The 141,347-nt window shown below is 36.0% G+C and overlaps 17 protein-coding genes, 1 long non-coding RNA gene and 1 pseudogene across 31 annotated transcripts in view; 12 read left to right on the forward strand and 7 right to left on the reverse strand.

Moving 5' to 3' along the window:
• The first annotated feature begins 6,262 nt into the window (after nt 1–6,262).
• LOC140834176 (small ribosomal subunit protein mS33-like) lies at nt 6,263–9,960 on the forward strand. Of its 3 annotated transcripts, none has more exons than XM_073198859.1 (4): nt 6,263–6,419; nt 6,589–6,714; nt 9,369–9,619; nt 9,690–9,960. In XM_073198859.1, exons 3-4 carry the CDS (start codon nt 9,390–9,392, stop codon nt 9,778–9,780), a joined length of 321 nt encoding a protein of 106 aa, XP_073054960.1. In that variant the 5' UTR covers nt 6,263–6,419; nt 6,589–6,714; nt 9,369–9,389; the 3' UTR covers nt 9,781–9,960. The 3 variants fall into 3 exon arrangements, with proteins under 3 accessions (XP_073054960.1, XP_073054961.1, XP_073054962.1); XM_073198860.1 differs by having other exon boundaries at nt 9,372–9,619; XM_073198861.1 differs by having other exon boundaries at nt 9,388–9,619.
• Nucleotides 9,961–10,442: 482 nt separating this feature from the next.
• LOC140834178 (uncharacterized) lies at nt 10,443–12,145 on the reverse strand. Its single transcript, XR_012118661.1, has 3 exons — nt 11,992–12,145; nt 11,265–11,548; nt 10,443–10,611 (listed from the first exon to the last, which is right to left on the reverse strand). It is a non-coding gene; the product is annotated as an uncharacterized lncRNA (long non-coding RNA).
• Nucleotides 12,146–12,233: 88 nt separating this feature from the next.
• Nucleotides 12,234–21,657, forward strand: LOC140834177 (alcohol dehydrogenase class-3-like). Of its 4 annotated transcripts, none has more exons than XM_073198862.1 (3): nt 12,234–12,394; nt 13,312–13,448; nt 21,491–21,657. In XM_073198862.1, the coding sequence occupies exons 1-3, from the start codon at nt 12,361–12,363 to the stop codon at nt 21,563–21,565; spliced, it is 246 nt and encodes an 81-aa protein (XP_073054963.1). In that variant the 5' UTR covers nt 12,234–12,360; the 3' UTR covers nt 21,566–21,657. The 4 variants fall into 4 exon arrangements, 2 of the variants coding, with proteins under 2 accessions (XP_073054963.1, XP_073054964.1); XM_073198863.1 differs by lacking the exon at nt 21,491–21,657 and adding an exon at nt 13,584–13,998; XR_012118660.1 differs by lacking the exon at nt 21,491–21,657 and adding an exon at nt 14,023–14,043 and having other exon boundaries at nt 12,248–12,394.
• A 2,652-nt stretch (nt 21,658–24,309) lies between these two features.
• LOC140834179 (uncharacterized) lies at nt 24,310–28,203 on the forward strand. Its single transcript, XM_073198864.1, has 2 exons — nt 24,310–27,555; nt 27,647–28,203. Exons 1-2 carry the CDS (start codon nt 24,894–24,896, stop codon nt 28,054–28,056), a joined length of 3,072 nt encoding a protein of 1,023 aa, XP_073054965.1. The 5' UTR covers nt 24,310–24,893; the 3' UTR covers nt 28,057–28,203.
• Nucleotides 28,204–28,341: 138 nt separating this feature from the next.
• Nucleotides 28,342–31,372, reverse strand: LOC140834186 (auxin-responsive protein IAA12-like). 3 transcript variants are annotated; one of them, XM_073198874.1, is made up of 5 exons: nt 30,789–31,372; nt 29,742–30,073; nt 29,225–29,336; nt 28,690–28,751; nt 28,342–28,598 (listed from the first exon to the last, which is right to left on the reverse strand). In XM_073198874.1, exons 1-5 carry the CDS (start codon nt 31,064–31,066, stop codon nt 28,549–28,551), a joined length of 834 nt encoding a protein of 277 aa, XP_073054975.1. In that variant the 5' UTR covers nt 31,067–31,372; the 3' UTR covers nt 28,342–28,548. The 3 variants fall into 3 exon arrangements, with proteins under 3 accessions (XP_073054975.1, XP_073054973.1, XP_073054974.1); XM_073198872.1 differs by having other exon boundaries at nt 29,225–29,345; nt 30,789–31,354; XM_073198873.1 differs by having other exon boundaries at nt 29,225–29,345; nt 29,742–30,070; nt 30,789–31,346.
• A 13,594-nt stretch (nt 31,373–44,966) lies between these two features.
• LOC140835463 (protein FAR1-RELATED SEQUENCE 5-like) lies at nt 44,967–45,695 on the forward strand. The gene is made up of 2 exons (XM_073200956.1): nt 44,967–44,985; nt 45,094–45,695. The coding sequence occupies exons 1-2, from the start codon at nt 44,967–44,969 to the stop codon at nt 45,693–45,695; spliced, it is 621 nt and encodes a 206-aa protein (XP_073057057.1).
• A 119-nt stretch (nt 45,696–45,814) lies between these two features.
• Nucleotides 45,815–46,771, forward strand: LOC140835464 (protein FAR1-RELATED SEQUENCE 5-like). The gene has a single exon (XM_073200957.1). It carries the CDS (start codon nt 45,815–45,817, stop codon nt 46,769–46,771), a length of 957 nt encoding a protein of 318 aa, XP_073057058.1.
• A 2,994-nt stretch (nt 46,772–49,765) lies between these two features.
• Nucleotides 49,766–55,403, reverse strand: LOC140834184 (nuclear transport factor 2). 2 transcript variants are annotated; one of them, XM_073198870.1, is made up of 9 exons: nt 54,979–55,403; nt 54,736–54,870; nt 53,281–53,590; nt 52,427–52,701; nt 51,737–51,911; nt 51,158–51,279; nt 51,005–51,070; nt 50,407–50,485; nt 49,766–50,164 (listed from the first exon to the last, which is right to left on the reverse strand). In XM_073198870.1, exons 1-9 carry the CDS (start codon nt 55,015–55,017, stop codon nt 50,049–50,051), a joined length of 1,317 nt encoding a protein of 438 aa, XP_073054971.1. In that variant the 5' UTR covers nt 55,018–55,403; the 3' UTR covers nt 49,766–50,048. The 2 variants fall into 2 exon arrangements, with proteins under 2 accessions (XP_073054971.1, XP_073054970.1); XM_073198869.1 differs by having other exon boundaries at nt 52,427–52,707; nt 54,979–55,400.
• A 533-nt stretch (nt 55,404–55,936) lies between these two features.
• Nucleotides 55,937–57,827, forward strand: LOC140834189 (large ribosomal subunit protein uL14). Its single transcript, XM_073198876.1, has 4 exons — nt 55,937–56,030; nt 56,129–56,413; nt 57,278–57,319; nt 57,565–57,827. Exons 1-4 carry the CDS (start codon nt 56,018–56,020, stop codon nt 57,645–57,647), a joined length of 423 nt encoding a protein of 140 aa, XP_073054977.1. The 5' UTR covers nt 55,937–56,017; the 3' UTR covers nt 57,648–57,827.
• Nucleotides 57,828–58,661: 834 nt separating this feature from the next.
• On the reverse strand, nt 58,662–60,614 carry LOC140834185 (uncharacterized). The gene is made up of 3 exons (XM_073198871.1): nt 60,319–60,614; nt 59,821–59,915; nt 58,662–59,725 (listed from the first exon to the last, which is right to left on the reverse strand). The coding sequence occupies exons 1-3, from the start codon at nt 60,403–60,405 to the stop codon at nt 58,963–58,965; spliced, it is 945 nt and encodes a 314-aa protein (XP_073054972.1). The 5' UTR covers nt 60,406–60,614; the 3' UTR covers nt 58,662–58,962.
• A 5,671-nt stretch (nt 60,615–66,285) lies between these two features.
• Nucleotides 66,286–67,903, forward strand: LOC140834187 (uncharacterized). Its single transcript, XM_073198875.1, has 3 exons — nt 66,286–66,521; nt 66,807–66,871; nt 67,066–67,903. The coding sequence occupies exons 1-3, from the start codon at nt 66,354–66,356 to the stop codon at nt 67,637–67,639; spliced, it is 807 nt and encodes a 268-aa protein (XP_073054976.1). The 5' UTR covers nt 66,286–66,353; the 3' UTR covers nt 67,640–67,903.
• A 7,812-nt stretch (nt 67,904–75,715) lies between these two features.
• LOC140834181 (uncharacterized) lies at nt 75,716–77,350 on the forward strand (annotated as a pseudogene).
• A 1,223-nt stretch (nt 77,351–78,573) lies between these two features.
• LOC140834182 (rab GTPase-activating protein 22-like) lies at nt 78,574–85,373 on the reverse strand. 3 transcript variants are annotated; one of them, XM_073198866.1, is made up of 12 exons: nt 84,939–85,079; nt 84,739–84,835; nt 83,762–83,857; nt 83,426–83,529; nt 83,041–83,252; nt 82,178–82,300; nt 82,009–82,097; nt 80,806–80,911; nt 79,727–79,824; nt 79,255–79,518; nt 79,078–79,161; nt 78,574–78,965 (listed from the first exon to the last, which is right to left on the reverse strand). In XM_073198866.1, the coding sequence occupies exons 1-12, from the start codon at nt 84,974–84,976 to the stop codon at nt 78,948–78,950; spliced, it is 1,329 nt and encodes a 442-aa protein (XP_073054967.1). In that variant the 5' UTR covers nt 84,977–85,079; the 3' UTR covers nt 78,574–78,947. The 3 variants fall into 3 exon arrangements, with proteins under 3 accessions (XP_073054967.1, XP_073054969.1, XP_073054966.1); XM_073198868.1 differs by lacking the exons at nt 78,574–78,965; nt 84,939–85,079 and adding an exon at nt 85,218–85,373 and having other exon boundaries at nt 79,057–79,161; XM_073198865.1 differs by lacking the exon at nt 78,574–78,965 and having other exon boundaries at nt 79,057–79,161; nt 84,939–85,080.
• A 2,563-nt stretch (nt 85,374–87,936) lies between these two features.
• LOC140835465 (large ribosomal subunit protein eL14z-like) lies at nt 87,937–90,511 on the forward strand. The gene is made up of 5 exons (XM_073200959.1): nt 87,937–87,949; nt 88,707–88,807; nt 89,312–89,442; nt 89,827–89,959; nt 90,258–90,511. The coding sequence occupies exons 1-5, from the start codon at nt 87,937–87,939 to the stop codon at nt 90,312–90,314; spliced, it is 435 nt and encodes a 144-aa protein (XP_073057060.1). The 3' UTR covers nt 90,315–90,511.
• Nucleotides 90,512–94,289: 3,778 nt separating this feature from the next.
• LOC140834190 (protein argonaute 7-like) lies at nt 94,290–97,986 on the forward strand. The gene is made up of 3 exons (XM_073198877.1): nt 94,290–94,849; nt 95,134–96,361; nt 96,441–97,986. The coding sequence occupies exons 1-3, from the start codon at nt 94,492–94,494 to the stop codon at nt 97,897–97,899; spliced, it is 3,045 nt and encodes a 1,014-aa protein (XP_073054978.1). The 5' UTR covers nt 94,290–94,491; the 3' UTR covers nt 97,900–97,986.
• Nucleotides 97,987–118,725: 20,739 nt separating this feature from the next.
• On the reverse strand, nt 118,726–121,485 carry LOC140835466 (uncharacterized). The gene has a single exon (XM_073200960.1). It carries the CDS (start codon nt 121,483–121,485, stop codon nt 118,726–118,728), a length of 2,760 nt encoding a protein of 919 aa, XP_073057061.1.
• Nucleotides 121,486–125,718: 4,233 nt separating this feature from the next.
• Nucleotides 125,719–126,712, forward strand: LOC140834191 (thioredoxin-like 3-3). The gene is made up of 3 exons (XM_073198878.1): nt 125,719–126,047; nt 126,126–126,151; nt 126,303–126,712. Exons 1-3 carry the CDS (start codon nt 125,811–125,813, stop codon nt 126,520–126,522), a joined length of 483 nt encoding a protein of 160 aa, XP_073054979.1. The 5' UTR covers nt 125,719–125,810; the 3' UTR covers nt 126,523–126,712.
• A 7,417-nt stretch (nt 126,713–134,129) lies between these two features.
• Nucleotides 134,130–138,077, forward strand: LOC140834192 (uncharacterized). Of its 4 annotated transcripts, none has more exons than XM_073198881.1 (10): nt 134,130–134,543; nt 134,797–135,168; nt 135,467–135,550; nt 135,635–136,078; nt 136,160–136,301; nt 136,389–136,551; nt 136,639–136,764; nt 136,955–137,149; nt 137,317–137,439; nt 137,735–138,077. In XM_073198881.1, the coding sequence occupies exons 2-10, from the start codon at nt 134,892–134,894 to the stop codon at nt 137,849–137,851; spliced, it is 1,671 nt and encodes a 556-aa protein (XP_073054982.1). In that variant the 5' UTR covers nt 134,130–134,543; nt 134,797–134,891; the 3' UTR covers nt 137,852–138,077. The 4 variants fall into 4 exon arrangements, with proteins under 4 accessions (XP_073054982.1, XP_073054981.1, XP_073054984.1 ...); XM_073198880.1 differs by having other exon boundaries at nt 134,131–134,543; nt 135,464–135,550; XM_073198883.1 differs by having other exon boundaries at nt 134,131–134,543; nt 135,464–135,550; nt 135,635–136,057; nt 136,166–136,301.
• A 570-nt stretch (nt 138,078–138,647) lies between these two features.
• LOC140834193 (probable WRKY transcription factor 3) overlaps nt 138,648–141,347 on the reverse strand; it is a 3,446-nt gene continuing 746 nt past the window's right edge. The window contains exons 2-4 of the mRNA XM_073198884.1: nt 139,870–140,486; nt 139,625–139,783; nt 138,648–139,257 (exon numbers count right to left, since the gene is read on the reverse strand). Coding sequence (XP_073054985.1) covers nt 138,978–139,257; nt 139,625–139,783; nt 139,870–140,486 — 1,056 coding nt within the window. The 3' untranslated portion in view covers nt 138,648–138,977. The remainder of the gene's footprint in view (nt 139,258–139,624; nt 139,784–139,869; nt 140,487–141,347) is intronic.

Genomic DNA, 141,347 nt, shown 5'->3' on the forward strand with positions numbered 1-141,347 from the left:
TGATTAAAAAATCTTCATATTTATCAATCCAAGAACTTTTGGCTTCATCATTAACATCTTTGTGCACTATCAATAGTTTTGTGACTATTTATATAATTTGAATGCTGAATCCAATTGATATTCTAAACTCTGAAAATTTTTGTATCAATGATACTTTTGAAGAATATTAGCTCTTTAAAACTATTGATTAGCAATATGTTATTTACACCAAATCAATATTGGCATTGGATTCTAAAATCCATATACGTTAATATTCATCACTATTTTATTGTATCAAGCATATCTTTTCGTTTCATCGTCAATCAAATGATCTTCTAGATCATTAATACATTTGTATCAACATACAATGAAAATATAATTTGGGTAGACATCATCGACCTCCACAAATTTTATATCGGGCTTGATGAATATCTCAACGTTTTATGCCAATTTTATAATTCATATCTTATTTGAGATAATATATTCTTCTTTGTTATCAATTGTGTTCATTGACACTATTACATTCATCTTATAGAATGGATCACATTAGTTAAACAACTTTGAATAAACAAAATACTATGACTATGGTATTAGAATTGAGAAATTTAACTTTAGAAATTGAATGTACATTTTCAAATTCTTACATGTACAAAATATATCTTTCATCTTAAATAACGACATTCAGATCTCTCATGAATGTCTTTCCATATATTAGATTTTTTTGTTCATACATTTGCAAAACATATAAGGCTGTGTTTGGTTGGCTGGATTAGGTAGGATAGATTATTTTATCACTCTTTATCCTGTGTTTGGTATGATTTTTATTTAACCAGCTCAATCCCTCCTATAAATGATTAGGTTGTATTACGTGTGATTAAATAATACCTCCTTCTTCCGTAGGATTATTAATTACTCCTCTATCCCTACTCCCTTTTCAATTTTACCCTTCTTCCTTCACCGCTATTGAACCACCTCGGCTGCCGGACCGCCGCCGCCACCCTCATCGGACCGCCGCAGCACCGCCGGACCGTCGCCCTACCGTCGCCGCCTCCCTCTTCGAACCGCCAGACCTTCGCCGGACCGTCGTCGCTGGACATTCGCCGGACCGCCACCGCACAGACGTCGTCGGACCACCGCCGGACCGGAAGAACAAAATAAAAAGAGGAAGGACAATTTTTTCCTTTCATCAAAAATTTCAAAATTATCCTACACTTAAAAATCTTACCAAACATACTACCATATATTACATTTCTACGACAATCATTTTCTTTATCATTTACATACTAATCATTAGTTTATTTTATCCTGCAACCAAACACAGCCTAAAACAACAATATGTAATACAATATTTTATTATTTATCAGCACTTTAAAATAAAGATAATTTTAATGAAATAATTTTGACTTTTGAGACTAGTAAAAAGTGTATTCACACTCAAAATTTAATCAAAATTTAGGAAATAAAGATTTAACAACCCAACATGTTCTTAAATAAAAAAAAAATCCCAAATCAAAAAATTATCACAAAATTGCATAATAAATTAAAGTAATATCCCATGAAATATATTGATAGAATACATTATCAAAATTTATAAATTATTTATATCACGGAATAATTTATGTGAATCAAAATAAATACATGTTAGAATTTCTTAAAATTTAATTGAATCTATTAATTCACCATAAAAATTCAAGGCATGTTAGGGAATAACATAAGAATGGTGAATAATATGCAATGAAACATAGACTTGAAAATCAGTGACAGTGGATGAGAAATACATGAATGTTCAAAACTCAATTTACTGTCATGATAGTGCATAGACTACCATAAGCGTCAATATTTAATATAGACGATGATTATATATTCATTGGGTTTACAATTTTATTTTTATTAATGACGTTGTGATCTCACTGTCATATATTCTCTTTCAAAGATCGTGGTCTCACTGCAACATACTCATATATATTTTGTCAAATAACATATGTTGTTCATCATTGAACATGGCGTCACTACAAATAATAAAATAGTGACTAATGATATATCATGCATTTTCTTTTGATAGATGTTAGATCATTAGTCACATTATTTAGGAATATAAATAATTTCATGTTGGGTGCAATAATTGTCCTTGCTTGGTAGAGCGATCGAACCGTGGTGCTTGAGCTGCTGTGCGGTTTAAAAGATTTGAGTTGCACCATTACTACTAGCTATAGCTTTTGGTAAAGCGGTAAGCACTCGGTCCTACAATTGGTATCAGAACCAAGGTCACGGGTTCGATTCCCTTTGATTGCAAGGAATGCAATTATTGGGAGAGAGATTGTTGGGTGCAATAATTGTCCTTGCTTGGTAGAGCGATCGAACCGTGGTGCTTGAGCTGCTGTGCGGTTTAAAAGATTTGAGTTGCACCATTACTACTAGATATAGCTTTTGGTAAAGCGGTAAGCACTCGGTCCTACATTTCATGTAATGCCCGAGAAATTATCACTGTTGATCAAGGCTTATTGAGTTATAAGTTAACGTGATTACGAAAGGGCCAACGGAGACACGATTTAAGATAATGTGTGGCCATTTATTTTGAATTTCAGAGTGTGTTGCCGACGCAACACCACACCTGCGGCCTTGCATGTACCGCACCCGCGGTGCATGGACAGAAACTTGGTCAGTTTTAGCGAAGCAGGACCGCACCCGCGGTGCGAACAAGACCGCACCCGCGGTGTAAGACCGCACCCGCGGTCTTGACATGTACCGCACCCGCGGTCATGTAATTTCGGAACAGATAAGATTGCCGAAGCTTGAGCGCACCCGCGGTCTTACACCTACCGCACCCGCGGTGCAACGTGTTTTGCAAAGAATGCGCCACCTCTTGACATGCATGCACTGATATATATAGATTGTAATCCATTCGAAATTCATTGAGAAAAGGGAAGAAAAGGGTCTGAAGAAGAAAGGAGAAAATCCTTACGCCTTTTTCTAGAAATCCGTCCGTCTGATTTCGAATCCGACTTCGGTATTGAGTTCCTATCGACGTAGGCTACAACTGGACGTAAGTTTTACTACGTTTTTACATGTTTTAGAATTATGATATTGTCAGAATTGAATGGAACGTATATATGTTGTTCTTGACATAGTAAACAGCATAGAATCGAAGTCAGATTAAGAAACGGACTGATTATGGAATTGTTATGATTTTCGGAGTAGTTTTGGAGTCGACTTGATATCAGAATGTAATTATCATCGATTATGAGATATTAGAATTGATATCTGAATGATATGATAGGGCTGAATATATTGAGACTATGATGTTATGTTGTTGAAACAGAATTTGATTGAATTCTGTTTGTATCCAGTATTAATTGAGTGGTGTATTGATACCATACCCTCGATATTGTTATTGTCAGACTAAGTATTGACAGGCTTGGGGTTCGAGACTTCGACAGAGCCAGGGTATCAGAAAGAAAGGTATAAATTAATGTTGTGTTGGGATTGCACAACTCGAGGAAGGTTTGACTCGAGTTTCTCCTAAATCACATACTTAGTTTATTACATTGATTCTTGTAATTGATGAGATTGATGATTGTACTCTATTGATTTATAGCCACTGTATGTAATGACTGCTGATTCGCTAGTCATTGATTGAGTTGCTTAGATACTGACTGTATGTATTGATTACTGAGTCGTTGAGTCATAGGCTGATTCGCCTAGTCATCGGCTGATTTGTCAGGTTATTGACTGATTCGTCTTATTATAGGCTGATTCGCCTAGTCACCGGCTGATTCGTCTGGTGATTGACTGATTCGTCTAAACTTAAGCTGATTCGCTTAATTACAGGCTGATTCGTCTGGTATTGGCTGATTCGCCTAATTCTTGACTGATTCGTCAATTCTGCGGCTGATTCGCCCAGACACTGGAGATATTAATTATATCGATGCCGTTTAGGGATTGATTCATTCCTATCGACTGAGATTTGTTATAATCACCTATATCCAGACATCGGGATCCCTAGGATAGAGTTGAGTCGAGTCTGAGACGACGCGTCGGTTGAGTTGAGTCTGATATGACATGTTGATTTACATTGTTTATGCCATTCATGATTATTGAATGTTTGATATGAATTTATGTTTCTGATTTGAGACATGTTATGAATACTTCGTATATGCTTTTATATGACTGCATGTTTATATTGTTTATACTGGGATATTTATATCTCACCGGAGTTATCCGTTGTCTTGTTTTGTATGTGTGCATGACAACAGGTGGGGCTGGATCAGGGTCAAGAAAAGGATGAGAGAAGATTAGATAGCGTGGAGATCCGGGCTTCGAAGCAACATAGGATTCAGCACTGATATGTAGTTGAACCTAGTTGAAGTCTTGTAGATAATGCAAGATTTGTATGTTAATGTTTAATATGTAATTTGAGTAAATTACATTACGTTTCCGCTTTGTTTAAAAAAAAAATTTAGACCCTGTTTTATAATTGATTAATTAGTCCCAAACATGATTAAGAACTTGATTAGCGTCCGAGTCCCCACATTTCAGATCTTATGTTGATATTTTTTAAGAAATTGTAATAAATATCTCGATTCATAGTATCCTTAAAAAAATATTCAACCAAAAGATCATTAAATTAATACTCCTCAAGAATCTTGTCAAGTCTTGGAGATTATATAAATATTCTTCATAAATATCAACAAATCTTTGATATTTTGATCAATATTTCTTTATAAATATTGATATATTTTGATATAAATCTATCTTTCAATCATATTCATAGATCTTAGATTTATTATCATATTTCAATCATGAATCTCTTTAGATTCTCAATATTTAACCTTATATCGTATCTTAATAATGAATTTCTCTCAATATAAAATTATGTTACATTACTTTAGAGCCATCAACATAATGATATTTCATGGGAACCAATATATCAATAATTATAATTGTGCTACTTCCAGAACACTAACAAATATATCATAAAATTGAATATTGATGATATGTTGTGATATTCCAATAGCATTAAGAGAATGAGAAATATGTTCATCATCAGTTGTTTATAACATCATGCTGATAACGTGTTATAAACCATAAAAGAAAGAGAGATGAGTAGAGATAATTCATAAAAGAAAAGAGATAATGAGTCAATACTTATGTACAATTTTCATTGAACACAATCACTTTATTTATAGGGAAAACTACCCATCCCTGGACCGTCGATTATCCCAAACTATATAGCAATCAAATATAATCACATAAGAAAATTTTCGAAAAATGTATAAAATATATCTGAAAGTTTCATTACTCAAATCATTCAAACATAAATTCCATATCATTTCCTCGCAAAAATATTCATTTAAACTTATGAAATATGATTCAAAAATTTTTTGCAGTCATAAATCGTTTGGCCAAACAAATGATATTATGGATCCAGGTTTGGCAGATAACATCAACCCGAAGGCCGACATCCAAAGCCCGCAATCAATCAAAATGATAGAGGCTCCCCCGACTTGAAAACCAAAACAAAAAATCTATAATTAATCAAAGTGGTAGAGGTGCCTCGACTATGAAGCCGAAACCCAAAATTCCTAAATCGTCACAACTTGCCAAATGACAATTCTCGAAAGGGCTGATATACGACTAATATCTTCTTGCCATAAGCAATTAAAATGCAATATCAATTTGGGTAGATATCATAATTCTACTAATCTTTTTGTAGTTCCTCAGGCTTTTTAACAAAGCCGAACTCTTTGAAAATATTGTCAAATCTGAGGTTCTAACTCATGGTTATCTGTTTGACTCTATAGATGGATCTATGAAGTTACTTTAGTTCACTCATATTGATATGAATACTTCAGATTGAGACATGTAAATTTCTTCTTTAATGTCACTATTAGGGAACAATGTCTTCACCTATAGATGGATCTATGAAGTTACTTTAGTTCACTCATATTGATATGAATACTTCAGATTGAGACATGTAAATTTCTTCTTTAATGTCACTCATTAGGGAACAATGTCTTCACAATCATCTACCGTATTTTATAGTCACATCATGCTGCTATGACCAGCATTGTCCTAATGGACTTGAACATTATAATTTAAGAAAACATTTTCCTCATAGCCAATACACTGCTTCTGATTATAATCTCTTGCTATTGATCTTGTTTTGAAGGTTATTACCGTCTTACCAAACCCCAGTTTTTTTGTAGAGAACAATTCCCTCGAGTGGATCTATAGTGATCATATTTAGTTCGAATACATAAAGTTCATCTCGAATTACATGACTTCAGGCCATTTAGATAAATCGTCATTTGATAATGCTCATTTGAAGTTTGTGTCTTGCCTGCAACTCCGATATTTTCTTTTTCCGGAAAAAATCGTTCAAATCTGAATTTCAAAAATCATAAAACGATAAAATCCCAAGATTCTTCTCCATCAGAGAGGTAAACATCTTCCACTCTAAAACGCTTCTGCGATTTTTGTTCAACGATTTCTACCACACAAGAATTGAGCATAAAAGCTAACGATAACATATATGTTCTAATTTTTCAAAATTTTCCCCCAGTTTTTTATGAATGACTTCAATTTTCCCAATTAATTGTCCATCTCCAGGAGCAGGAAATTGACCGACTTTCCGCATTAGTGGTACATAGTGTTGGCCAACTCTACTGTTGCTAAAGTTGAAGCTAAATCCCAAACTCAAACAAAGTATAAGTATTGTTGCCACTGTGCACGGAGGTGAGTATTTTGCACTTTTTTTTCTATCATTTTGTTTTAACCTCAATTCACCGAGTGACGTATGCAATCATTATTGTCAAGTGCAGTTGAAGTGTTCGCAAAAATGTCCGAATATATGGGAAACCATCACATGCTGAACTAAAAAATAACAAATACAACTTGGGAAAAAGGGTTCCGTAATATGATGCTAACATTTACATTTATCCCAAGGTGCTGAGAAAAAAAACTATCTTTATATTCTTGGATGCAAATAGGAAGAATGAATTTGATCTAATTTAAAAACAGTTGAGTTTTGATTTAATTTTTAGTGCCCGCTTGACTTGTATGTTCTTGAGGGTTGCAACTTGAGTGGCCAGAATATCAATAGAACAACTAAAGGCCTGTTATTGATACTGAATTCAGGAAGTTGTTCCACTCGTTCTGGTTTCTCTCGTCAGAATAACTTGAGATGAGACACATTAAATGTGGGGTGAATGTGGCTAGGGGGTCGGGGGGGTAGCTGTAAGGTGTAAGCTATGTGCCCAACCTTGGATATCACCGAGAAAGGCCCAAATAACCTTTGATATAGCTTAGGATGAACCTTTGGGCTAGAGTAGTTTGCCGATACGGTGCCATTTTTACAAGAACCAGGTCTCTTACTTCAAATTGTTTCTCCTTGCGATGGGCGGCGTAGGCAAGTGGGTTTTGCTCCACAACAGTCAGTAATTTACTTCCTCTCGCATACGGTGGAAAAGTGGGAGAAAATCTTCCATATAATGCCTGAAAAGGGATCATCCCAATATGAGTGATGAATTGTGTTATAGTGGTATTCCACTCAACATAGAAGCTAGACCAAGAGGTTGGTTTCTCTAATACAAATTTTTGTGGCTACTAGTGTCGATCAAAATTTCAACTCGGATCTGCTGGTGACTTGCTGTAATAAGGAAAATGCGGGGGTTAGATGCAGATGTGATAGCATGCAAACTTACCTCTTGTTATTCAAGTTCCCAGTTTGTTCGAAAGTACCCTCGAGATCATTAATTCCCAGGAACATCAATATCATCCAGAAGGACCATGAATCTATTCTCGCAACGGTGATTGGCATTATATTTTTCGTTCGCGAGCAAAACATAGCCCTTTTATCCTTGGAAATACTCCCCAGTGGTTCACCATAGATCGATGATCTGAAACGTTCTTTTAGGGCTACCAGAAAGGATTCCCAATCCGTCAGCGGCATGTTGTGGTTCGTCCATTGATACCATGAAGCAGCTTCACCCACAAATGGAAGCCCACCGTACACGAGTTGCTGGGGGAATAACATGCAAGGTGAAGTACTTCTCAGCTTTGTAGACCCAATTATGCATGTATTTTCCAGTGAATAATTGGAGATGGAACTTGACCCCTTTCATGTAAAGTAGCAGATCGTACCCTTCGTCCTCCTGTTTGTGATGAAACTCTTCTCCTTCCTTAAGATTGAACGGCGATTCCGATGTTTCTTCTGAAGTCTCTTGCATCTTTTGGGACATCTGCCCTTCCTCAAATCCATGTGCATCAAATATTGCTCGAGCAATTTGGTGTAACTGGCCAGTTGAGCCTTTGAATGTAGCTTGAAGTTGGTTTTGAGTTGTCGCATAGCTTTGATGACGTATTCATTCCTCAGCGTCACCTCTTGAGATGGACAACGAGAGCACCAATGATAGATTATGTTGCAAACTTTTGAGTCTGTGCTAACTCCCAAAACAATACTCAATATTGGTATTTCTGAATGATCGAAGAACAACCCTATTACATCATTATATATTTCCTTAATCCCTAATTATTTGCAGCAAAGAAACAAAATAAAACTCAACCGTAAATGTAATAGACTAGTTTGTTATCTCCGCATCCTCACTGAAAACCCGACTCCCTTCCTAAGGGACGTAATCCTTCATCCAGGTGGGTATTTTGCTTCTTCTGGAATGCTTTGTATCCTTTTCCACATTTTGTCCATCTCTCATCATGTGACTCCCTTTTGATGCCCCCCCTTTTGCATATTTTAGATTAGATGTCATGAGTTGTATTGCTTTGCTTCCTGTCTTGCTCACTGGGAGTAGTAACTAGTAAATTTTAATGATGGTCATTTCGATTTTTCACAAGTTTGTTAAAATGACTTAAATCTTTTTTAAATATTTTATTCCAATACGATTTGTTTGGTGTTTTTCTAATTTAATTTAATTTATCTTACACTTTTTTCAAAGGAATAATTATGCGATATTTGAGATCAATTTTCAATTAAAGCTCAACTCTAAGAAAAGGGTAAAATGATCGATTTTCTTGCTATTTGATTTTATTGCTTTTGTTCTGCCTAATAATACGAACTGAAGCATCCCGAAGCAATTACCAGTACAAATCGACAGCTCTGTCATAACAGGTACCCGATTTGTTCGTGTTTGGTTTCGGGTTTTAACTCTGTTTTTTTTACTGATTTATGCATTAGTTTCTCAAATTTTGCACCTCTGCTGTTTGATTATATGCCATTGGTGCTTTAGTTTCTCGAACGTTGCACCACTACTGTTTGATTATATGCCAGTCGAGAGATTTAAGCGGTTTCGTTGGTAATATGTTGTGATTTGCTAAGTTTATTTTATTAATCATTATGAAGGCTATCTGGGTTTTGAAATTTGTTGTGAATGAAGTAGGAAATTAATATCCAAGGTATGAGTTTCGGCAGAAGTTTGGGGAGCTTGAAGAATGTGCTGGCTGATGCAGCATTGAAAGGAGTTACAGAGGCGAGGGCTAGGATTTTTGGTCACGTTCTCAATCCAACGGGGCAAAGGTCTCCCCATAAGATACTGCGCAAGAAGCTGATCGGTGAGAAAGTCGCTGCCTGGTACCCTTATGATATCAAGAAGGATGATCCCCTCATCACAGCTCGTCAAGAACAAGAGTAATAGTTCTTTAAACAGTGATTTTGCTATGAAATGATTTTGTATTCCAAATTTTATCGACTTTTGCAGGCGTTTAAACAAACTCGAAATGTTGAAGCGTCGTGGAAAGGGACCGCCAAAGAAAGGCCATGGAAAGCGTGCTAAAAAGAGCAGCAAATAGCCATGACTCTGTGAAGTGCAAACTACCGATGTTTTTTTGGAGGATATTTTACCATTTTACATTACATTGCACCTCTCTATTTTCTATGGCTCAGAGAAAATGATGTTGAATCGGATCAACCTCTGAGCCTTTCTTCATACTTTCCGCATCATTGGAATGCACATTTCATGCTTGTTTTAGCATATTGAGCATTGAGCAATCGAATAATAAGAACTAATTATTTTGGGCTTTACTTCGGCTCGATTAAGTGCTCGAATTGTAGCTCGGTTCGTGTTTAGTTATGAAGATCAAGTGGAAAGGTTGGAAATTGGGCTCATGTTTGCAAACTCGTACTATTTTAAAATTCACAGAACTTTTATTAAAACACTCTAATTTACAAGTCATTCAATGATCTCAGACATCCATTCGATTCTTTTTGTACCTTTTTCTACCAAGAATTTATGTCATAGGGGTGCTACAATTTCCCATGTGAGCTCCGTCTCACTTGCTCTTTTCAATAATTCCAAATTTTCTCGATCTCTTTGTATCCTTCTTGAAGTAAAACTTCCAAGTGATTATTAGGATTTTCAGTCTCTCTCTCTCTCTCTCTCTCTCTCTCTCTCTCTCTCTCTCTCTCTATATATATATATATATATATATATAGACACACACACATATATATCTATGTAACAAATTTAAATTGATTCTTACATCAATCTCGCGAGATAATATAAAATTATTAATAAATTTGACACGGGTACAACACCAAATCATTCAAGTAAGACTAAAAAAGAGGACACAAAATATAAACCAGCCGTCATTTGTCAAACTCCCAGATGACCCCTCCATCCTCTGCAAAACAAGTAAAAAAAACTTTCAACCTCAATTTAACCTCAAAACGTGATTAAATGAACAATGAGAAGAAGAACTTGTAGAGAAATCATGATGCTGGGACCTTTTCTTTTAAGAACTAGCGTCTTGCCGTTAAACCATTAGCTACTTTCACGATTTTATGATTCAATAAGAGAGATTTCAATCAATTCAACAACAACCCACCCTTGAAACCAGTTAGTATAGTAAGTGGGTACGATACCCCATTATATGAGTTGTTCCATGGATGATGTATCCGTCCCAAATAGTGGGATGTTAGAAGACAAGTCTTTTAGCTCGAAGGTTTCTCAAAACTAGAAGATGCCATGGGACATGCTCCCAACATTCAGAGAATGTAACAAATGATCAACAATCTACCGGAAAATTTTAATATTTAAGCACTTTGCAAAACTTGGGTCCATACGTCGAAAAACATGTGATACAGAAGAGAGATAGGCAGATGAGAAGGAAGTTTATTAAAAGGTCTTTGGGACAGGGGTAAGTCTGCCGGAACAAAAGCAAAAATTCAATCATTATCACAGTGTGTGTAGCACCAAGTGCTCTGAAGACATGTAACACATTGAATCCAGTTCAAATATCCGATGAAGAAAAATAATGGAAAGCACAAGCCATACCTTTGACCTTTTTGTTTATCCAGGTTTCTATCACCATGCCAGCACCAATTCCACCAGCTATCCATGCCCCATAAAAAGCCAGGTTATACGGTATAGATCTTCGAGGAAGGAAATAAAACTCTGGGATTTGCCTAATTCTTCTAGGGAGTCGTTTCTTTATAACTGGATCAGAACTGGGATTGGGATCACTGCTTACCGACTCTTCAATAACTTTCCAATCCATTGATTTAGTAGGATCTTTCTCTTCCATGTTCATCATAATCTAATGGTCTTTAATCCAGATTCTGGAGAAAAAAACTGAACATAAATTCAAGAATATGGTAGTGTCCAGATGAACTAAAGAAAAGGATTCAGACCATAAGCAAATTAGCTGGAGTTAAGGTCCCAGGAAGGAGTTAGCGAGCAAACTTAATTTTTACAAAAGCTGTGAATGAATTTCGAAATTCATTTCATTCCACGGATATATGCACCGATGTCTCGATTTAAGGTTGTCTTTTCTAGTGAGATAGCAAGGATGGCAGGACAATTCGTTGACAGTTTCCAGAATCAATTTAGAAATACAAACAAATCACTTCACCCTAACTAATATTAATAAGCAACTGAAATATCTTTCATTGTATGCAAATCTCTACTACGCAATCAGGATTGGAAAGCTATTCAGGGAATAAATAAATGAATCAACAAAAAAAAACGAATTAAAAAATGAGATGAAACTTTCGCAAGATACCAGCTGGGTATGGAAATGTAGGTGACAGGAGGCGGCGTTAGAAGTGGCTTCTATTGACAGTAGGGTCAGCAGATTTTGAGGTGCGTGAGTGGTGAGGAATCGGCGGCGATGATGTGGCCGTTGGGGTTTAGTAGTAACGGCAGCGGCGGCGGAACTTCTGAGTTTTGCCTTCTGAGTTTTGATTTAAAATGGTGGCCAGTATTGGGCCAATTATATTGGACCGAGGCCCAGTATTATATTCAGGCTCATTAATAATTGGGCTGACCCGAATTCGAGTTGGAATTAGCCGACGGATAGTTTTGTCGGTCGGTCTCATCTTCCCTACCAGTCACACTCTGTGAGTGAATTTTTCTTTGCATTCTTCAAGCAATGGCCACTCAAGGTCAAGTGATTACTTGCAAAGGTATAGTTCTCATCTCGTTTTCCGTGATTTGCAATCGTGATTTGCAGCTAAGTGTCTCCTATGAGGCGAGAGAGGTCATCGCCTCAGGGCCCGATCCTCACAGGGGCCCAAAATAAAAAAAAAAAACTCAAGTCTCTTGTTGTTGAGACATGCACTTAAATAGTATGTGAAATGAACATTTAAAAAAAATGGACATTGATCCATTGAAAACATGATTAAATATAATGATTATGTTCGTTGTGAATTTAATCAAATTATGTAGAGCCCAAACAATAAAGCTATACGGCTCATTAATTAAATTTTTTAAAATCTTGTATGAATAAAATGGTAATGTTTAACCAATATATTTATTATTTTATCTTGTGTCAACTCATGTGTTAAAATTTTATACTCTAATTGTCGAATATTTGATCTCTTTTCTTGAATTTATGTAGTTGGACCCATTTCAAAAAATAAAACACAAAAAATTTTGATACTTACTTATTTTACATATATTTATTTTCTATTTTCTTGAATAAAATATTATATTTATTATTTAAAACAAATTATATATTTTTACAATATTAGTTCATTATATTTATCATTTTTTTTATTTTGATAGTTTATATTGATAAATTTCAATTTTGGCAACATATCTTACAATTTTTGTCAATTTCAATATTTTTTCAATATAATTGTTCATATAATACTGTATTACGTTAGAGTCATGTTGATGTTGTAGCGCATGAAGAAAAAAATTGCAAATAGATAAATATCTAACTCGTAAATTATATTTTCATTATATCTATTGTTTGGTTATTTTTAATTTGCAAAATGAGCTTTACAGTTATTTATCACAATAATTTTTTTTAACATATTGTCTCAGGCCCCGATAATCACATGTACGACTCTGTGTGTGTGTGTGTTTTTTTTTCCAGCTGCGGTGGCCTGGGAACCCAACAAGCCTCCAGTGATAGAGGAGGTACAGGTGGCGCCGCCGCAGGCCGGCGAGGTGAGAGTGAAGATACTCTTCACTGCTCTCTGCCACACCGATGCCTACACCTTGGGCGGCAAGGTATGTTTTGTTTTCCAGATTCGGATATCCTTATGCGATTACTGTGTCTAAGGAAATGGTGAGTTAAATAAAGCTTCAATTGAGGTTTTGGGATAGTGGTTATTTGAATTGTAGAAACTGTGATTTGAAGTGTAGAAACTTTGCGCTAGAGATTCAGGCCAAAAAGGGCAGATTGTTCAAGCTGTTATATCCAACTGATGTAGGACATATTGATACAATCCTCTCACGCCCAAGAATCAACAATACGACTTGGATCTAACTCAACCTTAAAAGTTAAGATTGAGTCTTGGTCCTAACTCAAATCCAAAAGTTAGCTCAAGAGGAAAGTATTGTTCAAATACATATATGCAACTCCCAGGAACTTTATCCATCTGAAGATGGACATATTAGCACTTTTTACATTTGGTTTTTGTGAAAAGATGGGTAGCTTAATAAATTATTAACGTCATTGACCAAGTTTTGTATATTAGTTCATTTGGATTGAGTGGAATATGGATATACTCTTTTGCTTATGTTTGAGAAGCTTTACCACCACCTTCCACTATGTTTAAAAGTGCAACTTGTATTTTTGTAGAATGGGGTGTAGCATTTTCCGTTGAGATAGTCACATTCAAAGAGTTGAATTTTGGTGACGGTAGTTTGATTGATATCAAACAGATAGCTTATAAAAGAGTTTATAAGTTGATTTCATGTAATAAAAGTTGTAGAAGTTAGCTTAACTGCAAATTATGTGAAGAGACTGGAACTGAATTTTTTAATGAAGAAGTTCACAAAACTAGCAGCAGTAAAAACATGAATTGATGGAAAAAAAAATTAGTTTGAAAGTTTTAGTTTTCATTATATGAACGAGATTTGTACAATTGATACATTAGCTCTGTTTGATCGTCGATCAGGATTATAATGAGTTCACAATTATTTATTTAGTAAATTTAGAAGCTAATAACTAAATAATATTATTAATAGTGGTGGCTACTATTACAATATTCTCGTGGAATATTTTTTAGAAGTATATAATTGATTAATTAATAATAATTAATTAAGAATTTAAATAATGACTATTTAATTTTATATATGTCTATGTATATATATGTGTGTATAATACATTATCAAGATTTGACTTTGCATGGTATTTTTAAGAAAAAAGAAAATACTACATGAGAATTTTAAATAATGAAAATAAAATGTTCTAAAAAAATTGAAGATTTTTAATATATATATATATATATGTGTGTGTGTGTGTGTATGTATTCAATATTTTAATAAGACACTAGGTACTTTGCATACGCGGTGCGTGTGTACAGAGTTTTTTAAATTATTTATGGACTAAAATAAAATTTAAAAAATTATCGAGGGACTAAAATGTTATTTGAATAATTGTAATTTAAAAAAATTAAAAAATGTTTTTTGAAATTAAAAAATAAATAAAAACAAAAGTGTAATTTGGATACCAAATGAGAGCAATTAAAAAATGTTTAAAAAATGTTTTTTGAAATTAAAAAATAAATAAAAACAAAAATGTAATTTGGATACCAAATGAGGGCAAAATTGGAAAAATTAAAAACAGACCAAGGGCAAAGTTGGAAGATAAAAAAACAGACCATGCTATTTTGTCTCTATTAGACAGATTCTTAATAATAGTAATAGATATATAACGTTTATACCAAAATTTTGTCCACTAAATTTTTCTCCATTCTCTCATTCTCACAAAATTTCGGTCACCCCATATTTTAGAGGGTGCAGTCGTCCGGACGCTGCGGGCATCGTCACTGTAATTTTGAGAATTTCGCTGATCAACTCCCGATACAAATTTCGTTTAGATCTCTAGCGTGATCTATACAAGAAACAAAATTTCTGATCGTGCACCTGATTAAGATACTGAAGAAAGTTTGTACGAATTTACAAGAAGTATTATGTAGTGACCCGTTCCCCGACTTCATCCCAGAATAATGGAGTACGACAACGTCGCCCGTACAACGCCTCAAATGGTGCCATACCAATACTACGATGATAGCTGTTGTTGTACGCGAACTCAATCAAAGGCAAATGATCCTGCCAAGCGGGTCCGAAATCCATAACACAGGCTCGCAACATATCCTCAAGCGTACGGATAGTCCTCTCTGATTGACCGTCAGTCTCCGGATGATAAGCAGTACTCAGACTCAGTGTAGTACCCAAAGCTGACTGGAAACTACCCCAAAACCGTGAGGTAAAACGAGGATCTCTGTCACTAACAATACTGACAGGCACTCCATGCAAACGTACAATCTCCTGAATGTACAATCGAGCCATACGATCGAAAGTGAAATCACGATTATACGGCAGAAAATGAGCAGACTTGGTGAGTCGATCCACCACTACCCAGATAGCATCGCTGTTCCTCGAAGATAATGGCAAGTGAGTAATGAAATCCATCGTAATATGCTCCCACTTCCATTCTGGAATAGGTAAGTTCAACAACAATCCTCCCGGTCGACGGTGCTCTGCCTTAACCTGCTGGCAAACTAGACACTTGGAGACAAACTGATACACGCTGCGCTTCATCCCTTTCCACCAAAACCGCAGCCTCAAGTCTCTATACATCTTGTTGCTTCCTGGATGAACACTTAACTTGCTTCGATGCGCCTGAGACAATATCTCGTCCCTCAAAGTGTCATCCTCTGGTACTACAACCCGATTAGATAAGCACAGAAGACCATTGGACTGATAATGGAAATTACTATCACCACCAACTAACCGAGCTAATCTCTGAGTCTTGAGATCAGACATCTGAGCTTCTCGAATCCGAGTGAACAAATTGGGCTCAGATAAAATGGTAGCAACACGAATGCTCTCCATACCTTTCCGATGCTTGAAGTTAAACCCCAACGAGCAACTATCCTGGATGGCACTAGTCATAGCACAAGTCTGAAGTGCAGAGGCTCTCACCTTGCGACTAAGCGCATCAGCTGTGAGATTCGCAGAACCTGGATGGTACTTGATCTCGCAATCATAATCCTTCAGCAAATCCATCCAACGACGTTGCCTCATGTTCAACTCAGCCTGAGTGAACAGATATTTCAGACTCTTATGATCAGTAAAGATTTCAAACTGAACACCGCACAAATAATGACGCCAAATCTTCAGCGCAAACACAATAGCTGCCAATTCCAGATCATGAGTGGGATACTTCTCCTCGTGAGATTTCAGCTGTCTGGAAGCATAAGCAATCACATGACCGTTTTGCGTCAACACACACCCTAAGCCTTGAGTGGAGGCATCGGTGTAAACACTGAAACCATCAGATCCTGACGGTAACGCCAAAACAGGTGCGGAAGTCAGAAGTCGACGAAGCTCTCTGAAACTATCTTCGCACTCGGATGACCACTCAAATGGAACATCCTTCCGAGTAAGTTGCGTCAATGGTCTGGCTATCTGAGAGAAATTCACGATGAAGCGACGATAATACCCTGCCAGACCTAGAAAACTACGGATCTCAGCCACCGTCGTCGGACGTGACCAATTCAGCACTGCTTCAATCTTGCTGGGATCCATAGAAACTCCTTCCTTGGAAATCACGTGACCAAGGAATACCACACGATCAATCCAGAACTCGCACTTACTCAGCTTAGCATACAATTGCTTCTCGCGAAGAATCTTCAACACAATCCTCAAGTGTTGGGCATGCTCTTCCACACTGTGGGAATAGATCAAGATATCGTCAATGAAAACCACCACAAACTGATCCAGAAAATCTCGGAAGACTCGGTTCATCAGATCCATGAACACCGCTGGCGCATTCGTCAATCCGAATGGCATAACTAGAAACTCGTAATGCCCATAACGAGTACGAAATGCAGTCTTGGAAATATCATCATCTCTGACTCTCATCTGATGATAACCCGATCGCAAGTCGATCTTGGAGTAAACAGAAGTACCCTGAAGCTGATCGAACAAGTCATCAATACGGGGTAAAGGGTACTTGTTTTTGATCGTCACCCGATTCAGCTGGCGATAATCAATGCACAACCGCATCGATCCATCCTTCTTCTTGACAAACAAGACTGGAGCTCCCCAAGGCGAAACACTCGGGCGAATATAACCCTTATCAAGAAGATCCTGCAATTGCTGCTTCAGCTCTCTCATCTCTGACGGAGCAAGACGATAGGGGGCACGAGAAATCGGTGCAGTCCCTGGCATTAAATCTATGCCAAATTCCACCTCTCTAACCGGAGGAAAACCAGGAATCTCATCTGGGAAAACATCAGGAAATTCACAAACCACTGGAATATCCTCTAGACCAACACTACCTGTGGATGAATCAATCGCATAGATGAGGTAGCCTTCCCCGCCCGACTCTAAAGCACGACAGGCTTTCAGAGCAGATACCACTGGCATCGGAGGTCGCGCTCCCTCACCATAGAAAAACCAACTAGAGCTTTCAGTCGTACGAAACTGAACAAGCTTCTGGTAACAATCCACAGTAGCTCGGTAGGTAGTCAATAAGTCTATACCCAAGATACAATCAAAATCTTCCATCTCTAGGATCATAAGATTCGCAGTCAACTCGTTACCCTCAAAATCTAAGGGACAACCCATCACTAGACGCTTCGCTAACACCGAATGACCCATCGGAGTAGAAACAGAAAGAATGACGTCTAGAGAAACATAGGGTAACCTATGACGCTTAACAAATCGTGCAGAAATGAAGGAATGAGAGGCTCCTGTATCAATAAGAACAAAAGCAGGAATACCGCATAAATGAAAAGTACCTGCTATGACTCTCTCCGTCTCATCTGCAGCCTGATCCTGGTTCAGCGCAAAAACCTGACCTTGGGCACGAGGTCGAAGATTCGAACTACCCACTGCCTGACCCTGCCTCCTCTGCTGAACAGTCGTCTGAGATCCAGAACCGGATCCTGCTCCACCTCGCAACTGAGGACAATTCTTCTTAATATGCCCCATCTCTCCGCACTGATAACAAGCTCCTGCGGCTACTCGGCATTGCTCCGATGGATGGTTCTTCCCACAATGCGCACAAGACTCCTTCTTCTTACCAAAGCGGAAAACACCACTAGATCGAGATCCAGATCCAGAAGAAGATGAACCAGATTTCTTGAATGACTGAGATCGAGGCCTCAAAGTACTCGGAGGTCTAGAAGAAGAAAGAATAGCCCTACCACGCTGGAGACTGATCTCTGCCTGGCGACACCGGTTCACTAACCCATCATAAGAAGTAGGATTATCACAGACAGTGACTCGATCAAAGATCTCCTGATTAAGGCCCTGGAGGAAATGATCATACTTGGCCTCAGAACTGCCACTGATATGAGGAGCGAAGGGTAACAACTCAAAGAATTTCTGCTGATACTCATCAACAGACATACTCCTCTGCTTAAGGTTCAGGAGCTCAATCGTCTTGGCTTGGCGAAGGGCTGGAGGAAAGTACAGCTGCATGAAAGCTGCACGGAAATCGACCCAAGTCACCCTACCTTGGGACTGGACTATCGGCGCAGAAGTTGATCGCCACCACTTGCGCGCACGGCCCTCGAGAAGAAAGCTAAGGGTCTCTATCTTCTGCTCCTCGGTGCACTGAAATGCACGGAAACAACTCTCCATGCGCTCTAACCAGTCCTCAGCATCATCGGGAGTCTCACCACCAACTAAAGGCTTAGGCCCCATCTGAATAAAACGATGCAAATCGAAACGCCTAGGACCATCCCGACGATGACGATGCTCACGATGACGTCTATGATCGTCCTGGTCACCCCATCGACCTACACTCCCCTGACTACTCCCGTCATCAAAATGGTCAGCCATCGCTACAAGATAGAATAGGGAAAATGGTAAAATGGTCAACGGAAATCACAAAACAGAATCTATATCCCAAAATCATACGCATGCTCTGATACCATAAATGTAGTGACCCGTTCCAGAATCACCTACTAATCAAAAACTAAGCATGCAATTAACCTAATTAATTATAATCAGAGATAACAGCGGAAATATGGCCAACAACAAAAGTTATACAACCCAAACGAAATCGAAGTCTAGACTAACTCAAAATGAAATATACAGTACAACCATATCGAATCAAATGGAAAACACTGAAAACTAAACCAACCAGCTACTCAACGTCCTCCTCCTGCTCCTCCTGAGCCATCCAACCTGAGGCCTGCCCCGTGGGAATGGGGTGTCCAAGAATAAATAAAACCGAGGACGTGAGCGATAAGAACGCCCAGTACAAAAATATGAGTATACAAACCTATATGAAATGCACATGCTATGATATGATACCAGGGTAGTCAAGAAACAGGAATCACAAAGGATCTCAAAATGCTCAGTCTAGAGGCGCCAAGTGGATAGTGCCGCGCGGTCCAACCTCTGGGTCACTGCATCCACTACAAGACAGACGTGGACCTAAAATGTCCCGGACCACCGAAGCCCTCCCGACCCGTCGGCCACTGTGTACTCTCGGTGTCCATGCGTCCACAAGACAGGGCTGAGCGGCCCCAAGATATAGCTTATCTCGAAAGAGATACAGCTCAACAGTAAAGGCTATCTCGAAGGAGATACGGCTCAACATGATATGCAATATGCATCATAACTCGTGACATAATAGCATGCATCATATGACATATAACAATGCAGCAAATACTCATGCAACACATATATGAATGTATACTCAACCAGGATATCTCGGATAGTACTTTCGTACCTCTATCACAGCAAGCCTAGCCTTACGCAACACCGCTAATCAGGTTTAGCACAAGCCTACGCATCAAAAGCATACTCAATCAATACTACCATGCTCGACTAGCAAAACCAGTACTCCCTAGTACTACCAAAGGTTTAGGGTTTACCTTCGTCCGTCGACAGCCCTTTGATGTCGATTGCCTTGAAACTCAGGCGCCGCTACGCTACTACTCCTGGCAGCTCTTGGCTATCGCTCGACCAACAACTAACCCTAGAAACCTTCCAAACTCTCCAAAATGAGAGAAAACTCAAGAAATTGGCAAGTCAAAATGAGGAAATCCGAGCACTATTTATAGGCCATGTTCGGATCCTCCGAACAACACTTCGGAACGTCCGAACGCTACGTGTCCATTGGCTCTTGACAGCTCATGATCGGATCCTACGATCATACACTTCGGACCGTCCGAACATGCATGGAAAATGACGTGTCGATCAACACTTGACACCTATGATCGGATTCACCGAACTACACTTCGGATCGTCCGAACTCTTCGGTGCTTCCGAACCCTCTTCGGTCCGTCCGATCATGACCATAGCCAAAATTACATCTTAAACCTTCTTAATCACCATTACTCCGTTAATTACCCAATTTGGAATTCGGGCTACTACATATTATCTCCTATACACCGAAATAATTGAAGTCGGCGTTAAATACGCAAAGATATATAAAATCTAAACACCTATGAATGATTTAAATCAGACGATGCCCAAAGAACGTTTTGAACATCAAAGCTAAAAATCTAAAACTTCTATGGAACCTTGGTGCGATAAAACGATCATCGACATGTATTCATGTACGCAAATTTCGTAACCAAGGTTCGACTGCCTAGGGTAGGGTCAAGGGAGAGCCAGATTTTTCTTCAAGGTGGTACAGTTTTTTATCGTGCTAGTGGTATCACTCTATAGTAGGTATCATCCTAACATCATTCGTTTGACGTATCGATGAAAATGTATTAAATATTTATCAGTTCATGTTTTAGTTTAAAGATTGATGTGATTTACGAGTTTTCAATTTAAGTCGATTTTGTTTGTTGACATATCGATGAATTCATATTATATATTTGATTGGTTCATGCTTATATTGAAAACTCGATGATATTTACAATTTCCAGTGAGTTACTTCAACAGTTAAATTCCAGCCATGTTCTTCATGAATATGTGTGTCTGTACGTATCTCTTGAGCACCTCACGTATATCACTACATATACAAGTCATTTCACATTTCTTCTTCACTTGCTAACTTAAACATCGAAATTGATACGCTGGTAAATCTTCTGGCGCACATTCACGAGTTCATTTAATTGTTGCAGATTACGGTAGAAGCCCAAGATCACCGAGATACACCTTCCTCACAAGATATATCCTTTCCTTACTCATTTCCTTAAACATTATATCATCATCCGGTGATTTGCCCCGACTTTTGCTCACCCGATTTACCCGGATGACATCAGATAAGCTCTGACCTTGTTAAATCACCAAAACGTATTTGTTCTAACAATCTATTTTAAGTTTAATAGCATAAAATTGCAAAATCCTATTTATGGATTTCTCATATTATCATTTTTGTTTTTGTATTTAGATCAATAAATCAAGATGTTTCATGCTTTGGTTAGAGAAATTGTTTCCATGTCTAGTCTGTAACGAAGAGTCACATCTCCTCCTACTTTAAATTTTTATTATTCAGAATTTAATTTTATATTATACGTCTTGGTTATTTATTTTTTTTTTTAAAAAAAAAAAAAACCTCAAACGTGTTGTCGAATCATTGAATGATAAGAGTAGTTGTGTTGTGACTTCAAGGGCCCAATTTTAAGCCCATAAAATTAATATGTTGATTCTCTTGGCCCATAAATCAGCGAGCCCACGTTTGTTGCACGTGCCACGTGTTCAATTGCCATCACATTTGATCGTATTATGAATCTTTTTCTCTCATAATTGCACAATTCCACGTGAAGCCATCTCGACAACTAAAATTAATTAAATAAATTATAAATAAATAAATAAGATCACTTAAAATTTGGTTTTTGATCTCAATGGTACATTCAACTTGAATTTGTAGACAAATAATACAATTATAACAACATAAAATTTCGAAAAAATTCAATAAAACAAAAAATCGAAGGAAAAGAAAAAAAAACAAAATGAAAGAAGATAATATAAGTTCAATCAAAAATATTCATGTGAAACATAATTCACGGGTCAATTTTATGAGACAGATTTTCAATCTGATCTGAACCATGAAAAAATATTATTTTTTATTTTAATTATAAATGACGATGATAAATCATTGAAATTGTATTACAAGATAGTTAAACTCAATCATGTGTGTGTGTGTATATATATATATATATATATATAAGTCTCTCTCTAATAATGGTGATGTATGGGAAACTATTATTTTCACATGGCATTGTGATACACACAACTCACACATTTGTTTATGTGTTATTATTTCCACATGCATGCATGTGAAATATCACCCAAATAATTATTTTATTTTGCATGTGAAATTATTGAAATAAATAATTTTTTTGTTTTGAGAAATATTACCTAACGAAGTTCCGATGTACAGGATATCATGTCCTGCTGCTGTTTCGGTAAATACGGGGAAGTGTTATTTATTATCTATTTTCGACTAAATATTTTTTATGTTCAATAGTTTGTAGTTTGAATTGATAAAATCAAAAGTATTATTTATTCAACTGATTGATTAATCTATTGTGATAAATCATAGTATCTCAAAAAAAAAAAATGGTACAATGTTGAAAATATTTTTATTTTAAAACAATACATTATTACTCGTTTTTTTCCTCTTCACACAAAAATATATATAAACTAATGTTTTCAATACCGGACCGACCGGTTCGACAAGAAATCAGTTATGGATCTGATCCGGTCAACTTTCAAAAACTATTTTATCGATCAAAATCGATTAAGGATTGGTCGAACCGGTATTGAACCGATTAAAAATCGGTTGGACCGGTTCATATTTTTTTAAACTTGTTACATTTTTTAATTTATATGTATGATTATATATATTTCAAATTTCATTACAGATATTATTTTACTAGAATGATAGCTTATTTGATTTTTTAAAACATTAATGAATATATATTTTTATTAGTTATACACAGATTCAAAATCTTTAAAATATTTTATAAGATATAATGGATAAAATACTATTTAAAGTAAACTGAACCGATTCGATCATCGGAATTATTATGAAAACATTGATATAAATCAAATTTATGGTCCGGATGAACCACTATTTTATTATAAACCGACTCGATCGTAAGATCTATAATGAAAACATTGATATAAATCAAATTTAATATTTTAATTATATATAGATATTGTTTTTTCTGAAAGTCGATCTACATATATATTAGATACAGGACACCTAAATAATTTGTTTTATTTTTTTTTTTCAATTTTGTTCCTAAAATTAAATTATTTAATAGTCCATTGGATGGGGCTGACAATTAAGAAGCCTCCATACGATCATTGTCATTCTTGGAAGTTGAATTCAAAGACAACTAACTCAGTATGGTACAATTTACCACATAAAGAATCTTTTGACAAACAGCGCCACAAATTATTATTTTTTCCTGAAAATAGGAACACAAACTAATTTTTTGCTAAAAATAATAACTAAATCATTACTTTTTTTTTTTTTTTTTTGTTACAACTCAGTTCAGAAATGAATATGTAAACTTAAAATAGGAACAATACCAAAATAAAAAAATATCGTAAAATTTTGTGAAACGAGCTTACAATTTATTTTTATAAAATTAATTTTAGGTTATTCATGAAAAAAATATTTTTTTATGTCAAAAATATTACTTATTATCGTAAATATGAGCAAGTTGACCTCTCGTCTCACGGATATTTGTTCGTGAGATGTGTTAACCATGTCCATATTTACAATAAAAATTAATTCTGTTGACATAAAAAGTTAAATTTTTTCATGAATGACTCGAATAAAATACCATTATCACAAAATTGACACATGAGATCGTCTCACAAGAGTTTTTGTGTCTAGTTAATATTTTATGTCCTTGAAAAACAAAAAAAAATATTAATTATTAGCCACATTACATGTTGATTTGCATTTCACGGTATTTTTTTATACAGTGGGAGTAAAGGATAATCTATCTAAAGTCTAAAGTATCTAAATTATCCTCTCGAATGGCATTTGAACTCGAGAGCAAACAGGTCATAGAAGCAAAAGATCTTTGCGGTGTCCACAATTTGAATTCCATTCTTTCTAGTTAAAAGTTTTGAATATTTCTGAATAAAAAAATCTTGTTTTTTAATCAACTTTGTATACCAACTAATTTTGACTCCTGATCACAAATTATCGCCATGTTTCCTGTCGGATTACGTTTCAAGAAAAGCCAAAGTTTCTGAGTCAATTTTATTTGTATCCATAGCTTTTACAGAACCCGAGATCTCACGAATTATTGTTTTTGTTATGTATTATTTGTAAAAAAATTAATCTTCACATGGTTAATTCATTTTAAAATCATTAATCTTTCAATCATCGGGAATTATTCAATGTTCTTCCCCATCTGTTTTCCATATATCATTAGTCAGTTTCGATTTCTGACACCACCCCACTAGCCCCCATCATCAATCTTGATGATTCTTGACATTGGAAAGATGGTGGAAAATTAAGGAAAGAATCCAATTCCCGGAAAAATTTAAAGCAAAATGAAGTTGAAAAACAGGTTTTTCTTCTTTTTGCTGCCTTTTTGCACCTGTTTTTACGTTCTTTGTCACACTAAGGTGGTGGAGGCGATTGAATCCAATGATGAATCCTCAATACTGCTGCTGCTTAAAGCAAGTCTTGTTGATCCTTTGGATGAGCTTAAAAACTGGAAATTGCAAGAAAATGCATCGTCCGGTAGTTCAGTTCACTGCAGCTGGACTGGAGTGAAATGCAACTCCGATGGTTTTGTTGAAAATCTTGATCTTTCTCGTATGAATCTTAGCGGGAAGATTCATGATGAAATCCAGGGATTGAAGAGATTGAATTCTCTTAACTTATGCTGCAATGGGTTCCGGTCGCCATTGCCGAGATCTTTGTCTGATCTCACTGAACTTCAGTGGATCGATCTGAGTCAGAATCTTTTTGTTAACCAGTTCCCCGTTGGTCTTGGAATGGCTCCTAGATTGGTGGCCCTCAATGCTTCTGGAAATAACTTTTCCGGTTATTTGCCTGAAGATCTTGGAAATGCAACTTTTCTTGAGAGTCTCGACTTGAGAGGGAATTTCTTTGAAGGCTCGATTCCAAAAAATTACAAGAATTTGAGGAGATTAAAGTTTCTGGGGCTTTCGGGGAATAATTTGACAGGGAGGATACCGGCGGAGATTGGCGAATTGGCGGCTTTGGAGACCGTTGTTCTTGGATATAATGAGTTTGAAGGTGGGATTCCTGTGGAATTTGGGAATCTTAGTAATCTGGTGTATCTTGATCTGGCAATAGGCAATCTTGGAGGGTCAATACCTGCAGAACTGGGAAAATTGAAGCGGTTGAATACTGTTTTTCTGTACAAAAACGATTTTGAAGGCGAGATTCCACCAGAGATTGGGAACATGACTTCATTGCAGGTTTTGGATCTTTCAGACAACATGCTATCTGGTGAAATTCCAGCCCAAATAGCTGATCTTGGGAACTTGCAGCTTTTGAGTTTGATGTTGAATCGGTTGTCAGGTTCGGTTCCTGCTGCCATTGCAGGATTGACTCAACTGGAGGTTCTTGAGCTCTGGAACAACTCTCTATCAGGCCCCTTGCCAAGTGGTCTAGGCCAACATTCCGCACTTCAGTGGCTGGACGTTTCATCAAATGCCTTTTCGGGTCCTATTCCTTCGAATTTGTGCAGTAAAGGCAATCTAACTAAGCTGATTTTATTTAACAACGCCTTTTCTTATTTAATTCCCTCTGGTTTATCAATGTGTGAATCTTTAGTTCGTGTCAGGATGCAAAACAATCATCTTTCGGGCACAATACCCTTTGGTTTTGGCAAGCTTGGCAAACTTCAAAGGCTTGAGCTTGCAAATAACAATCTCACAGGCCAAATCCCACATGACCTCTCAACGTCAACTTCACTTTTGTTCATTGATTTGTCAAGAAACTACCTTCAATCTTCTTTAACTTCTTTGATTCTCTCCCTTCCTAATCTCCAAACATTCATGGCCTCGGGAAATGATTTGGTAGGAGAAATCCCAGATCAGTTCCAAGACTGTTCGCTTTCTGTGCTCGATCTCTCCTCAAACCACTTCACTGGAAGCATTCCAGCTGGCATTGCTTCATGCGAAAAACTGGTATCTCTGAACCTTCGAAACAATCAGTTAACTGGACCTATTCCAAAGCCAATTGCAAGCATGCCTTCATTGGCTGTCCTGGATCTGTCAAACAACTCTCTGACTGGAGGGATACCTGAAAATTTCGGGAATTCTCCAGCCTTGGAAATGCTTAATGTTTCTTACAACAAACTGGAGGGGCCAGTTCCTGCAAATGGGATGTTAAGAACAATCAATCCTGATGACCTTGAAGGAAATTCAGGTCTTTGTGGTGGCGTGCTTCCACCTTGCCCACAAAATGCAGCAGATTCATCGGAAAAACGAACCCTGCATAACAAACACGTTCTTGGAGGATGGCTAATAGGAATTTCACTTATTTTAGGTGTTTTCCTGGCAGGTTTTGGATCTCTGTATGTGTACCGAAAATGTCAGGATGGGAACTGCTTTGAAGAAAGATTCGAAACCAGCAATGGGAAATGGCCTTGGAGACTAATGGCATTTCAAAAAATTGGTTTCAACAGCAATGACATTCTAGCTTGCATCAAGGAATCAAATGTGATCGGATTGGGAGCAACGGGTACAGTTTATAAAGCTGAGATACAGAGATTAAACACCTCTTTTGCTGTCAAGAAGCTGTGGAGGGGGGTTACAGATATTGAATTAGAAGGTGGTGGTGATATTCTAGGAGAGGTAAATCTTTTAGGAAGATTAAGGCATAGAAATATTGTAAGGCTGTTGGGATTTCTACACAATGATTCTGATGCAATGATCATTTTCGAGTTTATGCAAAACGGTAGCCTTGGAGATGCTTTACATGGAAAACAATCAGAAAGAATACTGGTGGATTGGGTTTCAAGATATAATATAGCCCTTGGAGTAGCACAAGGGATCACTTATCTCCACCATGATTGTCATCCACCTGTAATACACCGAGACGTGAAGTCGAACAACATATTGCTTGATGTCCATCTTGAGGCAAGAATTGCTGATTTTGGGTTGGCTAAAATGATGGTTAAAAAGAATGAGACAGTTTCAATGGTTGCAGGATCTTATGGGTATATAGCACCTGGTGAGTTACAAAATGTCTTTCCTTGTGTTATGCTAAATAACATCAATTTTCAGTCAAATTTCAAGATTTTTTTCACATGTTTTCTTGACAGAGTACGGATACACGTTGAAAGTTGACGAGAAGAGCGATGTTTACAGCTACGGTGTAGTACTGATGGAGCTTCTCACTGGAAGGAGACCGTTGGAGCCTGAATTTGGAGAATCTGTAGATATTGTCGAATGGATACGTAAAAAGATTCGTGAAAACAAGCCACTAGAAGAAGCTTTAGACTCCAGTGTAGGAAATACCAAACACGTTCAAGAAGAGATGCTTTTAGTTCTAAGAATTGCTATACTTTGTACAGCGAAACTACCGAAGGATAGACCCTCGATGAGAGACGTTTTAACTATTCTTGAAGAAGCGAGGCCTCGGAGAAAAGGTAGCAGCTGCACAGGAGGAAATGCTGCTGATGACAAGGACAAACCAATATTCAGTGTCTCACCTGTAAATGGCGTTCTTTGAGAAATAATTAAAAGTTGCTTTTCGGCCGTGGTTGTTCGATTCTAGCTTTTACTAAGATCAGAGGTTCTGATATTTTGTTTCTGGACTTAAGAGGGATATAGGGAGGATTCATTCATCTTGCAAATAATACTGTAGTTTATCTTGTTATACCGTTGATTAAAGATTCAACCATCAGGTAAATATTGCCGAAAAGATTAAATAAAAAGAAAAACACAGCCAGTATAAAAATTTATTTCACTTTTTTTTTCATTCACAGAGATGGAAATTAGTAGCTTGTGAGTTTATAAGATCTAAACTCAATCAAAATATGCTTTCGTACTAACAATGTAATAAAAGACAACCCCAAGTATATATATATATATATACCTACACAAAAAGATCAAATCACTTCTGTTTTGTTGCAAATAAGTATTAGTAAGGCCTGAAAGTTATCAAAACCAAGAAAGAAAAGCGCACCAAGATCTTCTTTGAGAATAGAGTTTCTCCATCATCTTATACTCGTGTTGATAACCGTCTCCTGTTCTTTTCATTGGACGTTGGAGCTGTCACCAGAAAAAAGAATGAAAGGACATGCAAACATAAGGAAACATCAAGCGAGCTTGGAAAAATCCACAGAGAAAGCCTATTCTGTACCAAGTCCATTAGCATCGGCTGTCCTCGTAATTCTAAGTCTTTTCACAGAGCTTAGAAACATCCTGATACAAAAGATAAAAACCATAAGACCATCAGACGTAAACATGATTTTGATTACATAGCACCTGTGGTTTTGTACAAAAAGTTATATTTAGTGATAATGATATCACTTAAATACGTTTAAGCTAGACAACGACTCGTTTCAAAAATATTTTACTACTATACATTTAGCCACGAAGAATCGGAGGAGCAAATGTTTTTCCCACTTTTTAATAACTGCACCAACTTACACACATTGTATGACAGAGCATTAGTTGTATTCAAAAGTTAAAGCTCGTGTTAACTCACAACAGCCCATATATCATGTTACATATGCCGACACACACGATCATTGGGGCAATTGTTGCAGTGACAGGTCTACTTTATTGCTCCATTATCTATACTATAACAGTGGGTGAAGATCGTTGTTCAAATTGTTATACAACAAGAGTTCTAAACTACTAACTAGAGAACATGTGGTATTAAGAGGCCTTACTCCCAAGGGACATCACCAACAAGCATCCAATCGCCTTCTTTATCTTCATATGTGAGCACAAAGTCGGACAAACCACCCAACAATCTTGCAGGTCCTCTTGCTTGCTCCTCCACTTTTGATCCTAATAACGGTAAAACCATCAGTTGATAATTCAACAAAAAAGAGAGATACCATACCATATGAGTGTTGAAACTCCATAAAGGAAATACATGAAACTAAAATTTCCAACAAAGCTGGAATTTTTTGACTGTCATACTGAAAATTGCTTTCAGAATACAGATTTATTAAGAATCTATTCAATTTCCAGCTTCAGTAAGCTACGTCGTTACCCCTCAAATCATTAGCCATATCAGAACTGGAATATGCATTTCTTTCTTGTTTCAGTTTACCAATTTTCTGAGCTGTGTTACTCCTCGTTTGGAATTTATTTATTACACAAGTACAGTTTCGGGTAGAAATGATAATTGGAACCTAGGAGACAACATTGAATCAAATAAAAGGATAGTAAATTAATTACGTATTGCGTCAACTCCTTCGTTGAAACTAAACATATTGTCGATTGTCTGAGCTAAAGTCTCGTAGCAGTCATGGGCACTCGTGTCTACTTTTCTTCCAATAGGGAACCCATCCATGTACACCTTAACCAAAAATGATGCTTTTAAGGGTCGGATTTGCTTCACTAAATAGGAGCTCCTGGTGCTTCCAAAGTCAGCTTTATCAACAACATTTTTCTTGATTTTACGTTTATCAACAGCCAGATTAAATTCTTCGGTTGCTGGCGATTTTGTATGATTTACCAAACTGTTCACTCTGTGAGTTCTTATCGGAGGCCATCCCACAACATGACTGCTGCAAGTAAAACTCACATTAAAAGAATAATCTCATCAAAGAAAACATTTGAGACATCTTTGAATCAGTTGCACTCATACAATATAGGTGTTTCCTATTAAATCGAAAACTATCGATATTATACTAATTTACCAACTATCTAAGAATAAATTCCTTTTGACAAAAATAAAATAACAAGACGTGTAACAGCATCACCAACAAACAAGGTATTTGGGCAAGGTAACGCCAAGAAACATAATGGCCAGTTCTGGTGCCAATCCACTTCACAATCCATTATGCCGAACATGACATGTTGAGAGAAGTATATTGCTTTCTATCATGGCCGGATCCAGGAAGTTCCAAAAGGGAATGATCCAGTCAAGGAGGCAATCTAATATATTTGGGTTGGCAAACTTGAATTTTCAGAAAAATTACATATAGAATTTTGAATATTTTTCATTGCACTCTCCAAAGATAGAATCATGAATATGATCTTATGTACTGGATTATGCAAGAATCAGGTCATGAATAATTCTTAGAGAAACATCATAAAAATCAAAATCACAACATATATAAAACAATCGACACCATCTCTTATGCAAAGTACACCATTCAGACAAAAAATCTGATCATGCAGAGCCCAAATATTAACATCGAAATATCTAAGATTTCGCATAAAATAAACTTTGATTGACAGAACGGGAAAAAAATTGCTTCAATTCAAGAAAGATGATACCTGACTCCAGAGCGGCCAGGAGGTGACGAAGGTTCAGCTGTTCTTTTGGTGACAGAAGAACAGGAAGATGATGATGAAGCTACAGATGAGAAATCTTTAGCAGTCAAGATTCTTGCACACTGAAGATCCCATTGACCTCCCGCCACCACGGCCGGCGGCGCTGCTGAAGACTTGGTCGTGAAATTTCCACCGCTGCAGCCGGAGCCTGCAAGACTGAGACCTAGGCCCAACTCCAGCTCAGATTCATCCATGTACGAAGAGGATGCCTCCGATGACATCACGATGTTCCACTGGACAAAGCCGAAACCTTAAACTGAGCCACCTGAAACTACTCTGTCGCCGCCGTTTTCTCCTCCGTGGGAATCTTATTCTTCACAGAAAGATTCGATTGTTACGCAACAAAAAAAAAAACCAAGAATCCTTCGAAGTGAAACGAAATGTTTTGAGGGTGGGGTTGTGATTGTCCTCGCTTTCTTTGGATTTAGGGTAAAGGAAAAGAAAACCGGTGGGCGAAGGCAGACAAGATGGGGTGGCCCCGATTGTCGGCTTAATGCGCCTCAGCAGACAATTAATTTAACCTTTTGAGTAGGCCCCCCATGATACACACTCGAGCTGCTGGTATTGTCCCAACAAAGAACAATCAGCCTCGGTTCTTGCCTTGTACTTCCGGTCTCAACTTACACCATATTTCATCTCTCTTTTTATTATTATACAAAATATGATTTTATTCACGTCACATGTTATATAATATCACATATTTATATTTATAAAATAAATTGATTGAATTCGTATTTACAATAAAAAAATTATTTTTGACATTAAAAGTAAAACTTTTAATACGTTAATTCGAGTTGGACATTTATCTCACACAATTGAATCGTAAAATGCCCTATATGTGTTCGTGTACACACGACTTTAAAGTTGGCATACAAAAACTTCACATTTCAATGGTTAAACTGTATGAATCATTAGTATTCATGAACTTTAAGTTGGCAAACATAAAGATCATATTTTGATCGTTATAACAGTGTAAATCATCAATACTTTCTAGTGTCTAACATGAACTTTTGATGTTTGTAACGTCGAACAGAAAATCACTGGTGATGACCGGGAAAGATTCTGATCATTCTTGGACTTGGATAGGAAGGGAGGACAAGACCAAAGCAGAACAAGTCCAAAGATAGTCCTTGGAAGCCAAGAGGAGACCGAATGGAAGTCAGCCCAGATAAAAAAGGAGTAATATGTTTAAACAACCACGAGCATGCAGCAACTCGAGAAGCGTATCAAAACCCATACATGTCGGGGCTCATATTATTGGTCGAGCAAGATAGGGTTGAATGATACTGCCCATGTGGAAAAAGTGTCTGGCCAAGTAGTTAAGCTCTTGACATCCCAGAACTTGCAGCACTTTCGGGCCTTCCCTAGCCAAGCAAGGTAATGTACCCAAGAATATTAAGTTAATTTGTCACGCCCCGGAACGGGGGTTGGTTGACACCGGCGTTGCTCTCAAATATTCATTCGAAAACAACAAGCCTCAGAAGTACAGAATTTCAGAAACCCGTCTTTTATTCATAATAATCATTGTCTGTTACAACTCAATGACAAATGTTTTACAGCGGAAATGTAAAACCATAAAATTACAATGTCTGAACAGATGCAGCGGAAAATAAAACATAAATCAGAACTAATAACAAGGATCTTCATCACCAGCCCCAAAACTGACGTTGCTCCTCTTCTTCTATCAACTCTTCCTCGTTCTTATCTGAGATGGGTTTGGTGGGTGAGTGATATGATTGTCACTCAGTAAGCAGGGGCGGGAATAACTCCCAGTTTTCGAAATCGTTTTCAACAGAAACAGTAATATAATAATATACAGAAAACTCGTATATTCATAACATGAATCAGAATTCAGAATTTACAGGCTTCAGAACAGAAATCAGAATTAGTAAGCACTGAACACGTTAGTGAATTTCATGGCTAAACTGATATCAGTCCCCTATATGTTCTCTCCTCTAAGGGTTGAGGCCAGAATCAGAATCAGAATTCAGAAATATTCAGAATATATATTCCTACCATAAGTTCACTAGAGAGTTTCTGTAGTAGCCCGAATTCCAAATTGGGTAATTAACGGAGTAATGGTGATTAAGAAGGTTTAATGTGTAATTTTGACCGAGTCATGATCGGACGGACCGAAGATGGTTCGGAAGCACCGAAGAGTTCGTAAGGTCCGAAGTGAGTTCGGTGGATCCGATCATTAGGTGTCAAGAGTTGATCGACACGTGGGAGTTCGGAAGGTCCGAAGTTGGTTCGGTGGATCCGATCATGAGGTGTCAAGAGCAGCTGGACACGTGCATGTTCGGACGGTCCGAAGTGTATGATCGGAGGATCCGATCATGAGCTGTCAAGAGCCAGTGGACACGTAGCGTTCGGACGTTCCGAAGTGGTGTTCGGAGGATCCGAACATGGCCTATAAATAGTGGTCGGATTTCCTCATTTTGACTCGCCAATTCAGAGAATTCCATAGCATTTCAGTCGTTTCTGACAGGTTCTAGTCTTGTTCCGAGATTTGGGCACTAGCGGGGAGCTGCTGGTCTTGTAGCAGAGCTGTGCTCTAGTTGGGAGCTAGCGGCATCAGCGGGCTAGCGACGGACGAAGGTTTGGAATTTTATCAGTATTTATCTCAGGATTATCTAGTTAAGTCTGGTAGATAAGTTTAGTGATGGTTTTCACTTGATGAATAGGCTTGGATTAGACCTGTTGTCTGGTGGTTCCAGTGGATTAGGATTACTGTGATAGAGGTACGAAAGTACTATCCGAGATATCCTGGTTGAGTATACATTCATATATGTGTTGCATGATTATGTGGTGCATTGATATATGTCATATGATGCATGCTATTATGTCACGTTTATTACTGCACGTTGCATTTCATATTGAGCCGTATCTCCTTCAAGATAGCCTTTACTGTTGAGCTGTATCTCTTTCGAGATAAGCTATATCTTGGGGCCGCTCAGCCCTGTCTTGTGGACGCATGGACACCGAGAGTACACAGTGGCCGACGGGTCGGGAGGGCTTCGGTGGTCCGGGACATTTTAGGTCCACGTCTGTCTTGTAGTGGATGCAGTGACCCAGAGGTGTACCGCGCGGCACTATCCACTTGGCGCCTCTAGACTGAGCATTGTTGAGATCCTTTTGTGATTCCTGTTTCTTGACTACCCTGGTATCATATCATAGCATGTGCATTTCATATAGGCTTGTATACTCATACTTTTGTACTGGGCGTTCTTATCGCTCACGTCCTCGGTTTTGTTTATTCTTGGACACCCCATTCCCACGGGGCAGGCCTCAGGTTGGACAGCTCAGGAGGAGCAGGAGGAGGACGTTGAGTAGCTGGTTGGTTTAGTTTATCGGTATTGTTTTGATTCGATATGGTTGTATTGGATATTTCATTTTGAGTTAGTCTAGACTTCGATTTCGATTGGGTTGTATAACTATTTTTGTTGACTATTTCCGCTGTTATCTCTGATTATTGTTAATTAGGTTAATTGCATGCTTAGTTCTTGATTAGTAGGTGATTCTGGAACGGGTCACTACATTTATGGTATCAGAGCATGCATACGATTTTGGGATATAGATTTCTGTTTTGGGAATTCCGTTGACCAATTTACTAGTTTCCCTATTCTATGTTGTAGCAATGGCTGACCATTTTGATGACGGGAGTAGTCAGGGGAGTGTAGGTCGATGGGGTGACCAGGACGATCGTAGGCGTCATCGTGACCGTGAACATCGTCATCGTCGGGATGGTCCTAGGCGTTTTGATATGCATCGTTTCATTCAGATGGGGCCTAAGCCTCTAGTTGGTGGAGAGACTCCTGATGATGCTGAGGATTGGATAGAGCGCATGGAGAGTTGTTTCCGTGCATTCCAGTGCACCGAGGAGCAGAAGATAGAGACTCTTAGTTTTCTCCTCGAGGGCCGTGCTCGCAAGTGGTGGCGATCAACTTCTGCGCCGATAGTTCAGTCGCAGGGTAGAGCGACTTGGGCCGATTTCCGTGCAGCGTTCATGCAGCTGTACTTTCCTCCAGCCCTTCGCCAGGCCAAGACGATTGAGCTCCTGAACCTTAAGCAGGGGAGTATGTCTGTTGATGAGTATCAGCAGAAATTCTTTGAGTTGTTACCCTTCGCTCCTCATATCAGTGGCAGTTCTGAAGCCAAGTACGATCATTTCCTTCAGGGCCTTAACCAGGAGATCTTTGATCGAGTCACTGTCTGTGATAATCCTACTTCGTACGATGGGTTGGTGAACCGGTGTCGTCAAGCAGAGATCAGTCTCCAGCGTGGTAGGGCTATTCTTTCTTCTAGACCTCCGAGTGTTTTGAGCCCTCGACCTCAGTCTTTCAAGAAATCTGGTTCTTCTTCTTCTGGATCTGGATCAAGGTCTAGCGGTGATGTTCGCTTTGGTGAGAAGAAGGATGCTTGTGTGCATTGTGGGAAGAACCATCCATCGGAGCAATGCCGATTAGCAGCAGGAGCTTGTTTTCAGTGCGGAGAGATGGGTCATCTCAAGAAGAATTGTCCTCAGCTGCGAGGTGGAGCAGGATCTGGTTCTGGATCCCAGACGACTGTTCAGCAGAGGAGACAGGGTCAGACAGTGGGTAGTTCGAATCTTCGACCTCGTGCCCAAGGTCAGGTTTTTGCGCTGAACCAGGATCAGCCTGGGATGTAATTGTTATACAGTTGTAATGAAGAATATTTGCAGTGTATTACAATGGTGTTTTATTCTCTTGCCTAGATTTCGAGGACGAAATCGTTTTTAAGGGGGGGAGAATGTAGTAGCCCGAATTCCAAATTGGGTAATTAACGGAGTAATGGTGATTAAGAAGGTTTAATGTGTAATTTTGACCGAGTCATGATCGGACGGACCGAAGATGGTTCGGAAGCACCGAAGAGTTCGTAAGGTCCGAAGTGAGTTCGGTGGATCCGATCATTAGGTGTCAAGAGTTGATCGACACGTGGGAGTTCGGAAGGTCCGAAGTGGGTTCGGTGGATCCGATCATGAGGTGTCAAGAGCAGCTGGACACGTGCATGTTCGGACGGTCCGAAGTGTATGATCGGAGGATCCGATCATGAGCTGTCAAGAGCCAGTGGACACGTAGCGTTCGGACGTTCCGAAGTGGTGTTCGGAGGATCCGAACATGGCCTATAAATAGTGGTCGGATTTCCTCATTTTGACTCGCCAATTCAGAGAATTCCATAGCATTTCAGTCGTTTCTGACAGGTTCTAGTCTTGTTCCGAGATTTGGGCACTAGCGGGGAGCTGCTGGTCTTGTAGCAGAGCTGTGCTCTAGTTGGGAGCTAGCGGCATCAGCGGGCTAGCGACGGACGAAGGTTTGGAATTTTATCAGTATTTATCTCAGGATTATCTAGTTAAGTCTGGTAGATAAGTTTAGTGATGGTTTTCACTTGATGAATAGGCTTGGATTAGACCTGTTGTCTGGTGGTTCCAGTGGATTAGGATTACTGTGATAGAGGTACGAAAGTACTATCCGAGATATCCTGGTTGAGTATACATTCATATATGTGTTGCATGATTATGTGGTGCATTGATATATGTCATATGATGCATGCTATTATGTCACGTTTATTACTGCACGTTGCATTTCATATTGAGCCGTATCTCCTTCAAGATAGCCTTTACTGTTGAGCTGTATCTCTTTCGAGATAAGCTATATCTTGGGGCCGCTCAGCCCTGTCTTGTGGACGCATGGACACCGAGAGTACACAGTGGCCGACGGGTCGGGAGGGCTTCGGTGGTCCGGGACATTTTAGGTCCACGTCTGTCTTGTAGTGGATGCAGTGACCCAGAGGTGTACCGCGCGGCACTATCCACTTGGCGCCTCTAGACTGAGCATTGTTGAGATCCTTTTGTGATTCCTGTTGCTGAACCATGGTATCATAGAATAGCTATGTGCATTTCATCTAGGCTTGTATACTCATATTTTTGTATGGGCGTTCTTATCGCTCACGTCCCGGTTTTGTTATTCTTGGAACCCCCATTACCGGGCAGGCCTCAGTTGGACAGCTAGGAGGATCAGGAGGAGGACACGTTGAGTAGCTGGTTGGTTTAGTTTATCGAGTATGTTGATTCGATATGGTTGTATTGGATATTTCCTTTTGAGTTTAGTCTAGACTTCGATTCGATGGGTTGTATAACTATTTTTGTTGACTATTTCCGCTGGTATCTCTGATTATTGTTAATTAGGTAATGCATGCTTAGTTCTTGAGTAGTAGGTGATTTCTGGACGTGGGTCACTACAGTTTCAGTGCTTCAAAATCAGAAATCAACATACAGAACTTTTACACAGAATTATCAAACAAATTTCAAGATATTTATATGTAAGCCCACTTACCGTAACTTGCTCAAAGTGTTTCGGTAGAAGTCTGAAATCTGCTTGTTCTTGCTACTGGTTCTACTGCTCGAAAATCAGCACTCTCTTGGCTCGAAAATTCCAGTGATACTCATATTCAGAAGCTGGTATTTTTCCAGCAGACATGCATTTTCCAGCAGCAGCAGTAGAAGAACGAGAAATCAGCAGCAGCAGAAGAGCGAGAAAGAAGCAGCAGACAGTTACTGATTCAGCTTAGACTTGTAACTGAAGCATTAAAATGGAATCAAAGCTGTAAAATGTAGATTATGATCATTAATAGGGGGCCTAACATTCAGATTTCGGCCTATAAATAACACTCTCAAACCTCTGAATTGGGTTACACAAATCTGGAGAGTATCACTTGAATTTTCGAGCCAAGAGAGTGCTGATTTTCGAGCAGTAGAACCAGTAGCAAGAACAAGCAGATTTCAGACTTCTACCGAAACACTTTGAGCAAGTTACGGTAAGTGGGCTTACATATAAATATCTTGAAATTGTTCTTGCTACTGGTTCTACTGCTCGAAAATCAGCACTCTCTTGGCTCGAAAATTCAAGTGATACTCTCCAGATTTGTGTAACCCAATTCAGATGTTTGAGAGTGTTATTTATAGGCCGAAATCTGACTGTTAGGCCCCCTATTAATGGTCATAATCTGTATTTAACAGCTTTGATTCCATTTTAATGCTTCAGTTACAATTCTAAGCTGAATCAGTAACTGTCTGCTGCTTCTTTCTCGCTCTTCTGCTGCTGCTGATTTCTCGTTCTTCTACTGCTGCTGCTGGAAAATGCATGTCTGCTGGAAAAATACCAGCTTCTGAATATTATCTTCTGCTGGAAATTTTGCATTGCTTACTGAAATGCTTTTGCTGGAAATTCGGGTTCTCACATAATTGATCGTGAGCCTTAACACTGGTAATTGAGAGGTCTGTTCCCTTCCACGTTTCCAGACTATCCACTCGGGCTCACCTTCCGTGCAGGTCAGTTCCTTCCTACTCAGACCGACTATGAGGAAATGGGAGCGAGGTCCATGAGTATGGGTCATCATGCCTACTGTAAGAAGGTATGACATAGTTTGATGTCAAATCAAGAACAATATCCAAGCGCTGTAATTGAGGTCATCTCCTTCCCTATAAATACCTAGGTTTTCTTATTCATTTGGGACATGATATATTGCATTATAGTGCATTCAATAAATCATTCTCTACTTAGTGAGCTCTGAACTAACTTGAGCGTTCGACTGCCCACTCAAACCCTTTAGCGCCCCTCTGACATTTTTATGTTTGAATGTATTCAAATCATCTGACCCGAGCTCATCATATCCGGTCAAGAGTACTCATAGATAATGCAGGGCATACCACCCGAGCTCATCATACCCGGTCAAGAGTACTCACAGTATAGGCCAAGCTCATTCCATCAGGTCAAAAATCTTCACAAGGAGTATACATCTTTGCCTGGTAGATTTCCCACCCAACTCACCCAATCGACCCGAGCATTCTTATTGGCATTGTCTGTGGGTAATCATAAATATAAACGTAGATATAATTTTCACTTGAAGGGATTCCTCCAGAAGAGAGACTACCTACCCTGAGGACCTTTGGGGTAATCCAATCCCCGATGACCCTCAATTGACCATATCACTATTGCTCCGGAAGAACTCGCCCAGTGGCTAGCGACAGCTAGTTAAGATGCAACGGTAGACATGTTACCTTCTCAAAAATCACCCACGAGAGGAGGAATAGGTGGAGATATTTCCCAGGCATCTCAGGAAAACAACCAAAATATCTCGAGAGGCACGACGCCCTAGTATGATAAGGGGAGCTCGTTTATCTATGTCAGAGAGACACGAGGCCCCAACACCTTATTCAAGCTCGAGAAACATGCGGTCTCGGCACTTTATTTAAGTCGGGAGAAATGAGATCCCGACACTTTATCTAGGCCCATGATATATGAACCCCTGACACCTTATTCAAGGCCGGAAGACATGAGGGAGGCCCTTGTTACTTTTCAACACTAGAAAATTTTGTAAAGTGCTGGAGCTACTTATTCCTCAATCAGTGATCAAGACTCGACAATTAGCCCGACTAACTGGCGAAAATTCAAGAAAGAAAAAATTTGACTAGAAAATAAATAATTTCATCAATAGCTGAACAAGTACAATGGAATGGCTGAGGCCGAGAATCGCCTCATCATGGAAAGAGTTAATGATCTTGTCCAGATTAGAGAAGTCTTCCATGACCGCAGAGAGGTCATCCTCTTCAAATTGCTCGTTTTCATTTGCAGGAGCCAATTTGAAAAAAAAAATTAATTATCTTCTCGGCAGAGTCAAAGCATGACTAATTGAGACAACAAGTATAACTATAACCCGAATATTCAAGGAGGGAGTGATGATGCTCTGGAAAGGGCCCGTGTCATCATCGGACTTGGGCAGGAAAGGAAAACCAAAGTAGGACCAGTCTAGAGTTGGTCCCGATAAGTCAAGAGGATATCAAGTGGAAGTCAGCTGGGTAAAAAAAAATAGTAATATGTTTAAACAACCTTGGGCATACAACAACCCATGAAGTATATAAGAACACTATAAACTCATACAAGCTCGGGTTCATATTATTGGTTGGGCAAAGACAGAGTTGAATGATATTGCCCAGGAAGAAAAAGGTATCTGGCCAGTCAGGGAAGCCCTTTGAATCCCGGGCACTTGCAGCGCATTGAAGTCTTCCATGGCTAGGCAGGGAAGGATACCCGAGAAGATTAAGTTAAGTGAACGTGGACCATGTCCACTGATAATCGAGTGGTCTATTTTCCTCCATGTTTTCTAGGTCATACGACTCGGGCTCACCTTAATCGAACACCGACAAGAACCGTCCAGATCAGTTCCTTCCTACACAGACCAACCATGAGGAGATGAGAGTGGGGCTCATAAGTATGGGTCACCATACCTCATAATCATTAGCATGAAAAATCAATACCTATGACAAGATCGGGGACAATATGGGTCGTCATGCCTATTTTCAGAAGGCATGGCATGAGTAAATATCTAATCAAAAACAGTGTCCAGGCGTTCGTCATATTCTCCCCTATAAATACGCATGTTTGCTTATTCATTTGGGACATGAGATATTGCATTATACTGCATTCAATAAATATTTTCTCTACTTATGAGCCATGTCACCATACCAAAGTGGCCACGCTGAAAACCCTTTAGACGCCCCACTTACATTTTCTTGTTTGAGTGTGTGCAGATCATTTGACCCGAGTTCATCCTATCTGATCAAGAATACTTACAGTAAATAGCAGGCCAAACCACTCGAGCTCATCTTATCGGTCAACAGTACTTACAGTACGGGCCAAGTCACCCCGGCTCATCCTATCATTTCAAAAAAATTTATAGGAAAAATACACATCTATGTCCGAGAGATCACCAACCCAACTCACTCAATCGAGGTTAGGTGGAAAGAGAACTTTCACGCTAACATGAGAGTAATATCACAAGAGTGTATCTAAAATGGATATTTCTTTTCACATGATTGGGCATACACATTATTTTCTTTTCGGAGGATGGATTTTATATAAAGAAAATGTATTGATAAAAAAACTGATGAGTTGGATATTGTATATATTATGTTAATTTTTTATTTTCTTAGTTTCTATGTTTTAAATTTATTTTATAACATTTTTGATTGTCAACCTTATTGATAATTATAGAAAAAATCGAATCATAACTAATAATAGGATTATTCTTTAGATTTAATTGAAAACATTATATTATTTAATTATAATTTTGTTTTGGAAAACAATTGCGTAAATTTTTCTGTAAGTGATTGAATATTTAATTTTTAAGTAGTATGAAGAATAAACTATTTATATTATTTTCATAATATAGGGTATACGTTTTCAGATTTCTTAATTTATGTTAATGTCTAACTATAACTATATATAAAAAGATTCACTATGAGTGGTCTCATTTGACACCGTCTCACGTATCTTAATCTGTGAGACGGGTCAACCCTACTGATATTCAAAATAAAACGTAATATTCTTAGCATAAAAATAATATTTTTTTCATGGATGACCCAAATAAAAAATCTGTCTCACAAATACGACTCGTAAAACCATCTCACACAAGTTTTTACCTTCATCTATTATTCAAATTTTGAAGACCAATGTGTTTAAAAAATGTAATTAGAATGTTACTTACATAAATATTTGTCCATTTAATCAATTTAATTTAAATACCACCAAATTTATATCATAAGAAACTAATTAATTTTTTTTAATAATATGCATTCATTACACGAGTAATTAAATATGTATTATCTTCGTCGTGTCTCGCCCGGCAATGGGGACAAAAGAGGCATTCACAGAAAAGCCGACAAGCTGTGGGACCCAATTATCGAATGGGATTCGACACCTCAACCAGCAAGCCGATGAGAAATGTGGGTCCCACTCAACGTATCTTCAAAAATAACGTGAGGCTGAGGTAAAGATCAGCCCACTAATACAGAGAAATATCAAATGTATCGAAAAAATTGAATTTCTCAAAATTTTAGGTATATCAAAATATTTGGTATGCTATAATATCGATATCAAAATATTCGATACAATAACAATATGAAATTTGAAAATTTTCGATATAAATCGAGATACCAAAATAATATATATAAATTTAAAAATATACAATATTTTTAAATAATAAATTTAATTTTTTTAAAAAAATATAATGTATTTTTTCGATATATACCGATAGCATACCGAAATATCGATATACCACAATATTTCGGTATAATAGATATACTAATTATGCATACCGAAAATTTGAGTATACCAAGTCTCGGTATTCCAAAACTTTTGGTATGGTATTGATATAATTTTTTTTAATAACGTAATTTTTGGAATGATATATGATTTTCATTTTTTATTTCGATATAGACGTTTTGATTAGGGGTGGGCGTCGAGTCGGGTTCACGGGTTCGGGTAGTATAAAAATAAATGGCTTTCACTTTGATTTTCAAAACCGAATACTTTGAATTTTAATTTAAATCATATAAGCTGAATTGTAAGTAAATCTGTGATTCGAACTGATCCGTGAATTGGATGTATTTGTTCAATGAGTGAGTCTCATGTGAGACCGTCTCACGGATCTTAAACTGTGAGACGGGTCAATCCTACCCTTATTTACAATAAAAAGTAATACTCTTAGCATAAAAAATAATACTTTTTCATGGATGACCCAAATAAGATATACGTCTCACAAATACGACCCTTGAGACCGTCTCTTACAAGTTTTTGCCTTGTTCAAATGGTTAGTATTTGTTCAAATCAAACCATAATAATTTTCTTTCAATAAAAATGAGAGTAAACATAGAGGAGCCAGAAAATTTTCTTAGGATAGCGGAGAATAATTATTTATCAAAAAATAAAATATTGTAATTGATATAGAAGTACAATATTATATTCTCAAATATATGGTAAGAAAATGTGATTAAAAAATAATATTAATTTAGTAGAATAAAAAAAATTAAAAATATTTTGATAATTTATAGAATCGATAATGAAGTTTTCAATACGTACATATTAGATTATAAATAAATAATTATATCCAATTTTAAAAATAATTCAATTGAGAACAAAAAACTTCAAAAAAATTAGATTGAGATATACTGTAGGTATAAAATCGCAAATTATTAACTTCTTTTATATCGAGATGACCACAATGTGGTTTTGTGGGTTTTTGCAATTTTATATATAGAATTAATTTAAAGTTTTGAGCGATTTCAGGTGGTCGGTTGTTTTTTTTTATAGACAGATATTAGAATATTTATTTAAACTGATTCAAAAACAATAACAATATAATCTCTTCCAAATATAAAACATAGCTCAAATCATACAAATATAAAATTAGATAAAATAATAATCAAAATTCAAAAGTAAGTTAATAATTAAACACAACAAGACTCTCACAATAAAAATGATATTTACACTATTTTGTTTTTTTTTTTTTTACTTTCAAACTCCAAACAAATATTTGTAGTATACCAAATAAATACTCTAATAAAATACTAATACGAAGAATAATTAAGAAGAAGTCGAGTTCTCTTTGTAGGAGTGATATTTTAAAGATAGTTGAGATATAGTAATGCCGATTTTTTTAATTGAATATGTTGTTTATAAATTATTATAATTTTAGGTCAAATATTATAATAAACAATTCAGACGAGAAGATTTGGAGCGGTTCTTGGCAAAAAAAAAATAACCAAACCATGTATGTGATAAGGTTTATGATTATTAATTTTAATCACGATTTTTATAAAATATTAAAAAAACAGTACAATACAATTTTGTTCGGAAAAAAAATGGAGAATCAGATCTTAAAATTAGTTTCTTTGGCCTTTTATACTTCTATGTTTACGAGTTTGATGTTATGTTATTAAATTTTAATTTTAATCATTTATCTTTTTTTTTGTTAACTCTAATATTTTTTTGGACATGAAACTTACGTAACACCAATATAGTATAGATATGACATTAACATATGTAGTTGTACATTAACAACAATACCGATGAAAAAACTTAAATTGCAGAAGTTCATGTATAATTAAAACTGAAATTTTACAACATAAAATACCAAAATTGCATTAAAAGAAACATACTGGAACAAAAAAATATAACTTTTCCTAATCTTTTACACAGTACCCGACTGACAGACCCCAAAGATCATTGCCCATAGCAACGGTTAATTCGATGCGGGGTTAGGGCTGTGCCCTAACCAGTGGGATGCTGACACGTGGCACTTTATTAAAAAAAAAAAATTGCAAATCGACTTTGAAATGCAGCCTTTTGTTTTACCATGGTTAATAGTTTAACCCTTTCTTTTTTTTTAAAAAAAAAAGAAAATAGCTCAACAGAGCATTTCAGATTCCCGTCAAAAATTTCTAAACGCTATTTTCCCTCTTCTTTCAGTTTTTGCCTCTTCTTTCAGTTTCTGAACCTCCACCAAAAAAAGCAGCGGCGCTGCTAAGCACCGGCGTACATCGTCCAGAGCACTAGGTTGAAGATACAAACTTTTTGAAGGATTAAGTTGGAAGATTTGACGTTCAAAGGAAATGTGTGTTTTGTGATATATTTGGTAGATTTCTCTTCACTTTCTTTCCTTCTCTCTCACCATCATCATCATCACTACTTTTTTCTTTTCCTGCCATTTTTGTCTTTTGGTGGTGATAGCTCATTTATTAATTGTGTGCATACTCGTTACACTGAGAGAATCACACCCAAATCTGAAACGGAGAAAAAAATACGTATTTATAATATAGGTTGAATGTCAAGTATGGAGATGCTCATTGTCAAAAATATGTTGTTATGAGGCAGTGGACCCATATAGATTTTAAGATTTTGGCTTTTGTGACTTCTGAAAATTTTGAGGAACAATTTTTATATTGAGTTGTTGACTGAAGTTTGGGAACAATTTCTTTACGATACTGTTTGGTAAAAGTTATTTGGTTTCAGAGTTTTAGATGTTAACTATAAGTTTGTATTTTAATTTGGACGAAATCATTGATAAACTAACTCATATTTCTTATTTGGCACACGATGTTCTTTGTTACTACTTATAATTTTTTTTGTTATTGTCTCATAGAATTTACTGGAGTATTGTTGTTGTTGTTCCTGAGTTCATCACAAGATTAGATCCTGGTCCATCTGTGGTTGCTACACATCTACATACATCCCATTGACTGAACCGAGACCTCAAACACGACGAATGGATCTGAATTGCGATGGTAGATATATTGACTCTTGTAATATTTTTCCATAGTTATAAATTTCCTTTTGTAATATAACCAAATAATATCCAAACTGATTTTTTGTTCGTATAAACTTTGTGGTAGATAATATTGAAGAGGTTGGAGTTTCAAATTTGGAATCTGTGATTCATAGAGATGTTGAGGTACTATCTACAAATTCTATTATCGATCAATTGGAGAGTAAACTATTTGTTGGTGAAGTTGTGAAAAGTGTTGAAGATGCTTATATACTATATTGTAATTATGGTCATGCAAAAGGTTTTAGTGTTAAAAAAGGTGATCAACGCTACTTTCCTGGCACTAATGAACTTCAAGCTAAAGAGTTTGAATGTTCTTGTGAGGGTAGTAAAGATGAAAAACGTTCTAATGCTCAAATACCTGTTTACATGAAGCCGACAAATAGAAGTAAATGTAAAGCAAAGCTCAGAATAACTAGGCAACGTGGTGGAGAATGGACGGTCGGTAGATTTGTCATGGAACATAATCATGAAATGCTTGCGGCTGATCAAAGACATTTGTTGAGATCATCACGCAATATTTCGTATGCTCAAAAATCTATTTTGGAGTCCATGGTGAATTCTGGGATAACAGTGTCTAATGCTGTCTCTTATATGATAAATGAAGCACATGGACCACAGAATTTGAGCTTTATTCGAAAAGATGCATATGATTATCTTGTCGCATAAAAAAACAAACGAAAGTTGAGAACGGAGATACTTCTGCATTACTTCATCATTTTATAAACAAGGCAAATAAAGAGTCAAATTTTTATTGGAATGTGCAATTAGATGATGACAATAGAGTGATGAACTTCTTCCTTAGGGATTACAGATGTGAAGTTGATTATGAGTTTTTTGGTGATATTTTATCAGTTGACACGACTTATCGAACCAATCGGTACAATTTGATATGTGCTCCTTTCGTTGGAATTAATCAGCACAGACAAAATGTTCTGTTTGGCTTGGCATTTATGTCAGATGAAACTGAGAGTTCATTTGAATGGTTGTTCAAAACTTTTCTTGATTCTATGAATGGGAAACAACCTGAAACAATATTTACAGATCAATGCCAAGCAATGATGAATGCCATTGAAACAATTTTTCCACATTCACACCATCGGTTATGTCAATGGCACATAAATCAAAATGCTCCATCACACTTAGGTAGTTTGAATGGTGATTCTAGTTTTAAAAGATTGTGGAATAAATGCATGACTCAATGTGAATCTGAAGAAGAATTTGAATCCACATGGAGTATTATGATTGATAAATACAATCTCAGTGGCCACAAATGGTTAAATGGTATGTACACATTGAGATACAAATGGACTACTGCGTTTAGCAATAACAAGTTTAGTGCAGGGCTATTGGCCACTTCTAGAAGCGAGGTGACAAATGCTGTGTTGAAGAGATCAAGTAACAGTGCAATTTCATTGTATGATTTTGTGGTTAATTACGAAAAAATCCAGCAAAGTTGGCGAGAGAAAGAGAAGGCCGAAGATACGCGTTGTCATCACAAGAACGCCCCGACAATGTTGAAAAACAATCCAATGTTGAATTCTGCAGCTGATGTTTATACACTCACCGTGTACAAGCTATTCGAGTTAGAGTTTATTAAATCTTTGAATATGCGGTTTATTGAGATGCCTTTGGATTTCAGTGCGGTTATCCTCTATTTCAAAGTCAAATCTCATGATGAGAACTCAAGGGTCCGGCACGTGCTATTTAATAAGGAGAGTACTGAAGTAAAATGCAGTTGTTAGAAATTCGAGTCAATGGGAATATTGTGCAAACACATTTTGATGGTCTTCAATTTTATGAATGTGAATTATATTCCCAAACCCTACTTGAAGAAGCGCTGGATGAAAATTGCAAAAAATAGAGTTTTGGTAGATGATTTTTGTCAGGAAGAAAGTGGAAGTGGCCATGAATCTGAGATGGTTTTTGTAAACCAACTTATGAGATCGACTTATAATCTTACCATGCGATGTAAATCTAATGGAGATGCAAGAAAGAAATTGACAGAAATTGTTGAAGGTGCGAGAGAACAAATAGATGAGTTCTTCGAAAAACTTAAGTTGGATGACAACGGGATTCAAGAAGAAAACATGGTAGATGAAATGGATGTACGTAATCCTCCTCAAGTCAAGTCAAGAGGAATTACAAATAAAAACATACAACGTCATTGGGATGATAAAAGTAAGAAAAGAAAAGGAAAAGGAAAAGTTGACAGTTCAAGTAAGTCGTAATTTTTTTTGTTAATTGTCAATAGTTATTTCAATCTTTAATAAATTTTTCTCATTGTGTGATGGAGGAGATGCAAGATGTGGCAAACGAAAAGGACAAAGCGCACAGACTTCCCAATGCATGAATAGCCAAGAAGTAGATCATGCCCAGCAACTACAAAATCCTAATGTCCCACCATCATGGACATCTCAATTTGAAGTCAATCAATTTGAGTGGCATGGATTTCTCTGTAAGTTTCCGCATCTGTTGCATGGCATTATACTTGGTTTTTCTTTGTTATTAGTCTTCTGGTTGTGCGCTAATTCTTTATTTGTTTTGTTTATTATGCCTATCTTATATCATGCAGAGATAGATAAACCCGAAGACAAAAAAGCTGATGGATTATTTATCTGTTTGTAGCAATCCCACATCTTTGAACTCCTTCGGATCGAGCGTTTTGAATAGGTTGAAATGGACTCTTGTAATCACCCTAATTTTGAGCTTGCCCTTTGTGTTGTTGGTGTTTTTGTTGCTTAAACGCTACACAAAACAGATAGTGTATGTTTCGCTTCCATTTTTTGTGATAGTCCCAATTTTCATCAATGTTTCTTGGTTTGTTGCTTGCACTGTGAGCTCCAGATCCATTTTGCAGTTTTTATGGTTGAATACAGTAGTGAAAAGGATATTTGTTGAGCATTTTTTGAAGAGCTTCTTCTGTATCCAAATATCAGTTTTCTAAAATAAAAAATCTTTGAAAAAAATTTGCACTTATGGCGATTCTCTATCAAAACACAGTGATTGAAAGCTAAATCACCTGTAATCCCATTTTTCTATCTCCTTCAATGCTCTTGAAGTCATTTACAATTCCAATTCCCAGCTAAAACAATAAACGAGACAAATAAAAATCAATTCGTATGAAACCTTTATAAAATGTTGAACTAATATTACAGATGATACATACACCAGCTATGCTGTAAAGTAGTGTAAAAACAATCAAATTGCATACAACTCGTTTGTCAAATAGACGTATTCCAAATTGCTGCCAAGTATGATTTTAACTCTCGATTTTTATATTACATGACAAAACAAAAGTCATTAATCCACTAATCTTACATGACTAAACAAAATAATGAAAAAGATTCATTGTAATAATACAAATACTACTTTTGATCTTCTTTAACACGAAGAGATTTCAATTGTCGTTCTATCTCTTCAAATATTTGTGCAGCCTTTAAGCATTGCTCCCGTTGGTCACGTGCTAACTCAACCTGGACATCTATTAGGTTAGCTAGTTTCTCATATTGGTCGGCAGATGTGGTGAAACTTGAAGCTGTAGTAGAACTTGAAGCGGAAGCTGAAGCGGGCGCTGAAGCGGACCTTGAACTCGATCTCGAACAAGATTGTTTTTCCTTGTACGCCGTAAATGCTTCTACTGCTTCTTCATTAGTTTTATAAGACTTGTGTACAGCTCCACTAAATTTGTTAACTTGCATATGCGTTTCTTCCCAACACGTATATACGCCGGGATTGCGTCCAACAAACACAACATATGTTTTGCCCTATATTTACACAAAATTTCCAAAAAAAACTAATCAGTTTACTAAATGCAATAAATAATACAAAAAATAGCAACTTCAAATTAAACGGCTCACCATTTTAGCACTATCAAGTCAGCAACAACCGATATGGAAAAGAAATTGCAGACTGCAGAAAGAGTTCCAAATTTAACCCAATAATGAAATAACTAAAGCGTAAGAATAAATATAAGAAACCTCAAGAGCCAAGACAAAAGTACATGGAATAGTATTAGCAACAACCGATATGGAATGCACAAGCCCAAATTCAGAAAGCCAAATCAAGGAAACCACAAAACTTGCAAATGAGTCACAAATAAAACTCTTGTTCAATTCCTAATATTTCTCCACAACCCAGCAGATGGTCAATTTTTTTATCAAACCTCCAAACCAACCAATGAACGCAGGCAGGTTTTCGGAGGTGACGCCTTTTCGACGGTGGCGGAGTGGTGACGACAGTCATGGTGGTGAGAGGCAGCTTTTCGAAGGTGAAGATTATTGGGGAAATGAATTATTGGGGAAATGAATTGGGGAAATGCTCTGTTGAGCTATTTTCTTTTTTTTTTTAAAAGAAAGAAAGGGTTAAACTATTAACCATAGTAACACAAAAGGCTGCATTTCAAAGTCGATTTGCAATTTTTTTTTTAAATAAAGTGCCACGTGTCAGCATCCCACTGGGTTAGGACACAGCCCTAACGCCAGCATCGAATTAACCCATAGCAACACAAGAATCTAATTATTTTTTTCTGTTTTTATGCTTTCAATAAATTTTGGGTACCCTAACACTACCCATAAATTTTCTATTACCCGAAATTCGGGTAGTAAAAACACTGCCCGGTTTTCCGTATGCAACCCGAAAATACCCAAACCCGAGAAACATGACCTCTCACAACAAAATGAGTAAGATTTTCATCTTATTATAACTTGTCTAAATAAATGCTTTTAAAAGAGGAGAAAAGTAGAAGGCACATCGAGAATCACAAAATGACAGTCCATGTTAGGTTGTTCCAAAGTACAGATAGGCTCCTCTTGAAACGGAAGATAAAAAACGCAACCAAAAGGAAAGAAGGATTAGTTTCAAAACAAAAAAGACACCCAAAGAAAATGTCCCTCCAAACAAAAATAGGAAACGAAATGGGAAGCATTTGCTTCTGTTACAAAAACTTGCTCGCTCGAAACGTTTGAGGACAAGTTATTTCATCAAATGCCACAGGTTCTAATCCGGGCGGGTGTTATTTCATCATATGCCACGGAAACCATTGGCTCTTAAGCGGCTGCTGTTGTCACTGCCATTTTGGTCGCCTCCCCTTCCAAAAGTCCTTCCACCAAGCGCCCCTCTGCCTCGGCCCCTTCCGCCTAATCAATCAAGAAAAATCAAAAGCAGCAACATATTATCAAATAACAATAGCCAGGTGTATATATAGATAATGGACTGTGCTCCAGACAGCATTAATTAAACAATGATAAAACTTTCTGATTCATATTATCAAAAAATTGATTATATACAAGGAAGAATTAATACGATCACAGGGGATTTCTTTTATATTCGAGTAAAAGGAAAATCTAATTCTTCATTTGGTGGAGTTTGAGATACATACGTCCACCACGAGTTGGGCCACTATTCGGTCTCCTCTCCTCAATATACACTTGCCTTCCGGCCAATTGAATCGGAGAAGCCTAGGAAACAGGAAAATTCTAATCAGATACCTAGCACATAGTTGATGTCAAAAAATATAGATTGAGAATTAAGTAGAACTTCACAACCATATCACATCAGACACCCAAAACTAATCCTAAATGGAACAGATCGGTACGGATATGTTGGAAGCATCTGAGAAAAGATCAAGACATAAAGGTATTCCCATACCAATATTACTCTAAAGACAGATTTTACGACGTTAACCTGCATCACAGCAGATTTGTCAAAAGGATGACACAAACACAAAGCAATAACACACTGGAGAATAAATTCTGAGAGGATAGATATTTATGTGAGGCGTGGATAGAGGACAAACTCACTGATTGAAAACATAATGAAACATAGAGATATGTTAGAGTGAAGGAGCAATACTATGAATATCTCTTAAAGATGCATACTGAGTGAATCAGTTCTCAAGGAGATGTAGGCATCCACAAGGACTTTGAGAAGCCAATAATTTAAAAAATTTAATCAGTAAATGAGAGATATTTGTCAACCTTGATTGCGTTCTGAACGCTTTGCACATCTTCAAACTCGACAAAGGCATAGCAAACACCAGTATCCTGGTAACCACGGCCACATTTAGATAATGAAATTACATTACCACATGATACCATATGAAATCAAGGAATATCAGAAAGAAAAAGAACCTTGCGGTTCCTCAAAAAAACTCCATCCTGCTTGATTTTACCGAAAATTTTAAACTCTTGTAGAATATCTAGTGTCGTTACTGTAGATGGCAAGTTCCTCACATAAACAGATTTTGATTCTCCTGAGAAAGTATTTGCAAAAATAAAGTTAATGAAGTTGAATAATAAGAAAGAAAAAGTACAATTCCATCCATAAGAACTTAGTGCAACAAGTCAACACAATACGTTAGGTACATCTTACAAATTCTCCACAAATGCCTAGTTTCTTCGTGACATAATGCCCAAGCAAAAAAATGAACCAATATTCAAATATCCATCAAATACGAGCTTAGGCCCGGGCCAATTCACTTTTCTTATTTCAACAATAAAACTCCCCAGCACATTATTAATGGCAGTAAAAGTGAAGGGATGTCATTTAGAGTAAATGAGCTTCAGTCGGTAAACACAACACAGTCAAACAGTAGAACTGAAATAAATAGGCATTTCCATAAAACAAAGATAAAACTTACAACCTAGTCAAACAGTAGAACTGAAATAAATAGGCATTTCCATAAAACAAAGATAAAACTTACAACCTACCTTCATCTTGTGAAAAAGTTTCTTCCGTGACATCTGGAACAGTATTCAGCACACCGGGAATTGAATGCTGGGGTAAAGGCGGCAACACATGATTCCAGTCTGAAACATATGGTGTGCTCTGAGAGAATGCTGGTGGATAGCTAACTGATGATGAAGATTTTCCTTTCGCCCGCAACTTCGCACATTGAAAGAATATAAATATAAACCGCACGAAGCGGAGGAAAAATAATCAGTCAGAATATGTAACTACCCCAGGAACATATATTTGAAAGAACTACCACAAAGGAAGTGCTATTGTTAAAATATGCCGCTCAAATGTCAGAAAACAGAAAAAAATAGGAAATGAGTGGAAACCACTTTCAAAGCACATAGGAATCTGGGTATAACCTCAATTGAAATTTTAAAATACTTGCAATATCAATATCCAATATGTAACTTATAGCAGCTACACAAATGAGCAATCAGCTAAAGTTGCTAATACTGGATAGATTACCAATGACCTTCTTTCTCACTAAAGTTAATGTGACTATAAGATCTACATGCTCGAGTCATATGCCATGCTTCCATTTTGGAGTCTAAATCAAACAAAGGCGGGGTGTTATTTATATACTGTTACAACGATATCAAACACAACTTGTATATATGATGACTAAAATGATACCATCCGATCTTACAAAAAATGTCACTCACAATAGAAGCATAAGTCAGCTTCTCAGGCTCTAATACTGGTTCAGGTTCCTCCTCTGCAGAAAGCTGAGCCTCTGGCACAGCAGTCACAGTACTTTGATGCGAGTCACTATTTTCTTCCTCTGGATTTTCCACTTCTAGTTCATTAGTTTCAGGCTCGTGTTCTGGCTCAGGTTCCTGATGATAAAATTCTTGATAACCGTACTCATGGTCAGGCTCATCTCCTTCAATATGAACTGAGTTAACATAGTCATGAGCCTCCTCCTCCAAGGCATAGTCTGATACTGTTCAAAACAAATGCTTAGCCTGATGATTACACAATCACAAGACACCTTTTTCCTCCATACAAAAATGTTTCATCATCAACAACATATACCTCAACATTTAAATATTTGTTCGAGAGTGGAAAGAAAAAAATGTGTTTGCATGTGAATACGAAAATACAAAGACAGAACTTCATTTACTTTAGCCAAAATAATTTGCAAATGAAATCTAAAACCACAGCATACTTACAAACAGGGAAAGTCACAATTGAAGGAAAAACAAAAGTGAATTCGTAAACATGCAATTACTGATATGGAAAAAGTAAGTGAATGCATAAAATGTGATTATTGATGATGATATAGATATTTTTTTAAAAAGTCTAAAGCTAAACAGCATCCATACAAAACATGTGTAAGACGACCATTTGGAGCGGATAATGCCTGCCTCAACTACCTGTGCCAAAAAGGATAATTTTTTTTTTTTTTGCCTTCAAAAGTGGTTGACAAAGGAATTCGTAAGAAAGAAATTTCTGTATACAAGAAAGTATCAAGTGCTGAAATCTCAAAAAAAGCTCAACAGATCAGCCAACTTACCAGGTGGATCAGGAAGATTGGTAGGAACAGTTGGTTTATAATCGGAAGCCTGTTCCTGCACTGCTGGAGCTGAAGGCTGGGGACCAACTTCCTCATCACCAAAGTGAAACATATCATTCAGAACAAAATAACCTTTCTCTTGTGGGGCAAGAAAGAAAGTCTGCACAAATTTCTTCCACCTGGTAGTATCTCTAGATTTCAAAGAACCAGTAACAACCACGAGAACACCTTCATTCCAAGATTGAAGGGAATTTATTGTCTTGATTTCAATTCCAGTGAAATCTAGCGACATTATTAGCTGATGAATTTGCTGCAGAAAAAAGGAAATAAGCATGACATACACATATAGAAGTGGAAATAATGTACATGATATCCTAAGTTAACCACCAAATGCAGCAAATGAATTTTGTATAAATTGCACAAAGTACAGATACAGTAAGTAGATATCAACGGTGAAAGGTACGTGCAACAGCAGAAAGCATAAATGTAACTGTAAGTTAGTGACACAAAATCTTGTTAGAAGCAGGATTCATTGGATAGTTGTCAATACTGAAAATTAAGAAATGCAGACTGCTGCTGTCGGATCACAAATCATGTCAGTTCAAAGATTCATACAACAGACAAATTCAAGAAACATGATCTCTTTCATATAATTCAAGTTACATATGTATAATCCAGATCTCTAGGAATGGCATTTGAAGAAAGTTTCCAGAAGATCATCCCACGAGGCAAAGCAGGAAGAATTTAACACTGTCCGGTTACTCATCCTTGTCTTCTGGATGATGTGACTTTTAACACCATTAACACATCAAAAAAGAAAAAGACATTTTCTATGCATACCAACGCCAAAGTTCAGTAGTTTCATAATTCCATATTTCATATATGGTTATGACTAAGCATTAGTGTCAGCAAAATATGCCATGTAACCCTAGCGTTAAAAATTCAACCATTTGGCGTAGAAATTGTTAGCTATATTTTCAATAAAGAAAGAATACGTCTATAATTCAATAAAACAGAATTGCTCTAACATGTTTTAACATCAAACTATGCAATACTCCATCAGCAGCTCATACTATGTAGGAGTTAAATAATAAAAAGATATGCATTGAAGAAATGGACTTTTGGTAGCTTTCTGAATGAAACAGTGAAACATAACCCATGACCTAAAAAGTTTATCTTGAAAATATGGTAAACATCACAAAGGAACCCGTCACCTAGGAGGAAATTGCAAAAAGATATTTCTTTATACCACAATTTCCATGCCTCCAAAGACTAGAAACCGGCTAAAATAAATCCTCCTTAGATCACTGATGTAAAAACTAAAAACCATCCAGTCATCACCATAAATCAAAATTTCAAGATAATTCAATCTGAAGAAGGACATCGACACTCAAAAGCAATAATCATGTTAAAAAGAAACAAAGAAAAGAGGAAAATTGGGTTTAAAGCCCACACCATCATATCGTTTGCAGGATTGACGGTATCCCCATCAATTCTAATCATAGAGCTTTCATCAGTGTAAAACTGATGCACATAATCCCGCTGCTGCTGAAACACCTGATAATACTGCTGGACGAAGTACGATCCAATCTAATATTTCATAAAAAAAATCCACCCATAAGGACTCGCGAGATGACATTTTTAAAAAGAAACATACAACAAAACATCACGGAATACGTAAGCAAACCATAAGATTACCTGAGTAACGGTCACTGGTGCAGCGCCATGAGTAGTCATCCTCCCCCTGCAAAAACCTCCACAAACAACAGCGATCCCACAAACCCTAGATCGGAAAGATCTCTGGGGTTCAAACAAATAAATAGTTGTTTTAATCCCAGCACAAAATTCCTCACAAAGGTTTTTCCTTGCGATTATATATAGTAAAGAATTACCACAAAAACGGAAAATATAAAATTACTGGTCCCTGAAACAGCGTCTTTCTTTATTATTTATGTGCGCAAATATAATTTTTGTAGTTCCCGAAACGAGAAAATAAAGGGGTAGGCTCGCGTGCGGAGTAGAAATTTGTAGGGAGAATCGATGGATCGATCGATGGATCTTCGATTGAGTGAATTCGTGTGTGTGCGCGAAGATGTGTGTGGATATTTAATTTAACTGTTAAATTTCATATTTAACGATTTCCACATTACAATGATTTGTGGAGAATATATTTGATTGAATTTAGTTCTAATAAGAAATATTTCTTTTACAAATAAGAAATATTATGTAGATTTTCACTAAAACTAAATGAATAGATCTCATTTGTGATCGTCTCACGTATCCTAATATATGAGACATGTCAACCCTACTCATATTTACAATACTATTAGAATAAAAAATAATATTTTTTCATTGATGGCCCCAATAAGATATATGTCTTATAAACACGACCCATGATACCGTCTCACACAAGTTTTTGCTAAATTAATTTAGTTTTAATTAATTAATTAATATAACATATTAAAAAATCCATGAAATTAAAATTGAAGGAAATTGGTCGAATTTCATTTAAGTTGCCATATGATTGTTTTTATCCTATAAATTGTCGTAGTGGAGCTTTAACGAATTTTAGTTTTATATTATTTCGTCGAGAAAAGATGATGTCAATGAAATTTAAATCCGAACAATATATGAAGCCCAGCCCATTTAAAGAAAAAGAAAAGGCCCAGCCCAAATCCTATAAAACCCTAGATCCTTCCATACTCCGGATTTCAGTTGGATTTCGAGGACTGTAAAAATGTCGAAGCGAGGTATGATCTTGAATGGAAAACTCTTCTTCTATGTTTCCATTTCTAACACAATCGTTTGCTGCCATTTTCGTTTCTGAAATCATTCTGTTTTTGAGCAGGACGCGGAGGATCGGCGGGGAACAAGTTCAGGATGTCACTGGGTCTACCGGTGGCGGCGACGGTGAACTGTGCCGACAACACCGGGGCGAAGAATCTCTACATTATATCGGTCAAGGGAATCAAGGGAAGGCTCAACAGGCTTCCCTCAGCTTGCGTCGGCGACATGGTTATGGCTACTGTGAAGAAGGGTAAACCGGATCTCAGGAAGAAGGTTATGCCAGCCGTTATCGTTCGCCAACGCAAGCCTTGGCGCCGAAAGGACGGTGTTTTCATGTACTTCGAAGGTATTTCGTCCTAGCGGACGCAAACTTAGGTTTTGTTAGCTTCTTTTTTTTTCTTCCTGCTGCTCCTGGTTTGATTGTACGGTTGCTTGTTGCGTGATTCCTGATTTCACTCGTATTTATGATCTCATTGGTTGCTTGAATTTAATATTACATATATACACGTGCATATGATCACATATACATATATTATACCTGCGCCTATATTAGAGGCATCTGCAAAAGAATAAAATTAAGACTTTATGTGAAATTTTTCTAAAGTTTCAATTTTTGCCTCCCGAATTCCATTGAATATTTGATTTGTCCACTCTATTGTATATTGGCTCCTGGAATACTTATGTGCTCGTGTTGATAGCACGCTAAACTTTCTACCACTGGTTTCAAATTTGTCGTTATGTTGTTTACTGCTTTAGTTAACCAGGCCTGCTTAGTAGCGGCAAGGAAATCTTTTATTTTTCCTTAATTGTTGGTATCGGGGTGTGGTCTTGATATACCCTTTTACATTCCCATTCAGAAATGATTAATCCCAAAAATTTATGCAACAGTTCACTGATGAAAAACCATAATGTTGGCTCTTGGACGTATAGTGCTTTTTTCCTAGGATGGCCGACCACTACATGTTAATAAATTTGCGAAATGTTTCCACTTTCAATGTGATAGCATGAATGTTTAGAAAACTTGCAAAATGATGTTTGTTTAAGTTCAATCCTGTTTACTTGATGGCAACCCATGTTCATAAATCTGTGAAATGGTTCCACTTTCAATGTGACAGCATGGATGTTAAGAAAACTTGCAAAATGGTAATTTTTTTGAGTTCAATCATGTTTATGATGACAATTTGTTAATCTTTGCCTTTTGCATCCACAGATAATGCTGGGGTCATTGTGAATCCCAAGGGTGAAATGAAAGGTAATGTGTCATTTTATAAACCATATTTATTTAAAAATTTACGCTTTTTACTTCGAGAAGAGTTTTTAGATGCCTGTTGTCGCGGGCAATGGACAATAGCTCATTTCATGCTGTTTTCGAACTAAGTTTTGGGGTATGAGCAGTGCCAGTATTGTCAAGTAGCTCACTTGCTCTATTTTCGTTGGCATTTCTTCAAATTTTACAGACGGTACTGTTTTAATTCGTTGCATTTGTTTGGTTTTTAGGGTCGGCCATCACGGGCCCGATTGGAAAGGAGTGTGCTGATCTCTGGCCTAGGATTGCTAGCGCTGCCAATGCTATTGTTTAGTAGTATTGAAATTCTGTTCTTGTTTTCTTACTCATTCAGAGCAATTCAGTTTTGAGGTATGGAAGTTGCAGTTATGTCCTGAATCAATTTGATTTTCCATATTAGACTTGAGTTTATCATGGATTGCTTTTGATCACCTAACCTTGATTACTTGCGGTAAAATGTCATTTATTTATGTTTGCGCCTTTGTAGAAGCAAAACTGATTTGTGCATCATCCCCTTTCATAGTGGTGGATCTACGGGTTTGAGAGAGTTGATGAGAATATATAGATTCGGGCCGACAAAGTTATAAAAAAAATTACAAAAAATTACGAAATATACTGTTACACTCTAAAAAATATAATAGAGTTGGGTTTTCTTTTCTTCTGACATACTATTTTCTTCAAACGAAAACCCAATTTTTGCATCTCCCAAAGCATACTCACTGGTGGTGTATATTTAAGTAATGCATGTTTGAATTCAATTCGATCGAGTAATCAATTTCAAATTTTAGCTTCACTTGTTGAAATACAAGAGCTTGTACAAGAAAAACTTTATGCACATATTGAGAAAAAAATTTCAGGGGTTAAATTTTAGATAAAAATATACCTTAAATTTTTATATTATTTAAACATAAAACAAATTATAGTTACTCGAGTAACTCGTGAGCTATTTGATTAAAAACAACTAAAATTCGAACTCAACTCGAGTAATGATTTGAGTTCGATCAAATCAAATTTTGCTGATAAGTTATTCGTAATTAACTTGACTCGGTGGAACTCGTGTGCTCAAACATGGTGCTTAAATAATCGCGAAAGACAAGGTGGAGAATAATTATTTGTTCAGATTCTTGTATGGTTCAAAATATTCTTGTTTCACATTGTCAAACTCAACTCTTCTGTGAAAAGTCAAAGTTGCTTAAAATCCCTACGAAATATTATTGGAGTTTAACCCCAATGTTGTTAAAACAGAAATCATATACCCTCAAGTCTGACGTATTACACATTTTAAGCTCTAAATATACAAAATGTCATGTTTGTAAAATGTAATTTCATGAATTTCTTTTGAAAAAAATTGGAAGATAGTTATTGATTAGCGGGGTAATCAATCCATTCAAACAACACGCATACATATAAAATACAAGATAATAATACAACAAACAAATAAAAGAATCCAAATGAATCAATCAAGAATTCACACCACACACACACACACGGAATTCGTTCATAACAATCTCACAAGCTTCACAAGGATCTCTCAATGGCTTGTTAATCTTCGGCAGAGTCTTGATTTTGAGATATCTACGGTCTTGTCTCAAAACGAGTTGGTAGCCACTTTATCCTTTGGACATGTTAATGTACTCGATGTCACTGGAACTAATCTTCTTTTTGGGGAGTGTGGATTCTGAGGAAACCAACCAATTCGAAAGACTTGCATCCACGGCGATTTCTTGATTCGAATTCTTGAATTGATCACATCTTACACTGAGGGCAAATAATGTTTGATTGTTCTCTTTCTGTGACTTCAACAAACGTGCTCCTTTAGATTTGGCAGCTTTCCATTGTGTTACATTCTCCACAGGGTTCAACACAGAATTAATATAATCACTTCTATTTCTTGCTTGAGATTTTGATCCAAGAGTTCCATCTTCTTCAAGTAACCGAGTCTTCTTGATAACACCAGCTGATTGATTCTCTGTTCTAGATTCCAAAGATTGGATTAAAGTTGATCCAGGCCACATCATTTCTCGGCCATCTGATGTACAATCTATATCATCTTCATAGTCGTCTTCTGAATCATCCAAATCACTATCACTGTAATCTTCCGCTTCATCATCACTGTCTCTGGCACCATAGTATCTGTGATTCGAAGGATATGATACGACGCAGGATTTGACTGGATTCTCATCTTCAAATAGTGGTTGACTGGAACTTCTAGGATTTCTCTCCTTTTCTTTCTGAACATTTGGGTTACCCTCTGGTAGGGAATCAGTGCTTTCACAAAGTGAATAGCGCTCATACGTAGTGATGTTTGAATTAAAGGTAACTCTTTTTCTTGGGCTCGGACTCAACTGCTGCTCCTCTCCCTCTGGTCTATTTCTACAAACAAAATCAAGATAAATTGTACAATCAATCTCATGGAACAAGAGCTAGAACAAGTAACAACAAGTTTCGGAAAAGAATCAAGTGCTCACTGTAACTCGGAAACCAAGTTGGGAGGTGGCGTCTCTGTGATGCTCTGACCTGCAAGCAACACGCTTTGGTGCTGAAAACTTCCAACTTTTTTTTGCTGCAGCACGAATCATCATTTAATTCAGTTTACCATAAGAAACAAAAACGTAAATATCGAAATCAAATTGCGATAGATATATATCTATCAAGTAGGAATGACTAAACTGCTGGATCACATCAGCTCCAAATAATAGAAATTGTTATATAAATAGAATTTATGAAATGACATCATTAGAAGAAACACAGGGAATCAAATCAAAGAATCATTCTTGAATCTCTTCCTATTTGGACAAACTTTCAACTCACTCAAGCAGGAAAAAAAAAACAAGAAGACGAACTAGGACTTAGAAAATAAAATCGAGGATCCGAAATTGATTGCACAAACTAACAAACAAAACAATTTCATCATTTTTATAAAAATTCCATCCGGAACCAAATCAAACTAACAAATGGGTATTTACTTGCACTTGATAATCCGCCCGATGAATCCTCTGTCTCCGACTCGACCTATCTTTCGAATCTCCAAAACACCCTAGAAAACAACCCATTTACACCCCCGTGTTCTCTTGATTTTGGATAATTATTGGTCCAGATAACAAGAGAGCAGCATAAGATCCAAGAGCAAGAGGATCTTCACATTCCGTGTTGCAGAGCATAAAGAAAGGCGAAACGGTCGAGTTTTGGTGGGACTGTGCCTGTGTGATTAGGGTTTTGTGTGTGTATTATATTGTTTGAAAATTGGGAAGAAGTGACCGTTACTGACAGTCTCTATCTTCTTCAACTCTTTTCATTGTATGATTATTTTATGTTTAAAAAAACTCTCCTCTTTAACAATAATAAATAATATTATTCTATAATTAAATTTATCATTCTTATACTAAAAAATTTAGATTGATTTGAATAATTTTAAATGATAAAAATTTGTGTGAGACGATCTCATACGTCGTATTTTGTGAGACGGATCTCTTATTTAAGTCATCCATTAAAAAATATTATTTTTTATGCTATGAATATTACTTTTTATTATGAATATCGGTATGGTTGACTCATCTCACAAACAAAAATTCGTGAGACCGTCTTACAAGAGACCTACTCATTTTAAATTGATTTGATAATAAATTATAACTTTATTTTTATTATATAACTGAAAAAAACATATTTTAGACTAGTCAAATTTTTTAGAAGAATATTTAATTTAGATCATCCATAAAAAAAATATTAATTTTTATGTCAAAGTATTATTACTTTTTTGTAATTATAGACAGTGTTGACACGTCTCGTCTCTCTCACGAATAAATATATGTGAAAATGTCCTACAAAAGACATATTTTATTTAGTTATCAATGAGACTGTCTCATAAGATAACTTAATCATTTATTTTATGTAGGGAGCTATGTATTTTTTAGGTTTTCATATGAGAGCTAAAATCAGTAGAAAATGAACAACGATTTTCCTTGTAAATTGCGTATTATTTACACTGAATAAAAAGTTTACTAATTCAGTTGACTTTATATATAATAAATGGATTTGATGAAATCCACGGATGTAAGGGTTGTGCTTGAACATAGGATTTGAAGCTGTAAATTTTAAATTAATGGATTTTAAATTTATTTGGTTGTTTGGACGAACTTAGGGATGACAATGGGCCAGAACGGGGGCGGGTTTGCCATTACCATCCTCATCCCCGAATTTCATCCCGGCCCCGATCTCCGCCCCAATCCCCGTTTTTTCGGGTTCGGGGAAACTTCTGGGATCAACTCCCCATCCCTGTCTTCATCCCCGTTTCAAAAATATTAATATGACAAGATGATGACGAATTCGGAGATTTTCTCAAACCAAAAGTTATTATTATCTATTATTATTAGAGATAATATTAATATCAATATCAATATTAATAATAATAAGACTATTAATATTTTTAAAAATAATATTATTATTATATTATTAATATTAATAATATTATTATTTTATTATTGATATTATTTTCGGGGCGGGTTCGTAGATTTCGGAGATGGGGATAGTAATTTTATACCCGCCCCGAACACGAACCCGAAAAAATCGGGGATCCCCGTCTCCGTTTCGGGTTTTCTCCACGGGGTCCCAAACCCGTGGGAGAAGTTGTCATCCCTAGACGAATTTATTGTGTTGAATAGATTTTAAATTCACACCATTGTGGACTTGCGTAAATGCAACACTGAGTATGATAAATTTAAATTTCACTACTCAAAAAAGGTGTCATTTCAAATTCATTATTCGAATCACTTATTCAATCAAATCTCTTACTCCAAATTAAATCCTTTCATCCAAACGCAATCTCAGTGACTGAGCTTAGATCTTAGAGTTTAGACTTTCATGCGAAATTCAAATTATATTATATTACAAAGGATTATATTTTTTTTATATATTTCAGCATCATGTTTTATAAGGGTCTCAGACTCGAAATTTAATGTCATATTAGGATTCTAGGTACTTTTGGTCGGGAGATATGTGAATAAATATGTATTAATTATATTTTGTAAAAAATATATCATGTCGTCAGCATCTCTCATGTAGTTTAGTGACGTAAATATCTGAAAATTCAAATTTACATTAAAATGAAGAAACCCCACCGTGAGCTCTATGACGTTCGTTACCTGTCAAGCTTGTAATAAACCGTTGCCGCGGGCTAAAAGCTAAAATGTTGCCACATTGCTATACGTCGAACAGATTGTATTATTTACGCAAGTCCTCAAAATCCCTACACAATTAGTTACAAATGCTTTTTGACGAGCATTTACGACTAGCGGTCAAGCGTATTATTTTATCTTATGATAGGAACCTCAACTGCACATATTTGTTATGATGCGGAAGTTAGCCACTTAACTTTATAAAAATCATGATTTTGTGTTCTGGAAATACAATTTAAATGACATCTTATCCAATATGTTCCTTGAAGAAATTATTAAACTGAAGATAAAAAGGACACGAGGAAATTTTAAATATTAAAACTAAAATATAATGCACCATGCAAATTTATTTTAACTACTTACATATTGTCATAGAAATTTTTTATATGGTAGACAAATTTTATTGCATATCTATATTAAAATAATTTGTGACACGTTATCTTAAATTAAGAGACAAAAAATGAAATTTTATAAAACTATACAATAAAATATAGAATCTTATTAATTCCTGACATGAAAATTTCAATCAAGTCATGTGATTAAATAATAAATGTACAAGGAAAATGAAATATATTAGTACAATGATGTTTCTCATAAAATTTAAATCTAGTCTTGTGATTTTAAGATTGGAATTTTGTAAGATGAGACCATTTTATTAAGAACTATAGATAATAAAAATAGTATAACTCAAATATTTTAAATTGTATAACAACTTAAACGTCGCGTGTTGATTGCTCTTCAAATATCAAATAAATCAATAATTCTTGATAGATGTCAGCATTGTGAACGTGCCGAGGTATAATTGTTAGAGTAAATGTCCTGTAAGTTAACTGTTAGTTATGAAATTTATTGACTTGGTTGTAATAAGCAATCTTTATTTTAATATAATGCATTATTTCATGGTTTGTTATTTCTTTATCTGTATACTCGTGTGATCAACATAGATAAAGACCTTGAATTTTTTAATTTTTTTTACAAATTAATCGTAATTCGATGTTGAAACTCATTTGTAAATAGTGTATACCCATGTGATCAACATAGATAAAGAAGTTGATTATACTTTGATACAAATGAATCGTAATTCGATGTTGAAACTCATTTGTAAACATTGTATAATCTAAATTTGTTCCTAGTCGATTCATCCGCCTAAAATATGGATAAATGTCACTTAAACTCGAGACTAGCATATATGATATTGTGTACAGCGTTTCATAGTAAGGGCATATAGATGTCCAAACACGCAGATGGTTAGTCATATGATGATTATAACGAACTGCCCTCCCTAAAACTTTCCAAATGGTTATCATTCATCGAGATAATAAGTCTATGACTACCATTAATACTTGTAACTTGGGACAACACTGAGGCTCTATATGCTAGGGTTGTGCTTTGATTCGTTTACCGACTCCAGGAGGATCATCAGGTGGCGAGATTGGGTACATTTGCAACACATGTAGAAGCCAGTGCATTGTAGTCGGTAATTCACCGCCCACCTACGAGTGTTGATATCCTGTGTGATCTGATGAAAAAATAGTGCATGAAATCTCTTGCTAGAGTATAAGATGTACATTAGAGAATGAGTTCTCCAATTGTACATGTGATGCCACTATTTATTATCAAAGACGTGTCACACAATTATCTAATGCTTATGCAACCCTCGATAAACCAATGTTTGCAGATTCGATCGGGATATATGAGATGAAGGGGTTGTATTGTACGTTAATCATAACTGACTGGTTCTTGCAGGCACTATCAGTGATACCTAGGGAATCATGGGGCAATACTACTAGACGCTCTTACTATGATTCGATGGGTTTAATCAGAAATATGATTTCTGATAATTTCATGATCAATTGTTGATACACAGAATTGAGCAAATTAGGGTAAGCCCGAATAAAGGATTATATCCTGAATCACAAAGAGTTGTAAGCTAGTTGTATCCATGAACAATTGAGAGTCACACAAGTACTTGATTATTTTGTCTTCGTTGAGATAATAAATTTAAGGAGTTGAATTTATATAAAACATTGAGATAATAAATTCAAGGAATTGAATTTATAGAAAATATTGAGAAATAAATTCAAGGAGTTGAATTTATGACTATTAAATTTTGGAAATGATAAATTCAAGGAGTTGAATTTATAATTTAAATATTAAATTCAAATGTTAATTTATAAATGATTTAAATTAAATGTAATGAGTGTATGTATAATAGGCTTGTAGAAGTATAAGTTCAACATACAAATTAGTAAGGTTCTTAATTAGACTTTAAAAGTTTAATTAATTAATTAAACTAGTTTGACTATAATAGTTAATTGATTAAGCCCATTAAGTATTTAATTAATGGGCCCTGAGCTTATATATACGTGTATTAGGTTTAGGGCTACACATACAATTCTTGTCTCTCAATTTTCGAAACCCTAGCCTCAAAGCCAAGGGATTTTCGAAATTCATCTACTCCCAATCTTCTTGTTTTCGGTCATCATCTCAACGTAAAATTTCTTCTAATTTTCTATTGCAAGTTAGAAGAAGAACAAGTAATCCGGTCGTGGGCCTAATTCGAAGATTGAAGAAAATATATTTGAAAAACGTACGTGAGATTTACAACAAGAGCTACGTTCGCTTATACCAGCGTAGCTGGAGGCAAGTGAAAATTCACTAAGGTAAAAGTTTCATCCTATGCTTATTTATTTAATCCAAACTATACGAGTGTCCAAATATTATAATTGTCAAAATAAAATAAATATTTTAAAACCTCTGTTGCGTTTGGACACGAGAGAACATGATTCACAGCAATAAAATATATACAATTATAAATAAATAAAAACAATGTTTTATACATTTATTTATTATATAAAATTTGCTCCAACCGGATAGGTACACCTGTATATACAACTTCCTATATGTATATGCACAATTTAAATTGGGAAATTTGTTTTTAAATCTCTAACATTATAATTGTATTTTTGTTCGGATTATGTCATATCGGAAAAAAAAATTACTTTTTTATTAAAAAAAAAATGTCGCACTCTTTGGGTCCACATGTATTTTTTCGAATAAAATCTGTTACAAAACATTGACAATATGGAAGTAATATATAATATTTGAGTACTCAATGTTTTGGATTTGATACAAAAGATAAAATTTTGAATATAAAATTGGAATAATTATTTCACACCAACACTTGCTATATTTATCTGTGTACTCAAATATCATATATTAAAATCAAATTTTAAATTTTTTGTACTCATTTTCATCAGAAAAAAGACGGTTATTAATATCAATAATTGATATAAATGTTTGAGAACTCAAAAATCATATATTATACTCGAATATCATATATTAGTGATATATTTTCAATATTTTTTTTTCGATTTTCGTCCGAGAGAAGACCTATCATTAATATCAATACTTGTAATACATATTCGAGTACTCAAAAATCATATATTAATGTCAAAACTGAAACATTTGTATTTAAATATCATATATTAATATCAAATTTTCAATGTTTATATCGAATTTCAACCAAAAACTATTGGGGACCTAGAGAATACAGAACCATTTTTTGTGTGAATCATATATTCCAATTTTTTTTTGAATTTGATAAAAACTGAATTCAAATACAAATTATGTCGTTGGAAATTTATTGATCATTTGCTATTAAAAATAAACATATAGTTCCTTTTAAAAAAAAAAAATAAACCCAATTATTATTATTATTATTATTGTTATATATAAACTTTAGATCTACATCTTCGTCCTCAGAGTCTACCCCTCCCTCTACCCCCTCGACCTTTTGTCGGCTCAGGGGAAAACCCCTTCATTCCGCCATGAGAATACGCAAGCGTGCCAAAATTTCTACTCTACTCTATGCGACTTCCTCTCTGGATCCCGGAGCTCTTCCTCAAGCGCATATTTGTCAGCTCAATCAATCCCCATGGGACGTGATGAACTTCTCGCCGCCGCCGCCATCTCCTCCGCCTATGCCGTCGTCCCAGGTGAGTTCATGCCCTCCGAGCTAGCACCATTTCCCTAGATGGTGCAGATCTGTTGCGCCCTTCTGCTACTTTCGTCAATTTTCCAGCATTTTCTACCATTATCCTTGGTTTTCTTTTAGGGTTTTCTTCAGCTCAACTTTAGGGTTCTGATAAAACAGTCAATCACATCATTTAATTCCTTTTACGTGATGTTCAGAATTCTAAATCCTTTCTGGGTTTTGTCTTTCTTTCGTTATTATAGCATCGATGCTTCCATTTTATCGACAAGGGGAAATTTTTGCGCAGGTCAATGGGAACGATAGTTTCGCTGGAAATGGGAGTTCGAGAGACTCTATTGCAGTGATTAAGAGGTGACGTTCACAAATTTTATTTAATTGGTATATAATCCAAGTTTGCTCCTGTATTATCGTTTTGCAGAATAATCTCTAGGGTTCTAACGAGGAACATGATTTTGGTGATTTTCCCCTATCAATTAGCTAAATACTGCTTGAATCATTAACTGAAATGCATCTATTTTTCCCCTGTCGATTCTTTCGGTGATTAGGGAGTGGATGAATGAGTTAAAAAGAGCAGCGAAATTGGAGCATCCCGGCGGAGCCACCTCGAATGAGACGGAGCAGGAAGTGGGCACTTCTCCGAAAGACGACCCGGTTATTTTGTGCTGCAAGACTGATGGCAAGAGCTGGCAATGCCGAAGAGAGGCTGCCAAAGGCAATTCACTATGCGAGCACCATCTAATCATGGTACGAGGCTATAGCAATAACTCCGCGCATTCTGCCACCAAGAACTCGGCAAAATCGTCGGTGGAGGCTCGGGGCCGCCCAGGAATCAAGAAACGGGCGGCACAGTCTTTGTCAAATCCATATGTATTCTACTATTATTCGGGTTTCGGACCGCGGTGGGGAAAGAAAAGAGGGGAAGTTATCAAGAGTATTAATGAAGAATTTAACATTCCCGAGAATGATCTTGATTACGACAAGGAAGCATCCTCCTCGTGTGACATTCAGGATGCGGAAATTGAAGATTGGGACGAGGACGAAGCTGAGAAAATCGAAGCGATTAGGAAGAAGAGAGCCCGAAAACCAATCAAAGCTCGATCTCTCAAATCCTTGATGTGATTAACAATTTAAGATCGTATGGTAATTATCTTAAGATTTTATGGTAATTATCTTCCTATGTTTCTTGATTTTTAAATATATTTTTTTGTGAATGGCCGGGTGTTCTTGAATTTTGGTGTTATTGCAACTATGTGTGCAAATATTGTGCTCCTTTGTGGTGCAAGATTTAATGTTATCCTATTGAAATATGTGTGGGACATGGGAGGAGGAGATGTAATTTTAAGTAATGTAATTGGAAGAGAAGTATGGTAATTTCATTGTCCATCACTTTCAATCTTGGCTTAATGATAGTGTAAAATAATTCCATAAAGAAAATATACGAAAATTCATGTGAAATAGTATGATATGTCAATTTTATGATACAAATATTTTATTTAGGTTATCCATGAGAAAATATTATTTTTTATATCAAAAATATTATTTTTTTATTACAAATTTATTAAAATATATTTTTATACCTTTTTATTAAATTAAAAATAGAATATTTTTGTAGTATGAGGAAATCGTATTTTTTGTTCATCTCGTCCCCCACTTTTATATTTAACTCAATTTTTTAACTAAATTTTTCGACATTTATAATTAACTTAATTGTCATATTACAAATGTTGAAATATTTATTGTGGTGCATATTGTTTGCTACACGTGCATATATACGTACAACCGATGGCCGACACGAGATCTATAGCTGTTTTAAGAGATTTTTTTTGTTTCTATCGAATGATGAATGTGTTATTTTCGTCACAGTAGATGTCATGTAAATTAACTGGTGACTAGAGAATTTATCGACTCAGTTATAATATACTCATACAATCAGCATAGATAAAATTTTTGCTTGTACTTTAATACAAATGAATCGTAATACGATCTGAAATTAATTCGTAAAAAATGTATATTCTAAATTTGTTCTTAGTCAATTCAGCAGCTTAAAAATAAGGATAAAGACCGTTTGATATTGAGACTAGCATTTGTGATTTTGTGTACCATGTTTCATGATAAGGACATAGAGATGTTCAATTATGCAGATGAGTAATCATATGATAATTGTACCGAACAACTTTCCATCGGGCTTTTCAAGTGGTTATCATTCATCGAGAGGAAAAGTCCGTGGTTGTGATTGTAAATGATTATTCATTAGGACCCGAGACCAAACTGAGGTTCTACATACTAGATTTGTGCTTTGACTCGTTTGTCGACTCCGCAAGGGTCGCAAGGTGGCGAGGTTGGGTGCCATTGTGACCTGTGCAGGAGCCAGTGCATTGTAGTTGAGAATTCATCAATAACCTATGGATGTCGATATCCTATGTGATATATCGAAATAATAGTGTACGAAATCTCTCGCCAAAGTGTGATATGTACATTAGGGAAATATTTCTCTAGTTGTGTATGTAATGACACTATGAATATTTCTTTAGTGTATCACATAGCTATCGAATCTAATATACAACCATCGATGAACCAGTGATCGCAAATTCGATCGGGATACATGAGATGAATGGATCGTACTGTACGTTAATCATAACCGATTGGTTCTTGCAGGCACTATCAGTGATACCCAAAGAATCTTGGGGCGATGCTACTAGACGCTCTTACCTTGATTCGATGGGTTTAATCAGAAAATTATTTCTGACATTCTCGTTATCAAATAATGATGCATGGAATGGGGCAAATTAGGGTAAGCCCGAATAAAGAAAATGTTCTGAATCACAAAGATTTGTGAACATGCGGCTAGATGTATCCCTAAATTATTGAGGGTCACACAAGCACTTATTTACTTGTTCCCGTTGAGATAATGAATTCAAAGGATTGAATTTATAATAAATAAGTTTGATGTGATCAATCGATAAACTTTTAAAAAAATTTATAAAAACTTATAGAAATTTGAGAGCATGACTGGTTAAAACTGTCAAAAGAAGTGCACTTGCCTTATTTGGACATTGGTAATATCAATTAAAGTGTGCATCATAATAACGAACAATTTGAAATTGTCACATTGATGATATTGGATTACCGATCGAGATTATGTTAAGATTAACATAATGAGAGCATGGATCATGGACTTGTAAGAGTATAAGCCCTTCCTTGAAGGATTTTGCTTTGAGGAAGGATTTAAGCGAAGCATTTGAAATTAATTCATGTTATGGTAGGTTGAAATCCAAAAAATAACTCAAAAAATAGTTATTTGAAATACATTTTCAAATGGATTTGTCCAAAAAAAAAAAAAAAATTCAGTTGTTATTATGGATTTGAAATCTATAACTTCAAATCCATAAATTCAAATACAAACTTCAATTTTGTTCATCCAAGCAATTCAAATATTTGAAATCCATGGATATGAAATTCATCATCTCAAATCTATCAATCCAAGCACAAATTTAAAGTGTTTCTACACACATGTTATGACTACTATATATATAACAATTCAGAATAAAAAAATAATTTTGTAAAGTTCTTAACAATTAAAACTGTTATTAGTGATGCTCATCATCATCTCAAATAACATAAAAAATTCATTTAAGACATTCTCGCGGGTCAACTTGTAAGATAAATATCTTATCCAACACTAACTCATGAATAATATTATTTTTTATGTCTAAATATGGACCATGTCAACTCGTCTCAAAGATGTAGAACCGTGAGACCATTGCAAAGGTGACCTACTCAAAAAATATTATATGCTAAATGAGTTACAAAGACAGTAAATCGACCAACAACATGACAAAAAATGAAAAACTATACAACTTACATAACCAAAATTGTAAAAGAAATTTATTGTTTGTAATATTTAATTAAAAAGACCATCAAGTTTGAATACGTATGCGTAGGGATGGGCCGGGGTTAAACATTTCTCTGTGTTAAACCTATCACGCTCTGTGCGGGTAAGAGCCAATTAAGCGGGTTTGGTACAGGTCCTGGGATTTATTGGATCCGTCCCGCCATTATATACCTATATATAAAATATATAAATATACATATACATGTATATATATTGTTAATAGTTATCTATGTTTTTTTATTTAATAATGAATATTTTAATCCATAATTTTTTTATTAAATTTTATGATTGAAATAATTTTATTTTATAATTATATGTTTAATTCGAAAATATATAATTATATTTTTTTCTTATTAATTAAATATAAATTGAAAGATTTTATCTGTGATAATATATATTTTTAAAAATATTATTAATATAAATTTGAAAAGTAAATTTAGTGATTTATTAGTTAAACTCATTTAATTTTTGGCGGATCCAACGAGTCGAACTCAGATTGGATTCGTTGGGTTCATGAGACGAGACGGATCTCGAGTTCTGCTAAACACACTCTGTTGCCATCCCTCTATGTGTACATTCTTGATCTTTGTATGTTTTCACGCAATTGTCTAATCTCTTAACCGAGTCTCTTGAACAATTCATATTAATTTACCTTAAAGTTTCAAAAACTCGTCTATTTCAGCTCAGAGTTGGACAGAATGACCCTCGAATGTTTCCTAAGTAAATGTGTTCGTCTTGGACAATGCTATCAGCCCATGTTCCTTAGAATATTTGAAATCCAAAAACTCGATAGTTGATTCGTATAATAGTTTTATTTAAATATTTTGGTCAAATTGGTTACGCGATACCGAAAATACTGATAGTGACATTATAAAATACTGACATGATATCGGAAATCAAAAATGATATTTTGATTGGAATGATGCGTGCACTGAGGTAGGTACCAATATAAAATAATATTTGTGTTTCATCTATTTTATTTCTAAAAGTATCAGATTTTCTTTCTGATGGGTCGCGAAATAATTAAATCCATAACTAAGACCATTGAGCCTTAAAAAGGCCCACTTATTTTTAAGCTCTCCATGAATAATTAAGATCGTTGACTTCGAGAAGAGCCCGCAAATCTCACGATTTCATTTGTCTCATTAAATTGCTCTCTTTGTCAGTGACTTGAGCGTCGAAAAGTTTACTTCAAACACTCGTTAATGTTTTTAACACTTTGTTTGTGATGATTAAAGATGACGCTCCATTACACTTTTGGGTTTGCAGAAGTGAAAATTGCATATATGGACTATATTATTAGCGTTCGCGTGAAATCTTCTTAATCCTAGTTGCATTTTTTATTTGACTACATATTAATTTGGGATCAAGCCTGACCAGATTCTAATATTACGAAAGAAGCTCTCCATATATGTATCTCTTCATTAACAAGAAGTAAAAATTGATTGATTAATCCTATCAAAATAAGTGAAATAATCATTGTTTCCATATTTAAAAAAAAAATTGGGGATACCATCCTTCTTCACCAAAAAGTTCGAGTAAATATATTCTAAAGTACACAACATGGCGTTATGCACCGTAGAGTCGTTGGATCATGTAGATGTACAAAACCAGATCCAAAACCTAAAAAGTTCATTAGTCATCATACGTCTCTTGAACGAGTGTCATTACTCATTATGTAGAGAATACCTCTACTTTTGAAGACATTCTTTAAAACGATTTTTAGAAATTTTGATACTTCAAAAGGATTTTTAAAGAACATGCAGATTGCAGTCTATATATATTTCAGAAAAGCGAAAAACTAAAGATTTTGATTATGGTATAAATGATTCTGTCTTGGAAAAAGCAATATTTTTAGTACAAAACATATTTTCTCCCATAATTTAATTTTTTTTTAGGAAACATGAGCGGTTTCCTTTCACACAATAAAAGAAACCAAAAAGAATAAATAGATCAAATAAGGAAAGTCATGCATTTCCTCATTTGAACAAAACCAAACCTTAGCATGCAGAAGGCAGCTTTTTCTCCATTCATTCTTTACGAAGAAAGAAAGTCCAATTTAAGACTTTGGGTAAAAAACAATTAACCACAAGTAAAAAAAAACAAAAACAAAAACAAAAAAAGGGCTAGCGTCGCCCTATAAGTAACCAAATTATATATTTCAATAATTTATAGAGTTTGGAGCTATAATAGAGGATTGTCGGAGTATCTTGAAACAAGAACCAAGTTTTTCTGTTATTTTTGTTAGTCGGTTAGCCAACGGGGTTGCTCCATGCTTTGGCAAAGGAATCCCGAACTTATGCTAACCCGTGTCACTGATCGAGTCCACCAAATCACATTAGTGAGATTGTAACTCGTGATGCTTTTATTGTTAATAAAACTTTACTCTTTCTTCAAAAAAAAAAAAAATTTGTCGATAGTTATTTGATCAAGTGTCATCCCCTAATCGCAAAAAAAGGAATGATTCTAGACAAAATTTATTTCAATGCATTTGGAGTTTTTATATAAAAAATTTATGTTTATTAAATATTTTTATTTAAATTTATTATAAAATTCAAATTATTATTTTATTTTTAAAAATTGCTTGTTCATTTTTTTCACTTTTTTCCCACATTTAATATGGTGAACCAAATGAGTTGATATTTTTTCATACTTTTGCTAAAAGCCAGACTTTTTCATCAAACTTCACGCTTAATCGGTTGTTTTTTGAGCTTTTTAAAACATTGATAAAACTTCATTTGCATTAAAATATTAAAATTCTCGAGAAGCCATCGAATTTGACCATACATATTGATAGATAAAACTACTATTTATTAACTATAGACAGATGAGTTGAAAAAATCATGATTATACTTAACAATAAAATATTTGTAAAGACCCACATACGACGAATATTTTGTTCTTGTCGGAAAAATAATAAGTTCCATTCCTATTAACATAAAAGCTGGAAGTGGAAGGAAATGTATGATCCATGCAGATTGATAGGTATGTTCTATAAAAAAAAAGTTTTTCAATTCGTGTATTCATGTAACTAATATTTATTGTATTGTTTCCGATTCATTGGATTAATCGTCAGTTTGACTTGATTTTAAATTACATTGACCTAAAAGCAAACTCCGATAAAGATATTAATATTTATTTTATTTTTGGCTTTAATAAAGATATTTTAAAAACTCGATTGTCCACATAATTAACTGATTTTTTTTTTTAAAAAAAACTTAAAATCAAGAGATACATTCAAAATAAACTCCGTAAATGAAAGCTAAACATCAACTCATGAGTAGGTATTCTAAGCAATGGTCTCAAAGATTTATTTTTCTTTGAATATTGTTGATTTCGTTTACGCTTACGGTGTAAATAATAATTTTGACGTAAAATTTAATAATTTTCAGTAAAATCATCATATTTTACATAATATATTTTTCGTTCGAATCAGCGTATATTACATAATATTTCATCATGTATAAGTAACAAAAAATGATTTTTTAGTAGTAAAAAACAATAATTTTGATATAAAAAATAATATTTTTCATTCAAATCACTGAATCAGCAAATGTTGCACAATGTCTCTTCATTACATAACAAAAAAAAGAATTGATACTTTTACAATGAAAATAATAATATTTTAAACACAAAAATAATATTTTTTTATGAATAACGTCGAGTCGGTCAGATATCCAAGATATAAACCCAAATCAATTTGATAAAGAAACCCCAGTCCATCTAAAAAATCGATAACTTCGACTAATTTATATTTTGAAGAAGGCAAAAATTTGTCTCACGAGTCGTATTTTGTGAGACATATATTTTATTTGGGTAATCAATGCAAAATATTATTTTTTATTGTGAATATCGAGCAGATAAAGATTCGTGAGATCGTCTCACAAGATACCTATTCTTTGAAAAAATAATCGAAAACCAAATCAAAACAATTGAACTAAAAATTTAGAAAATTCAAAATCTATTAACAAAGTATCGGTCATTTCCATTTTAACTAAAATTCAGTTGATCCGGGCATACCAACACAAATTTTGGTTGAAAGTGAGGTAAATAGGTAAAAAAAAAAAAAAAAAAAAAAAAACCCAAGAGATTTAAAACGGGTCCAAAAAAGGACAAGGTCCCCACGGGACAGCGAGGATCTGCGGAATGTGAGACTGGAAATGGAATTCGCATGCACTGTTCCATGATCCTCCGTACTCCCCTTATCCTGGCCACTCAAGATCCGCCACGTGGCAGAACACAGTTAGCCGTCGCTTTCACAGTCGCGAATAGGGACAAAAGGACAGGAGCGCCGCGACATGTCGGTGGCTGCCGCTTGGTCACTGTCAGCTCCGCCGCTGCGCTTGCCACAGGTCTACGGTACGTGCCACCGCTTCCTCCTCTTTATTTTTACTGGAAAAGTGAATCCGCTGATTTTATTGTTATTAAATGAAGACAGGATTATCCACCAAGTTTACTCGAAAAAATAAATTGTTCTGAGAAATATTTATAATATGTTTTTATAAAAAAATAAATTGTTTTTTTGAATGATACAAAACTGTAAAGACAACTTTGCTTTTATCAACAAATTATTTTGACAAAGATGGGAAAAGAAGTGTAGCAATATTGTCGTGTGAAATATGGAAATTGCAATATTAGAAAATTGAAGTTAATCTTCCAAACCGTAAAGACAAATTTGCCCTTGTCATTCAATCAAACCCTCTCCCAAGTCCCAACAAACATTACTTTACAAATAAGCCAAATGGTCCCATATCATAAGCAAACAAACAAAAAAGGTCACAATTGTATATTCAGTGATTCGCAATGGTTTTGACAGAAATTTCCTTTTAAAATCTTCATTTTCATATTTCAAGACAAACATACTCCTCACTATATATATATATATATATATATCGGCAAAAACTTGTGTGAGACGGTTTTACGGATCATATTTTGTAAAACGGATCTTTATTTGGGTAATCCATGAAAAAATATTGCTTTGTATGCTAAGAGTATTACTTTTATGGTGAATATGAGTATGGTTGACTCGTCTTTTATATATATATATATATATATATATATATATATATATGTATATATATTTTTGATATCCTGCACACCTACCGTGCACACTTTTGTGAGCACCAATGAGGTGTCACTCACACATTGGATGCATAATTTTTCTATATTTCATCACATCCAATGAGTGAGTGACACATCATTGGTGCTCACAAAAGTGTGCACGGTAGGTGTGCAGGATATCAAAACTGTATATATATATATATATATATATATATGAAACAACCCCCCCAACCCCACTCTCTCTCAATATAAAGTCTCTCTACGTTGCTAACTGTATTATTTGAACCTCACTCCAAGCTATTTGATTCCTCCAATGGCACAGATTACTTTCACTTCCCCGCTGCTCTTATTGCTCGCATCGGTCTCCTTCATGCTCCTTTCAGTATCTTCACAGCCGCCGCTCGGCGCGGCAGAGCAAGAAGCGGTGTACCGAGTTCTTGAATCCATCAATTCCGGTATCCCCTGGCGCACGCTTTTCCCAGATGACATGTGCGCCTCCGCCCCACACGGAATCGTCTGCGACTACTTCTCCGACACCTCCGCCGTCACGGCCCATGTGACGGAGCTGAGCTTTGGATACGTCTCCGACTATTCTCCCAACCCTCCTTGCGGTTCCTACTCCACCTTCCAGCCTTCTCTTTTAACCCCGATCCTTCACCTCAAGAAGCTCTTCTTCTATAAATGCTTCACCGAAAAAGAAATTCCATTTCCGGATTTCTCACCATTGTTATCTTCGTCTCAAGCTTCCTCTTTAGAGGAGCTGGTTTTTGTCGAAAACCCAGGTTTATCCGGGTCTCTGGATGGCAGGATCGGTAATTTCAGCGGTTTGAGGAGGTTGGTTTTGACAGGAACAAGTGTTTCGGGCGAAATCCCACTAGGGTTTGGCGAGTTGATAAATTTGGAACAACTCACGCTTTCGAGGAACAAGTTTGAAGGTAAGATTTCTGGAAATATTTTTCAGAACTTGCAGAAACTGAAGCTTCTTGATTTGAGTGAAAACGGGTTCAAAGGAAGCGTGCCAGAATCCATTGGAAACTTAACTGATTTGTTAAAGCTTGATTTAAGCTACAACGAGTTTTCAGGAAGAATCCCAGAAATGATCAAGAACTTTAACGTGTTTGGAGTTTCTTGATCTGAGTTACAATCGTTTTGGCAACTTCGGAGTGCCACTGTTCTTGTCCGAGCTGCCCAGCTTGAAGGAAGTGTATTTGAGTGGGAACTTTCTTGGAGGGCAGATTCCGGAGAAATGGGGAAATCTTGGGGGCATTCTTGGGATTGGGCTATCCGGGGTAGGACTTTTTGGTAATATCCCAAAATCAATGGGGGTGACTCTGAAAAAAGTGTGCTATTTAGGGCTTGATAACAATATGCTTGAAGGGATAGTGCCCGAGGAATTTGGGGCTTTGGAATTTGTTACAGAGTTGAATTTGGAGAACAATAACTTGACTGGAAGGGTTCCATTTTCTGCTGACCTTGTGTCCAAACTTGGGAAAAAGTTGAAGTTGGAGGGCAATTCGGACCTTTGCATTGACGAGGGATTGAGGTCTGCTAAGTTCAGTGGTGTGCTGGGGCATCTGAAAGTTTGCAGACAGCCAGATATTCCCCAAACTGCCCTTCTCTTTGACAATTTTTATCCAAGGAAACATAGCTCTTATGCCTTGATATCCCTAGGGTTTGTGTTTTCTTGGTTTTGGTAGGGGGAAAAACATGGGTTGGGGTATAAATCTGTACAAATTTGCCTACAACCAATTGAATTTTGAATAGGAAATCTTGTTAAATTCAAGCGTTACAAATGTTGGGGGAGAAGGGAAATTATGTAATTAGAGATCTATTTATGGTACTTAATGTTCAATTTTCTTCATAGCCATCCATTTATTGCATCATGCTACTTATTATTATTGTAAAGCAAATAACTTGAAATCAAAACACACCATCCATAATTTGGCAAATCTTGGACAGAATCTTTGTTTTTTGGAACAGCCCTTATGATGGCATGCATGGAAAATAGTTATTGCTAGTGCCTAATAATCCAGCTATTTATGGATTGAAGGGGACTTGACATGTTCATCTTTACATCAATCTGTCCTTGAAATCCTGATGCCATGACAAATAATGATGACAAATTGTTGACATAAAATAAATAACATGGATGCCCAAAAAGATAATGGATCCGGGATATTTATACCTTGTAATTTCAAGAAAATGGTATATAATGCATGACACAAGTTCAATACATACAAAAATGGTTCAAATATATGTAAGATCGAGGATATTATTGAAGGAACTCTGCCAAAAATTAAAGGTGTCACGTTGGAGATGACCTTACAGTTGTATTCCTGTATATGTGTACTACATGTTTGGTACTCTGAATTCCATGCCAACCCTTTTACAAGCTAATCTTATGATATGACAACAAAATTCCTAATGTACCAAATCATTGTTGGTTCCGAGACACGATACGAGTTTTGGTTTAATCAAACATACACTTTGATACGTCGGTTTAGAGATAACTGTATATCGATAAGAGAATGACTACAAGAAAAATCGTTCACTTAATTGATGATCTTTACGAAGAAAATGCTATACTGTATCTGAGTGATTTTCATTCTATTCAGGGAGAGAGATGTAGAAATATGCGAACCTCATCACCCCAAGTGATTTGGGACATTTGGAACCTGCATAAGGGAAATCTAGTACTTGGATATTTTGAAGATTTATGCGAATCTTGTTCTTATCATGTTCATGTTTTGAGGCACACTGTACTCCTATACTTCACCGAGAATGATAATTTTGGTGGAGGTACAAATTGTACCCCAAAACTAATAAGAAACCCACATTAACTCATGTAGAACCCTTGATATCAGATGGTCTGTGCCACACCAAGTGTAGCCGTATCTATTTGGCATAGAAACCGTCCGAACGTAACGTGCCCATCATGCCACAAAAACTGTCCCAAGGATAAAGTTATATCATTACATGTGCTTTAGAAGATCAGGTTACATAAGATTTGGATGGACTACAACGGTGGTTTGAATGTAAGAGGCGACGACAACAGCTAAATTGATCATGACCAGTTTGGCATGATATTCAACAAACACAAAGCAGTAACGGGTAATTTACTACATGATCAAGAAATTTTACAATAGAAGAAACCAAAGCATTCGCCAAACCTGAACCAATTGCCAGGTTTGGCTAATATAAATAATTCCTATCCCAAAACAATTTCCTCACCATTGATGTGAGGGAAGTGAATATTAACGGTACACAAATACAAATACCAGGCAATTTGAGCTTCTTTTCTTTCCCGTGTAGAACTCATAACCAGAATCTTATGTACAACTATTAGTAAAGAATGAACCAGCGCAATGAGTGATTACCTGAAGCGCTTGAAAGAATAGGGATATTATTGAATAAAATGATAAAAATCCGAAACAACAAGTTTGTTGAATTCAATGACTTGCTTCCATGCTGCGACTAGTAAGATTTCTTGGCCTGCATTTAACAGCGAGAAATAAGAAATCTAGGAAAATAGATTAAAAATATATATGCTGGATATTAGCAGGTAGACAATATGGAGATGATGTCACAAGAAAATATAGTTTGCCTTTCTCAAATACTTCTTGTGAATTTTCAGTGCCGCGTTCAATGACTTTTTAGCATCCAAATTTCCAGTGATTTCACCTAAAATCTGTAATGGTATATCACGAAAATGCATATAGGTAGATATTAAAAGAGGCTCGTTAAATAAATTAACAGTGAATAGTATAAGTAGAAGAAGTACCTGAGCGACATCATCCATGCCTTGAGCCTCTTTAAGAAGTTGTTTATGTTTTGTTTCAAGTACACTAGCAGCTAGGAAAACAGCGAGTGCGCCCCTCTGATCCGTCAATCCTGTTTTCACGTTCTTCTTCTCGAATTTTCCACACTGCTTCAGCAGCTTGTTATCTGCTTTAATTTCTTCGGTTTGATGAACTTGAGACGAAATTAAGTCACTTGACTCATATGATGAATAGATGCTTGGATTGTATTCCATGGCCCACATGACCTGAATTACAAATTTTCGCCACATTGAGAAATTCATACGACATAATATCCCACACAAGTAGGTAAAAAGGGCCAACGAGCCCTACGAAACAAAATGAATGATGAATAAGAAAAAATCTGGTTTGGTACCCAAACTCTGGGTAATAAAACAATGAAAAAACGAGTAAGAGTCAGTGATTTCTGTAGGTTTGATGAAGTACTTTGTTTACCTCCCAGAGATACAGGCCATCAATAAATGAAAACTCTCTGCGAAAAAGAACCATGAGCATACGAATTGCAAATAAGTACTCCCCACCATCCAGCTCCTCTGTCAAAGAAAAATGTGGCATAAGATCAGAGAAGTTGCATGTGTGCTTTGAGAGAGAGAGAGGCCAGAAACTAGTTCTAGATTATATCTTCCAGATTCTTAGTTCATATTTCAAAGGAGTTTTTTGCATCAAAACCCTCTTTCAAATATCGGAAGTGCATATTTCACCCTCGTGAAAATTAAATAGGCGTCCAAGCCCTTGACTTTTTATAAAAATTACACGATCTACCCTTGCTAACGTGCTTTTTCGAAAACACCTCGTGCTGCTTCTAAGAAACCAATGTGAAGCCCAACATTGAGTAGAAATTTCCACTTACAAGAAACCACGGTTTCTTGCTCGAAGATTCCACGGTTTCTTGCTCAACCTTGTTTGTGGATTTAAAAACTATATTCCGATGGAGATATTATGGGGAACTGGAAATTATTATAGATCAATAAAAGATTATTTTTGTACATTTGAAATAATATTGTTCGAAAATTGGTTTTTTAGCTACAACATGGACGCGTGTTCAAAAAACCGTGCTAGTATGGCTAAATTGTGCAATTTTAATAAAAAATTCAAGGACTGAATGCTTATTTAATTTTTGTCATGAAGGTGAAGTATACATTTTCAATATTTCACGGGAGGTTTTGTTGCAAAAATCTCTATTCCAAGTATGCATCTTTTTGTAGCATCTTTGTTCCCCAATCTGAACGAGGGAATAATCATGAGAATATATCTTAATTCTTAAGAAAGGGATTCATGGAAGGATAAACATAAGACTGGAAATGTTAACGGGACGAAATCGAAACACGAAATAAAACTAGAAGGCAATATTAAAGGCTATATCCAATAAAGTTAGTTAAGGGTGGCAAAAAAGAAGCTTGTAAAGTACTTTATATGAGGTGATTAAAAATATTTTACCAGTGCCATTTCGGAAGAGATGAAAAAGTTAATGGTGGAGCTTCAGAAAGAACTTCTAACAAGAAAACCAGACTTACCAAGGTGTTGATGGAGCTTTGGGTCAATAGCTTTAATAATTTGTCCAAGAGTACTTAGTTGAGATTGCACCCCCATGGAACTTGTAGTGCAACGGAAGTTTTCCCTCTTTAAAAACAGGATGGAAAATTGTGTTATAAAAGCAAGAGAGATATTATTATAAATCTAGATTTATTAAAACAAATAAAGAAAACAGATTGTTTATAGATAAATGACTGAGAGCATGAAGTAAAATTTAGCAGCAATCCATAGTACAGTAAAACAGTCCAGCTGATTCTAGGAAGGCATTCCAAAAATAGGAATTGTTTGGTGTGGAGCTGTGATCCATGGAAAAAACATGCTGGGGATTTATGGATTTCCATAGCCAAGACTCTTTTTTTTTATAGGAAACCAAACAGCCAAGACTCATAATAGGGGACTTAAATCAAAGCAAGACCACAAGTTAAATAAACTACTCACAAATATCTATAGTTTTGAAGGAATAAAAAACATAGCCCAAATGAACAAGCCTCTACCTATAATAAATGAAAGCCCCTAGCCACGGTAGAATGCTCTAAAGGAACATCATGTTCTCTTTTTATTTACTGGCCCTATGTGGGACAATAACTTTTCTAAACCGTAAAAGCTATTTATTAGTAAGGGATCTGTAACTCGAGAACTGAGAAGTCATTCCTCTCACATGGTTATCCCACTTACTAGCGTATCATGTAGAGAAAGGAAGAGATGGCTCTTACTTCATACTGGGGGTTTAAAAACAGTGAATACCAACCCAGCCAGTCTACGTCCTAATCGTGTTCTTGGATATCGTCACTAAATGAGCCAAGCTATATTTAGATGAGGAAGAATACACCTGCGAATATCCATATCGTATAGAATCAAGATCCAAATCCCAGCGTATCATAGGGCAAAAAAAGAAAACAGTGCTAATGCTCTATATATCATTGCTTCTAATATCTACTCAAATGCTTTTAATGTATTTTACATGGACAATAAAGCAGAAGTCAATTAAAAAAATTAAAGGTACCAGAGTAACAAAAAACTAGTCAATTTTGATCCAATCAGAAGGATGAAGACACAGTTCCTTGATTAATATTAATTGATAGTCATGAATTAATATGAGACTAGACTATATCGTAAATCATTTGAAATTATATCAGATTCAATATAATATCAATGAGAACATTGCTAAGACTAAGGGAGTCTACCATCCTACGCATTGCACGCTCGAAGCACCAAAAGGCATCTGCTTCATCTTCGAGAAGAATAACCATTGGAGAGCATATGTCATTCATTCCTGATCAAGGGAATAAAATAAATAAAATAATGGCTAGATAGTTGATGCTTCAATAACAGTTGTGGTACATGAAATATGACCTTGAACATATCCAATATCTTTATCCAGCCAAGAATAGACAGCAAGTATATCCCAGAGCTTTGCCCGATTAGCTTCATTCTCATAAAAAACAAGAGCACGATCTGTCCGCACAACATCCAAACCTAGAGCATAATTTATGTCTGACGTGAGAATCAGAAATAAATAGGCATACTTTAAAACCATTATTTACAAAAACTTCAGATGGGCAGGGAAGAAAGTGGGAATTCCGAATTCTACATGATAATAAGGGAGTAGGGTAGAGATGCATGTCTGCACCAAGACCATCACTATCTGTGGCTAACATGTGCATATACTGTATGGGTGCATAGGCTGCCTTTTGTGTCAATCTTTCACTTTCAATATCCTCTCTTCATTACCTTTGAATAATTTTTGTCATTACACTCCATACATGCAATTAAAGTATGGAAGTTTGGGAACCAGACGAAGAACCATAGGTGTTCAACTTTAGCCTACCATGTGATGCCCTATAAGCTCAGTCACTTCTTCTAAAAGCTTAAATGGTTTAGTGCCCATTGTTCAACAATATTCTGATGTAAATGTATAAACTCCCAACTATATGGTTTCAATCATCTAGAGATCCTCGTGTCAATATAGACCTTACTTTTTGCCAGTCATCACAGAAACTCATTTATAACACCACATTGCTGTAGGTGACACAATACTGCAACTAAATTTCCATCAGAGCGTGCAGATTACAACATATAAGTGCTTCAATTCTTTATAAAAGATAACTAAATATGCACGAGTATGTCGGAAAAAATGGTCGACACAACACGAGACCACATAAAATAAGCTTCAGCACAAACTAAAGGTGTCAATTAAGTTATGTCTAAATACAGACCGATTTGAGGTAATCCAAGCTTCCACTGAATCGTGCTTTGATCTAAAGAGCCACCATTTGACAGGAAACCATTATCTTGGCCATTACTGCTAACTGAAGGATCTTGTATTGGGTGGCCGTCGTCATTAATTATAGGTGTTGTGACAAGATTTCCGCTGCCAATTACAGGTACCAGATGTTGGCATTCAGATTTCCAAGCCGCGTACTGTTCCCTGAGAGTATAAACAGATTCAATTGATGTTATGAATTCTCCAGAGAAACTGGTTCTACTTTTATAATGTAGGATAGACAGAAAAGGAATTTTGGATGTGATGTAGATCAATTCAACTCAGTCAATTGTGCAGCTGTTCTAGAACTGAGTCATGCACCAAATTGATTTTCATACCTTCTCTTTTGTCGGACAACATTTCTGGCATCCAATGTGCTGTTAGGATCAAAACAACCCAACAAGAACTCCCAGACTTCTCCTTTAATCAATGGATGAATGCCCTAACCATAAAAGGAAAAACAAAATAAGCAATTCCTAGTTGTGCAACATGCCGACAATTGAATAAATTTTTTTATCTTTGTTGCATTTTGGTTTAGTCCATGAAAATATGCAGGAGTGAATTCTGAGTCAACTCGATACAAGATATTCAGAAATGCCAGTTAGTTGTCCAAGCAGGCAGCCAAAAGTTACAATGAGCAATAACAAGGTATAGCCACACAAAATTCAACTTACCCCTCTTTGAATTCTTCTAAGGACACCTGCTATATCCAAATGACCATCTTGAGAAAATGCTGCATTCCATCTTCTTGGACTGAGAGTCTTGCCTACCTGTAAATATGGCATGAGAGATGGGTATAAAAAAGAGTGGTCCTCATGTAAATGGATAATATTAGGAAAAAATAGGTCATATCATCATATAAAATAATGAAATGAAATAGACAAGTATGCTTATCTGCCCCCGAAAAGGATGAACAAGAAATAAAGAATCTGAGCATTCATACATGAACCATTGCATATTTTGTGGATTGTTTTATAAGGTTGAACCCATCGACCAGTAATTTTCTAATGTTCAGTAATTTGGCTTTTAATGCATATGATAGTGTGTGCACCTCCAATTAATGAGCATAATGGGTATTTTCTATTTATATGCTTGGTTAAACAAAAAATACAATATATCTACAGTGATTATGATCTCTCCGTCATATGTAATCATCATATATTGATTATCTCAAAAGGAACACAAAAAATAATTAAAGGATTCTCGTTAGAAAATTTGTTGATTCAGAAGACCAACTGCATGGCCCTTAGATACCATGAATTACTGAAAAGTTTGGTGTGGTTCCACAAATTACATTTCTTAAAAGATTTTACAAATGATTTGGATAGGTGAATATGACCATAACAACGACAAAAATATCAAACTTGAACTTTAGGAGACATTCATATTCTCGAACAGATAATGTATTATGATACCGTCAATCACAAGCCATGAAGTAAAGTGCATCCCTTAATTACCATGACAAAGCTAATATAAATTGAACTACATGAGAAAAAAGAAGAAGAAGAAGAAGATACACTAAAAACTTAAAGATCTAAAACATCTTCCTACATCCAGCACAAAGAGATCATATTCGAAGTCCGACACATGTTGCTCAATTACTAATCAAATAACAAAAATGTGGAAATCCAAGCATAACATTCTTCCATACCCGCGCCTTAAATTTGGTCCGGGGAGCATCAGCTTGACATTCAGGTCTAATAGGATAGTATGCATCCAGCTCCTCAACAGCTGAGCTAAAAAACATCCTGCCACAAACAACGAGCATCCAAAATTACAAGCAATCACTCGCACACATTGTTAAAATCAAGAAACATGAAAACGAAATAAAAATAATCAACCAGTGCCTACCCATCTTTCTTGCACATAATGCACATAGAGTTCCCCATGTATTTCACAAATTACTTATAATAGACTCAAGAAATTCAACACTCTGCACAACCCACAATCAGATAGATATTATTCAATGATGACCTCGTTTGGTAACTTAATAAATTGAGATCCAACACAATTTCTTGAATGGAAACAAAAATATCCTCCCCAAAATTTATGACAAAATCGTGCCACGCACGCCAGATCATGGTAATATAGACAGTGAAATCGGACGCATTTAAATTTTAAAAATCGAACCTTTTAACTCGCCTTCAAGAATATCGCGGAAAATGTTCACAAAGAAAAATTCGCCGATGCCGATTCTGCGACAATGTTTTGGAAAATATTAGTAATTACATGCTGACCGATAAAGCTTCTCCTTTGGGAATGGTAATAAGAGATTGTTAGATTCTCTCAAGCAAAAAAATATTTTTTCTAAATATTTTAAAAATTCACATTTTTATGGGTCATTAGTTTCAAATATAAATTTAATGAGATATTATACTAAAAGTTTTTAAATTTTTTTGGCTAAGATTATAATCACCTTAACATATACTACCAAACTATATGATATCTTATGTTTTCTATAAAGTTTTCTGGTACAAAATTTCATGGTTTGAATCGATGTATTTGATAAGAGGAAATAGATTTGATTTGAGAATGATATGATGAATGTATTTCGAATTATAGTCGTTTGGATACATTTAAAATCCACTTCAATTTTTTTCATCCGAACAAATTAAAAAAAATGAAATCGTGAATTTGGAATGCAGCATTTCGATTCGTTAATCTAAATACAATTTAAAAGAATGCATTAGACAAAAAATAAGTTATTTGGTACTATATATATATATATATATATATATATATATATATATACATATATATATATATAAGTGTTTGATGTCAGTGTTGATAACTTCATTTTATGATTATGAGTGATGAGATGATATCTCATAAATGATGTTGAAAAGTTAATTTTTTCAATAATTTGTATATAAATAAAATAAAACTACAATTGAATAAAAAAATTAAAATTTCACGTATCGATTTGATCCCATAAACAGGATAAACAAATAAAATTTTAAAACTTACAACTAATTTAAAAGATTACATGGAATAAAAAAAAAAGTAAATTAAAAAACTTACACATAACTTAAAGGCGAAAACTTATGTGAGACGGTCTCACATGTCATATTTTGTGAGACAGATATCTTATTTGAGTATTCCATGAAAAAATATTATTTTTTATGCTAAGATTATTACTTTTTATTGTGAACATCGGTAGGGTTGACATATCGTGAGATCATATCACAAGTGACTTACTCTAACTTAAAATAAAAAAATAAAATTGCACGACTCTCTCGTCCGTTGGGCATGCCCTAGTGCTACTCATGTACACACAATTTTCATTCATAAATTGAACATTCATCCTTTTGTGAAGAGAGAGGTAAGGAAAAGACGAAAAGTAGTATGGAAATAAGATGAATATGTGTACGTAGTAAGATTTTAAACAAACTTGCAGAATCATTTCATTATTTATGCTAGTTACTCTAGAACACATGATATGTACGTGTATAGTTTTTTTTTATCATTATCGATGAACTAAAGTGATATTTGACAAATTTTGAAGAGACTACATTGATATTTGAATTTTTTAAATAAAAAATAAAAATAAATGTGTGTGTTGAAATTAAAAAAAAAACAAAAATATAATATTAATATTATACAAGGGTAAAATTGGAAGAAAAAATTAGTGTCTTTCCTAAGTGATTATTATCATGTCCTCAACTTTAATAAACAGAATATATATATATATATATATATATATATATATATATATATATATATATATATATATATATATATATATATATATATATATATATATAATTGTGTGTTGAAATTTAAAAAAAAAACCAAAAGTGTAATATTAGTATAATATAAAGGTAAAATTGGAAGAAAAAATTAGTGTCCTTCATAGATGATTATTATCATGTTCTGAACTTTAATAAAACCCTATTTTTTCTCGTAACATTATTAACAACATAAAAATTTCTACGAGATTGTTTAATTTCACGAAGAATATTTGGAAGGAATAAGACGATATTGTCCAGAGAAGAATGATATCACATTGAACATTGTTATCACAATAACGTATTCAATGTTGTGATAGATTTTTCATTGATGAAATTGATTAACATATTGACTGAAGAAAGAATGAAGCTCTTAACTCTCAAATTAGCTTTGAATCCTATGGTGGTTTCAAATCTTTCAGCATTGATAATATTTACTCTTTTAAGAGATTTTACTTGAACTTAGTTAGATGTTGTGAGAAGACAATTGGAACATTATGAATATGCATCTCCCGTCAATCAAATTTTCAGAATGTTGATTTTTTTCTCACTTATGTCAAATATTAGATGAAACTAAAAAATCAGATAACTCCTTTTGGTTGATAGATTGATCATCTTAGTGCCGACACTTCCGGCTTCAACACCAATTACATATAGAGCATTTTCGGTAATGAATCTTATGAAGACAACACTTCATAATAAGATAGACAACGATTTCTTTCAGAATATTTGATTGTTTACATTGATAGAAAGTTTTCTGATTTGATAAACTTCGAATTCGTAATATATGAGTTTTATTTAAGAAACACACAAAACTGTTTTTTTTTTTTTTTTTGTTAAGACAACACTTCATAATTATGAGTTTTTTTCCAACCATTCTTGAACATTCTTATAAAATTTTGAGTGGAACAAATCAACAAAATAATGCTACCAAAATGAAGTGCATATACCTTGGAGACTTCAATCTTGAAACTAATTTGATCATATAAACCTTGGTTTAGGCGAAATTTGTAAAATAACTTTCGTCAATTGATTTATCTTTTCTTTTTCTTCCCTGTACTTGTCGGGTTTTGAGTCAAACATTGACCAAAAATATTAAAACTACCAACTTTTTAAAAACAATGAGCCCGTTTGGTATAAGAAGCTACAATTAAAAAAGTGCTTTTTTTTAAAAAAAAGTGCTTTTTTAATTTTTAACTTGTTTGGGTGGGCTTCTAGTACTTAAAAAAGCACTTATTTAAGTTGAAAATAGAGCTTTTTTAAAAGTCCTATTTTAGAGCTTTTTCCACTAGCTTTTTCAATAACCTAAATTAATGAGTTAAAAAAGCACTTTAATGATATGTATCCAAACACATTTATTAATTTAAAAAGTTCTTTTTATCTATTCATCCAAACACAATATTAACACAACTTTTACTTAAAAAAACATTTTTAAAAGCCAACTTAAAAAAGCACTTTTTTAATCAAAAAACTTTTGATACCAAACGGGCTCAATATATAAACGATTAACAACTTATTTTGACAACTTATAAGCTCGAAAAAAAAAATTTAACCAAACAAGATTTGAGAGTTGAATTTCTTAAAACAAACTTTAAAAACTGTACAATAATCCATCACAACCATTTGGATCAAATTTAATTTAGCCCAAGAGTAAGCCCAGCCCAGAACGCCTGCAAGCCCAGAAATAAGTACCAACTCCGAGCTTACCCTAGTCTGTCTTTCCCCCTCCCTCGTTCAACGCCTTCTCGAGCGATCGCCGAAAAATGGTGAGTTCCCCAAAAGCCTCCTCAGCCGAAAAAATCAGCCTGAGGCTGCAGTTCGTGCGGTGATTTTTTTGGTATAATTTCCTTTTGAATTCAGCATACCTGATTTTTTCGAGTGTAATGTGTAGCCGTTCAAAGGTACGTGGAGATCGGGAGGGTGGCGTTAGTCAACTACGGGAAGGACTACGGCAAGCTTGTCGTCATCGTCGACGTCATCGACCAGAACCGAGTATGTATATTCTGTTTACTTATTCTACTGCCATGCGATTTCGTGTTTCCATTTCCGGGATGCTTCGGATTACTGCCAAGTTGTATTTGCTCAATATTGGATTTGGATTAAGATTTTAGGTCGGATTTATGTTACGGATATTTTTTCTTTGCTTCTGCAGGTTGCTGTAGATTTTAAATCAGTCTAGCTGAATTAGCAGCTCTAGTTACTTGTCTTTTCGCATGATCAAGAATTAGCATTTGTTGAATTTTGATGAGATTTTGAGGCATCGTCGTTGATTTGGCGTTCATAAGTGCATTGATCAATTTGAAATGTAGAAAACAGTTAACTATTTTTCTTGTTTTGCTTGATCTATTTGTCAAAGGGCACTCGCATTTCAGCTACATTATACACTCGTGCTTCAGAAGGGATTGAATTTAGTGGCATGATTCCTATTTGTTCGATAACATCGTTTAAGATCGATCAATTTTAATTTTTGATCCGGATGAGTTTATCCAATAACAGGCTCTAGTGGATTCACCTGACATGGTACGTAGCCAAATGAACTTCAAGAGGCTTTCGCTTACTGACATCAAGATTGACATCAAAAGAGTGCCGAAGAAGAAGACACTTATTGCTGCTATGGAAGGCCGCTGGTGGGTATTGCTTGAATTATAAAACCTTGGTAGTGCTTGGTATTGTTTCTATTTTCTAATATTTTTTAGAAAATATTTTCTTTAATGCGTTTACAGAATTTGAATTCAGGAATTTGATGTATGTTTGGCGATGCTTTAAAAAAAGACATTTTCTACTCTAGATATGGAGCTAGAACACATTGGGTCTGTTTTAGGTTGTCAGAAATGAGTATGTATCTTAAAATTTGTTTATGAGTGATGTATGTGATGTGACGAAATTGTATTTTTGTGAAAGAAATATAAAATATATGGATATGTTTGTATTAACAGAAATCATAACAATTCCAGAAAACACAAGCAAACATAGCAACTTGTGGTACTTAATTTCATTGATTTTAATTGAAGTGTGGTGTCGTTTCTCGCAGATGTCAAGGGAAAGTGGGAAAAAAGTTCCTGGGGGAGGAAATTGATCGTGCAAAAGAGAAGGGCGTCCTTGAATGATTTTGATAGATTCAAATTAATGTTGGCCAAAATCAAGGTACACTCAATGTTTGTGCTACCATAGCTTTTTCTTGGTATCATTCGTGTATGCCATGTAAAGTGAAATGAGTAAAAAAAAAGGAACATGAATTGAATAACACTCATCTCACAAAAGTTAAACCGAAATTATCTGAAAGGGTAGTCACCACTTAAATATTGGACGCCGTAGTGTTTGCACTTTTTTTTTGATGATTTTGTAGCTGTTTCGAGTCGAAATGTTTCCAATGAATTTGTATTTAGCATAAAGGTGATTTAACTGGCGTAGGAGTCTAACTGTTGTTATTGTGAAACTACAGAGAGCAGGAGTTGTAAGGCAAGAGCTTGCGAAGCTTAAGAAAGAGAGTGCGGCTTAATCTCTAGTGTTTATTATTTTTGTTTATTTACTCGGAGATTTTTCTTGTTATGGATTCAAAGCACTTGATTTTATGAAAGTGGTTTGAAAATCATTTTTTTGTTATCCCATTGAGTTCTCGTAAAATCACTTATGTATGCGGTTGAATTCTGGTCCTGCGTTATTTAATTTGATGCAATGCAATAAATGGTAGTGTAATTTGGTTTTGCAATTCAGCCAAATTCAATTATGTTGTGATTGGATGAATGGATTTGAAACGATGGATTTTACGATTTTTACTTGTTTGGATCAATAAAATTCAAGATTGTGTTTCGGTTGATAATTTTTAATTTTATTTAATGTTAGGCAAAAACTTGTATGAGACATTCTCACGGATCGTATTTTGTGAGACATATATCTTATTTGAGTTATCCATGAAAAATTATTACTTTTTTGGTTAAGAGTATTATTTTTTATTGTGAATATCGGAAGGGTTGATCCGTCTTACAGATAAATATTCGTGAGATTGTCTCACAAGAGATTTATTCTTCGTATTAATATCATTTAAAATTCATTCTAATTTGTACTATTAACTGTAAAAAAGTAAATATGAATTTAAGATTTAATTATTGTTTCGTTGTAGATAATAAACTGTTAGGCTCAAAATCTGTAAATTCTGTGCAAATGCACGAATTTCAATTTCATCTACTCCGAGTTAATTCAAAGTGAATTTCAAATATAGTACACATCAAATTAAGCAATTTTCAAATACATTCAAGATTAATGTCTGTCATTTGAAATATAAACTTTAAATTCATCCACAAATCAAATTCTCTCAGCCAAATTAAATTCATTGATTCATACATCACGTAAATAAATATATACAAATTTTTGGAGTTTGAAGTAACGACATTATTAAGATATTTAAAACCCAAAAAGAAAAAAATTGGGGTAAAAACTGCCTTAAAAAAACTCTACTTTGGTGATAATGAAGAGAGTTATTGTTAGTTCAAATTGATTTGTCACATCTAAATTATAGTGATAATGAAGTTTTTTTTAGCATTGGTCACGTAGGCTCGATTTTCATATCTTATTAATTGGAAAAAAAAGAAGCAACACACTACGGGAACACGAATATAATTTATCACATGAAGTGAAAAAAAAGGTAAAATAAATTTATTTACATGATTTAATTAATATTCGAAGTTTATTTTAATGATGATTATCAAATTTATTAGATTCATAAAATGTATTATTTACCCCAAAAGCTCAATGAAAATTCCCTCCACAATAGAATGTCCAAAAAAATTTGTGAGATGATCTCAACAAGTCAATTTTATGAGACAGATCTCTTAATTGAGTAATCTATGAAGATAAATTATTTTTTATGTCAAAATTAGTACTCATTATTGTAAATATGGACAGTGTTAAATCGTCTCATGAATAAAGATCAGTGAAACTATATCACAACATAGTTGTTCGTTTAATAATTAATATATATTTTTTAAAACGAAAGGGAACCCAATTTTCAAGTAAATGTAACCCACCATTGGGTAACCCACCACCACTTAACATGTTGACAAAAGTTGAGGCAGAGGGTTGCCAAAAGGGGAAGTGGAATTATATAATATTAGCTATGAGGAAGGATGGATTCTAACAAGAATTATGATTATTTTATGTTACATAAGATTATTTCTCTTTCTATTATCTGAATAAATATTATTGTTTGAATCATCAATATATATGTCAATTTTTATAAAAATTCGACGAGCATTAAATTATTTTTATATTTCCAGCATGTGAATAAAAACATTGTAATTTTTATTGTTATTCTAAAAAGTGAGAATAGGTTTTTTATCAAGTGAGAATAGGTTTTTTTTTTGAATGACTATATCAACTATTATATTATTTTTCGTAGATTTTAAATGACTTTTACTATCAAGCACTACTTTAATTTCAATATGATATGGAAACAGTATACAAAAAACTTAAAATTAATTTTTAAATTTGGATATAACACCCTATAATTAGAAACTAAAACAATGGTATTGGTGTTATTTTCTTTAATTTTTGTTATAATTTCACGTAATTCTTGGACTTTTTATGTAAAAAAAAGCCTTATTTTAAATTGCAAATTAAAGATTTGAGGGAAGCTCAAAGAAAGCCCAATTTCAAGCAATAAAGCATGTCAATGACCAACTTAAAGTTAATAATAGCAACCGAAAAATTTGTGGCTCCTTGAAGATCATTTGGCCGGCTTAATTGACAACTTCATTATGACATTTCCTCTAAAACACTATCAATTTTTTTTTTTTAAAAATGATTTATTAAAATTTTAAAATATGGTTTTCATACAAGCTAAAATAAAGTATCAGGTTCGAAATCCAATTATAATATATTAAGATCAAGATTCTTTAAAGAAAAAAAAATGTCAGAAAATATGTTCTGGTAAATTTAATTTGTTTTTCAATAATTTATGAAAAATTTAAAACATGGTTTTCATTAAGTCTGAAACGAGACATTAGGTTCGAAATCTAGTTATAACACCTAAAATGTCAGAAATTATGCTTCTAAGTAAATTTGATTTGTTTTTGAAATCTATTTATTAAATGTAATTTATTCAATATATTATTTTAGAATCCGCCTACAACCTCGCCTCTACTAAATTCAAACCAATGTCTAATTTTGTAAACATTCTTACATCAATGTTTTATGTTTCACGATTATCAAAATCCAACTTCGAAACGATAACGATTATGACGATAACCGACAACGAATTATGTTGAATAGTTTGCTTTATCAATGATATTGTTACAAGTCATTTTTTTAAAAAAATTAAGTATCTTTAAACAAGACCACAAGGCCCTTCCCATTTCCTTTTAGACAAAGGGGACAAAATCTTCGGCTATAATCTCTTTTCAATGTTGGAGTCAAACAAGGGAAAAGAGAATATGAGACTATTCAAATATTTCGTTAATTATTTAATTTTTCCTTTTTTTCTTACAAATTTATTACTCGATTTTTTTTAATCCGATATTGGTTATATATTATTATATTGCATACGTTTTTATTCTGTTTAAATTAGTTCACTACCAATGTACCAATTTCTATCTAGTTATTGAACTAGAAAAAGAATTATGAAGAGTGTGTTTCATGTGAAACCGTCTCATGGATCTTAATATGTGAGATGAGTCAACTTTACCAATATTTACAATAAAAAGTAATACTCTTAGCATAAAAAATAATACTTTTTCATGGATGACCCAAATAAGAGCTTCGTCTCACAAATACGACCCGTGAAACCGTCTCACACAAGTATTTGTCCAGTATGAAATATCGATATTTTATTAAAGGAATTACTCATTATATTTGTTTGAACGTAAGGGTAGTTATCATCATATTACATTCCCGAAATTTTTAATTGTCTTTATATTTTGACAAAAATTGTGTGAGACGGTCTCACAGGGTTGTATTTTGTGAGACGGATATCTTATTTGGATCATCAATGAAAAATTATTACTTTTATTTATAAATATCGGTAGGGTTGACACGTCTCACAGATAAAGTTCCATGAAACTGTCTCACAATAAAGTTCTGTGAGATCGTCTCACAAAAGACATACACTTATATTTTTATAGATTTCACATTCTCAAATCAATTTTGGACAGTTGAATTACGTTGACATGAACTCAACCTAAATGACGTTACATTTTAAAATGTCTGAACTTTATTTTTCACTGAATAATTAAATTTTTTTCTTCAAATACTCTCACATCTAAAGTCTAAACTCCCAATTATCCAAAACCGAGCTTCCTCTACCAACAAGCTTTGTAAAATATTCCTTTAACATTTTAAATGTAAAGATTTCAAATTAAATAATATTCAAACCAATATTCTATATTCACACAAATATAAAATTTGAGAATCAAATATATCAATAACAAATGGCAAAGTCATAGATTGACCAAGAAACACAAAAATCGAGTGAACAAATGGAACAAAGCTCTCCCATAAAGAACAGAAGTTGTAGCTGTTTTTTTCAAAGGGAAATCAACCTACAAAGCCAAGAACCTCTCTCTCTATCTCTGTGTGTGTGGGGGCATTGACTGTAATTTCTGGTTGAATAAGTTCCACACCTTCTCTTTCATGCAAACAGTCCCTTTTGCTGACTCTTGCTGTTTCATCTCTCGAGCTGAGTTATGGAAGACGAGGAGTCCAATACCGCCAAAAAATGCGCCTCAAAGACCAAGAGTTTTACGGGGAATCGAAGTGCTCATGCTTACCATTATCACCACCAGTTGTTGCAGAGTTCCAACAGGCTTGCTTATGGCTATGGCTATGGCTTTGGTTATGGTTATCAGAATCTGCACCAAACTTACCCAGCTTTGCTTCCTCTGCCTCCGAGTATACCTCTTCATCTCACGCTAACCCCACCTTTTCTTCAAAACCACAGCTTTGAATCAAAAACCCAATTCCGGAAATCCTCGTTGGAGAAAAATAATCCTCGTACCGCGACTTCTTCTGATTCCCATGTTCGAGATTTCTCGGTTTCTCAGGGTAATTTCGTGATGTTAAATTCCCTTTTTACTCGTGTTTATTGATTTTTTTTGTTTATTCTCTTTTGTGTGCTGGACTTCAATAAAATGAGTGTGTATTGCAATCATGCGTAGTAATGTTCGAAAGTGGATAACGGAAAAGGTGTTTTGCGGTCAAAAGTGTGAGTTTTTTTAACTGTTTTTAAGGCTATATGGTCATGTTTATGCTTTCTGCTGAGGTTGTATTGATAAAAAAATTGCGTCAGTGATGTTTAAGTTGCTTCGCTAATTCCATGAAGTTTGCAGCTGAAATTGAGATCCAGAAGAAAATTAGTCTGCCCTTTGATGAGAGAAATGGAAGAAAAACTGCGGATGCTAAACCAAAAGTATTGGCTGTTGCAAGAAGGCCTGACTCCGGCGGGGTGGAAGGGAGGGTTGTTAGCCTCCTTGCCAATCATTTCTTAGTCCAATTCGATCCATCACAACGAATTTTTCATTACGATGTCGAAATTTCTCCGAATCCCTCGAAGGAAATTTCTCGAATGATCAAGCGTAAACTCGTCGAGGAGAATTCAGCGAGACTATCCGGTGCTCTCCCGGTCTATGATGGTAGAAGGACTATCTATAGCCCTGTACAATTCCAACATGACAGGCTTGAGTTTTATATTAGCCTCCCTATAGCTGATGGTAAACCGGTTTTAATGTGTATAGAATCGATTAATCCGCAAGAAAATATGCAACATAAGATTTTTCGAGTTAGTATGAAGCTCGTCTCAAAGTTTGATGGCGAATCCTTAAGTGGCTATTTAAATCAAGGAGATGGTATCACTCCCCTTCCCCAAGAGTATATCCATGCATTGGATGTCGTATTGCGGGAGAGTCCAACAGAAAAGTGTATAGCGGCAGGGAGGTCATTTTACACGAGTTTGATCGTTGGAGAAAAAGAAATAGGGGGTGGAGCTGTTGCACTTAGGGGATTCTTCCAGAGCTTAAGGCCAACACAACAAGGCATTGCTCTAAATGTAGATTTCTTGGTGACAGCTTTTCATGAAAGTATCGGAGTGATCCCTTATTTGCAAAAGCGCTTTGATTTTATGCATGATATCTTTCAAAACAAGGCCAGAAGTTTGACTAACGAAGAGAGGAAAGAAGTGGAGAAAGCAATTAAGAACATTAGGGTCTTTGTTTCCCATAGAGAAACTGTTCAAAGATACCGAGTTTATAGCTTAACCGAAGAAGTTACTGAAAATCTATCTTTTCTTGATAGAGATGGGACGAAACTAGAAGTTGTTGGCTATTTCAAGGATCACTATGATTATGATGTGCAGTATCGAAATTTGCCTTGCTTGCAGATTAGTAGGAGGAAAGCATGTTATCTACCTATGGAGCTTTGTGTAATTTGTGAGGGGCAGAAGTTTTTGGGTAAACTCTCGGATGATCAGACTGTGAAAGTACTTAAAATGGGTTGTCAAAAACCTCGAGAACGCAAGAAAATAATCACCAGTGTTATGGAAGGATCATTCGGCCCAACTAGGTAAAATTACCAACTTATGACATTTTATGGATGGTATTTTGGCTCGTGATTAATCCATTTGTTCTTCTTATTTTTGCAGTGGTGATCATGGAAAAGAATTTAAACTCGAAGTTTCGAAAGAAATGACAAGATTGACCGGTAGAATTCTTCAGCCTCCCAAACTCAGGCTTGGAAATGGTGGTCATGTAAGAAACCTGACTCCTTCACGTCACGATCGACAGTGGAATCTTTTAGATAGCCATGTCTTTGAGGGTACTCGAGTTGATCGGTGGGCGATTTTAAGTTTCGGTGGCACCTCAGATCAAAAGTCTTGCATTCCAAAATTCATAAACCAGCTATCTCAAAGATGTGAACAACTGGGCATTTTTCTCCACAAAAACACACTTGTGAGTCCAATCTTCGAGTCAATGCACGTCCTTGGAAATGCGAGGCTTTTGGAATCTAAACTCAAGAAAATTCATAAAGCTGCCTTCAACAATCTTCAACTGCTTATCTGTGTTATGGAGAGGAAACACAAAGGATATGCAGATTTGAAACGAATTGCTGAAACGAGTATAGGAATCGTTAGCCAGTGCTGTTTATACTCGAATATTGGCAAGTTAAGTACACAGTTTCTTGCGAACTTGGCCCTTAAGATCAATGCCAAAGTTGGGGGCTGCACTGTTGCACTTTACAACTCATTACCTTCTCAAATCCCAAGGCTTTTCAGGCAAGACAATCCTGTGATCTTTATGGGTGCGGATGTGACACATCCCCATCCGTTTGACGATTATAGTCCCTCAGTTGCTGCTGTTGTTGGAAGCGTGAATTGGCCTTCGGCAAACAAGTATGTTTCAAGAATGAGGTCCCAAACGCATCGACAAGAGATTATTCAAGACCTTAGCACAATGGTAGGAGAAATATTAGATGATTTTTACGAAGAACTCTCAAAACTTCCACAAAGAATCATCTTTTTTCGAGATGGCGTAAGTGAAACACAGTTTGAAAAAGTTTTGCACGAGGAATTAGAAGCCATTCGACATGCTTGTTCAAGATTCCCGAGTTATAACCCTCGGATCACTTTCGCAGTAGTGCAAAAACGGCACCATACTCGGCTATTCCCTTATGATCAGACCGATCCATCTTTCACAGAGAATCACTTCTCGGATGAAAATATACCTCCTGGAACCGTGGTGGATACAGTGATAACTCATCCAAAAGCATTCGACTTCTACCTCTGTAGTCACTGGGGTGTAAAGGGTACGAGTCGGCCTATTCATTACCACATTTTGTGTGATGAAAACGAGTTCACGTCCGATGAGATGCAGAAGCTGGTTTACAATCTTTGCTACACATTTGTTAGGTGCACCAAGCCTATTTCTTTGGTCCCTCCTGCATATTATGCTCATCTTGCTGCATACAGAGGACGGTTATATCTTGAGCACTCGGATTCAAATGCCTCAAACCGAACATCCACTGTTTCTAGGACATCACCGGCTAAGACAACACCTTTGCCTGAACTTGCTGAGAATATTAGGAAGTTAATGTTTTACTGCTGATATAAAATTCCCTCTTCTTTAGTCCACTATTATACCTTCAAAGTTTAAACTAAAAGATGGTGAATTTTCAAGCTTATTTGCATTACTCTGGACTATCATATCTTAAATCCAGTTCAATTAAACTCTTTTGGCATAATGTGCATGCATGATACATGGCCACTCGTGTAATGTCTAATTAAAAGAGGATATGGAAGAAAAAAGTTTTGAGAGTTTTAATGCAATAAGTGTGGGCCAAACTGAGTCCTTAAATTTAGAAGTTGCAAGGCGCAGTTACCAGTTCATTTAATGCCAGTCAAACCACAAGTCTCTTCATTTTGAATTCTTCCGGAATTTTAGTATTTTATTCAGTATGTATATCCAAAACTTTGTGGCAAAAATTTGTATGAGATCGTCTCACGGATCGTATTTTGTGAGATATATATCTTATTTGGGTCATCTATGAAAAAATATTACATTTTATGTTAAGATTATTATTTTTTATTGTGAATATCGGTAGGGTTGACTCGTCTCACAAATAAAGATTCGTGAGACCGTCTCACAAGAGACCTACTCAAACTTTCTTTTTTCTTTTCAGATATAATGTGGGATAGTTATTTTCAAAAAATTAGTTTGACCAAAAGTAGGGATGTAAATGAGCCGAGCTGTTCGCGAGTTTTTCGGATCTCGGCTCGTTAAAAAGCTCGTTCGGGCTCGTTCGTTAAGCTTATCGAGCCGAGCCCGAGCCATATTTTGGGCTCGACAATTTTGTTGAGCCGAGCTTGAGATTAATGATGTTCGGCTCGTTAGCTCGTGAACATGTTCGATAATAGGTTCGTGAGCTCGAGCTCGAGCTCGGCTCGTTTAGCTGGCTCGTGAGCTCGAGCTCGGCTCGTTTAAGTGGTTCACGAGCTCGGGTTCGAGTTCGGCTCGTTTAGGTAGAACGTGAGCTCGAATTTGATATAATTAATGAGTTATAATATTAAAATAATTATGTATGATAAATAATAATAAATTAAAAATTAAAAATCTATACATATTATAAAAGTGTGAATTAAGGTCAAAGTTATTTGTTTTTATTTGCTTGTAGATGAAGTGAACATATATTTTTCACAAAATATTAAATTGAATATGATTTGTTTTATTTTGTAAATTTATAATCTTTTGAATGAGTTATATATGCAAGAAGTTTCTCAGAAAAAAATTAATATATACAAATTTAATACTTCCAATAATATAGTATGAAATATAAAAAAAATTATGTTATCTTAATTTTCAATTTTTGTATTTAAATAACATATTGCATAAATATGTTATATCATTAAAGAGTTGAACACTTTTTGATAAATATAATAAAATATTAATTAAATCATATTTTGTCAGTTGTCTAGAAGATAGAATAACCAAAATTCATTGATTTTATTTGCTTGTAGATTAAGTTAAAATATTTACAAAAAATAAATATAATTTGTAGAATACTGAAATAATAAAATTCTTTGATTTTATTTGCTTGATGAAACAAATTTTTTTTCTACAAAACACTTAATTGTGTGGAGATTTGTAAAGGCATCAAATAGAGAAGAATTATTAATTTATTTAGATTGTGCTTGGATAAATTGATTTCAAATTTATGGATTAGAATTATAATTTTATTGTTAACAATGAAACAATATATCAAATCTTGAATCTACACATTACTTATTTACATATTATTATTTATATAAAGTAGAATAAATTTCAAATAACATTATTATTTGGTGGACTTGAACAATATCATAACTAACATGAAATACTAATATATAAACATGAAATGAGTGGATTTGAAGTTTATGATGTTACATCTCTAAATAACAAAAATACATTTGAATGTATTGAAATCCATGGATTTGAAATCCTTCCAATCAAGAATAACCTTAGATTTATAACACATAAAATTTTTTAAACAAATATCTTTTGCAATCATTTTATAATACATATAGTATAAATTATATTACATTGAATTTCCTACGGATAATGCTAAAGGTACAACTAATATATAGTACTGCGATATTTACAACAATTATATCGTGAGATTTTGTTATTATCTAATGAGATTTTATATTTAATTTATCATGAGATTTTGATAAATGAAATTTCTATTGATTTTTTTGAAATGTAAGAATTATTGTACAAATTTGGTTGCACATAGCATTACTCATTTCTATCGACTAATATAGCATGAAATCATTAATATATAATTTTTTGTAAATTAATCTCTTCTGATCTCATTTCTTTAAGAACAATTATTAATAATAGAAATGTATTTTCACGTGCGTCGCACGTATCTTTACCTAGTTATATTAAAAATGTGAATGTTATGGCAATAATCACTAGTAGAAAAATCAGATTTTACTTCGGCAGGCTTTAATTCGGCAATAATAAATTACGAAGTAATACATTACCAATAACTTCAGTAATAACACAAGCGAAGTAAAATAATATATTTTACTTCGGATGTTTAAAAACACGGGCTTCACTATATTTTTTTTATTATATTTTACTTCGGTATATCAATGTTGATGAAGTAAAAAAATAAGAAAAATAATTTCATGCTGAAGTAATAAGATGAATCGCGCAGATTAACAAAGGAAACTAAACTATGCTGAACATTTAGTGACGGTTTGTCATTAAAAATCGTCGCTGATTTAATCAGCGACGGTTTGTCGCTTAAAAACCGTCGCCGATTTAATCCGCGACGGTGTGTCGCTTAAAAACTGTCGCTGATTTAATCAGCGACGCTCTTTCCAAAAGCCGTTGGTAAATGTTCGAGCCGAGCTCGCACCGAGCCCGAGCTTCATAACTTCCGAACGAGCCGAGCCCGAGCTTGAAACCAAAAGCTCGTAACGAGCCCGTGCCGAGAAAATAGTTGAACGAGCCGAGCCCGAGCCTGATACTGTTCGGCTCGGTTCGGTTCGGCTCGGCTCATTTACATCCCTAACCAAAAGTATACCTTCAAAATTTTCCCGATACGTTTAAAGTCAATACAAGTATTTTGCAGATTCAAGATTTTGTAAAATGTAACATGCAAGAAGAAATTTTTCAGAGGTGGTTTGCTTTCATTCATGTTAAACCTTGGGATTAAACACACTATTTCATATAAATATAATCTAAAAAAATGATTAGTTATTAATTCTCTTGCCTGATGACAAAATAAAATGACTAATATTGCATCCATGAAGACTAGGCCTGAACCTCATTAATTAAATAAGTATAAAAACTCATGTGAGACTGTCTTACAAGTCAATTTTGTTATACAAATATTACTTTTTATTGTAAATATGAGCATGATTGATTTATCTTACTGATAAAAATATGTAAGATCGTCTCATTGAAGACATATATTCATAAATAGGTAAATGCATTTATTCATGTGAAGGTAGTACTTTGGTTAGATTATCAACTTGAGAATGAGTTCATTTTCATCATGGTTACATGGACAATTGTATCATAGTAAAATTGTCACATGTCTCGTGTAATACAAGAAAATTTGTCAGATGATGAGATAAAAATTTTGTACACACGTGCAGGTGACAGTTGGATGCAATTATGTATTATATTATATGGTAGGGAAAAAAATGGTTTTGGACACATATCTTGAAGAAGCACAACAACACTGCTTAATAATTAAGTGTTATGGATGGGAACTCAAACCTACCATCATTGAGTTGAGATTAATGGAGCTTGGGTTTTCGTTTTCATGAAGGATAAAAAGACATTTTTAGTGCAAAGATTATGACAAAAACTTGTGTGAGACGGTCTCACAGATCGTATTTTGTGATACTGATCTCTTATTTGGGTCATCCATGAAAAACTATTATTTTTTATGCTATGAGTATTATTTTTTATTGTGAATATCGACAGGGTCGACTCGTCTCACAGATAAAGATCCGTGAGACCTTATCATCATCTAACCAAATAATGATTTGTTTAATATGGCTCAAAAGTTGTTTATCTTCGCTCGAAGTTAAGAGTAGATATCAAGTGTATAAACTTGTATTTATATGATATCAGAGAGTCTTAAGTTTGAAACGATATCTCGGGTTTTGATGATCAAATTACTAATGATAATTAAAGAGGGAAACGAGGGGTGTAGGTTTGTGTAAGGGAAAGTATTAAGAGTACATCCTTTGGCAGTGGGAGAATGAAGGGTCATGAAACATATAAAAAGGAGAGAGAATCCTGAGAATGTGTCATTGTTACAAATACGAAAAGTCGCATTCTCAATTTAAGAATGAACAGAGAGAGGCGCAGAATCTAGGGCCATTATTGGGAATCGCAAAACACATGTCTGACTCAATACTTAAAAGCGTGTTTCTGAGGTTACTTCCAGTAGATGATCCCCTACATTGTTTTATATGGTTTCCCATCACTAATCTAAGCCTTTCTCCATGCTCTGGAAAAGGGTATTTCTCTTATCATGATACAATCAATAGTGGTATTTTCTTTTTCATATAAATTCGTGTGAAACAGTCTTATTAATTAATTTTATATGAAATATATTTTATTTGAGTCACACATTAAAAAGTAATATTTTTTGCATAATATATATATATATATACACACACACACATCGTCTTACGAATAAAGATATGTGAGCTCATCTCGCAAGAAACCTGATCTTTATTTTATATATATGCAGACACGTATGATAATGTAGATAAAATTTGAATTGATCTAACAAAACTAGAATTTTTTTTAAAAAAATATTTATACATTATATTGAAGGTAAAAATATTTGGGAAAATTATTTTTTGGTCTTGTGGTTTTTGTAATATATGTTATCAAATTTCAATTTTAGTCCGCTTTTTCTTTGGCAAATTTTATTTATTTTCCAAACGTTACATGACATATGGTGTCACAACAATATTCCCGACGAAAAATATTAAAATTACAAAAAATCTGATGATGCGGACTAAAAATGAAATTCAATAGCATACAAAACTAAAACGCATAGTAATAAAAAATATTTAAATATAATTTTATTTACTTGGTGTGTGTGTGTCTATATATATATATATATATATATATATATATATATATAAAGCAAACAATATTGGTTAATATTGATACGCAATGCACATATGCACAATATTTGAGTATGGCGAGCGTGACGTGCCAAAACGTAAAAACTAACTTCATATTATAACCATAATATCTTGCCAACCTACAAATTTGAATTGATCTAACAAAACTAAATCTTTTTTTAAAAAAAAAAACAATCTGTAAATTACATTGAAGTTATAACAATTTGGGAAAATTATTTTATCGGTCTTTTACGAGTGTCTATTTGATATTTTAGTATTTTATATTGTCAAAATTTTAGTTTTAGTCCGCTATTTTTGTTTTTTTTAGCAATTTAAGTTATTTGTTCTATTCTAACGTAAAGTCACGTTTGTGTGTAGTTTCATATCAGCATTCTCGACGAAAAAATATTAAAATTACAAAAAATCTGAAAATACAAAACTAAAACTGAAATTTAATAATATAAATGATCAAAATACTGTTTTACTAAATTATTTGTTTTCTCGAACTTTTGAAAATTTACGTGTAGAATCACACACACACAACAAGTAGGACCTGCGCAAGCAGAATGATAATGAATGTGATTGAGAAAAGAGAGAAACAAAACAAAAGCCGAATAAAGTCCACACTTTCTTTTAAGTGAGATAAATAAAGGGGGGTGGGGGTGGGGGTCGGGGTGGGGTGGGGTGGGGTGGGGGGTGGGCAGCTTCCGACTTCCAATCAACTCTTCTGTCTCTTCGTATTTCTTTTTTGCTTTGGTACTATAATAATAATATAATATAAATATACATATTATTTCTAAATAATTCCATTTTGTCTGTCCCTACAAATTATTCATCATAATTAATAATAATATTATTATATTCCATGGCCAACTTGAACTAATTGGCGTATATTTATTTTGGCTATTAAATTATATTATATTTAAATCTATTCTGATTATATAATAATGATAATAAATGAGTTGTGCATGCATGTGTTGGCTTGCCGTGCAATAATATTTCTCCCAGCTCCTTTTTCTATCTGCAGAACAATGCTTCGCCCCACCGGGGAAAAAAGGACCACTTTTAATTATTTTTATTTTTTAAAACTTTTATGTGATTCCAATAAATATTTCTTTATGAATTTTATTTTATCATTGTTATCTTTTGTGTGGTAATCCCAATCAATATGTTTTTCAACCATCCTCCATTCATGAAAATATTATTTATCACAAAAATCTTTTGTGATCGTCTTATAGATCAATTTTGTGAGACCGATTTCCATCTCAATACAACGCGTGAAAAAATATTTTTTTTACTGTCAATTATAGAGCTAATCAACTCGTCTCACAAGATATTTAATCATGATTTAGTTATCGACCATCAAACATTTCAACAATTTTCGGTGACATGTCATCATTTTTTGGTATCGCATCAACATTTTAATAAAAAAAATTGAGATTGAAAGAAATATAAAATAATGTATTCAGAATATATATAAATTGATTGATTATTATAATAAAAATGGAAAAAACATATAAATTAAGCTAAAATATTCGCAATATAACTAGAAAGATGTTTTAAATACCACACATGAGTTACTGAACATGCGAGTTTGATGTAGCTCATTTGGTACCTTCGTATCCAAGAATCAACTAATCCGACTCCGTATTGTTCACAGAGATTCGATTCTTCCTTTTCAATATGATTAAAAATGAAATTTTTCTATAATATTTCGAAAAAATCAAAGCATGTCTAAGTCTGGTAACTCATATAAAATTAAATAGATCTATTATAAAAAAAATCAATTACGTATAAAAGATCGCGAAGAGACAAACTAAATAATCGAATTCAAGTTTAGATCGACTCGATAATTTCGAATACAAATCATATACCAATTTATAATCTTGTACACCACTTGAAATCGAGAGAGTTGGATTCTTGGTCCCGTAAAGTTAAAAAGAATCCAACCACGAAAACAGATGTTCCTTTTGCCGTAAACACCATTTATTTAATCTCATCCACTGCAGAGGTATTCAATCCAGTCCGTTAGTTGATATCTCGGGCCTCTGATTTAACGGTTGTCATATCACGGGCCCCATGTACGTGATGGAGATGTCATCCAACGTACACTGCAAAGTAAGAGTAGAGATTCTTTTCTCTCCATCCAATCAGTCAACTCGCTTTTTGGGGGTTTATCGTGGTCATGACGTCATCATCTGCGACATTTTTTTTATTTTTAAAAATAGTATTTATATTTTCCTATAATTTTAAAAATGTAATTAAATCCTACTTCTTATCATTACAAAAATTATCCACATTAATTAATAATCGAAATATGTTGTTCAGATTGTAACGTTACTGAGTCAACTATTTTGCTTTATCATTTGGTGAAATTATTGAGAAATAACTTGCCGACTTCTGAAAATTACAGTTTACAATTATCTAAGTATTTTGCTTTCCAATAAAGTAAAATTTATCTATTGGTTGTATAATTTAAATATAATTCATTACGTCCAATAGATTGGTGTCATCTTATGGTGGGCACGAATAGCACTGATCACTCACAAAGACAAACTCTAACTTTTAACATAAGAATATGTCTCTTGTGAAACTGTCTCACGAATCTTTATCTGTGAGACGAGTCAATCCTATCAATATTCACAATAAAAAAGTAATACTCTTAGCATAAAAAGTAATAATTTTTCATGGCTGACCCAAATAAGAGACCCGTCTCACAAAATACGACGAGTGAGACCGTTTCATACAAATTTTTTCGTTAACATAAATACTTGGTTTAAAATGTAGTTCCAATTTCTTACATGATATACTTAGAAACTTGTAAAACTAGTTGCTGAGAAACTATCATTAACCTTTACATATTAAACCACATTCTATTAATCTATATACATTATATGAAGCATTTGATTAAAAAAATAATTTAAAATATAAAACCTTTTACACAAATAATATATACACATATATTATGGGTAATAGCATTTCAAAATAAACACAAACATTAAATTAAAATGGAGTTATTATCTGAGAATCATCAAAAGCCTCAAAATAAGCCCAAGATAGGGCCCATGATCATAAAGCCCATTTTGCCTTCCTAGAAAATATATAAATAGGCATTTGATCTCTCATTTGTGCTTTCAAGTTTTTGCTTTATTTCTCTAGTTTTGGGTAGCGCTGATGGAAAGTCCCCAACTCTCTGTTCGTGATGCATCTTAGGGTTTGCAGGAGTGACGTTTGAATACCTGGTTCCAACGTCGTCGCCGAATTTTCCTAATTTAGATAACTTCCATTTTAGTCTTCAGAAGTTGTGCTCTGCCGATGATTTGAATTCAGCTTCCAAAACCTATATGGCATAGCACGATGTACTTTGGACACAAAAAAATAAACTCTTTATTTAATTTAATCTGAATGAAAGATTGTATAATCTGTTTGTATGGAGCTGTAGATATATTTGTATATTTTTATTCTTTAATTAGTGGATATTTTCCTTATAAAGAAGAAAAAACAAAATCTACCAAGAATCTAGACACAAGGGCTAGGGCCTGGGATAGTTATCTGGGAAATAACCAAATATGAATCAAGTTTGTTGTACGAATTGTAAGAAATGACAGAGTATGCGTAGCGGAAGAATCGATAATTTTACCTCCGACCATCGACATATTTTCTTGGTTTTAGAATTTACATTTTCTTGGTTCTAGAAATTCTAGATATTAGTTTCAAGTCTTTTACTTCTTCACAATTTCCATATGATGATTTATGCTTAATGAAATTGTTGGAATATAGACCAGTATTATCTTTCATTTCATAGAGCTATGACACCCTTCTATCGCCTGAATGTTACGTTAGAGGAATCTAATGAGTTAAGTGGTATAATCAACTTTCAAATTCATTGAACACTTGATGTAAGTGTAACATTTATTGAACAATAGATGTGGTTAATTGACCACGACATAAACACATAACCAGATGTCGATTTACGTGAATCAACACAATCAGAATCTGAGTGCCCAATGACATCTAAATTATCAGTTCGTTTGTATATAAGTATGTAATTTTTAGTCCCTTGAAGATATCTATCACTTTCTTTGTAGATCTACACTGCTCAATTCATGGATTACTCTGATATCTACTCAATTGCTGATGTATATGATATGTTGTTCATTTTTCTCTTGCTCAAAATCGTCTTTCCAGCTCTTGTTCATGCTGAATACATGACCCTTTACCATAGGTGCTAAACTTGGTGAACATTTTTAATGTTAAACATATCCAAAACTTTGTTTATATAAGCTTCTTGAGACAATCCTAAGATGCCCTTGGCATTATCCTTTTGGATCTTAATGCCAATAACATAAGATGTCTCGTCCATATCCTTCATATCAAAGTTTTAAAAAGAAAATGTTCCACCTCATGTAGCAATCCTATATCAATAGTTGCAAGTCGAATATCATTCATATATAACACAAGGAAATAATTTTTTCTCTCCTGGTCTTCCGGTGTATACATTGATTCATAATGTTCTTTACAAAGCCAAAGGAAGAAATAACATTTTGAAATTTTAAATACCACTGGCGAACTGCTTATTTCAGTTCATATATAGATTTATTTAGCTTGCAAACCAAATGATCACCATCCTCATAGAAGAATCATTTTGGTTGTTTCGTATAAATTATATACTCTAAATCACCATTTAATAATATTCTTTTCACACCCGTTTGGTGTAATTATAAATTAAAATGAGTGAATAATGCTATAATAACACGAAAAGAATCTTTTTTAGATACATGTGAAAAAAAATCTATGTATAATCAATTCCCTCCTTCTGAATAAATCCTTTAGCAACAATTTGTGTCTTGTATCTCTCAATGTTGCCTAATGCATATTTCTTTATTAAAGACCCACTTACAACCAATGAATTTTACACCTTTAGGCAACTCAACAAATCACAAACTCTATAATGATAGATATCATTTTTTCTTTCATATCATTATACCATAAGTTAGAGTCTTTAGAATGTATAGCTTATAAAAATATTTCAGGATCATTTTCAGCTCTAATATTATAGTCAGACTCTTGCAGATGTACAACATACTCAGTAGGAATTGCTGATCTCTTTATTCAAGTCGATTTTCTTAATGTTCAATCAACATTTTCCTGAGAGATAGGATTGTGTTGCTCATCTTTATGTTCAACAATTACAAGTATATGTTGACCATTAAGATCTACATAATCATGTTCAACAATTTGTTGAATCTCAACATTAGTTTGTACAACATTTGTTCAAACTGTAGAATGTTATGTAAAATAGTCAATCTGTCAATTGATATATGTGAAATGTATGAATGATCCTTTTCAGGAATAATATTCCATGATCTAGCATTCTCACTAATCAATTTATCTTCAAAAATTTTTACGTTTTTTGATTCAGAAACCCGGTGATGTGAGATGAACAATATACTCTATATCTCTTAGACCTTTTGACTATCCAACGAAATTCCCACTAATAATCATTGGGTCTTTCTTATTTTCTTATGGATTGTATAACTTTACTTTGTATGGGCATCCCAAACGCGTAGATGCGTCAAACTCGGTTTCCAACCTTTCTACATCTCAAACGGTGTATTTGAAATAGCCTTGATTGGAACTCGTTTTAATATACATGATGATATTTTTAACGCTTTAGTACAAAATGACTTAGCAAGTTTCAATCTATTAAGCATGCTTCGCACCATGCCCAAAAATGTTCATTTTTTTTCCTTTTTGCCATGTTATCTTGGTTTCGAGATCCAGTCATAATGTATTGGGCAACAATCTTATTTTCTTCAAGAAACCGAGAAAATGAGCAAAATGCTTGTCCATCTTCAGTGTATCTGTCATAATATTCGTCACTCCTATTCCAACAATTTCATTAAGCATATACACCATCTACTTCTCTCATATTGTTTCTCTACTTCTACTCCTTCACAATTTATATATGATGATGTATATGCTTAATGAAATTGTTGGAATAAAGACCAAAACTATCTTCCATTTATAGAGTTATGACACCCTTCCATCAATAATATTCAGTTAGAAGATTTTAATGGGCTAAGTGGTATAGCTAATCTCAAATTCATTGAACAATTAATACAAGTGCAAAATTTATTGAACAATAGATGCAGTTAATTGACCATATATATATATGGAACAGACAAAATCTCACAACAGTACATGAATCATTAAAAACTTGCGATTATCAACACATTCAAAAAACAGTGAACATGAATCAAGATTTATGATATGGGTGGACTTACGTATTTTATTATTTCATTTGGAGTCTCATTCTTGCATGTTTCGTTTATGTTATGTCTGTATTTTGTTTTTTTATTATATGTTATGTATATTATTTATTTTTCTTGTGTTTGTGTTGAATTGTAGGTAATGTGATCAAGAAAGGTGGATTGCAGAGGCTAAAGTCGAGGAAGGCGCGCTAGGGTGGATGAATTTGTCCGACCCAACACGCACAAGAAGAAAATAGATCCAAAAGTCGAGCCAGGCAAATTGGAGCGGGTAAAATTTTCTGTCCTAGCATGCAGATGGTCATTGATGCGATCCAGGCGAAATAGATGAGCAGGGTCGGGTGCTCCACCGGATCGAATCAAGTATTTGTAGTGTTGTTTAGGAAAATGAACAAGGTATATGGCTTCAATCTTGACCTGCAAACAAGAAGATGAACTCGTGAATGGGCGCCGGAGGGGTGTCCGACGTGACCACTCCGATGCTTAAATCAGCAGGCAAAGAAGAAATTAAGCAATATATATGCGAATATATGTGAACAATACTTTTTAGTTCAAAGAGTCTCTCTCTTAAATGAATTTAATACCTGCTATTTATAGGGGAGGAATGGGTAGTTTCCTCGATTTCCGTGACATCTACTAAGTCGGTTTACCTTCCTAGCTTCTGATGACTTCTCGGACACTTCAAGCCCAAGTTGCTCTGGCAGATTAGATGGCATGTAATGATTATACTCAAGTGTGGCTCACTTGTCGAGGTAACGCTATTTTCGAGGTTGCCAAAGTGGATATGCAACTGGAAAACACTACCCGGTCAGGGGAGAAGCACCCGACCAACTCTATGAGAGCCCGGGTAAATAATAAAGAATTGCGTACAACACCAATCCATCCGGGAAGAGGAGTTATACCATCCGGGAAGAGGAGTTATACCATCCGGGAAGAGGAGTTATACCCGGATACTCCTGAAATCGACCCTGACTATGACCCGGATCCTACTAGGGGGTATCACCACCCATCCCTAAAATAGTCGGGCTAGAGCTTGACTCGCTGTCCCGATTTGATCCTTTCTGCACTCTTTGCAATTGTGAACAAATATTTAAACAAGGGAACTTTTGGAGTGTCTCGTATCCCATATCCTTGACTCCCCGATGTCTGATAATCACTATTCTCGAGAGAATCGATCGAATACATTAATGAGGATGCTACTGAAAATTGCTCGTTTTTCAAGGTAATGATGAGTCTATAGTCTCAATAACTGCACACGTCTCTTCACTTGGACGCACGATTTCCTAAGCGTCCTACGATCGTCCGATTAAATTTGAATCGAAGGTAGAGATGAACGCTCTACCCTATAAATAGAGACCTTGCTTATCCTTCCATCTTATCAATGCAATGGCAAGCTCAAGCAATTCGAAAGCTCCTGATATGGCGGGGGAATTTATGCGTGCGGTCACAGAGAGACGGAAGACTGATTTGGAAGACGAAGTTTTCCACAAAATACTCCTATTTTGGGAAAGATTGTACGAGCTGGAATCTTCTCAGTACGCAGAAGGGGCTCCTGCTCCTGAGAACGTGGCTCGTATGCAGAAGTACCGTGAACGTCTTTGTGTTGCGGAGTATGTGGACATATTTACTCACCATGGTGTCTATGCACTAATGCTAGAAAAGGAGTTGAAGATCCTGGAAGACATAGCCGGGTCAGATAGCTTTGGCAAGACCGCTACCGGAGATCTCAGCGGTTGGCTGCACAAATGGAGGGTTGCTGTAGAGGATGAACATCTCCGTGTAATTCGTGCTCATTTTTAATAATGAAATGTCCTTTTGTTTTCGTTCTAGCACTTATCTGGTAAATAGCGAAACCCACTTAAACGAAATTAAATAATGAAAATTGACATGACTAATAATCCCTAGATAATAATGCTTAGGCCAATGAGGTCTCGGTCTACCAGTTTGTTATGTTGAGATCTCGAGATTGTAGTCCGAGAGAAGGAATAAACAGGGACCAAGAATCCCCCGGTCTGCAGACGTGGTGCCATAATAATATGAGATTTATTGAACTCCTGCCAAACAAAAACGTTCCGTATTTCGAGGCACCTCAGACTTGACGTTTTGATAGCTGTTCAGATCCTTTCGTCTGCTCCGCGCAATTTACGAGGGACATCCTGATCATACACCTGTCCAAATCTGATGGCTATGATCAACTCTTGCCTTTGAATAATAAAGGAGACGCTTCGCATGGCTGAGACTCTTGGATTTCCCCCACATTTAAGGACGTTTGCCTATAAGTAAGAGGGTGAACACAAAAAACAATTTCCCATTTTACCATGTCGAGTTCAGGCGGTTCCAGTGCTTGCAGCAGCACACACGTCTTGGTGACCCCGGCAATGCGTCCTCATCTAGAGGAGCTGAAGAGAGGCATCGAGGAGAGCGTGTGGAGGAAAGTTATGACCGTACGAGATAAGGCCCACGATCTGGATTTTTCCTACCGCAACAGTCTCGTTCTTACTCGAGCACAAAGAGCAAGAGCGAGGAAGTATATCCGAGAATTTGCAGTGGCTTGGATTACAGACCTGGTTAATGACCAGGTTCTACTACACATGATGCTGCGGAAAGAATGGCATGCGCTAACCAAGATAATGCACAATGAAACCTTTGTCAATCTTCGAATCCACGAGCTGACTAACTGGATAACAGAATGGCGAGATTCTGTGTCTGTTGTAATGGATGACATAATTGCTCGCCGCTTCTTTATGTAATGAGAAATTTATTGCTTTTTATTGCTTTATTGCCTCTTTTCCAGAAAATCTATATAAATTTACGTGCGTCGCAACAATAGATGCTCAACCAATCGTAATAATTCGAATTATAAAACTGAAAACGTCTCCGCGATATACCTGTCTGGGAATCTATTCCGGGGTGCGATATCCTTCTTCCTGGACTAAAAACACAATCCCGGGTAATTAAATTTCCGGGCTATCGAACAAGTTGTCGGGGGCCTCGCCTTTTACTTCGCGCATTTTGCTTGTGTACTTCCCTCAAATTTACGTGTTTCCAAGTAAAAACCGGGATTTAAAATCTCCCCGGTTTAACATAACATATAACATATCGAGGCCTCAAACCTCCCGATTTATAAAATAACATGCCGGGGCCTTAAACCCCCCGGGCTACCAAAAACTGGGTAATTCAAAAGGTACCGTGATAGTACGTACCTTTCTTGCTTCAACGGTTATCAACGTTTCGAATTTCGAGGCGTTGATAAGTCTGACACCATAATGATTACGCGTGTCCTTACCGATTCCCAAGGATCATCTCGTCCATCCGATTAGATGCAAATCAAGGGTAGAGATCGAGTCCTTCTCCTTATAAGTAGTGCCTAAATTATTTTGAAAATATCACTTTCAAATTCGAATCTCCGGCGAAGCCCTGCTTAAATTGCTCCTCGAAGCTCTTCCGTGCAAAAAATCACCCACTTCCGAAGCTCCTCTTCAAAACCTGTAAGTTCTCTATTTTTATCATGTCAAACTCTACTTCTTCAACGTCGGGAGCCAATGCGCGAGGCTCTCCTAGCGACGAATCTGCTGCGTTACGCTCCGATGCTTCTCAATCTCCCCCACCCCAACGCTCTGTCACCCAACCTGCTAAGAGACCAGTAGCCTCTTTAAGTAAACCATCTTCTTCTAAACCCTCCATTCCTAATTCCTCCCGAATTCTCGCCCAAAGAAAAGGTAAGGGCAAAACTCGGGCCGTGAGCCCTCCTCCTGTCGAGGCCCCGGGATTTCCCTGGTTCTCCTCTCTGAGTAGCACCCTGCGCCCAGGGGCGGATGAAGAACTTAGGACCTTGGGTAGTATTCCTTCCAATCTTTCTATTTTAATACCCGAGTCCTCTGATAGGGCAAAAAACCCCCCTCAAGGGTACACTACTTTTTTCCGGGACCAAATTAAGAATGGTCTTAGATTTCCGATTCACCCCTTTTTCATTGCAGTTGCCAAATTTTTTGGCGTACCCATTAACCAATTTCACCCTAATTCTTTTAGGATAATGGCTGCCACTTATGTCCTCTTTAACATGAATAATTTTCTTATTAACCCCCTCATTCTTCACTATTACTTTTCTTGCCGGTTTGGGGATAATGCCTTTTCCCTGACTGCCCGGCATAACGCTCGCTTCCTTGATGATATTCCCTCTTCTCAAAAAGGGTGGAAAGGAAGATACTTTTTTATTCGACTTCCGGGAGATCTTCCCTGCTTGTCTGGCTTTCTCTCTTCTCTGCCTACACAACCTTCGCTTCCCGGCACCTATAAATTTGAAGAACCCTTCATCGTGAGCCAGGATTTGGTGGAAGGGCGCAAATACTCATCTTCCACATTAATTTCTGATGATAATTTGATCACATATGGGTTGAGTCCCCGGGGTGAGGATCCCGAAGATCGCATGATTGATGAGGTGGCGGGCTCGGGCCCTCAACCCGGTAATTCACCCTTCTTTCTTGCCACCCCCTCCCTTGTTCTTTCCTTGATTTACTCAACACTTACTTCTCCTCTGTCCAGATAACTCCGAGATGCAAGCAGCTTTCGCTAAAAGACGAGCAGTCGAAAAGGCGGCCCGGGAAAAGGAACTCGCAACAAACCGGGCAATGGCCGAAGCAGAAAAACAACGTGCTATGGAGGAAACGCCCCGGGGAATCGAAATTACTCGAGAGAATCCTTCCCGGGATGATACTCTTCGGGTAGTGGTTGAGACCTCAGAGGAGGCCGAAGATCTGGTTCCTCTTAGTAAAAGGCAAAGGATCTTGGCTGTCGAGCCCGAACTGATTATCTTGGATAATCCTCCTGCAGGTGATCAGGGTCCTTCTGGTTCCCACGAATCCCTTCCTCCTCCGCAGTTCAAGGAAGCCTCCAGCTCCGAATTTCCTTCGACTAACATTTTTTTCGAAGGGCCTACTTCTAGTGGCGCGAAACGCTTTAAGCAGATGCTCAGTCTTTCTGAGGCGGCCTTTCTAAAAAGTGTTCCGGCCTGCAATAGATTTCTGGAAGGATCGAATCGCCTCTATTCCGTAAGTTTTTCTCCTTATTACACTTATATTTTGACACATTCTTTATGACTTTTGCTCTTTGTTTTTGCTCAGGCTGCTCAAATGATAATGTCTGCTTTTGAGGAGGTGGCTGCAGTAGCCACCAAGACAAATAGGCAAGCCCGGGCGGCTCAAGAAATTCATGATCAACTTCGAGAAGATATTGCCCGGGCTACCAAGCTGCATGAGGAGAAAGTCACCGGTCTCCTGGCCTCCCTGGAAATGGCCAACCAGCATTTGGCTTCCGCTCAGCGTGCTCGGGATGAAAGTTTAATCCGAGAAGAGGCCTCTCAAAGGCAGATTGCTTTCTTGGAATCCCGGACCCGCTACCTTGAGGAAGAAGCTACTCGCCAACAACATCGAGTCGTGGCTGCTGAGGATAAGCTTAAATCCTTACAGCTTACTCAAGAGGAATGGAAGACTATTTTCCTTCAATCCTCAGATTTCCAAGCGGCTGTTGAAGATAGATCATACAACTACTTCAAAGTCGGTTTTGAGAAATGCCGGGAACAGTTTGAAGAGGAAAACTTAATCCCGGCTAACAAAGAAGGCTTCCCGGATATTGACAAAGCCATTAACTCCCTTCCTAAAGATGGTGATGCTGACCAAGAGGCTGGGGAGTCCGGGGATCAAACTGCACCTTTAGAGTAGGATTGTTTACCTTCTCTCTTTTTTCTTTGTAATTTCCGGCCTTCGAGCCCTTTAATGAAGAACTTTCTTTTCTTCCTTGTGACTAAATGATATGTGAAATACATATGTATTCCCAGACCCGGTCCTCATGGTCATTTGGGCCTTTTAAGAGCCAAAGCGCGGAGCCTTGGGCCGGGGAGCACGTCCCGGGACTTGGAATGGTCGAGGTGTGTGGCCCCGAGCCAGGGTGTAGTGCCCTGGGCTTTTGAGAACCAAGGTGCGGAGCCTTGGGCCGGGGAGCATGTCCCGGGACTTGGAATGGTCGAGGTGTGTGGCCCCGAGCCAGGGTGTAGTGCCCTGGGCTTTTAAGAACCAAGGTGCGGAGCCTTGGGCCGGGGAGCATGTCCCGGGACTTGGAATGGTCGAGGTGTGTGGCCCCGAGCCAGGGTGTAGTGCCCTGGGCTTTTAAGAACCAAGGTGCGGAGCCTTGGGCCGGGGAGCATGTCCCGGGACTTGGAATGGTCGAGGTGTGTGGCCCCGAGCCAGGGTGTAGTGCCCTGGGCTTTTAAGAACCAAGGTGTGGAGCCTTGGGCCGGGGAGCATGTCCCGGGACTTGGAATGGTCGAGGTGTGTGGCCCCGAGCCAGGGTGTAGTGCCCTGGGCTTTTAAGAACCAAGGTGCGGAGCCTTGGGCCGGGGAGCATGTCCCGGGACTTGGAATGGTCGAGGTGTGTGGCCTCGAGCCAGGGTGTAGTGCCCTGGGCTTTTAAGAACCAAGGTGCGGAGCCTTGGGCCGGGGAGCATGTCCCGGGACTTGGAATGGTCGAGGTGTGTGGCCCCGAGCCAGGGTGTAGTGCCCTGGGCTTTTCAGAACCAAGGTGCGGAGCCTTGGGCCGGGGAGCATGTCCCGGGACTTGGAATGGTCGAGGTGTGTGGCCCCGAGCCAGGGTGTAGTGCCCTGGGCTTTTAAGAACCAAGGTGCGGAGCCTTGGGCCGGGGAGCATGTCCCGTGACTTGGAATGATCGAGGTGTGTGGCCCCGAGCCAGGGTGTAGTGCCCTGGGCTTTTCAGAACCAAGGTGCGGAGCCTTGGGCCGGGGAGCATGTCCCGGGACTTGGAATGGTCGAGGTGTGTGGCCCCGAGCCAGGGTGTAGTGCCCTGGGCTTTTAAGAACCAAGGTGCGGAGCCTTGGGCCGGGGAGCATGTCCCGGGACTTGGAATGGTCGAGGTGTGTGGCCCCGAGCCAGGGTGTAGTGCCCTGGGCTTTTAAGATTAGTACTCGTCGAACTTAAGATGTAAGAAATAATAGAACACTTCTGAGAAAAATATATCTTCCATTATATCTTCAATCAATACATCCATTTAAGCATAATACTGTTTTAAATTAAATACATTCCAAGGTCTCTTGAGGGAACGCCCTTGTGCATCTTCTAAATAGAAAGATCCCGAACTGACTTTTCGAGTAATCTTGTAAGGTCCTTCCCACCTGGCTTCTAACTTTCCGACTCCCCCAGCAGGATTGACCTTTTTCATGACGAGATCTCCTATTTGGAAATTTCGGATCCGGACCCTTTTGTTATATGATTTCATAATCCGATTCTTATATGCTTCCATTCGGATGCATGCTCGATCTCTCTTTTCTTCTATCAGATCCAATTCCATAGCCCTGGCCTGATCATTGCTGCTTGGGTAAGCTTCTACCCGAGAAGAAGTCATTCCGATCTCTACGGGAAGGACTGCCTCAGAACCATACACTAAGCTGAAAGGAGTTTCTTGAGTAGGTGCCCGGGGAGTAGTCCGATAAGCCCAGAGAACACTAGGCAATTCTTCCACCCAATCTTTTCCTTTACCTTGTAATCTGGTCTTTAGTGCTTGCACAATGATTCTATTGACAACCTCTGTTTGACCGTTAGCTTGTGGATATGCAACAGAGGTAAAAGATTGAATAATCTTCATTTCCTGGCACCACAACATAATTTCTTTGCCCTGGAATTGTCTGCCATTGTCCGAGATTAGTCTTCTGGGCACCCCAAATCGGCATACAATATTCTTCCACAGAAATTTTAACACTTCCTGCTCGGTAATTCGGGCTAAGGGCTCGGCTTCAACCCACTTGGAAAAGTAATCCACTGCTACTAATAAAAATTTCTTCTGAGCCCGAGCAGTTGGGAAGGGACCCACAATATCCATACCCCATTGATCGAAAGGGCAAGATGCCCAGATGGGCTTCATGAGAGTGGCCGGGCTGTGCTTAAAATTTGCGTGATGTTGACAGCTCTGACAAGCTTGAACTATCTGGGTGGCATCTCGGTTAAGAGTTGGCCACCAAAACCCGGCAAGCATGGTTTTTCGAGCTAGAGACATTCCTCCAAGGTGCTCTGCGCAGCATCCTTCATGAATCTCCCGGAGTACATAATCTACCTCCTCTTCAGGTAAGCATTTTAAGAGAGGCCCCTGGAATGATCTTTTATACAAGATTGAGTTTAAGAAAACAAACCTGGAAGCCTGTCTCTTAATCTTCTGGGCTTGACCTCTGTCCTCGGGTAGTGCACCCTTTTCAATAAATCTGATTAAGGGCGTCATCCAAGAGTTTTCTGGATCGGGGGCTCTTCCTTCGTCGGTCGAGAGGATCAAACGGGAGACGTGCAACACTTCTCGGGTACTTACTTCACTTAGGGAGGCAGCCATTTTTGCCAGAATATCCGCCTCGCTGTTCTCCTCTCGGGGTATCTGTTCGATACTCCAATCCGAAAAGCCCTCCGCTCGTGTTTTGATAAGCTGTAAATATTTCAGCATCCTGTCATCTTTGGCTTCGTAGACACCCCTTATCTGCTGAGTGACAAGCTGTGAATCAGAATATATAATTATTCGGGAAGCCCCGACTTCCCGAGCAGCTCGAATTCCAGCTAGCACAGCCTCGTACTCGGCCTCATTATTAGTTACTCGGGAATCAATCCTTATTGCCAATTTGATTTTTTCTCCCGGGGGAGATATCATCACGACTCCTACTCCGCACCCTGCCAGGCTAGACGCCCCATCTACAAAAACTCTCCACACTTCCTCTTCACTGGGCTGGATCATCTCAGACAAGAAGTCTGACAAAGCTTGTGCCTTGATAGCCACTCGTGGTTTATATTCGATATCGTACTCCCCCAATTCCACAGTCCACTTAATCATTCGCCCAGATACCTCAGCATGAGTCATGATTTTACCAAGAGGGCTGTTGGTAAGAACCACTATTTGATGTGATAAGAAGTACGGTCTTAGCTTCCGGGAAGTTACGATTAAAGCCAATGCAATCTTCTCTACCTCTGTATACCGGAGTTCGGGCCCTCTTAGAGCGTGGCTGACGTAATAAATAGGCTTCTGATCAGAGCCTTCCTCTTTGATCAACACTGAACTGACAGCATGCTCTGTAGAGGATAAATATAGGAATAATTTTTCCCCGGGCTCGGGCTTTACTAATACCGGGAGCTCTGCAAGATGGGCTTTCAAGTCCTGGAAGGCTTGTTCACATTTATCGTTCCACCCGAATTGCTGGGCCTTTCTCAAGATTTGAAAGAAAGGATAACTTCGGTGTGCTGATCGGGATATAAATCGAGAAAGGGAAGCAATCCTTCCTGTTAGTTTTTGTACTTCTTTTACAGATTGGGGGGAAGGCATACATAAGACAGACTTCACCTTCTCTGGATTTACCTCAATTCCCCGATCTGTGACCATGAATCCCAAAAATTTGCCACTCTTTACGCCAAAAATACATTTGGCCGGGTTAAGCTTGATCCCATATTGCATGAGGGTGGCAAAAGTTTCCTCCAGATCATCAATAAAAGTAGTGACCTCCCGGGTCTTTGCTTAAGATATCATCCACATAGACCTCTACGTTCCGCCCCAGCTGCTTCTCGAATACTTTATCCATAAGACGCTGATAGGTGGCCCCTGCATTTTTCAACCCGAAAGGCATTACAACATAACAAAATGTACCTCCCGAGGTGACGAAACTGGCCTTATCTTGATCTTTTTTGGCCAGGGGAATTTGATGATACCCCTGGTACGCATCCATGAAGCTCAGCAGCTCATAACCAGAAGTGGAATCTACCAGCTGGTCAATCCGGGGCAGTGGATAATGATCTTTGGGGCATGCTTTGTTTAGATCACGAAAATCTACGCACATGCGCCATTTGCCAGTGGATTTAGGTACTAAAACCACATTGGAAAGCCACGTAGGGAATTGAATCTCCCGAATGTGCCCTGCCTTCAGGAGCTCCTTTATTTGTTCGGATATGACCCTGTCCTTTTCAGGACCAAAATGCCTCTTTTTTTGCTTCACGGGGTGAGATCCCGGGATGATGTTCAAATGATGCTCCGATATAAGGGGAGAAATCCCCGTAAGCTCCTGCTGGGACCAGGCAAATACGTGAATGTTAGTTTTTAAACACTTAATTAAACTTACCCGGGTGGTCATGCTGAGATCCCGAGCCACCCGGATTTGCTGTCCCGGCCCCACTTCCACCGCCTCCTGCTCTTCTTCTGCCACAAAGTGGATCTCCCCTTCCTCCACTATTCTTTCTCCTGTCCTAACTCTCTTCCCCTCCCTCTTAAATCTGCTCCGATCCGCCCGGACCGCTTCTACATAACACTTTCGAGAAGAGGGTTGATCTCCCCGAACTTCTCCTACCCTTGCTCCCACAGGAAATTTTATTTTCTGGTGGTAGGTAGACGCTACAGCCCTTAACTCATTCATAGCCGGCCTCCCCAGGATAATGTTATATGATGACGGGGAGTTCACCACAGTGAAAGAAGTCATCACTGTTTTCTTTAGATCGTGAGAGCCCAGAGTCAGCGGCAAAATAATCTCCCCCTCTGGATAAACCATGTGTCCGGCGAAACCAAAAAGAGCAGTTTCCACTGTTTCCAGGTGATAGCCCTGTAAGTCCATCTGCTCAAAAGCATCTTGGAAAATTACATTCACAGAACTGCCTGAATCTACGAAAACCCGCAGAATGTCATAATTCGCCACCCGGGCTTGGATCACCAAGGCATCGTTGTGGGGTAGATTCACCCCTTTCAGGTCTTCCGGGCCGAAACTGATGACTGCCTCATTGCCCCTCATTCCTTCCACCTCCAAGCACTCTTTCCTACTTCTTGACTTCCTTGCCCGATTGGAGTCTCCGTCAGTAGAGCCTCCGGATATCATTTTAATTGTCCCTACAACGGGGGGTGACTTCTTTCTCTGCTCAGGTTCAGGCCCCCTTCTTCTTCCGGGCTCGGTTCTAGAGTTGTTTCTCACACCTCCTCTCTGAGAACTAGATCCGGGCTGTCGGGATGCCCACGGCGGCACCCTAGACATTTGAGTATTGATAGTGGGCTTTGGGAAGGAAGGCGCAACATAATTTCCCTTTAGAACTTTGCAATCCTCAGTATTATGATAGCCTAATTTGTGAAGCGCACAAAATCCTGTCTTCTCTGGCCGAGCCAGTTGATGATCCGGAGCTAAATCCCTACTACACTCCTGCACCTCCCTCTCTCGGGCAATCTTCAGAGGCACATGATGAGAGAAATGCCCTGGATTGCCCCTCTTCTGTCCCCTCTCCTCGGGTTTGGATACCCGGTCTCCCCTTTCTTTCCTCACTGCTTCCCTCTTCTGTTTCTGGGCTTCCTCCATATTTATGTACTTCTCTGCCCGGGATAACAGATCCTCAAAATCCCCGGGCACTTTTTTGGTTAGCGATTTAAAGAATTCACCCTCTCTCAGACCCTGGGTGAAGGCAGTAGTCTTGGTCTCGGTGGCACAAGATGGGACGTCTAGAGCCACTCTGTTGAACCTTTTGATGTAAGCCCGCAAACTCTCCTCGGGACTCTGCTTCACCTCAAAAAGACTAAAAGCAGTCTTTTTGTACTTCTTGCTGCTACTGAAATGGTGTAAAAACACCCTCTGGAAATCCTGAAAGGAGTTAATACTCTGGGATGCCAGGCCTTCGAACCACCTCTGAGCTGAATCCACCAACGTCGTTAGGAATACTTTACACTTAATTCGGTCAGTGTAGCAATGCAACATGGCCGTATTTTCAAATCTGGCCAAGTGTTCCTCTGGGTCAGCGTTGCCATCATAATCTTTTACTTTGGCGGACTTGAAATTCCCGGGAAGAGGTTCCCGGACTATGATGTCTGCGAACGGACATCCTCTCAAGATTGTTCGGGCAACGCTTCGTTCTTCCAACTGTCCTTCGAGGACCTTCATCTTCTGCCGTAAATTTGACAATTCCTCTGCCATGGTAGGAGATTTGGATCCGGCGCTAGACTCCTCATCTTCCCCTGTTACTTCCTTTTCCCTCCTCTCCTGTTCTTGCTCCTCTTCATGTCCTTGTTTATCACCCTGTTTATCACCGGGTGGTGTAACAGGTCGAGAGACCTCCTTTCCAGCTGCATATAACGCGACGGCATCAGCCATCATTCTTTTTAACTCCTCAGGAGTCAGGGTAATGTTTGGCCCAGTATTATTGACATTGGCTTGTCTCGAAGTCTGTCCCCCATCCCCCTGGGCATGAGGATCACCCTGATCGGTTCTTCTTGTACGAGCCATATCAACGTCTTGAATTCAGTATATTTCCCACAGACGGCGCCAATGATGCGATCCAGGCGAAATAGATGAGCAGGGTCGGGTGCTCCACCGGATCGAATCAAGTATTTGTAGTGTTGTTTAGGAAAATGAACAAGGTATATGGCTTCAATCTTGACCTGCAAACAAGAAGATGAACTCGTGAATGGGCGCCGGAGGGGTGTCCGACGTGACCACTCCGATGCTTAAATCAGCAGGCAAAGAAGAAATTAAGCAATATATATGCGAATATATGTGAACAATACTTTTTAGTTCAAAGAGTCTCTCTCTTAAATGAATTTAATACCTGCTATTTATAGGGGAGGAATGGGTAGTTTCCTCGATTTCCGTGACATCTACTAAGTCGGTTTACCTTCCTAGCTTCTGATGACTTCTCGGACACTCCAAGCCCAAGTTGCTCTGGCAGATTAGATGGCATGTAATGATTATACTCAAGTGTGGCTCACTTGTCGAGGTAACGCTATTTTCGAGGTTGCCAAAGTGGATATGCAACTGGAAAACACTACCCGGTCAGGGGAGAAGCACCCGACCAACTCTATGAGAGCCCGGGTAAATAATAAAGAATTGCGTACAACACCAATCCATCCGGGAAGAGGAGTTATACCATCCGGGAAGAGGAGTTATACCATCCGGGAAGAGGAGTTATACCCGGATACTCCTGAAATCGACCCTGACTATGACCCGGATCCTACTAGGGGTATCAGTCATCTATTTGAAAAATCCTTAACGCACGTTTTTGAGTTCAACAGCCACGAAGGAGCACAAGGAGAGAACAATATGATCCAGAGTCAAGGAACCGAGCACGAAGTGAAGATTTCTTGCAACGAGTCCTAGTTTTTGTTCTTCTTCTTATATCTTTACTTTCGAAACATCGTTCAATTGTGATTTTGATCGGTTCATGATGATGTTTAGGAGCTAAACTCTTTTATTTGTTGAGATTTAAGGAGATCCTACCCCGAAACTTTTGTTTTATATAATTAAACATTCGATTTTTGTATTATGATTTATTGTGTTATTGTTTTTATTTAATTATTGAAGTCTAGCTAACTTTGATAATAATTTTTATATTGTGAATGAATTCGAAAGAATAGTTCGTAATAGAAAAGCGTAACACAATTCGTAGATTTACAATTTGCATAGACATATGAAATTTAATACAAATTGATAGTTATAGTCCAATATGTCGAAAGCTATGAGATTCCACGAATCATGCATGCAACTTACTTTTGATAAATAGCTAAATATATTTAATTATTTCTTCTTGTCGATGTAATTTAGCATATCTCGAGAGATAGTGTTAATAAGCCGGAGGATCATGTCAAAAGTCGGAACAAAAGCCGACGTCAATTATATAACGTAGTAAAGGGTACGTGGACCCAAATTTTCAACAAATTTGTTTCCAACTGATTTACAAAATTCATCCTAAATTGTCTCTTTATTTACTTCTTGCATTATTCGTTGAATTGAATTTAATAGATAAATTACAATTCAAATTTCGTCTACACTTTACTAAATATTAATTTTGAAAATAACAATCGTGCGATGCAGTTTTTGTGAGACGATATATCCATACTTCATACACTATACTATAACTTAACTTATGCACTTGCGATTTATTCGATCATAAAAGATTAAATTTATATTCAGATATTTACAGTGCAAGAAAAGCTCGATCAATTTACATTGGTATTTTAAAGCTCAAGATTTACCCTAAATTCTATGAATTCATCATCTCCTCGAATCTCTACACCAAAATATCCATCAAGTCGAAATCCATTATATTTTTCCCCAAAATTGTCATTGGCTCATGTGACAAATTAAGTACAAAAACATAGTGCACTTTGTCCGGCAACTTTCAATTAGTCAACCGCACCTTCCACTTTGTGGCATCAAATCATTCAATATTTTACTTTGATAACATGCTTGCTAGTGTCTTTAAAAAGTGACACACTCCAAGAAAACTAGCTGCTTCTTGCTCAGACTCATGGATCTAGAGAAAGTCTTCCATGAATGGAGGGGTTGGATAGAATAGCTATTCCAAGAAATCTTCAATGAAGGTTTCCAATTGTGATTATCTGATCTTGTCATCATAAGTTTCAACAATTTTCTAATGTTACACAAATGTGCATGCAGAAAATTAAAACATGTGATGGTAGAGGCCACAGAGAAAGTTCTAGTGGCAACAAGCTGGCCAAAGAGCTTCGGTATAGCAGATCTCGGATGTTCTCCGAGGCCTAACACTCTCTTAAACATTAAGGTTGCGTTTGGTTGGAAAGATAGGATAAACTAATGATTAGTATGTAAATGATAAAGAAAATGATTGTGATAGAATTGTAATATATGATGTAAAATAATATTATGTTTGGTAATATTTTTAAGTGTAGGATAATTTTGAATTTTTTGATGAAAAGACGAAATTGTCCTTCCCCTTCGCGACGGCGACAGTGGCGGCCGGCGGCCGGCGGAAATGGTCGATCGGAAAAGGTCAGCAGGTGAGACGGCCGGAAATGGCTGCCAGAAACTTACCGACGGATTCTCAAAAACCGTCGCTCATAGCGACGGTTTTTGAGAAAACAATCCGTCGCTAATAGCGACGGTTTTTGAGAAACCGTCGCCGATCTTGTTTTGAATTATTTTAATTACTAAAAATTAGACATTTAGCGACGTTTTTTAACCACACCGTCGCTAATTGCGACGTTTTATAAACAAACCGTCGCTAATAGCAACGGTGTTTTGACAAACCTTTCTACACAAACCGTCGCTAATAGCGACGGTTTTTTGACAAACCGTCGCTAACCGCTGTCGGCCGGTGATCGGCGGTTCGTCGCTGGTCGGCCGGTGCTCGCCGCAGTCGGCGGTCCGTCTGTGGTTGGCCCGCGGCGGTCGGTGGCGGGAAATGGTGGTGAGTTTGAATTTAGGAGATGGGTAAATCGGAAAAATAGGAGGTATTAAGAGTGGGATAAATAATCCTAGAGGGTGAGGAGGTATTATTTTAACCTACCTAATATAACCTAATCATACCTAGGAGGGATAAGATAGATTTATTTAAAATTGAACCAAACACTTGATTGGGCCGGATAAATTAGTCTATCACTCCTAATCCCTCGAACCAAACGGGGTGTAAAGATATATTGGAAGCTGTGGGGATTGCAGCCACTAGAGAAGTACCCGAATTCAGACTGCATCTCAATCATCTTCCCACCAATGATTTCAACACCATTTTCCAGGCCTTGCCCAAATGGTATGGGGAGCTCAAAACACATAGTTGTATTTTTTTATGGCAGATTGTTTCCAGATGATCGCTTGCACTTCATCTACTCTTCAAACAGTTTGCATTGGCTGTCCAGGGTCTGCTACTTCCCCCTAACTAGCAACATATGAATTTAGCACTCAAATCATCATTTGTCTAATTGCAGGCACTTCAGCTATTTATGATGAGAAGGGTGCGTCTGTAAACAAAAAGAGCATATACATATCGGACAAGTGCCCACCACAAGTTAAACAAGCGCACCACGAACAATTCCAGCAAGACTTTTCATCATTTTTCAAGTAAAGATCGTGGGAACTCGTCCGTACGTGGAAGACAAATGGTGCTCATTTTGTTGGGAAGGATTCAAGGATTGGTCCCAATCATGCCCACAACATCTTTTGGGAAATTGTCTACCAATCTTTGGCTACTTCAGTTGCCCAAGTAGTACTTATACTAGCTTGTTTTCGGATCGAATTAATTCGATCATTTGGTTTTGCCATAGTGCGAAGTTTCGGAGGAGAAACTGAAGTCGTATGAGGTTCAGTTTTATGCCCCGTCGATGCAAGAACTGGAGGAGCAAGCAAGGGAAGGAGTGGTCATTTATTATGGAGAGTGTGGAAATGTATGGAACAGACAAGGTTGTATTTTTCGTGTAGCGTGGACGACAAGTAAAAGAAAATGAGTGGATATAATGCGAGACCGTCTCACGGATCCTAATCTGTGAGACGGTCAACTCTACCCATATTCACAATAAAAAGTAATACTTTTCGCATAAAAAATAATATTTTATCATGGATAGCCCAAATAAGAGATCCGTCTCACAAATACGATCCGTGAGATCCTATCACACAAACTTTTGTAAAAAAAAAATAGGTGTATGTGGTTCCTAATTCCAACCAATTTCGACCATCAATCAAAACCTTAAAATATACTGAAAAAACAAAAGACCAGAGAATATAAAAATAAAAAAAGGTAAGATTTCAAATTCATCTGCAAATGTCATTTTGTTAAAATTATTTTGCCCTGTGGTCTCCTCGACATGCAGTTTCCTGTCGAAATTTCATCGGAAAATTACTTGTCAAGAAGAAAAAAATCAAATATGAAGAAAGAAGCTGAGTTGGGTGGAACTGCCGAAGAACAAAAGGGAAAGGAAGGCGCAGAAGATAGCTTCTCAGAGTTGAAATTGAACAAAAATTCTCAACGTAACCTTGTTAGTGCCACTAGCGATGATAGTCTCAAGGAAATCTTTCGAAAAATCAAAACTTCAAAATTCCCTGTAAGCAACAAATCAGGCAATTCTTTATCTTGGCTGTAATTTGTTGCTGAATTCTGTGTTGGAAATTCTATTTTGCAGGCAGTAATCAACTACGGTGCATCGTGGTTTGTCACTACTACTCTTTTTGTTTCTATATTTCGATGTTTTCGTGTCTTTAAGAATGGAATTAAAGAGCAACGGAGACATTTGCGCACCAGGTGTTCGATGAAATGGAATAATTAACTCGTTGCGGTAACTGGGGTGTGGTGTTTTCAGGTGTGGAGTGTGCAGTCAGATACTTCCTACATTTCGCGAACTAAGCGGCAAATTTCCAAAGCTTTCGTTCGTGTACGCCGACATAGATGAGTGTCCGGAAACTACTCGACATATTCGATACACGCCCACCTTTCATTTCTACAGAGATGGTGAAAGAGTTGATGAGATGTTTGGTGTCGGAGAAGAGCGTCTGCAGGATCGGCTCTGGCTTCATTCTTGAATAAGTTTCCTTCTTCGCCTGTGTCTTACCGGTGTTGTGGGATTCATTAAATACCATAATCTGTGCCTTTCATGTGAACTCCTCGAGTCTTTTTCTCTTAATGGAAGTTTGATTCTTGTCGGGTTTAATTTGAGTTTGGTGGATATTTTATTCATTATTTCTACTTTAAATGTGGTAGTTTTCATTTGTAGTATCTTTTTTGAAAATGCATATTAAAGATCACGTTGGCTCAGATCATTCACAATCTATTCCTCATGATTCTTTCTTGGGTTTGTCTTTTTTCAAACTAAGAATGACACTGCTTTAGATCACAAAGCTTCTGTTGTCCCCGACGAAGTACCATCCATATGATTTCAGCATTGAGATGAAAATTTTGGTTAGTATTACTTGGAATGTGGTTTTCAAAGAGTTTTTGAGAACTCCATTGTTTGATTCAATTCCATGGAGTAATATGCACAATTTATTGATTCCCCATTCTTTTGAAGAAATTAATATTCATAGGGGTGAGTTTTATGTCATTTGTTCCAAGTTATTCATGATTCAGTTTTACTTAAATTTAGCTCTGGTAAGCACGAAGTAACATGATCTACAATAGTACAACAATTAATCTTTTCGGTGATCCAAAAACTGGCTTCAACTATATGAGAATGGATGATCATATCTAGGGGAACATTCTCATCCTCAGCTCCAATTCTCATTCTATATAACTGGGAATGTGATGCAGTGGATGCTCGTGTGTATGTATATATATATACTTGTAATGGAGTTGCTTAACCCAGGCATAAGGAAAAATAGTGGTATCATGCTCACTTGACTTGGTATAGGAATCAACTTCTAGTGTAATTGGTATGAGACACTTTTTAGAAATCACAAAAACTTTTGTGAAATGGTCTCACAAATCTCCTACACGAGTTACTCTGAAAAACATATTACTTTTTATGTTTAAAGTATTACTTCTTATTGTAACAATAGATAAGATTGACTTACAATAGACCTACTATATATAAATAGGCAAAAACTTATGTGAGACGGTCTCACGGGTCGTATTTGTGAGACGGATCTTTTATTTAGGTTATCCATAAAAAAATATTATTTTTTATGCTAAGAATATTATTTTTTATTGCGAATATGAGTATGATTTACCCGTCTCACAGATTAAGATCCGTGAAACGATCTCACATGAGATCTACTCATATAAATATTATTAAATCTCGTACACGTATAGTATGTTTCAGGAATGTTATTATGATATAAAGGATAATATAGTTTATATAATATACAAGAGAAGCAAGAGATTTCTAGGAAATAAAAGTATTTATTATGATATAATTTGCCATGTATGACAAATAAAATTTTAATGTAAAACATTATTAATTAAGTAAATGAATAGTTATCATTGTAGGTTAGGTTTTGGCCACCATTTGTTGTCTTTTAACTTCCCTTTCTATTTAAAGTAGACTTACTTGTGGGTTGGGTTTTGGGAACTATTGTAAATGGGCAATCACCATTATTTACAAGAAATAAAGTCAATTATCCAAGCATACATTGCGTACGTTCGAAAATTTGAAATGAGAAGGTTCTATAATTTTAGAAAACGCCAAGGAGCAAAATTATATTTACATGAAAGAGGTCTCTGGGATGGAGTTCGGAAGTGGCTTGGCATGAGAAAGTCTAAAGGATCATCCGCTGTGCTTAAAGCTTTTAGAGACGTCTATCGAGGAAATTCAGTCCTTAATAAGATGAGAACTGTTGCTCTTGCGGCCACAGTTTACAGTGTTTGGACTGCGAGGAACTGCACTATGTTTGAGAGTGAAAAACCGGAAGTTGAAGTCAGTCAATAATATCAAATTTTAAGCTTTCACTGTATTCCTAGTGTCATTTCATATATTGATGCTTTGTATTAACATATACATGGTTTCGAAATCATGGTAGCTTTTCTCTGAGATGCTCAGTATGGTTGTGCTTATACTATCTTTTTACCTTATTTAATATAAGTAATTTCATTTTTTTTTTAAGATTGTGCCAAAACATAAAGTAGCTAATAACTATAATCTAGAAGGCACTATAATTTGGATTTATGGATTTCAAATTTATAGATTTCAAATGTATTTTTTTTATTTAGAGAAGTAAGACCATAAACTGCAAAGCTACTTATCGCATGTTTATATAGTATTTTATGTTAATTGCTATGAATTTCAAGTTCTCTCAATAATAATATCATTTGAAAATTATTCTGCTTTCTGACTTCTGTTACTAATGTGTATATAAGCAACGTGAAAATTTAAGATTAGATTTATTGTTTCATAGTAAAAAATAAAACTATAATCGAAATTCATGGATTTCAAATTCATCTTCTCAAACACAACCTAAGATTTTGTTTGGATTGATAAATTCGGATTCAAGGTCTGATTTCAAATCTAGGAGGATTTAAGATGTCTTTTCTTATGAAATCCTTGAATTTCAAAAAGCTCCTATTTACGTATATTTTGAAATTAAAATACAACAAGTGTTATGAGGAAGTAATCATGTCCAATTAAAAATAAAATATATCTCATGTTATGTATTTAATTTGGTATTCGTCCAACAAAGTATTAATACTTATTCTAAAACAAATATATATGATAGCAAACTATAGCCTCCAATTTCATAAATATTAAGCTAAAAATATCAAATCCAAATATTTGTGTAACTATTGTATTAAAATATTAAAATGTATTTCCAATTATATTAACAACATAATATTTGTTTAACCAAAACCTCTTGCAAGTTATGCAAGAATTTTTTCTATTAGACAAAATATTATTCAATAAATGAATCAGTAGTCTTCGACAAAATAAAAATTTCAGAACAAATTTGCAACATTTAAGAATTTTTTCTATTAGACAAAATATTATTCAATAAATGAATCAGTCTTCGACAAAATAAAAATTTCAGAACAAATTTGCAACATTTAACAAGTATTATTATTAAAATGGAGTATGTCTCTTCTGAGACAGTCTCACGAATCTTTATCTGTGAGACAGATCAACCCTACCGATATTCATAATAAAAAGTAATATTCTTAGCATAAAAAGTAATTCTTTAATGAATGACCCAAATAAGATATATGTCTCACAAAATACAACCCGTGAGATCGTCTCACACAAGTTTTTGCCATTAAAATGAAGTTCATCCACTGAGTTCTGTCAAGAGAACACCAAATTTGTAAGCTTCACAAAAAGTGAAATTTAGTATTAAAAATCCCCCAAACAAAATAAGGCAAAAACTTGTGTGAGACGGTCTCACGTGTCATATTCGTGAGACGGATCTCTTATTTGGGTCACCCATGAAAAAGTATTACTTTTTATGCTAAGAGTATTACTTTTTATTGTGAATATGGGTAGGGTTGACCCGTCTCACGGATTATGATCCGTGAGACGGACTCACATGAGACTCACTCAACAAATAAACATACACTTCCTACCCGCTTTTATTTAATTCAAATTGTGTAAACATTATCCGGCTTTTACCACGCACTGAATTTCTTTGTATTTGGACCAAATAATTAGACACAAATACTTTTGGACCGAACAGCAGTTAACATGCAAACTATCGCACAAGCTTTTTTCTGTGCGACAAATTCGCTCGAAAAAGTTTCGTTAGTGAGAATCGAACTTATATCATTGACTAAATGTTTATCTACTCCACCAACTCAGACTCAGACGCATAACAAAAGTTGCTTATTGGTTTGTTTTTTGTTGACAACAATGTCTGTTCTTGTTCATGATACAGAAGCCAAAAAGGGGTCTGCAACAACATCCTCGAACTCCACATTTATAAAATAATTAGGCAAAAAAACAAGAGCACAACATATTATTAATTTAATTGGATTTGGTATCAAATCGAGGAACTCTCCCTTATTTATACGACTAATTTTAAATATTTTAGGCGGTATCCACGAAGTTTGTCGGGCTATTTGTTAATAAATATGACTGTTCGTTCGAAAATATCAGTAAGCGAAATCGAACTCATGATCATTGACGATTTGAAAACCCCTAAAGATCAACTAGCTCCTATTGATATATAGTAAAGACTTAATTATAACAACCATTGAAAAAGTCATCAAAGTTTAACTAAAGTCAAATATTTTTAACTAATGAGTTGAATTTAAACTAAACAGACCATAAGGCAGTGAAGATTGACAATAGGGGGATGAGAAATTCAATTACATTTTCAGGCGTCAAAACTAAATTATTGTGTTTATAATTTATACCATGTTTATTATATAAAAAACGTGAGACTCTTAATAGTCCGATTTTGTGACATCGATTGAATTTTACAAAAAAATCCCGATCAATTTAAAATAGTAATTTTTTTCATTTAATAAAAAAAATACTATAAACCTGTTTTGGCAAATTCATAAATCATAAAAACTCTAATTAGACTGTCTTACATGTCAATTTTTATGCGGATATCATATTCAATCCGGTCACCCGACCCATGAAAAATAAGTATTACTATGTCAAAAAAAAATGTTTTTTGCTTTAGATATGAACCAAACAGACTTGTATCATGAATATAAAGCATCGGGATCGTCTTACGAGAGATATAATCTCATTCAAAAATAATTATTCACAAAAAAGACTATATACACATGCAACGAGTACACATGCAACGAGTGTTGATGACGCTAAATGTTATTTGATCTGACTCAAAGAGAGGCTCCGAATAAAATAATAAATAAGCATTAATTTTTTTAAAACCGAAATAAGAATTTACTTTTCAATAAACTAGAAAAATAAAACTCTTTATTATCGAGAAAAGAATGCTTACGGCCTGATCGAGTATATAATTATGGCCCAATTAATACAGAATTAGCTTAAGTACTTTATTAAATGTGACTCTTCGAATTATTTTTTATAGGAAAAAAATATAAAGAAAAACTTTTTATCTGATTTTTTTTTGTTACAATAAAATAATTTGAGCTATCATATTATCTTAGTTAAACATTGTTTTAATAATGATAATGCGCCATAATTAGCGACTTCTAAAACATAAACCTTACAACTTTTAACTTTGATCAGCTATTTTTTAAGAAAATGACTTCCTCAAATGTATTCATTAAAATTATTTACAAATAGTGTTCATCGATCCTGATAAATATTCTTCCTTTAATCTATACTATACTATCTAAAAAAACTCAAGGCTCTAATTTTAATTGAATTTGTCTGGCTTGGTAACATCAAACTAAATTTACATGTACTTCCAATTTTCAATTGAACTAAACTTCTCAGTTGCTCATCATATGTGATTTGAAATGTTTATTGTTTCCATATTGGATTACATTTTTTAAATATATATTAATTGATCACAAAAACTTTTATGAGACCGTCTCACAGTTCAATTTTGTAAAACATATATCTAATTCGACCTGACTCATAAAAAAATGTTATTTTTCACTCAGAATATAAACCAGCTCGACTATATGTGAGTATGTCTCAGTCTACTCTTAATTTGTAAGATACTTGTTAATTGATACCTAAATTTTATATGTTCACAAAATGAAGTAGTGAGTTGTCTTCAAGATTAGGTTAACCTAGCTAAAAGCCTATAATTATATCGTGCAAGCGTTGAACTCTTTTAAAATTGAAAAAATAATTTGTCTTTGTATTATTAATTCATACATAAAATGTTAATTGAATTGATTTTTGAACCGTGACCTAATTCTTATGCCTAATTTCAACCAAATTTTCTTCAATTGGTAGGTAAGTAGAAAATGCTAGTGGGACAAAGAGTTAGTGGTCAGCTACTTAATATCTTCATATTATCACAATAAATAAATAAAAAAATTCTCTAATTTTTTTTAAAATTTATAACAATTTAAGATATATTATAATAGAAAAATATTTTTTGTGTAACAATTTCAAAAGATCAATACAAAGACATAATTAGTGCTATCCATCGATTTTTTAATAAGCACTTTTGTTAAAAAAAAATTGAAAATTTAAAAATAAATATAGAATTTTTTGATTTCTAATAATTTTTTTCCCATAAAATGATTATACATTCCAAGAAAAAAATTGAAACAAGAGACTAAAAAACGAAAGAGATGTATATTGGTGATTATAAAAATTACAATAAGAATTTATTTTGTCTATATTATTGCTTAAATATTACATATAATATAGATAAATAATATCAATACCATAATTATCTATATAAAATAATAACATATGATGATATTTAGGACATAGATTTATTATTTGATAAATTTGGATAGACCCCCACATTTTGTACATTAATTATGATCATAACTTTGAAAATCGTGAAATATTAATATCAGATACCATTTATTAGCATTTATATAATATAACATAATAAAATCAATTTAAGGACCACAAAAATTAAAGTAATATTAAATAATATTTGTATAAGATTGTAGTTAAATCGATGAATTTATAAAAAAAAAAATAAAATTAACCAATGATTTCAAAATACTTAAATTGAGACGTTGATTTGAAATATCTCTGTCATGTTAACTTAATCGACATTAAATTAAGTCGATTTGACAACTAAGGTCCATAAATTAATTTCTATTTATTAATGTGTCTGTGTGTCTTTAACATTGATTTGACAACCAAGGTCCTTAAATTAATTTATATTTATTTATGTTTGTGCGTTGAAGAGTGATTTTTTTAAACAATTTAAATAAAAAATAATGCATTTATTGATTTAAAATTTCATTATTAAGTTAAAAATATAAGTATATAAATTCGATATTTTATATAAATATCGATTGTTTGATGGGACATGTCCAATTTTCAATATATAAATGTAACGAAGTTGAAGATGTCATTGAGGTATCTGGTTGACATTTTATTGTATTTGCGTTAGTAAGGTCTTCCTACTTTAAATTTAATATTAACTTACTTCATGGAAAAATAATATCAAAATTTTTTAAATATAATTGTCTGGTATAAACACTTCTATTTATTTTTATGATATGAAAACTCACAGCCATTATTTTTTGGAGCACGTTGAGTAAACTAGTATGTTAATAACTTTCAAACCACGTTAGTCAAGTAAATCATACTGAGCAAATCATGTGCGTAGCACTATCAAAATAACCAACGAGACATGCCGACCGGCAATGTGGGACAAGGCGAACTCAACTCATTTTGACAACTCTACATGTCAAATGGATAACCCAAAAAGGTGTATGAACACTTCTGTTTTTTTTCTTGATTATATGGTATGAAGTTAGATATAAAAGCACTTGTTTTTATTTTATAAAAAAAAATTATGAAACAGAGGTTTTTAAATTACTTCTAAATAAAAGGCAATAACAAATTTATATTTGATTATGAGTAGTTTAAAAGAATTTTTAATTTGGAAAAAAAAATTTAAGCATAGAACAAAAAACTTAAAACTATAGTAATCTTTTGCTTCTTGATTTCACCTTTGTTAAGAAAATCTACTGGAGTATTAATTAAATTAGTACAGCGACAGTACATAACTTAATCATTGGAGCACCTTCCTTTCTTTTCTTTCTTTCTTTGTATTTTTGAAGTTCCTTTCCTCAATATATATATGTTATTATTTATTCATAGTTTTTACGTATAATTCTTGAAAATGATACACCAACTGTTCGTTAAAATTATGCACGAGGAGAAGGGCCAAGTTTCAATTCTTGTTAAGTATTTTATTATTTTGGTAAACTTCAATTATATGTGACGCCAACTTTTTTGCCTTGGGGAGTAATTCTCATGGGTGGGTTGTTTGGTCAAAATTCGGCAGTGTTTTTTCAGGAACTTGTTCCTTTTATTGAGAAAATTTTCAAGCTACTCACGCTTTCACATAAGCTAACCACCCCCCCCCCCCCCCCCCCAACCCCCCAACCCCCCTTCTTATGGGCTCTTTTGCAGTGCTGTGCAGATATTATATTTGATGCATCAAGGCTATGGGAAGCTCGCACTTTTGTACTTCTTTTGAAGCAGATTCCGTTTTCTTGATTTTATTATGTTCCATCTTTGATATTTAAGGTAATTCAAATTTGAAGTAATCAGTTCTTGTTGAACTTGATCAGTTCAGGCCTGTGAATTTGTTTTGCATATGATAAATGTTTTTGCTGTAAACGTCAGTTCTTGACCTGTTTTCATGCTAACGTTTCTGTTAGAATAGTATTGTCGCATTTCTTTTGACTTGTGGTGATAAAAAATAAAATTATAGAGATTGTATTTGATTCTCATTAGCATCTTACATCAATGGAAAATCCTATTACATGTCTGCTAACAGGGCTGCCTGGAGTTCAAGGTTTCGACCGAATTCTTGAATTCAGTATCTGATATGAGGAAAGCATTTACTTGGCTTTGTGAAATTTAGTTACGATAATGGGTGGCTGTGCATCAAAGCCGCGTAAAAAACTGAAATCCAAGGCAAAGTACTTGTACAAGTCATGCAAGTTTCGCAGGAAGGTCGCCCCATCAACTTTGATAGGCCACAATATGGATGGGGAAGTTTACAGTGGTGACTTTACTTTCCGAGATTTTGTTACGACTGACACTCATAACAGGGAAATGACGAGCTCCAGGAGATCTCAGGTGCCGAATTGCAGTTTCCATCCGCCTGATCGGTTGCAGAGGAACCATAAAGACGTTGGCCCAAATGGTACCTAAACTCAATCCTATATCTGAGATTTTCTTGATTAAGAACGCTGAATGAACACTAGCATATTATGAGCATTTAGCATTCACTTGAAGCTTCCATCTATATAATTTGGGGTGTCTTAATACAAGAGTAAAGATATGAACTGTGAGGCACAGACAAGAGATTACAAGGAATACATGACTTATACTGTGATTCTGTCGAAAACTTTGGCTATAAGTTTCTTGCTACTTTATGAATGGAGTTCATAAATCCCGTTAAAAGTTAAGCTGATAGAATATTTATTGATTTCTTTTAGCAGAAAAGCGGCAAGAGGAAGAATGGTTCGATTCTCGAAGCGTCCTTGATTCTGATGCTGAAGATGATTTTGTTAGCGTTGATGGAGGTTGTTTTGAATAAATTTATGCATCCCTTACAATTTGCCACCAAGCAAGTTCTTATTTGCTAATCTTTTCGACTTTGCTGGCAGATGGTTTCACATTATTAGACAGTGCAACCTTGAGAACATCAAAAAGCCCCGTGACTCAAAATGAAAGCAACTCATGCTTCACAGATAATGGATGCAATCAACAAAAGAGAGATTGCTGTAAAACCGAAGTTTTTTCTAGTGGTGAAGAATACGTAAAATATGACATTAAAAAGAAACAAATTGTTCATAATTCATGCCTGGCAAAAGCTGAAGAAACCTGCACCAAGAGGATGATAGTGGATTTAGAGCATTTCGGAGATAAACATGAAGAAAGCAAACCAGACCATTCATTGACGCAGTTTCGTTCTTCAGAGAATGTGTCGGACTTAAATCAGGCTCCAGCATTTTCAGGATCAACATCAATACGAAAGAAGGCATTATTTATGGTGACTGCTGTAAAGAGGAAGCATAATGATGAAGATGGTCAGATAGATCTCCATAAAAGTAAAATAACTAGTAACATGAATGTTATTCGGTATACTTAATGACAAATAGGATGACCGAAATAAATTAATATGAGCATAGTTACAGGTTCCTCCAAGAGGTGTTTAGATCACCCTAGAGCAGGTTTCCTAATTCCAGTCTCATTGGAGGAGAAGCCAAATCAATGCTGCTGGTGCCCTGTTCCACCTTCTGCCTTTAAGCTACGCGGGGAGAATTATTTCAGGTGTGTTTTCAATTAACTTTGAAAACATCATGATTTTTAGGTTTCTTTCCATGGCTTAGTAATTCGAGCATGCTTTCTTGACTGCAGAGATAAGAAGAAGTATCCCGCTCCCAATCACAGCCCATACGTTCCTATTGGCATTGATTTATTTGCCTCCCCTCGGAAGATACATCACATTGCACAGCACATTGAACTACCCTTTCTCGGATCAGAATGTGAAGTACCTTCAATACTCATCGTTAACATACAGGCAAAGAGTTATTTATATCTTTGACTTTGAAAGTTTTGCATGTAGTCAAAGAAAATACATGTCAACTTCTGATGTTTTTTGTGGCAGCTTCCTGCATATCCTGCTACCATGTATGGAGATAGTGATGGGGAAGGGATAAACCTTGTGATATATTTCAAATTGTTGGAAAATTTCGAGAAAGAAACTTCTCCTTTATTTGTGGAAAGTATAAAGGTACTAACGATCAACTCCTACACAAAAAATTATGATTCGCCTTATGTTGTTTTGATAATCACTCTAAACACCTAGGTTTGTCCAAGTTTTATGCCTTCATTAAATGTTTTTAAGAAATGCTAGCGCGAGAATGATCTCTGGCACAGTTGCAAAATTTTGTTGACTGTGTTAACTTGGTAAATTAATACAGAAACTTGTTAAAAATGAAATGGAAGTGGTGAAGGGATTTCCAAAGGAGTCTGTAGTCCCTTACAGAGAAAGGCTAAAGATAATGGTCAATCCCATAAATCCTGAAGAACTTGGCTTGAGTTCTGCAGAAAGAAAGCTTGTGCAAGCATACAAGGATAAACCGGTGCTTTCACGTCCCCAGCATTCTTTCTACAAGGTATTTTTTTTAAAACGGTATAGATCCTCGTTTCAAACTTAAGAGTAAAAGGTCAAAGAAAGATGCTAGCAAATATATTGTTAAATTTTTAGCTTGAATTGTATTATCATAATGGTTCTTGTTTTTGGCTTCTTTGTCCAACATCAGGTTGACTCTTGTTTTTGCAGGGACCTAATTACTTTGAGATTGACCTTGACGTACATCGGTTCAGCTATATATGTAGGAAAGGACTTCAAGCATTTAGAGAAAGATTAAAAAATGGGATATTTGATCTTGGACTAACAATTCAGGTGATTCTTTGAGTATAAATCTTTCCAAGGATCTCTTACCTCTAAATTCTGCATAACTTAGTATTATAATTCATGAAGTGTCCACCCCCATATTGTCATGCGTTTGATTCACATCAAATGCAAGTTGGGGCAATTAGTGGAAGAAAATTGTAGGGTAGTAACTAGTAATGACTGTCAGATATCTTGTTTGGTTGCCTATGTGACACAATAATCAAAACATGATGCTTTTGTTGCCGCATGTATAAAAAATTTGAGTGGCATATCTGTTATCATCAACAAGATTGATGGCTTGCAGGCACAAAAGAGCGAGGAACTGCCTGAGAAAGTTTTGTGTTGTGTTCGACTAAACAAGATCGATCTTGTAAATCTTGGACTGATGCCAACACTTGCAACTGCTCTCTGTAATGAATAAGCTGAAAGGGAAAACTAGAGCTTGTTGCTAATGGTAAACAGATTAATCAGCTGGAATATGTTGGGCCAAAGCAAGGAGTTGAGTTTCAGGAAATCTTGACTTCTTGAGACCCAAGGGCCTCAAGATTCTTTAATTTGTTATCTTTCGAGTCACTGTTTCTTAAAGCATTTCGACAAGTTGTGCGCCAAAATCTCAATCTCAAGCAAATTTTACGGCACATGGGATTTGATAATCGTCTACTAGAATACAGATTTTCTTATCGTAACAGTAGTACTATAAATCACAAGATATTCGAATAGTAACAATTTCGAACACACTTTATAAAGGAAAAGAGGAGAAATATGCAGGTAAACACATATGCAAGTACTTGTATGCTCGGGTAGAATGATGGGTTTTTTGATTGGTTGGAGTGTCTAATTGGCGAAAATACTTTGTGAAATCTATTGAACCTAGTCCATTTGATCGTGATCTAGAGGTTCATATTGCATCTGTTAGTGAGGGATCACAACCTTATGATGTGGTATTCCACTCGGAGGGACCCGATCGGTCCATTCGATCGTTAAGATACACTTCCTTGTGACATTTTCCTTCGATCTCGACTAATCTGGTCCATCCAATTACAATGCAACAGTCCCGACAATTTTTTATCAAACCGAACAAATCTCCGACAAAATGCACGCACAAGATGTTATTTTAGATGTAATTCAACTTCATTCAGATTCACAAAAGTAATGCCAAAAACACAGGAGAAAAATTGACATTCTCCAAGACTAAAAAAAAAGTAAATGGCTCTACAAAAAAACCCATAACTAATTTTCAAATGCAACAATATCACAACAAAATATCTGTAATTTACACAAAGAATGCACATACAAGAGCACAAACGCCAATGTTTCCTATTCATTAAATATACAAGCAACCCTATCCAACTCATGCTTTTTGTATCTTGTGGTGTAAACCATTTGTATTACCTAGTTTCTGTATCTTCTGTAAGCTCGATACCGAATAAAAAACACAGCTCAAATATTGCACAACAGACCTCCAAGAAAGTATTCTAGTCAACCACTGCTGCATCATCACCTTTTTCATGTTCCCCGATCCTTTTTCGTATCATTTTTTAAGAAAGCTACGTTATCTGTTCTTCTTTAAATTGGAGACATGCTACAGGTTGTCGTTCGTTGCTCCCGAATTCAATACTGTTGTTTGATGTTGCTCTATTGATTAGAGCATTCTGTGATCTTAACTGAGAGGCCATGGTGGCGGTACTATGGCTGCTTGTTTTAGCAGCTGGTACATCGTGGGTGTGTTTTCCTTCATAAGCCGTTATGACAGCTTTTGGATCGTTCGCAGCTCTTTCAACATGCTTGCGGACATTGCATCCGGGACTAGTGCATTTGTAGTAACTTCTGCAAATATGAGCGAACTATGTCAAGTTGCCGCAAACACGGTATAAGTGGATGAAGCATAGCAAAAGGTGGTCAATTGTCTACACATTTAAAAAAATGGTTCAATTGGTCCTAAAGCAAGTTAGGTGAGTCGAATGGGTTCCACCATAGCTCAATCGAGCTTAAGATTCTTTAAGCTAGAGTTTATTGGACAAGCTCGAACTCTTGAGTTGTTCAAGAGCTTGTGAGCCAGTTAATGGATTTATGATTAATTTGTGGACCCAAACACAAGTTTCTTCATGTTGGGCTCGTGAGCTTCATGAGCTCGACCCCTGACAAGAATTTAGAGTTTTTGAAATTAGAAGTAATGAACGAAAAATGATTTCACCTTGGATAAGGGTTCCCTTTAACAACCTTCTGGCCATATTTTCGCCACCTATAACCATCATCTAAAAGATCAACTTCGCTAGTTGTTTGCACTACGATTCTAGGCTCTGTAACCGTGCGATGGTTTGATGATTGCTCTGATGTCTGGACCTCAGTGTTCCTGCACGAGTGTAGTCAGACAATCCTTATCAGGGGAAATGCAGAACAATCGAGTCTAAGATCATAATCCAGTGGAAAACAGTGTACCTTCTTTTGAATTCGGGTTCATCTTCATCTCTTCCATCTAACCTATTTTCAGGTTCGCCTGTTTCATCACTGTCACTTGATGCAGATGTATGATCTGGAATAACTTCATCTTCATGCCTAGGCCTGTTATTTCCTGTTTGAACCTCGATTCCTGTTTCAGAACTTGAGTTTCCAGTATCTCTTGCACGCTTACTAGGCGGGGCGTGGTTGTGTTGGCCTTTGTATATGATTTCAGTTATTTGGCCATCAAAGGATCGTTCGACTTTCTTCTTGACCGGACAATTTGTATGTGTACATTTATAATAGCTTCGAGGATATTCACTCCCCTTAACTTGTTTCTGTCCATATTTCCGCCAGTTGTATCCATCATCTGAAGGTTTATCGACGGTGATGTTAGAAGGCTGAGGTTTCTGATCAAACTGAGAAACATCAGACAACTCCTTTATATGGTTAGGATCGGAAATATGAGGTATTGGTTGCTGCAAAAATTGTGGCTGCAAATGCAGAAGTGACGAAGCCGGAGCCGAGGACAAAGATGGGTATGGGGGTTGGATGTGCATCAGCGATTGAGCCGAAATCTGAGCCATGATTTGTTGATGCGATGATCCAAATAGGCCCTGACGCAATCGAGTAAATCACAAACAAATATCACCATGCAAGACAATTTAATAACATCCTCAAAAAATCAACATAAATACCAGCTCTACCTACTATAGACAAACTAATCAAAAACCGTCCCAGAACAACTCAAATTTTACTGTCCTATTAACAAATACCTATAAGGAGGCCGGAGGGGTTGAACCACAAGTTTCGGGCTCAATTCAGTCAATCCCAAGTCACCCCCTTCTCCCATTTCTCCCTCGTCCCCCAAATTCCAATATCTACACCCAAGTATAAATCACTCCTAGGCAGTAGAATCATCAGGAAACGTTCATCTACGTGTTGATGGAGATAAAGATTCATTGACCGATAGATAATTCGTAAGAATCTAGTGAGATAGAAAACGTCTTAGGACAGGATCATAACAGGCACCCTCAACAAATTGCAATCAAATTCCTGCATCCCTCCACTTATAATAATGCTCAACTCCCAAATATCCTAGAGCCAAACGGCACACCAATGCCACGATTGCAATAAGGTTACATCTTCGAAAATGAAGCATGTTCTGACATATTCCACACAACTTATGTAATTTAATAATAAGAATGATGGCTTACAACCCAACAAAAGATCTATTGATCTTGAAACTTTTTCCACTAAATCTTTCCCGATATTTTGGCAGATAAATACTTGGTTCCACCCTACGGCACAAAAAATTTCCATGAATTCAATATGCTCCCGCGTTTACAGTATTTTTCTGTAGCTCATAAGAAAAGTCAACAAGTCTTTAGCGACAAGATAACCATCAAGAAGATTTACCAATCTCTAGATCTTCATTCCATGTAAATTATTTCAGTTTTTTCCCTTTCAGATTCAAT

This window comes from Primulina eburnea, chromosome 6, assembly GCF_022965805.1.
Source record: "Primulina eburnea isolate SZY01 chromosome 6, ASM2296580v1, whole genome shotgun sequence".
Taxonomy (NCBI): Eukaryota; Viridiplantae; Streptophyta; class Magnoliopsida; order Lamiales; family Gesneriaceae; genus Primulina; species Primulina eburnea.

What these genes read in the sequence shown, in the direction of transcription:
- LOC140834176 (XM_073198859.1), top strand. Translation starts at nt 9,390, where the DNA reads ATGAGTTTCGGCAGAAGTTTGGGGAGCTTGAAGAATGTGCTGGCTGAT. An exon ending in ACAGCTCGTCAAGAACAAGA is followed by an intron (nt 9,620 to 9,689) that starts GTAATAGTTCTT and finishes CGACTTTTGCAG; the next exon opens with GCGTTTAAACAAACTCGAAA.
- LOC140834177 (XM_073198862.1), top strand. Translation starts at nt 12,361, where the DNA reads ATGGCCACTCAAGGTCAAGTGATTACTTGCAAAG. An exon ending in TCAAGTGATTACTTGCAAAG is followed by an intron (nt 12,395 to 13,311) that starts GTATAGTTCTCA and finishes TTTTTTTTCCAG; the next exon opens with CTGCGGTGGCCTGGGAACCC. An exon ending in CCTACACCTTGGGCGGCAAG is followed by an intron (nt 13,449 to 21,490) that starts GTATGTTTTGTT and finishes TAATTGTTGCAG; the next exon opens with ATTACGGTAGAAGCCCAAGA.
- LOC140834179 (XM_073198864.1), top strand. Translation starts at nt 24,894, where the DNA reads ATGAAGTTGAAAAACAGGTTTTTCTTCTTTTTGCTGCCTTTTTGCACC. An exon ending in TTATGGGTATATAGCACCTG is followed by an intron (nt 27,556 to 27,646) that starts GTGAGTTACAAA and finishes TTTTCTTGACAG; the next exon opens with AGTACGGATACACGTTGAAA.
- LOC140834186 (XM_073198872.1), bottom strand. Translation starts at nt 31,066, where the DNA reads ATGTCATCGGAGGCATCCTCTTCGTACATGGATGAATCTGAGCTGGAG. An exon ending in CGAAGGAGTTGACGCAATAC is followed by an intron (nt 29,346 to 29,741) that starts GTAATTAATTTA and finishes TACCGTTATTAG; the next exon opens with GATCAAAAGTGGAGGAGCAA. An exon ending in GTTGGTGATGTCCCTTGGGA is followed by an intron (nt 28,752 to 29,224) that starts GTAAGGCCTCTT and finishes CTTTTGTATCAG; the next exon opens with GATGTTTCTAAGCTCTGTGA.
- LOC140835464 (XM_073200957.1), top strand. Translation starts at nt 45,815, where the DNA reads ATGAACTTCTTCCTTAGGGATTACAGATGTGAAGTTGATTATGAGTTT.
- LOC140834184 (XM_073198869.1), bottom strand. Translation starts at nt 55,017, where the DNA reads ATGACTACTCATGGCGCTGCACCAGTGACCGTTACTCAG. An exon ending in CAATCTTCCTGATCCACCTG is followed by an intron (nt 52,708 to 53,280) that starts GTAAGTTGGCTG and finishes TGTTTTGAACAG; the next exon opens with TATCAGACTATGCCTTGGAG. An exon ending in TGGCCCAACTCGTGGTGGAC is followed by an intron (nt 50,165 to 50,406) that starts GTATGTATCTCA and finishes TTGATTGATTAG; the next exon opens with GCGGAAGGGGCCGAGGCAGA.
- LOC140834189 (XM_073198876.1), top strand. An exon ending in TGTTTTCATGTACTTCGAAG is followed by an intron (nt 56,414 to 57,277) that starts GTATTTCGTCCT and finishes TTGCATCCACAG; the next exon opens with ATAATGCTGGGGTCATTGTG. An exon ending in TCCCAAGGGTGAAATGAAAG is followed by an intron (nt 57,320 to 57,564) that starts GTAATGTGTCAT and finishes TTTGGTTTTTAG; the next exon opens with GGTCGGCCATCACGGGCCCG.
- LOC140834185 (XM_073198871.1), bottom strand. Translation starts at nt 60,405, where the DNA reads ATGGGTTGTTTTCTAGGGTGTTTTGGAGATTCGAAAGATAGGTCGAGT. An exon ending in GGGCGGATTATCAAGTGCAA is followed by an intron (nt 59,916 to 60,318) that starts GTAAATACCCAT and finishes TTCGTGCTGCAG; the next exon opens with CAAAAAAAAGTTGGAAGTTT. An exon ending in AACTTGGTTTCCGAGTTACA is followed by an intron (nt 59,726 to 59,820) that starts GTGAGCACTTGA and finishes TTTTGTTTGTAG; the next exon opens with AAATAGACCAGAGGGAGAGG.
- LOC140834187 (XM_073198875.1), top strand. Translation starts at nt 66,354, where the DNA reads ATGAGAATACGCAAGCGTGCCAAAATTTCTACTCTACTCTATGCGACT. An exon ending in CGCCTATGCCGTCGTCCCAG is followed by an intron (nt 66,522 to 66,806) that starts GTGAGTTCATGC and finishes ATTTTTGCGCAG; the next exon opens with GTCAATGGGAACGATAGTTT. An exon ending in TCTATTGCAGTGATTAAGAG is followed by an intron (nt 66,872 to 67,065) that starts GTGACGTTCACA and finishes TTCGGTGATTAG; the next exon opens with GGAGTGGATGAATGAGTTAA.
- LOC140834182 (XM_073198865.1), bottom strand. Translation starts at nt 84,976, where the DNA reads ATGGGGAACTCTATGTGCATTATGTGCAAGAAAGATGG. An exon ending in TTAGAAGAATTCAAAGAGGG is followed by an intron (nt 83,530 to 83,761) that starts GTAAGTTGAATT and finishes TTTTATGGTTAG; the next exon opens with GGCATTCATCCATTGATTAA. An exon ending in AGATATTGGATATGTTCAAG is followed by an intron (nt 82,098 to 82,177) that starts GTCATATTTCAT and finishes TCCCTTGATCAG; the next exon opens with GAATGAATGACATATGCTCT.
- LOC140835465 (XM_073200959.1), top strand. An exon ending in ACGTCATCGACCAGAACCGA is followed by an intron (nt 88,808 to 89,311) that starts GTATGTATATTC and finishes ATCCAATAACAG; the next exon opens with GCTCTAGTGGATTCACCTGA. An exon ending in TAATGTTGGCCAAAATCAAG is followed by an intron (nt 89,960 to 90,257) that starts GTACACTCAATG and finishes GTGAAACTACAG; the next exon opens with AGAGCAGGAGTTGTAAGGCA.
- LOC140834190 (XM_073198877.1), top strand. Translation starts at nt 94,492, where the DNA reads ATGGAAGACGAGGAGTCCAATACCGCCAAAAAATGCGCCTCAAAGACC. An exon ending in AGATTTCTCGGTTTCTCAGG is followed by an intron (nt 94,850 to 95,133) that starts GTAATTTCGTGA and finishes TGAAGTTTGCAG; the next exon opens with CTGAAATTGAGATCCAGAAG. An exon ending in GGATCATTCGGCCCAACTAG is followed by an intron (nt 96,362 to 96,440) that starts GTAAAATTACCA and finishes TTATTTTTGCAG; the next exon opens with TGGTGATCATGGAAAAGAAT.
- LOC140835466 (XM_073200960.1), bottom strand. Translation starts at nt 121,485, where the DNA reads ATGGCTCGTACAAGAAGAACCGATCAGGGTGATCCTCATGCCCAGGGG.
- LOC140834191 (XM_073198878.1), top strand. Translation starts at nt 125,811, where the DNA reads ATGCAGTTTCCTGTCGAAATTTCATCGGAAAATTACTTGTCAAGAAGA. An exon ending in TCAAAACTTCAAAATTCCCT is followed by an intron (nt 126,048 to 126,125) that starts GTAAGCAACAAA and finishes TCTATTTTGCAG; the next exon opens with GCAGTAATCAACTACGGTGC. An exon ending in ATCAACTACGGTGCATCGTG is followed by an intron (nt 126,152 to 126,302) that starts GTTTGTCACTAC and finishes TGGTGTTTTCAG; the next exon opens with GTGTGGAGTGTGCAGTCAGA.
- LOC140834192 (XM_073198880.1), top strand. Translation starts at nt 134,892, where the DNA reads ATGGGTGGCTGTGCATCAAAGCCGCGTAAAAAACTGAAATCCAAGGCA. An exon ending in TATTTGTGGAAAGTATAAAG is followed by an intron (nt 136,765 to 136,954) that starts GTACTAACGATC and finishes AAATTAATACAG; the next exon opens with AAACTTGTTAAAAATGAAAT. An exon ending in ATCTTGGACTAACAATTCAG is followed by an intron (nt 137,440 to 137,734) that starts GTGATTCTTTGA and finishes GATGGCTTGCAG; the next exon opens with GCACAAAAGAGCGAGGAACT.